Below are 144179 nucleotides of genomic sequence, written 5' to 3'. Positions count from 1 at the left end.
AAAGGCAAAATATAATCCCTGACCTCAAAGACCTCACTTTTAAAGAAGGAAGACAACATGAAAATAACTACATACATACCATACAAAATATAAGCAAGGTAAACTGGAAGTAATCTCAGAAGAAAGGCACCAGTACTGGTAAAGGCTTCTTACAGAAGGTGGGAATTTAGTTGAGGCTTGAAGGGTAGCTAGAAGATGGAAGTGAGAGGGAGAGTATTCCTGGCATGGGCCTGTGGTGGGGGTGGTAAACCAAGGAAAATGCACAGAACTCAGGGGTAGTGTAATCTGTGCAAAGCACAGCAAGTTGTAGTCCAACAAGCTTTACTTGGATGTCCAGCAAAATTCTAAAAACCATTCGTAAAGAGATGAGAAGTGAACATCAAGAAATGCAAGCAATGATTTCAAAGAGTCAACATGGCTTCATCAAGAACAAGTCATGGCAGAGCCAAGATGGCAGAGTAAAGGCAGGGACTTGCTTCAGTTCTCCCAAATTCCCCTCCAAACAACTTTAAAGTAACATGTCAAAACAAATTCTGAAGCAGCAAAAACAATAAAAGGACAGGGTGAAACAATTTTGCAGCCCAAGACAACTTAGAAGGTTGGCAGGAAAAGTCTGTCTCACTGGGGTGAGAATGGAGGGCAGTCCAATGCAGGCTATGTCCTAGCAAGCCAGCAACAGACCTGGGGGGGGGGGGAGGGTGACTGAATCAGCAGCAGCAACCAGAGCCTATAGATGGTAAGGCGGTCACAGTCCCAGGGTAAGAAAGAGAACTAGAATACCAGAGTGTGCTGCTTCAGGAGAGTCACAGTTCCAGGGTCAAAAAAGAGTGGTGGTCACTCCCAGACTAGAGCACAGTAGCAAACACACCTCTCCTTAGATCATACCACTCTGGAAAAACTGAAAACTTATAGACCCCTAAGAACTAGCTCTGAAAATAGCTGCACAAAAAACCTGAAGCATGGGACAGTGCCCCTTCTACACCAGGAGCAGAGCCCAACTTTAACACAAAGTTAAAAGTCAAGAAATAGGCTGGAAAAATGAACAAACAGCGGAAAAAATAATCTGACCATAGGAAGGTTACTATGATGATAGGAAAGATCAAAACACAAACTCAGAAGAAGACATCAAAATCAAAACATCCAAAGTTTCAAAGGAAAATGTGAATTGGTCTCCAGCCCAAAAAGAATTCCTGAAAGAACTCCAAAAGATTTTTAAAATAAAATAAGAGAAATAGAGGAAAAATGAGAGTGATGAAAGAAAATCATGCAAAAAGATTTAACAGCCAGGTAAAGTAAGCACCAAAAAAATACAAAAGAAAATAACACCTTAAAAACAGAATAGGCCAAAAGGAAAAAGATGTACAAAAATTCACTGAAGAGAAAAAAAAAACCCTTAAAAAGCAGAATTGGCAAAATGGAAAAAGAGATACAAAAGCTCAATCAAGAAAATAATTCCTTAAAAGTTAAAATTGGGCAAGTAAGAACTAATGATTCTATGAGACATCAAAAAACAATAAAACAGAATCAAAAGAATTTAAAAAAAAAAGAAAATGTGAAATCTCTCATTGGAAAAACATGTGACCTGGAAAATAGATTGAAGAGAGATGATTTAAGAATTGTTGGACTTCCTGAAAGCCATGGTCAAAAAAAGAACCTAGACATCACATTTCAAAAAATTATCAAGGAAAACTTCTCTGATATCCTAGAACCAGTAGAAATTGAAAGAATCCATTGGTTGCCTCCTGAAAGAAGGCCCAAAATGAAAACTCCCAGGAATATTATAACCAAATTCCAGAGCTCTCAGGTAAAGTAGAAAATACCACAAGCAGCCAGAAAGAAACAATTAAAATATCATGGAGCCACAGTCAGGATAACACAAGACTTAGCAACTTCTACATTAAAGGACTGGAGAGCTTGGAATATAGTATTCCAGGGGGCAAAGCAGCTAGGATTACAACCAAGAATCATCTACACAGTAGAACTGAGTATAATCCTTTAGAGGGAAAATTTTTAATGAAATAAAGGACTTTCAAGCAAGCATACTTGTTAAAATGTTCAAAGCTGAATAGACAATTTGGTTTTCAAATAAAAGATTCAAGAGAAGAATATAAAGGTAAACAGAAAAGAGAAATCTTAAGGGATTCAATAAGGTTAAACTGTTTACGTTCCTACATGGGAAGGTAATACTTGTAACTCCTAAGAACTTTATCATTATTAGGACAGTTAAAAAGAGTATACATAGACAAAAGGCTTGGGTGTAAGTTGGCTATGACGGTATGATATCTAAAACATTAAATTAAATTAAATTAAAGGGTGAGAAAGAGGAATAACTATGATGGGATGATAACTAAAAACATCAAATTAAGGAATGAAGAAGAGGGACGCACTGGTGAATGGAGAGGTAGAATTTGGTAAATCATCTCACATAAAAAAGGCATGAAAGAGTTTTTACAGTTGAGAGGGAAATAGGGAGGTGGGGAACAATGCTTGAAACTTATCTGCATCAGAATCAGTTCAAAGAGGGAATAATACATACTCAAATGGGTACAGAAATCTTTTTCCCAAGATGGTGCCGGAGGCAAAGAAGGAAGCTGTTGTCCCCGCAAGACAGAAGTCAAGTCCAAGGTCTTGAAGGCCAAGAAGGCAATGTGGAAGGGTGTCCATAGCCACAAAAAGAAGATCCAAACATCCCCTACCTTTCGGTGACCCAAGACACTAAGACTTCGAAGACAGCCCAAATACCTTCAGAAAAGTTCCCTTCATAGGAACAAGCTTGATCATAAGCCATCATTAAGTTCCCCTTGACCACTGAGTCTGCTATGAGGAAGATTGAGGACAGCAACACCCTAGTCTTCATTGTGGACGTCAAGGCCAACAAGCATCAGATCAAGCAGGCAGTAAAGAATCTATATGATATCAACATGGCCAAGGTCAACACACTGATCTGCCCTGATGGAGAGAAGAAGGCCTATGTCCAGCTTGCTCCAGACTATGATGGCTTAGATGTTGCCAACAAAAATGGAATCATCTAAACTGTGTCCAGCCACCCCACTCCACCTATAATTAAAAGTTTTCCATTAAAAAAAAAGAAATCTGTCTTACTCTACAGGGATGTAGAAGAGAGCAGGGAAAAGAGAAGGCGGGGGCTAATAGAAGGGAGGGCAGGTTGGGGGAGGCAGTGGTCAGGAACCAAACACTTTTGAGAAGGAACAGGGTGAACAGAGGGAGGGAGAGAACATAAATAGGGGGGAAACAGAATGGAGGGAAATACACAGTAATCATAGTATGAAAAAATTTTACAGCAAGTTTCTCTAATAAAAGCCTCATTTTATAGAGAACTGAGTCAAATTTACAAGAACAAAGTCATTCCACAATTTATAAATGGTCAAAGGATATAAAGAGGCTGTTTTCAGAAGAAATCAAAGCTATCTATAGTCTTATGAAAAAAATACTCTAAATCACTATTGATTAGAGAAATTCAAATTAAAACAACTCTGAGGTACTACCTTATACCTATCAGATTGGCTAATATGACAGAAAAGGAAGATGACAAGTGTTGGAGGGGATATGAGAAAATTGGGACACTAAAGCACAGTTGGTAAAGTTGTGAACTGATCCAACCTTTCTGTAGAGCAATTCGGAACTATGTCCAAAGGGCTATAAAATCATGCATACCCTTTGACCCAGCAATACCACTACTAGGTCTGTGTCCCAAAAAAAAATTTAGAAAAAGAAAGAAGAAAGGAAAAGGACCTATATGTACCAAAAATACATTTATAGCAGCTCTTTTTGTGGTTACAAAGAATTGGAAACTGAGGGTATGCTCATCAATTGGGAAATGGACAAACAAGTTGTGGTGTATGATTGCTATGGAATACTATTGTGCTATAAGAAATGACTTGCAGGATGTTCTCAGAAAAACCTAAAAGACTTACGTGAACTGATACAGAGTGAAGTGAGCAGAGCCAGGAGAACATTGTACATAGTAACAGCAATATTGTATGATGTTTAACTGTGAATGAGCGATATAATGATTCAAGACAATTCTGAAGGACTTATGATAAAAAAAAAAATAATGCTATTCATCTCCAGAAAAGAACTAATGGAGTCTGAATGCAGATCGAAGCAAACTTTTTTTTTACTTTATTTTTCTTGTGGTTTTTTTTTTGCCCTGTGTTTTCTTTCACAACATGACTAATAAGGAAATATGTTTTGCATGACTGCATATGTATAACCCATATCAAATTGCTTGCCTTCTCAATGAGGGGGGAGGTGAGGAAGGAAGGAGAACATTTGGAACTCAAAATTTTTTTAAATGTTAAAAATTGTTTTTACATGCAATTAAAAAAATTAAAATATTTTTAAAAAACAAATAATCACAATCAAATAAAATTAGTCCACAAAGTGGCCATGATGAAAGAAAGAAAGAAAGAAAGAAAGTCATGCCAGACTTACCTCATTTCCTTTTCTAACAAGGTTTCTATACTAGATTGGGGGATACCTTAGAAAGAAGTTGCCTAAGTTTTAGCAAATTGCTTGGTAAAATATTTCATGGCAGTCTCTTTGAAAAGATGGAGAGGTCTGGGTTTAGAGTTTGGACTATAGTATAATTAAGCCAATTGAGAACTGGTTGAATGACTGGATTCAAAGAATAGTCATTAATGCTTTGATGTCAGCTTGGCAGGCTGTCTCCAACAGAATGCCCTAGGGATCTCTGCTGAGCCTCGTGCTGCTGTCTAACCTTTATAACAATGAGTTGTATCACGGCAGGCACATCCAATTTGCAGATAACACAAAGCTAGGAAAGATAGCTAACACTTTGTATGGAAAAGTTAGTATCCAAAAAGCTCTTGACAGACTAGAACATTGTGTTAAAACAAGCGCCATAAAATTTAATAGGACAAAAATATCAAGTCTTGCTTACCCTTGTGGTCTAAAGATCAGACTCACAAGCACAAGCTGAAAGAGACATGGTTAGAAAGCAGTTTGTCTGGAAAAGATCCAGACCCTTTATTAGGCTGCAAACTAATTATGAGTTAACAGTACAATATGTGCAATATGATATAGCAGTCCAAACAAAAAATAAAAGTCAAAGAGACGCACAAAAAAGGCATGCCTTCCTGGTACATGACCTTCCCTGCTGGCCTCTGCTCTGGACAAGCCACACCTGGAGGTTTGTATTCAGTGCTTGGCACCACAATGCAGGAAGGATGTTCGTAAACTGAGGAGTGGAAAGAGAAGGGCAAGAAGGACGGTGAAGGGTCTTGAGTCCGTGTCATATGAGAGTCAGTGGAAAGAACTGGAGTTGTCTGGAACACGAGGACTTAAAAAGCTGTCATGTGAAAGATGAAATGACTTGTTGCGTCTGGCCCCGGAGGGCAGAACCAGGAGCAATAAATACAGTTCGCCAAGAACAAAACTCAGGTTTGATGTCAGGAAAGACTTCCTGTTGAGGAGAGCAGTCTGCAAGGGAATGGGCTGCCTTGGGAGGTCATGGCTTCGCCTCTGTTGTAGGTTTTCAAGCAGAGGCTGGATGATCACCTGTTGGGCAAGCTGTAGTGGAGGTTCTTGTCCAGGAATAGGTTGGGCTGGATGGTTTCTGAGGTCTCTTCCAGCACCAAAATCTCATGATTCTGTGAATCTAACCTTACTGCCCAGAAAGAGATGAAATGCATGATTCAGCAATGGCCGTGCAAATGAGGATGATTGAGATAGACTGGCAGTCTAAGGGTGACTGGGTTGAGAGGTCCGAAAATGCCCTCAAAGGAGGCCAGTAAGCTAGCTGTGTCCCTGGGCAAGTCACTTAACCCTGTTTGCCTCAGTTTCCTCATCAGTAAAATGAGCTGGAGAAGACAATGTCAAACGACTTCAATATCTTTGCCAAGTACCAAACGGGGTCACTAAAAGTCAGACATGAATGAAATGACTGAACAACAAGAAGTTAATCGTGGTCTGGCTCCTTCCCCAATACCTGATAAACTGGCCCATCTAGAGACTACAATTTCTTTCTAACTCCTCTGGCATCACTCTTCTGCCACTCTGCACCCCGCAAAGTTTTCTCACTCTCCTTAATTCCTGGGCTGAGCTTGGGAAAACTTAGAACTAAGTCCCACAGTCATAGCCAATCAGTCGAGAGATGCCATGCAACAACAATTAAGCACCTACTATGTGCCAGGCACTGTGCTAAGCACTGAGGATACAAAAAAAGGCAAAAGATAGTCCCTGCCTTCAAAGAGCTTACAATCTAATGTGGGAAACAAGCAAACCAATATGTACAAACAAGTAACATGCAGGATAAGCAGTAGACTAAATTCAAATTAATTAGAATTTAAAAGGGTTGGGATCAGCTGCCTGTAGAAGATGGGATTTTAGTTGAAAAGTAGGCACACATGAGGAGAGCATTCTAAGCATGCAGGACAGCCAGAAAAAATGCCTAGAGCTGAGAAATGGAGTGTCTTGTTTGTGAAACTGCCAGGAGGATGTCACTGGCTGGAAGAGTATGTGGCAAGGGAGTAAGGAATAAGAAGACTGCAAAGATAGAAGGCATTAGGTTATTAAGGGCTTTAAATGCCAAGCAGCATTTTGTATTTGATCCTGGAGGTGATAGGGACCCTGTGGAGTTTATTGAGCAGGGACAGTGACATGATCAGACTTTCACTTTAGGAAAACCACTGACAGCTGAACAGAGGATAGACTGGAATAGGGAGAGACTTGAGGCAGGCAGCCCCACTAATAAGCTATTGTATTAGTCTAGGCTCCTACCAAGTCTCAAGGTGACAGCCATTCCCAAGGAACTATGCTTGCTCTGTTGCCAGTGTGTGAAAAATGCAACCTGACTACTACACACACCCACGAGGACCTTAAATCCATTATCTTGATGAGCTTGTGCACAAAGACACTCCTGCTGCTGGGTACCTCATACTCATAGTCCTGGCCCATTGAATACCTGGCACACTGAAACTTAACAAAGCTCAACAGCATCTTCTATAAAGATAATGCATTTTAAATGCAAAAGACATCTTTGTTTCAAGTTTATAGTACTCATCTCTTTATTGCTACTAAATATTGGCTTGTGCCCAATCTGTGGTAGAGGCTTCCAAGCTCCAATGCTTTAATCAGCCACAGTTGGACACATGGTGCCTTGACTCCAACATAGTGATGTCATTTTGGTCCTCTTCAGGAAAAAAGGACAACCAACCATTGGTTCAAATAGGGAGGAGTCTCTTCAGGAAAACTGGTTAATCTCATGTATTTATCAGAATGAATAGACAAAGGGCTGCTACATCATGTCTTTGGGGGCTATAAGTCCCTAGAAAGGGGTGGAGGTAGAGGGTGAAGTATTCTTTGAAAATGGTTGTAGTTCACACCAACCTGACAGGGACCTAGCTTGTGTCCTTTCCAAAGTCCATCTCCCCACTCCACCTCCACAACCGCCCCATCTTCTCACTGGCACATTGGCCTTCTATTTTTGTGCTTCTCAGCCTAGGGATTTAGGTCTGATGTAAAAGCAAGTTTCATGTCCTTGGTCTAAACCTAATTGCATCATATTTTCCAAATTGTAGGTCGTAGGCCTTGGCAGCCTGCCTTCCTGGAAAGTTGGGTTCTCCAGTACGTGAGAGGGACTAGCAAAGAAAGTGAACATTCCTAGCAGGCGAATATCAGACCATTACTTCCCTGGATAATGTGATGTCACCCAGGGGCCTCTGTGGCCTTGGTACTGCTGGGAATCCTCTGAAGCAGAGCCTGGGAAACTAAGAGCTGACCAGGAGGTCTTCCAGACCCTTACTGTGAATACCACATGAATGCAGCCCCATATGGTCAAACTTGATCTCTCAAAAAAGGTAGTTCTCTAGCCATAAGACAACAGAAAAACTTTCCTTGATCCCTAGAGCTGGAAAAAGCCTTACAGATCACCCAGTCCCTTGTTTTCCAGATGATGAAACTGAGGCCAAAAATATCAAGTGACTTGCCCAAGTCTGAATAGCTAGAAATTTCTCTATATGAATTGGAAACATCTCTTCCAACCTCTACTAGCTATCTGGATCCTAAAGCTCCTAGGAAAGAGCTTCCCCCTGGAGTTGATGGTCTTCTCTGAGCCCCCATGATTGCAGGGAAGAGTAAAAACTCCAAGATGACAGATTTAGAATGCTTTCATCTTGGCTTCCACTATCATAGACTCTTAGCCCTGGAGTTCAAAGAGACCTCAAAGGCCCAACCCCCTCTCTTTTTTCACAGAGGAAGAAATTGAAGACCAGAGAGGAGAAGGAACCTGCCTAAAATCACACAGTGATTCTAGAATCCAGATGTCCTGACTCCCAAGTCAGGCTTCTTTCCATAAGGAATCTTGACCTTTTGATCACTCGTACTTAGCACCTTCTATTTCCAGACCTCATTCTTGGGTTAAGAGGAAAGAAAGGCTGAAGAATAGTACCTTTGGAATTTCTGGGAGCCAAAATGGCAAAGTAAGTAATAAATCACTGTAACTCTCCATATTTACCTCCAAAGAACCATAAAATAGTGCCCCCAAACAAATCTTGGAACAGCAGAACCAGCAAAAAGACAAGGTGAAATAATCTTTGAGCCCAAGAAACTTGGAGGATTGACAGGAAAAGTCTGTCTCATTCAAGCAAAAGGGGAGCACAATCCAGGACAGGAAGCATTCCAGCAAGCCAGCAGCATGCGCCACCTCAGCAAAGCAATGGTAGATCCTGAGTCCTAGTACAATGGAGGAAAAGAAAACATAAGGGATTCAATGGATCTGAACTGTTTAATCACTACATGGGAAGATGATACTTGTAATTCCTAAAAATTGTATCACATAGGACAGCTAGAAGGAATATACATAGACATGAGAATAAGGTGAATTTGAGGGAATGACATAAAAATAATTAATGGATGAGAAAAAGGAGTACACTGGGTGCAGAAGGAAAGGAGAGGTAAAGTAGGGTAAATTATTTCACATAAAGAGACCCACAAGACCTATTACAGTGAAGGAGAGAATGGGAGGGTGGGCTATGGGCATTCATTGAAACTTACTCTCATCATAATGGCTCAAAGAGGGAATAATATACACAATCAGTTGAACATAGAAATCTATCTTACCCAACATGAAAGTAGGAGGGGAGAAGAAGTAAGGGAGGGTGGGGACTGACAGAAGGGAGGGCAGAGCAGGGGAGGTAGTAGACATAAGCAAAACACTGGTGAGGAGGGAAAGGGTGAAAGGAGAGAGAGGACAAATAGGAGGAAGAATAAGATGGAGGGAAATATACAGTTAGTAATCATAACTGTGAATGTGAATGAGATGAACTATCCCATAAAATGGAAGTGGATAGCAGAGTGGATCAAAAACCAGAAGCCTACAATATGTTATTTACAAGAAACACACTTGAAGCAGAGAGATACACAAACAGAGTAAAAAAGTAAGGGACTGGAACAGAATCTATTATGCTTCAGGGGGAGTTAAAAAAAAGCAGGAGTAGCAATCCTGATCTCAGACAAAGTAAAAGCAAAAATAGACCTAATTAAAAGAGATAAGGAAGGAAACTACATCTTGCTAAAAGGTACCATAGACAATGAAGCAATGTAAACATTAAACATACATGCACCAAGTGGTATAGCACCCAAATTCTAAAAGGAGAAGCTAAGTGCGTTACAGGAAGAAATGGTAAAACCATACTAGTGGGGGACCTCAACTGTCCCCTCTAGAACTCAATAAATCCAATCAAAAATAAACAAGAAAGAAACTAAGGAGGTAAATAGAATATTAGAGAAATTAGAGAATAGATTAAGTACACAAGACACAGTGGTCAATAACCATAGTAACCTAGTATTTGATAAACCCAAAGACCCCAGCTTTTGGGATAAGAACACACTATTTAACAAAAACTACTGGGAAAACTGGAAAACAATAGAATATAAACTAGGTATAGACTAACATCTCACACTGTGTACCAACAGAAAGCCAAAATGGGTCCATGATTTAGATATAAAGGGTGAAACAACAAGCAAATTAGAAGAGCAAGGAATAATCTACCTGTTAGATCTATGGGGAGGGGAAGAATGCATGACAAACAAAAGAGAGAGAGCATTACAAAATGTAAAATAGATCATTTTTAATTTATTAAATTAAAATACTTTTGTACAAACAAAACCAATGTAACCAAGATTAGAAGGAAAGCAGAAAGCTGGCAAACAATCTTTACAGCAAGTATTTCTGATAAGGGCTTTACCTCTCAAATATATAGAGCACTGAGTCAAATTTCTAAGAATCTAAATAACTTTTGATTAGAGAAATGCAAATTAAAACAACCCTGAGGCACCACCTCATACCTATCAGATTGGCTAATGTGACAAAAACAGAAAATGATAAATGTTGGAAAGGATATGGGAAAATTAGGACACTAATGCACTGTTGGTGGAGTTGTGGACTGATCCAACCATTCTGGAGAACAATTTGGAACTATGCCCAAAAGGCAATCAAACTGCGCATACCTTCTGATTCAGCAATACCACTACTAGGTCTGTATCCCAAAGAGATCATAAAAAAGGGAAAAGGACCTACATATGCAAAAATATTTATAGCAGCCCTTTGTGTGGTGACAAAATATTAGAAACTGAGGGAATGCCTGTTAGTTTGGGAATGACTGAACAAATGAATGTAATGGAATACCATTGAGCAATAAGAAATGATGAACAGGCAGATTTCAGAAAAACCTGGAAAATGAAATGAGCAGAGCCAGGAAAACATTGTACACACTATCAGGAACACTATGTGATGATCAGCTATGAATGACTCAGCTCTTCTCAGCAACACAACGATTCAAGACAAGTACAAAGGACTCATGAAGGAAAATGCTATCCACATCCAGAGAAAGAACTGATGGACTCCGAATGCAGATGGAAGTATATTTTTTTTCACTTACTTTATTCTTTTTTTGTGGGTTTTTTTTTCCTTTTGGTCTGTTTCTTCTTTCACAACTGTGACTAACACAGAAATATGTTTTACGTGATAGCACATGCACAACCTATATCAAATTGCCTTCCATTTTCAGAAGAGGGGAGGGAGGAAGGGAGAGAGAAAAATTTGGAACTCAAAATCTTGTAAAAATGAATGCTAAAACCTGTCTTCACATGTAATTGGGGAAAAATACTATTTAAAAAAAGAAAAGTACCTTTGGTGAGTTTATAATTTAAGGAGATGAAAAGGAAAGGCTGAAAAAATGAAATAGCAAGGCAAATGATAAAGAATGATTTAAGACAACAGAAGAAGCCAATATGTACTTATTGGAAGTGAATGAAAAATATTTGTGAAGCACTTAGCAGTGCCTGGCACATAGTAGGTGCAATATGAAGCTCCTACTTAGTTATTATTACATATTATATTAATATAATTGCATCAATCCACATAGTTATGTTATATTAATATTTTATTATATGTCATATTGATAATATATTATTGCATATCATGTTAGCTATTAATTCTAGTTTCCTTCCTTCTTTCCTTCCTAATTTCCAGGTTAATGGCTAGGAAATATCCATATGTTGGTTGAATCCTAGAACTAGAATAGTTCTAAATTCTAAATACAATATTTATAATATTCTAATATTATTAATTAATAATATCCCTAATAGACTAGAACTAGCTAGAAGAAACCCCAGAAGTCATCTAGTCCAAGCACCTCATTTTACAAATACAGAAACTGAGGGCATACAGCTCTAGCATCAGAGGCAGAATTTTAACTGAGATCCTCTGGGACCCCAAAGAATAATGGTCAAGGAAGGGGAGACACTGTGATATAGTAGAAAAACCACTGAAACTGTGTTCAGGTCCTCCTCTGATGCTTATTGCTTTGGGCCTCAGTTTCATAAGAAGAATATAGCCAGTAAAATAATGAACTTGCCCCAGGATACAGACCGTTTAATCAATTTTTTCCTAGTCACTCATGTGCATAAGATTCAAAAGGAATCTGAGAAATGTAACTGAGCTGAGCACCATAAGTAAAGATGGAGTCCCTTACTGAGAAAAATCAACTCTGACCCAGGGTCCTTGTCAGACAGAAGAAGCAAGCCCTTCCCTAGTGTTTCTATCTAAATTCCAAGAAAATCAGTCAATTTCAAAATTTCTCCTGCAAGAATTAATGGTTAAAAATTCTAGGTCTATATCCCAAAGAGATCATTAAAAAAATGGGAAAAGGACCCACATGTACAAAAAATATTTATAGCAGCTCTTTTTGTGGTGGCCAAGAATTGAAAATTGAGGAGATATTCATCAACCAGAGACTGGCTGAACAAGTTATGGTATATGAATGTAATGGAATACTACTATGCTATAAGAAATGATGAGCAGGCAGACTTCAGAAAAACCTGGAAAGACTTGCATGAACTGATGCTGAGTGAAATGAGCAGAACCAGGAGAACATTGTACATGGTGAAAGCCACATTATGTGATCACTGACTTTGATAGACTTAGTTTTTCCCAGCAATGCAAGGATCTAAGACAACTCCAAAAGGTTCATGATAAAAAATGCTATCTACATCCAAAAAAAGAACTATGGAGTCCGAATGCAGATCAAAGCAGACTATTTGCTTGCTCATTCTCTCTCTCTCTCTCTCTCTCTCTCTCTCTCTCTCTCTCTCTCTCCCTCCCCCTCTCTCTCTCTCTCTCTCTCTCTCATTTTGTTTCTTCTTTCTCATGGTTCCTCCTATTGATTCAAATTTTTCTTTACATCATGACTAATGTGAAAATATGTGTAATATCAAAGTATATGTAGAGTGTTTATTAGATTGCATGCTGTCTTGGGGAGGGGGGAGGAGAAAGAGGGGGAGAAAATTTGGAACTCAAAATCTTATGGAAGTAAATGTTGAAAACTAAAAATAAATAAATTTTTAAAAAATGAAATAATGGTTAACAATTAACAATCAACATAGAGATGAGACTGGTTCATTCCAACTATAACACACAGCCAAGCCAAAGTCAGAATTTAGTGAAAACCACTGTTGCCTATGGAAGAGTGAACCTAGGAAGTCCAGCAAAGATGCATTGCCCAAATAAGAGCCCAGGGGCAGAGGTAGAGTGTGACCTCCCTGACCCAACCTAGAAGTAGCTGAGCCCGGTGAGGAGCCCCCTTTACAGCCTAGTGACCTGTTTGACTTAACCTAGCTCCAGGTCCAGCACTATATCCGCCGTTCTAACCTATCTGCCTCAAGATGAATAAAGGAGTGACATTTGTACAGCACTACACACACACACACACACACACACACACACAGAGTTCATTTGCAGACCTAGTTATTTGTTCATTTCCTCTTTCCTTTTTATATCCCCTTGTTTCTGTAGGCTGCATGTTGGTTTATTTTCCCTGCCCACTGGGGGAAGGGATCATTTCTATGCTTCAGTCAATCTTCCAAATACCAAATTCATGGTCAACGGTCCCAGGTGTTCCTGAAATAGTATTGCTAAGTCTCCTAGGTGAGATATGTCTCTGCCTTGACTTCATCTGAGTCAGCCTCAGTGTTTGGGGCCAGAGAATCTTGTACCTCCCCTACCCAGTCCTCCTCACCCAAAGACTACCAGAATTTGCCTCACATACCTCTTCCCAAAGAGCTGACCATAAAATGATTCTGTAAGCCTGACCCTGCTCTTCCCTGGGTAGTTAATTTCTCTTCTACTTCCAGTGACTTGGGAGGTCTAGTCTTTATGTCCCTGAGGTGGAGAAGAGAGATGAAGGTGGATCCTTGGTTTCTGAATAATACTGCAGGTTTATAGAATAACTCAGATGATGACGATGATGATGATAGTGGTGGTGGTGGTGGTGATGGTAGAAGTGGTGATGATAATAAAGAACAATAATTCACATTTCTATAGATGTGTAAGCTCTATAAAGTCCTTTACTCTGGACATGCTAGATTAGGTCAGTAGGATGATACTGTCTTCCCCATTTTAAGGATAGAGAAACTGAAACTCAGAGAAATTATTTGTCCAGAGAAATATGGTGAACTAATAGCGAGCTCAACAGGAGGCCAGATCTCTCAAAGTATTAGCATGTGCTTTTTCCTCTAATCCAGTGGTTCTCAAGCTTTTTGTTCTCAGGACCCCTTTCTACTCTTAAAAATTTGTGAGGACCCCTCCCCAAAGACCCTTTGTTTCTGTGGGTTATGGCTATCGATATTTAGTATATTAGAAATGAAAACATCTTAGTATTATGATGACCAGAGTTTTGACCTTGCAGACCTGCTGAAAGGATCTCAGAAACCACCAGAGGTCCCTGCATCATGCTTTGAGAGTCTCTGACCTCCAACATTGAGTCAGCAGGGAGTAGGAAGAGCCTGCTTCTTAGGGGTGGAGGGAACTAATGCAAACTCTGCAGGAAGGAAGAGAAGAGTTTGTCAAACATATAGGGTCAACTGACCCTGACCCTCAGTGAATCCTGAGAAAGCAGAGTGTGTCAGCCCAGGGATCCCGTCAAGAGTCCCCACTGCCTCCATCTTTGCCCTCCAGTACAATGCTCAGACAAAAATCCTGGGATTCCACCAATGGCATACCCACTAGCCACATATATCTAGAAAGTCTCTGTTGTTGGAGGTGGGGGTGGGGTGGGGGAGTAGTGAGTAGAGAGAAGGGCAAAGACATCAACTTCGTTAGGTTTCTCTGCCCAAATCAGCCCTGTGATTGCCTGGAATCTGAAGAGGGAATAATGGGAGAGGGGGCTTGGGAGGGGTCTTCTCACAACTTCATCCAATTATTTCACTGTTTCACTAAGTGGAGCTTTTGGGAATGATTTGCCAGGAAAAGGAGGTGATAGAAATTAAAAAGAATATAATGACCATAATTCAGACAAGAGTTAGACTAAGACAGGCAGTAGGGACAAAATATTAAAAAAAAATTCAAAATGCTTAAGGGTTTTGCTAACTAGCAGGCTGTGGATATAGCTACATGACCAAAGAACTAAGAATAGTACCTAATCTGCAAACTAAAGAGCTGGCAAATGTGCCCCTCTCCTTGGGGAAGTAACTGCCTATGGCACCAGAGACCAGCAGCAGAGAAGCAGCAGAGATGCCAGAGTGGCAGATAGATGGGAGCAGCAAAGGACCAAGATGACATTACCAGAAGACACTGATGATTTTGAAGCATCAGAGGTATGTCTTACCCTGACACAGATATGACCTGGTCACATGTATCTCATGCACATGTGAGTAGCTATGCACATTTCCTGGTCACACATGTTCTGTATGTGTGTTGGAGTAAGAAATAATACCTCTCTAAAAAGGAGAAAATTTTTTTCTTGTCTTTTATCTTGTTATTCTGTTAAATTAAATATGATTTATTTTGAATAGTGTCTTCTGGTCAATTGGGAAAAGAAACATATAGTGAGGAATATAGTTTGGAAGAGGTGTTGACCTATACTCACCAGGTTCCTTGAGCCTGGGAGGAGAGCATTCACATAGGCCCAGGTGCAGATAGTTTGGTTATCATTTCCCAAATGCAACAACTTTCAAGGTTATTGACCTAAAAGTGGATTTTGGCTAGAAGAGAAGATGAGGTGCAAGGAATGATGGAGAAAAGTGAGGCTAAAATAACAACAGATCATCTCTTCTCTTCTCTCCCTGGGAGACATGTGGTACCTCTCCTCACACACACATCTCTATGAGCCCTGGCTGTCCTTGATGGGACTAGGGCTAAGTTTCCTATGCAAGATGTTTTCAAATGCTGAAAGGCTATCTAGTCTTAGGGAAACTTAAGGATATGAGGTGAGGATGTTATCCTGGAAGCAGCAGCAACAACGTATCTCTTCTCCCTCCTTAGCTGTTCTAACCTCTCACCTCCCCCTCCTTTTCTCTCTTTAGTACATCAGAACTGGAAGATGCTTTAACGATCATTTTGTCTAAGCCCCTCATGGGACAGAGTTCAGAGAAGAACAAATTGGTGAGGACTGGAGTAAAGAGGGAGGCTTTCCAGAGAAAGTGGGCTGTTTAAATACCACTTCCTGTCTCATTACTTCTGGGACACATAATCTATCAAGAATCGAGAAACAGTACGGTCCAGTGAATGGAGAGTCAGGAAACCTTAGAGTTAGGAAGTCCTAAGCTCATATCCTGCCTTCTGAATTTCACTATCTGTATGACCCTGGGCCAGTTACTTAACTTTCCTGAGTCTTGTTTTCTTGGCCTATAAAATGGGGTTACTAAAAGTTATATTATCTACCTAACAGAGGAGTTAGAAAATGCTTTGTAAACTTAGGGTGCTACCAACATTAGAGTTTTTATTACTGTTACTTTAATTTTATAACAAAGTCCTTCTATAGGCTGCTCTCCCCCCAACTGCAATAGAAATACCCTTTGAGAACAGAAGCTTGGCCAAGGCATGGCTTCTGTTGGAAATTTGGAGCCTGTTCAAGCTCTTATTTCCAAACATTGTAAATAAATCATGATCTAGAGGTGTGCACAGAGACTCCTGGAGCTGTTGTTATGTTTTGTTTTGTTTCCCCAGGCCAATCTGATTGTTGGTGACAGGTTTCCTGGGAAGAATCATATGACTTGGCAGAAGATTGATGGCAGTGGAGACAGCAATGCAAGTGAATGGGAGGGAAGGAAAAGACTGCTCTTTCAGGTCTAACCACAGGGTTGATAAAAGAGCTCTTCATTGGACTAGTTAAGTGGCCATTCCTTGAGTATATGTTTCCCTGTATGTAGTTCTTTTGTCATTATTCTGTACTGACTGTCAGGGAAATCTGATTTAAGACCTCGGCCTGAATACCCCTCAAGTTCAGTCCTTCACCTTATATAATAAATTTGCCTATAATTTTATGAATTCATTAAATTTGAAATGCTGTGTAATGTAGTTACATTTAAAATGACTGCAAATGAGCACAGGCTCCCAGAACTAGGGTCTAGAAATAAATCACTTTCTGGGTAAGTAAATATTTTAAGAAACCAAATAAACATGATCCATGGCAGAGAACATATGCATTTCAAGATATGAAGGCTTTCTGTTAGCAGGACTACTGTCCTGAACCTCTCAAAGTGAGAGAATGGTGTGGTTATGATTCTTCCAGGTTGGTATTTTTAGAACCTATATTTAAAAATACAGAGCATCATAATTTATTCATTTCTACTCTTCATGGCTAGTTACATTCTATGATCAAAGAAGCCTTAGGCTAAGTCAGAGTTTGTATTTGTGTAAAAATGTCTCAGTTGGGTTAGCAGTAGCCTAAGAAATAGGATTTAATTTGCTTCTAATTTTGCTAAACAAGAGATCCATTTTATATTTATAAATCCTCTTCCTCATCTTGCAATTTGAGGTTTTTTCCCCCTTTTAAAAAATATTTATTTTTACAATCATTGATTATCTTTCCCTACCTCCTCTTTTCCCATTGAACAATTAAAAAAAAAGAAAATGGAGAATAAAACCCTCTTGACAAATAACAAATTTCCATATTGGCCACGTCCAAAAATGTGTCTCATTCTGAATTTTCCGTATTCTGAATCCTCTCTGGTAGAAGGTAGATGGCATATTTCATCTTAGGTTCTCTGGATTTGTCATTTATCAGTGCATTGATCAGAGTTTTCAAGTCTTTCGACTTTTTTTCCTCTGTAATGTTATCACTGTATAAATTGTTTCCCTACTTACATTCATTTCACTCTACATTAGTTCATAGAGGTCTTGCTAGTTTCCTGTGAAATCATCTCGGTCATCACTTCTTATGGCACAATAATATCCCAATACATTTATGTAACATAATTAGGGAATGGCTAACCCTCTCCCCTCCCCAATAGATGAGTACTCTATTAGTTTCTAGTTTGGGACTACCATGAAAACAGCTGCTCTAAATATTTTCATCCACTGAGATCCTTTTATACATAGAAGGTTCCTCTTATTTTGAACTTTTCTAGGGTACAGGCCTAATAGTGGTATAGATGGTTCGTAGTTATGTATGCATTATTTAGTAACTTTGGGGGCAGAGTTCCAAATTGCTTTGTTGAATGGTTGGACCAACTCACACCTCTACCAATGGCACTCTAGTGTGCCTGTTTTCCTGCAGCTCCTCAAACTTTGGTCATTTTCCTCTTTTGTCATCTTTGCCAATTTGATGGGTGTGAGGTAAATCTCAGAGTTGTTTTAATTTACATTTTTCTGATAGCGATTTGAAGCATTTTTTTTTCATATGGTTGTTGATAGCTTGGGGTTTTTTCTTTGAAAAATGCCTGTTCATATCCTTTGACCTATTGGAGAATGGCTCTTAATCTTATAAATTTGAATCACTTATATATCTTGGATATGAGACCTTTATCAGAAAAACTAGCTGTAAATATTTTGTTCCACTTACCTATTTCCCTTCTCATTTTAACTATGTGAGATTTTTTGTGTGCAAAACTTTTAAATTTTATGTCCCTTTTATTGTCCCTTTTATCTTCTGTGACCCTCTCTGTCACTTGTTTGGTGATGAACATTCTATCCATAATTCTGAAATGTAATTTCTTCCTTACTCCTCCAAGTTGTTTATTTTACCTTTTATGTAATGAATCCATTTGGATAAGTCATGTCAGGTATCCACTTGTAGCTTACCTTGGTATACAGTATGTGATGCTGATCTATATCATTTCCACCAAACTGCTTTCAGTTTTCGCAGCTCTTTTTGTCAAATAATGAGGCTCTCCCCTAGTAACTAAGGTTTTTGAGTTTATAAAGTGGATTATATTTTGCTACTATGTTCATTTGCGTCCATAGACTTCCTCTTTCCATCAATAGGCTTCTGTTTCTTAACCTGAACTTCATAGTATAGTTTGAGATATGTAACTGATAAGCTCCTTCCTTCTACTTTCCCCCCTACTATTATAAGCAGCTAAATAGTACAGTGATTAGTGTGCTAGGCCTAGAGTCAGGGAGCCCTGAGTTCGAATCTGACCTCAGGCATTTCTGTGCATCCTTGGGCAAGTCACTTAGCTTCTATTTGCCTTGATTTTCTCAACTGTAAAATGGGGGTAATAGTAGCATCTATCTCCAAGACTGGAGATATTTATTTGTATTTTTATATTTTTAAACTGCTTAGCACAGTGTCTAGCACATAGTAGGTGTTGTAATAAATGCTGGTCATTGTTATTATCCTTGAGACTCTTGAGATAATCCTTGATTCTTATATTTCCCATAAGAATTTCACCATAATCCTTTGTTTTTTCCCCTTCGATTATTCATTTATGGTTTGTTTGATTTCTTTTTCAGATACTAAGTTATTGTTATAGTGTATTTCTTCTTTCCTCAATCTGGATGGTTTAATTTTGTCACTTATAAATTTTTGTAAGGATATTACTTTTTACGATTTGCTAGTTCTGCTAGCATAGAACTGGGCAAAATGGTTTCTGATCTTCTCCTTTATTTCCTCTGTAATTGTGAATTCTCCTTCCCTGAGTGTAGCTCTAAGAGTTGGTATTGCATCTTAGTGAGACCGAATACCTGAACTGAGTCTATACACCTTATTTTGTATTTATCATGACTCCATTTCATTTCATTGGACCACAGATCCAGAGGTAGAAGGGACCTTAGAGGACATTTAGTTCAACACTTTCCTTTTACAGGAATGAGGAAACCAAGACTCAGAGCCGTTAAGTGACTTGCCCAGAGTAACACAGTTAGTAAGATTCAGAGGTAAGATTTGAACTCACGTCTTCCCGCCAGTCCTTATTGAACAGCTCTGTAGCACTTTTTTATTCAAGAATTGGCTGTCCTTCACCCTAGCATGTGGTCTTTGAAAGCTATTGTCATTCAGTTGGTTTTCAGTTATGTCTGATTCTTCATGACCCCATTTGGGGTCTTCTTGGCAAAGATACTGGACTAGTTTTCCATTTCCTTCTCCAGCTCATTTTACAGATGAAGAAACTAGGTAAACAAGGTTAAATGACTTGCCCAGAGTCACACAGCTAGTAAGTGTCTGAGGCTGGACTGGAACTCAAGAAGATGAGTGTTCCTGACTCCAGGCCCAGCGCTCTATCCACTGTGCACCTAGCTGCCTTTGAAAGAAGTCCCCACCCCTAAACATTCAAACTCCCACCTGGAGCTAATGAACCAAACTGTGTGAGTTTCTTCAGAATGCTATCCAGATCTCAGCAGTGTGCTGTGGAAAGAACACTGGATCTAGAATCAGAGGACCTGGGTTCAAGTCCCAGTTCTTCCATTCCCTAGCTTTGTGTCCTTGAAGAAGTCATTTAATTTCTCCGAAGCTCAGTTCTCCGAATCTGTAAAACAGGGATGATATTATTTGCACTCCCTACCATCCTGGGATATGCTGAAGCTTGCTTTCATAAGCCTTAAAGGTAACCACATCGCTTTTGTATTTTGGGGTGACCACCTAGTCACTGAACCCTGGACAAATGGGTTAACAGAAATCTCTGAGAAGTTCCTTTCCAGAATTAAAGTTTTTTCCTAGTCACTCACCTGCTTTGGATTCCTAGCAAAAAAAACCAGTCCTGAATTCAAATTCCAGCTCTCCTTACAGCCCATGGGACTATTTCATCTACTTTTTTTAAAAGGAGGTTGGATTAAATAACCTTTAAGGTTACTTACAATTCTAAATCTATGACAAAAATCTATGACATGTTAGAAACAGGATGAGATTCACATATGTAGTGAAGCTAGACTCTGGGAGGCCAATCTCACACAGGCTTTCCATTGCCTAGAACTAGGTATCTCAGCCTGCTCAAAATCCATTTTTTGAGGCCTGAACTAAGAAACTCCCTCTCCTACTACTGGGACTTATCAGTAACCCTGAAAATAAGGCTTCTTCAAAACCAGAGGCTAGGTCTGTTCCTGGCACCAGGTCTAGAGACTTTTATTTAAACTTTTTTAATCAAGTAATTTATTTTTAGTTTATAACATTCAGTTCCATAAGCTTTTGAGTTTTAAATTTTCTTCCCCTTCCTCCCCCTCCCCCTCCCCATGATGGCATGAAATCTGATATAGGCTCTACATATACAATCATATTAAACATATTTTCACATTAGTCATGTTGTAAAGAAGAAGTATAACCAATGGAATGAACCATGAGAAAGAAGAAACAAAGCAAAACAAAAAAGAGAGAGAGCAAATAGTCCGCTTCGATTTGCATTCAGACTCTGTAATTCTTTCTCTGGACGTGAATGGCATTTTCCATCATGAGCCTTTTGGAGTTGTCTTAGAACCTTGCATTGCTGGGAAGAGCCAAGTGCATCAAAGTTAGTCATCACACACTGTGGCTGTGACTGTGTACAATGTTCTCCTGGTTCTATTCCTCTCACTCAGCATCAGTTCATATAAATCTTTCCAGGTTTTTCTGAAGTCCGTTTGTTCATCATTTCTCATAGCACAATAGTATTCCATTACATCCATATACCACAACTTGCTCAGCCATTCCCCAATTGATGGGCATCCCCTCGATTTCCAATTTTTGTCCACCACTAAAAGAGCTGCTATAAATATTTTTGTACATTTGGGTCCTATTCCCACTTGTATGATCTCTTTGGGATACAGCCCCAGAAGAAGTATTGCTGGGTCAAAGGGTATGTACATTTTTATAGCCCTTTGGGCATAGAGACTTAAAAAAAAAGAAGCAGGTTTCACCTTCAATTCAATTCTATTTAAGCACTTAGGCCTACCCTGGAGATACAGTAAGTGCTTAAATGGAATTCATTTGAAAAAAAAAATCAGAAATGAAACGGCCCCTGTCCTCGAGAACCTTGCATCCTACTGGGTAACAATCATTTCACAGGACAAGTTCACAAGCAGCGTCTCTCTTAGCCTCTTGGGAGGAGTGGAGATCAGGATCCTGAACCAGCTCTGACTCTCAGAACAAATCAGAGGCTTACCAGATCTAAAAATGTGAAAGAAGTCTTGGGGTCCTCAAGTCCAGCCCATTAAAGGAATATGCTATCCAGCATCACTGACTGGCATCATCCAAACTCATTGTTGTTCTTTGGAGTTAGAGGACCTTGGTTCCTTCCCTGCATCGGACACTTACTAGCTGTGTGATTCTGGCATGGATCACTTAACTTCCCTTGTCCTCAGCTTCATCATCTGTAAAATGAGGGAGATGGACTAAATATAAGGAAAGAAACAAACATTTATTAAGCCCCTATTATGTACCAGGTACTTTACAAATCTTATCTCATTTGATCTTCACAACAACCCTGACAGGTAGGTGCTATTATCACTATCTCTATTTTATAGTTGAGAAAACAGAGGTAGGAGAGGCTAAGTGACTTGCCCAGGGTCATACAGGTAGGCAAGTGACTGAGGCTAACTTTGAATTCAGGTCTTCCTGACCCCAGGCCCAGCATTCTCTCCATTATCATCCTGCGAGTCTTTGGCAGTGACACAGAGAATTAATTCATGGTTTGATTTTTGGACAGCTTACATTGGCAGAAAGTTCTTTTCTATATTGAGCTAAAAACCTTTCCCTCTGTAATTTAAACCCATCAGACTTAATTCTGCCCCAGGAACTACTCAGTACAAGTACAAGCATAATCCCACAGTATAACCATTCAAGTATTTGAAGATGACTATCAGGTTTGGGCTACACCTGAGATTTCATTTGTATAGATAACTTCTAGTAAGAAAATCGCCTCTACCAACGTGGATCACTTTGCAATTGACCATCTTATGGAGTTGTCTGGGGGAATTGGGGGGCTTCACAGCTAGTATGTTTCAGAGGCCGGATTTGAACCCAGATGTTACTGACATTGAGGCCTGATCTCTATCCACTATGACACAGCTGCATAAGTCTTAAGTTTTCTCTGGTTCCAACTAAACAGCCTAGTTCGCTCAAATGACATACAGCTCTGAGTCCTTTCACCACCATGTTTATTCTCATATGGATGCACTGCCCTCCTCTCCTCTTCTCTGGAACACCCTTGCTAGCTCTACTCTTTTGAAGCCCATGCCTGGACAAACCTCAGCCCTACATTTCTCCTATCCCTCTTCTGCTTCTACTTGTGTGCTGCCGAACTAGAGAAAGACTCACAATCATGTTGGCTAGGTCCACTATCTAATCACAACTGGGGCATGATTTCAGCAACAAAATCCTTTTACTCCTTCTTAATCAACTTTCTATTCCATTCACCACAACTTTGGTTGTCTCTTCTCTCCTAGAGACGCTAACTTTAGCTCCTCCCCTGATCACTGCAGCTGAGGCCTTCAATTCAAACACCCTGAATTAAAAGTATACTACAAGAATTCCCTTTTCTTCTCTCCTGATAACACCTCTTCTTTATCTCAGTGCCCTGACATTAAACCTCACCATTTCTTCCACTACTCCAGTCTCTGATGAAAGTTTAGCCCTGGTCTTCACTGGCCAAACCCTCTACATGAGCCCTTGATTCCACCCCCTCCCATTATTTCCAACAGATGGTCCACAGTATCATCCCCACCCCCTTTGAATCTTCCATCTCTCCCTCTCTATTGGTTCCTTCATATTTGTACATGCACCATTCCCTCATCAACACACATACAAATCTCCCAAGATACTGCTATCCCTCCCACCCAACTACCATTCAAACTCTACCCCCTTTCTTGGCTAGATTCCTTGAAAGGACCAGCTACAGTTAATGGCTCAATTTCCTCTCTTCAGTTGGTCATTTAAGTGCCTACTATGTGATAGACACTGATTTGCACTGGGGATACAAGGAAAGGTAAAAGAGCCCTTGCTCCCAAGGAGCCTCACAATCTAATGGGGGAGACAAAATGCAAACTATGAACATTTCTTTTCACTCTCTTCTTAACCCTCTTAACTCTAGTTTCTAGTTTTATTGCTTAACTAAAATTGCTTCCTTCAGAGTTACCACCAACCAGATCTTAACTGATAAATCTAGTGGACTCTTCTTAACTTTCATCTTCCTTGACCTCTCTGCTGCATATGATGCTGCTGATCACCCTCTTCTCCTGGATACTCTTTCTTCTCTGGTCTCTGGGAATACTGCTGTCTCCTAGCCCTCCTCTTACCTATCCAACTGCTTTTTCTCAGTCTTCTTTTCTGAATCTTCTTTCATGTCACACTCTAACTCTGGGTATACCCAAGACTCAGTCCTGGGCCCTCTTCTCTCTTCTTCCTACACTCTCACCTGGTGATGACATCAGTTCCCATTGAATCAAGGTGACTCACAGATCTATATATGCACTCATAGTCTCTCCTAAGCTCCGGTTCCACATCACCAACTCTCTCATGGCCATTTCAAATTGAATGTTCCATTAGCATTTCAAATTTATCATGTTCAAAACAGAATTCATTGTCTTCATCCCTAAATTTCTCTTCTGAACTTTCCTTTTACGTTGAGGCCACCATGGTCTTTCCCATCATCCAGACTCACACTCACAGCCTCAATCTCTGAGTCATCTTCCATTCCTCACTCTCTCTTATCCCACATATCATCAGTTGTCAAGTGTTGTTGTTTCTGCCTTCATAAGATCTCTCATATACATATATATCATCATCTCTATTCACACTAGGATTAATTTAGAAACTCATTATTTTTCCCTTGGCTACTCCAAGGGTCTACTCCTTTTGGGTCTCTTTCCTCCAAGTCCATCCCCACTCCAATCCATACTCCACACAGTTGCCACAGTGATTCTTCTAAAGTACAAATCCAATCATGTCATCCCCCTGTTGCCTCTAGGTTAAAATGTAAACTCACCTATTTTCCATTTAAAGCTCTTCACAACTTGGACCTTTCCCATATTTCTATTCTTTTTACACTTTTCTCCTTTCCTCCTACTCTATGGTCCAGCTACACTGGCCTATTTGATGTCCCTCATATAGCTCTAGGCCATTTGACTGGCTCAACTCCATGCCTAGAATTCACTCCCTCCTCACTTCTATCTCCAGGAATCTTTGGTCCCTTCAGGACTCATTTCAAGAGCCACCTTTCTAATGATGTTTCTTATAGTCTTCCCCCAACCCCAGCTGTTAGGATGCCCTCTACCCAAACTACTTAGTATTCATTTTGCATATTTTCAATACCTATTCATATATGTATCTCTTGTCTCCTCCATTAGAATGTAAGCTCTTAGAGTGGAGAGACTATTTCACTTTTATTTTTACCTCCTTTGACTTTAACACAGTGCCTCCAAAATAAGCACTTAATAAGTGTTTGTTGTTTAATTGAAATACTCCCTCTTCACTCAAGCCTTACAGAATCCCCGGCCTTCTTCGAACATGGCACCTCTGATATGAGGCTTTTCCTAATTCCTCAGTTGTTAGTACCTTTACCTCCTCAAGTTACTTTGTTTTACTTTGTATTTATTTATCTGTATATCTTGTATCCTCACCTTGGTCCTTGACAGAATAGCTGAGTGCAGAGGGACAGGACTGTGGGGTTGGGTTTTGTTTTAAGTCCATTTTTCAGGTCCAGAGTCAGAATTTTTCATTCCCTGGGGTACAAGGAAAAGGAGGTTATTAGATATTAAATACTGATGGCAGCAACTGGGGAAAAGCCACAGTTGCCCTATTCTAGTTATAGCTGGGAAGAGGTAACACTTTAAGGGGATTCAAATATTTTGTTTGGTTCAGTCCCATCCCGGAATCTGGCATAATCTTTCCACCCAAACACTTAGGGGAGAAACTGTTCTCTAGACTCCATACTTATCAAGATTTCATTTTTTTGTTTGTTTTGTCTTTTAAGGGAGGGGGAAGACGAACAGCAAACTACATATACTGTCTGCAACAAGTGACTTACTCACACTTCTAGCAGGAAGAGACCTTTCAACATCTATTCTCTCTCCAAGTGTGATAACACACCGTGGACAATACCTCCTTACCTCCAGTTTGACTACTGAATGGCACCCTCAGGTTAGAGATGGAGGATAGCAATGACTAGCTGGTGACATACCCATACTCTATCTACCAAAGTAGCGAAAGACTCAGCCGTGGAGTCCAGCAAGAGTGATAGACTGGCTGCTAATCTCAGGCCTTCTGAAAGACCCCGATAGCATAAGGTACAGGCAGACACACACACACACACACACACACACACACACACACACACACACACATACACACACACACACGTACAAACACTGAGAAGGAGGAACACTTAGCCCTTCATCTGAGAACAGAGACCCCAGGGTCCCTTTTCAGAGCTGTTTGGCTGTCTCTGTGCTACAGGAATGATTTATGCTATCTTTAAAATTGAGAGTTAAAAAGAAACCAAATGCCCTGAGTGTGGAGCCTTGGCCAAAAAGTGGAAAACAGAAAGCAAATAAAAATGAAGGGAAACAGGATCTAGTTTCACTGTGAGTCTTTCCCAGAGACAACCAGGGAGGAGAAAGATTGGGATTTTTTTGTTTTTGTTTTTTTGTCAGACAAAGGGGATTTCCACAGGTCTCCAGAGCTTGTACTTTTCCTATAGGAAAAACAAGAAACCAAATGGGGTTGAGAATGCCAAGGATGAGCTGACAAATTCCTGAGCTGAGATGGGGTTAGCAAAATCCTGGTGAGGAGGGTCAGCCCACCAGAGAAGCAAACAAAGGGCTGCAGGAGTTGGGGGAGAGGAGCAAGAGGAACAGAAGTGGCTCTCTGTTCCATCCATTCTACCTCTTCCCCCAGGCTTAAAGGGAAAAGAAATAGGAATGAGGGTATCATTGGGAACATGGGACTCCAGTGCTTCTTTTCCTCCTATGGTAGAAACATCACCCAATTCCCTCAAGGGAGGCCTCTTGAAAGTGAATGTTGCAAAATTACAAAGAACAAACATGGTGACAAAGAAGATATGGGAATACCCCACCCTTCATTTCTTTGCAGAAGTGGAAGGTCCATGAGAGTGAAATATTGTGTAATTTTCAGATTTTTTGGCTTTATTGATCAGTTTGCCTTTTTCTCTTCTTTTTCTTTAAAAAGCATTCTATTTTATATAAGATGGCTCTTTGAGAAGGAGGAAAGAAAGAGACAGAAGGGAAAATTTAAGTGATATAAAAGCAAAAGATGTGAGTAAAATTTATTTTTTAAAAAAGAAATTATTGATGGGAGTGGAAAATGACCGTGGTGTTACTGTCTGGGGTGAATCTCTATGAGGAAGTTGAGCAAAGTAGATGTATTGATTCTGATGTATTGTCCTTGATGTGTTATCATCACATTTGGAAAGATAATAGATATGGAAAGGTCTCTTCCTGCTAGAGGTGTGAGTAACTTTGGGAAATGTTCAGGTTATTATGATAACATATACAAAAAGTATATGTAGTTTGCTGTGCATCCCTCCCTCCCCCCAAAACAAGCAAAACAAACAAACATAAAAATGAAACCTTGAAAAGTATGAAGTCTAGAGGAGAGATTCTCTCCTAAGTCTTTGGGTTCCAGTGGAAATATTATCCTAGATTCTGGGATGGAATTAAACCAAATAAAATATTAAAATTCCCTTAAAGTGACATTTCTTCCCAGCTACAACTAGAACAGAACAACTGTGATTTTTCCTCTGGTTGCTGCCATCAAGAGGGATATACTTCCTCTTGATCCTGAGAGCATTTCCTCTCCTTAGTAGTCCAGAGACAACCACTTTTAGATATTGCTATACTTATGCCTCACGTCCTATACTACACAGTACAATCCTCCTCCCTTGCTCTAGGCCACCACCACCACCAGGCTCCCATTAGCAAGCCCATTTGTTGCCCCTAGAGCCAATATTTCCTCCTATTTCCAATCTATCCAATTGTGGTGTGTGTGTGTGTGTGTGTGTGTGTGTGTGTACATGTGTGTTCTTCTATCCTTTGATCACGTCAAAGGAAATTGAGATTCAAGTATCTGCTTCTTTCCCCACCAATTCCTCCCTGTTTGTATAGACTTCTATTTGTGAACACTGATTATGTGAAATAATTTTCCTTAACCTTCCTCTCTCTTATCCCCCACACCCAGGGTATCCCTCTTCTCCTCCTTTTCCTTCTCCTTTTAAGATCATCAAGGTATAACAGAACAACTCCAGACCTTCTGTCTAATCAGAGTTCTTCTAAGACTCCTGATGATGATAGAATTCAGAGGGGATACATATATTGCCTTCTCATATTATATTGTAAGCAATTTATCCTCGCTTATTTCTTTATGATTGTTCTTTCTCTTTTTCCTTTTTATATTTCTCTTGACTTATGTTTGCTTTGGTTTTTTTTCATCAGGAATGCCAAGAAGTCCTCCTTTTCATAATAAGATCCTCGTTTTCCCATACAGGAGGATGCTCAGTTTTACTGGTTAAATTATTTTTGGTTGTAAGCCTATGTCTTTTGCTTTCTGGAATGTCCTGTTCCAAGATCTCCTATACTTTAAGGTGATGGCTGCTGAATCATGTGTGATTCTGACTGTGGCAACTTAGTACTTGAATTCTTTCTGGTTACTTGCAGTATTTTTTTTTAACCTGGGCTTCTGGATTTTGGTTATAATGTCCCTTTGAGTTTTCAGGGATTTCTGTCAGAAGGATACTGATAGATATTTTCTACTTCTACTTTGTCCTCTCATCCTAAGAGATATGGACAGTTTTCTTTTATCATTTTTTGAAATGTGATGTCTAAGCTCTTTTTTTAGATCTTACCTTTCAAATAGTCCAATGATTCTTAAATTTTCTCTTCTCTATTTTCCGGGTCATTTTGTTATTATTATTATGAGATATCTTATATTTTCTTCTGATTTCTCAGTCTTTTGACTAATTTATTATTTTTTTTCTTGTCTCATGGAGTCATTAGCTTCTATTTGGCCTATTCTAATTTTCAGGGAGTTTGTTGCTTGAGTAGGAATAGGGCAGCTAGGTGGCACAGTGGATAGAGCACGGGGCCTAAAGTCAGAAAGGATCATCCTCCTGAGTTCAAATCTAGCCTCAGACATTAGCTGTATAACCCTGGACAACTCACTTAACCTTGTTTGTCTCAGTTTCTTTATCTGTAAAATGAGCTGGAGAAGGAAGTTGCAGACCACTCCAGTATCTTTGCCAAGAAAACCTTAAATGAGGTCATGAAGAGTCAGACATGATTAAACAAGGATTTTATACCTCTTGTTCCAAGCTGTTAATTCCCTTTACAATTCTTTCTTTGACAGATATAATTTCTTTTCCATTTTTTAAATTTGACTCTCTCATTTCCTTTTTTTTTTGGAGGGGGGAAGGCAAGGCAATTAGGGTTAAGTGACTTGCCCAAGATCACACAGCTAGTGTGTCAAATGTCTGAGGCCAGATTTGAACTCAGGTCCTTCTGACTCCAGGGCTGCTGCTCTACTCACTGCACCACCTAGCTGCCCCCTCTCTCATTTCCTTTACAAAAGCATTTTTAATTCTTGCCTCCTTTATCTCTTCCAGGCATTCTAGTTAAGGTTGTACCCAACCTCAGGGTGTGTGTGTGTGTGTGTGTGTGTGTGTATTTGAAGCTTTGTCTGCAGATGTTTAAACTGCTCTTTCCAAGTTACCAATGACCTCCTAATTGCCAAATCTAGTGACCTCATTTCAATCTTCCCCCTTCTAGACCTCTCTGCAGTCTTTGGCACTGTTGATTATCCCTCTTCTCTTTGATACCCTCTTCTCTCTAGGTTTCTATGACACCGTTCTATCCTGGTTCTTCTTTTATATATCTGATCACTCCTTCTTAGTCTCCTTTGCTGGATCTTTGTCCAAGTCATAGCCACTAACCATGTGTTCTCCTAGATTTCTGTCTTCTCCTTCTGTGCTATTTGACTTGGTGATGTCATCAACTTCCATAATTTCAGTTATCATCTCTATGCTAATTATTTTCAGAATAATTTGTCCAGCCTAAACCAATCAAGTGACCGATCTCATATCTCCAACTGTCTATTGGACATCTCAAATTGGACATCTCAAATTATCTTTGCCTGAAAACCCTTTCTGACCTTCCTTTTACTGTGAGGAGTACCACCATCATCCCATTCACCTAGGCTTGAAACCCAGATGTCATCCCCAAAGCCAAACTCTCTCCCACTCTCCCCATATCCAATCTGTTGGATGATCTGTTTATTTCACCTTCATAACATCTTTGACCTATGTCCCCTTTCTCTCCTCTAACAGTACCACCATCCTGGGCCAGGCACTGAACTATTGCAGTAGCCTGCTAGTTGGTCTCTCTGCCTAAAGACTCTCCTCACTCTGTTCTATCTTCTACTCAGCTGTCAAATTGGTATTCCTAACGCACAAATGTGACCATGTTACCTCTCTATTTTATAAACTCCAGTGACTCCCTATCACTTCTAGGATCAAATATGAAATCCTCTTTTTGGCACTCATGGTCCTTCGCAACCTGGTCCCCTCCTTCCTTCCAGTCTTCTTATACCTAACTCTCCCTCCCCCTAAGCAGGTACTGTTTGATCCAATGAAACTGCCCTTCTTGCTATTCCCTGAACAAGATACCCCACCTCCTTATTACTTGCATTTCTACCCACTGTTCCCCATGACTGGAACTCTCTTCCTCCTCACCTCCACTTTCTGGCTTTCTACAAATCACAGCTAAAATCCATCTTCTACAAGAGGCTTTTCCTGATTCCCCAACCCTCTATTGTTTATTTCAAACTTATCTTCTACATAGCTTGTTTAAACATAATTGTCATCAAGTCTCCTCCATTAGACTGTTGCCTTCTTGAAAGCAGATGCTATCTATCGCCTTTCTTTGTATCCCTAGCACTCAGCACAGTGCCCCTCACATAGTAGGTGCTTAATAAATGCTTATTGACTCACTAACTGGAGTCATCCCCTTCTTCTGATTTTGTGTTTTGATCATCTATACTCAACATGGTTTTTTATGGTGGAATTGGGATTCTTTTTGTTTGTTTGTTTGCTCATTCTTCTAGCCTATTTCTTGACTTCAGACCTTAAGTTGGGACCAGAATCTGAGAATTTCTGGAAAGAATGTCTGGGCTAGTCTTAATGCTACTTTCTTGGGGTATTGAGTGTTGTATTATTCCAAGATGTCAGTGATGGCTCAGGCTGGGGACCTGTAAGCTTTCAGTGCACCCAAAGTGATCTGAGCCAGGGCAAAGTCTGACCACCGGCCCCCTGGTCTGACCTCAATTTGAGTCTGAGCAACAAGCCTATGGGCTTGCCCATTTTGAATTTCAGTAGTCTGCTATTGGACTCAGTCACTATCAGCCGGCTGGGAAGCTCTAATGGTTTAGAATGACAGAACTGTAGGCTTCTCTTTGACCTGAGATTCCTGCTCTGGTTATTTCCTTGCAGGCTTCAGACTCAGCTGGAAGCTTAACTTAAGACCTAGCTCCATCTCTGGGGTTCAAGCCACATGGCAGCTGCTTTCCTCTGAACTGGCTGCTTGCTTGGTACACGGACCAAAACTGTATCTGTTCCTTATGCTGAAATACCACCCTTGGGCACAGGCTCCCTCTTTAATGCTCCCTTCACCTGGGTAGTAGGACTAGGAGTAGGAACTAGGTAGTAAGCAAAAATCCTACCAAATGGCACTTGTTCCTACTCTGTAGACAAGTTTATGCCCCTTTATGCTGAATCTGGGACTTCCTCTTGCCCTGGTACATGGCCTCTCTCTGGGCTGGAATGTTCAAACATAGCTGCTCCTGGCCAGACCCCAGCCCTAGTGTCTGTCTCCCTATTCTGTTCTTGGCAGAAAAAATTACTCACTGTGGTTTTTTTTTCTTGGATTTTCCAACTAGGATTTGATCCAGTGCATTTTTTAGATGTGTTTGGAACATCTGTTCTATTGTAGTGGGAAGTAAGGAGAGAGGTTGTAGTTCTTCCTGTTATTCCATCTTGATTCCATCTCTTACTGTTTCTTAGCCCTACTTACTTCACTCAGTTCACATAAATCTTTCCATACTTCTCTGTATTCATCATATTTGTCCTTTCTTATAATACAGTAACATTTTATGAGATTCATGTACTACAATTTGTTAATCAATGGGTATCTACTTTGTTTCCAATTCTTTCTACCACAAAAAGTGGTACTATACATGTTTTGATGTATTTGAGGACTTTCTTTTAATCAATGACCTCCTTGGTATGTATATGTAATAGTGGAATCTCTGTGTCAAAGGCTATATTTCCCCTTTATTTTCATAGTTTCAAATTGTTTTCCAAAACAGTTGCTCTGATTCACAGTTCTACCAGCAATGCATCAGCACACCTATCTTTCTACAAATATTCACTATGCCCATTTGCTGACTATGAAGTACAACTTCTGGGTTGTTTTGATTAGCATTTCTCTTAGGGATTTGGAGCATTCTTTCATATGGTTGTTAATAGTTTGCAATTCTTCTTTAGAGCACTGATTACTCATATCCTTTGACCTCTTATCTATTAGGCAATAGCTTTTGGTCACAAATTCCTGTTGTCTGTATATTTTGAATGTCAAGCCTTTAGTAAAGAATTTGATACCAACATTTTTCCCATTTGACCATTCCCCTTCATATCCCATATATGCTAATTATGTTTGTTCAGAAGCTTTTCAATTTCACATTATCTATAGTATCTATTTTATCTTTTGTAATTGTCTCTATCCCTTTTTAAGAATTTATTTCCCATCCATGGCTGTGAAAACTATGGTTTGCTTTTCTTCTATTTTCTTTAATGATAGGATCTTTAATATTAAAATCATATATCCATTTTGAATTTATTATTGAATATACCCACTATTGTTTCTTATAAGAGACTAAGGCAGTTCCCATTCTCAGCTACAAACTGCTTTCCAAAAGAGCCCACTGAACCACTTCTGACATAGTATAAGCTATGACTCAACCCAAATGCTATCTTTCCCAACTGCTTGGAACAAAATGAGCTTTTCTTCCCTAAGAACCATATGTAATGACTGTACATATATGACCTATATCAAATTACTTGCCACCTCGGAAAGAGAGGGAGGGAGGGAAGGAGAGAAGGAAAGAATTTGGAACTCAAATTTTTTTTTAAATAAAAGCTAAAAAATTGTAATTGGAAAAAATAAAATATTAATTAAAAAAAACTATATAAGCTCTCTGGGACCACCACACCTTCTCAACTGGTTCACTCCCATGAGGTACTAGAGCAAATCATGCAAATGAAATATGTTGAAAGAGCAAAGAATCTCATTAACACTAGGGAGGACTTCTCAATTATTTTTGTAGCAAATTTAATCCCAATTATTTTTACTGAAAGCTAATAGGGTGACTCGGATACTTGTTTAGTGACTAGCAAAGGAGTAAAGTCACAGGGGAGAGGGAAGCCATTTGGGGATGGATTATTGACCATCAAAAGCTTTCTCTTTGGATTGTCCATGGGTACAAAGATAACTGAGGGGCATCTGAAAATAACTGGTGCTAGAGTTGGGCAAGTCATGTAGAAATAGGATTCAGAATCTATTAAAGGTGTCGTTTCTCCCTCTTCAACAAATCTGCTGAGGACTGGCTCTGGCCATAGCCCTCCTCTCTCCCTTACTCCCCAACCCAAACTCCAAATTCTGGGTATTCTCCCTCATTCTCCAACCAAATAACATTAGCCCTTTATTTACACAATAGCACATTAAAGTTTGAAACCAATGCATTTTAGATCCAGGAAAGCTATTAAAAACCAAGTTCACTTTCCCCCCTCCCATTTTAAAGAAGGGGAAACTGAGAAGAAGGGATGTGCCCAAAATCATTGTTAGTAACAGACCCAAGCCTCCTGACCCAGGGCTCTCTGCCTCTTGTGGGAAGTGATCCTCTTTTGTCTGTTTGTTATATGTGTCAAAGACGAATTCTTTCAGCCCATCAGTTTTCTGGGGCACAAACTGCAGCTGCCTCCCTTTGCACAGCACTCAATCCACTTCTCATTTTAAAGAGGTAATTTACTTTTGTATTTTTACCTTTACCCCAAGTAATTGATTACAGAGGGCCCAGATACCTCAGTTGACTCAATCAGTCAAAAGTAAGCTAAAATCCTTAATTAATCTGAAAGGATCATAAGAATTTGGGGCCCCTGGATGAGGGTATATGATGATGCTATCTATATAGGACATGTCTTGAGATTGATCAAAGAGAATCAATCATGCTCTGTGGGCTATGTATAAGAAAAACAAGCTATTTCAGGGCCAAGACCTTGTGAACTTCTCAAGGTGTGAGTAACAGTGTCCTCTAGCACAGCGATGGCCTTCAGCAGTGTCTGCATTAGGAGCTAAGAAACATACCAAGGACAAACTTGGCATACTAAGGAAAGTCTGCTTCTGAACTCTATAAGAGCCCAACCCTTAAAGCCCAGTAGAGCGCTACATCTAAGGGGAACTTCATGAGGATTCCATGAAGGGGAAAAGGACTTCCAGCAATCAGGAGTTCCCCCTTTCCCATACAGGTTCTCTACATACATGCCTCTCTACTATTTTAGTAGAAGTTTGGGCCCAGTGACCTCGTACATGTGAGGAAAGAGTGTGCCTCAGGTTTGGGAGGATATTTTCTGTATCAATTGTCCTAGCTATACCTGCTTAGTAAATACGTTTTCTAAAAGCTAATTAAGTCTAATAATCAATGGGAAGCAAGCCAGGGGAAGCTCATGAGTAAAAGCAAAATCTAAGCCCCTCAAGATTACCCTGAGAACTTTGAGCAGAGTAGTAGCAAACACCTTCTGGGGTTCTGGCTTGCCAATTTAAGTATTTGCGGAGGGAATCCAGAGGAGTTCTACTACTCACTGGAGAAAAGTCAGTAAGAGTCAGATGTGGCACACTCCTTTAATTCCTTCTGGGCTGGGGCAAGAGGAGGAGGAAGAGAAGGAGGAGAAAGAAGAGGAGGAGGAGGAGGAAAAGGTTGGTGGATTGAGCTTGGGGGATCTAAGCTACATCACGGGTTGGAAAAATGGAATAGGTTAAAAGCTTCCATACCGATTAGCATTGGGTTTGCACTTCCAGTCTAAGTGAGATAGAGATCAGACAGACAGAAACTAGGAGAGATAGAGACAGAGAGTTAGGGAGACAGAGACAGAGAGATACAAAGAGAGATATAGAGACACAGAGAGACATAGTGAGAGGAAAAGTAAAGTCACTAAAACCATTTTATAACTTTTAACAGAGATCACTTTACTAGGCATAAACCTCAAGGAAGTTGAAGACAGAAAGGTCCCAATGTATAAAAATCTTCATTTGAAAACAAAATGCTGCTCATCGTAAGTTCATAGATTTAGAGTTGAAGAAGACCTTCCTTGGAGGACATCTAAGTCAATCCCATCATGTAACAGATGAGAAAACTGAACATCAGAGAAGCGAAGTAATTGTCCAAGACCACAAAGCTAGTAAGTATAAGAGCCTGAATTGAACCCATGTTCTCTAAATGAAGCACTCTGTCCCCCATAGTATGCTACCTCCCCACCAATAACAAATGAAAATCACAGAACAAGTTGTGGTGTGTGATATAATGTAAGAAACATTAATATCTAGTGTATATATAATATAATTATATAATATAAGAACCAGCAAATATGAGAGACACAGGAAAACACATATAAACTGATGGCAAAATATGGGTGTGGCATGGTATATATACCCTGTCAGACCTGGTTGGTTTGGGTTTGTTACAAGGGATGGTTCACTGCATAGAAAACCTGATTTTGATGTAAAAACTAAAGGTAGCAATAAAACTTTTAAAAGTAATGAGACAGACAACTTAGCTGAGTGGTAACTGAGGCAGCCTCTTAGTCTGGAAGACCTCAGTTAAAGTCCAGTTTCTAACAGGCTGACTGTGACCTTGGCTAAATTATTTAACCTCATGGCCCCCAGGTAACTGTCTAAGATCATAAATTGCCTAACAGTTGCTGAATCTGCATTATAAGAGGGAGTTTCTTCCCCTAAAATTCCCTATGCCAATGAAATCTCTGTTCTAGATCCCCCCTCCTCTCAAAAAAAGTTTCTTAAAAGGCTTTTTATTATTATCCAGTGTTAACTGACAGTTACAGACCCAGTCTTCAAGGTCTAGCTCAAATGCTATCCCCTCTAGGAAGCTTTCCCCAATCCATTAGGCAAAAATGATCTTTCTTTCCTTGAGTCTCACACTGCACTTTGTATTTCAGCTTCAAGAATCTATGATTCCATCAGCGTGGGTACTTCCTTCACTAACTCCCCAGCCAGGAGTTCTTACAAGGGACTAGTCAGGCAGTTTCCAGGAATGCCCCATTGTACAGCCAATCTGCACATAAACTGCTATGACCTCCAGAGGGAGGAAGAGGGAGGAACTTTGGCAACCCACTTCAGTGGCATTTCCCCTATCCATCACTGCAGAAACAGAAGGGCACTCTGGGGGCACGAGCTTATATCACTGACTCTGGAAAAATGTCTCTGTTCAGACCCCTCTTTCATTGCCCATGGGCCAGGAGCAGAAACAGAGTACAGCATATGTTTGGCCAGAAAATGGTTGGGATGAAAGATTGATTGAGTCATTCTTCTCAAAGTCAGCTCCTGGCTGTGAGCCTCTCACACCTTCTCTGGCCAAAGAAAGCAGCTGGTGATAAGGTCTTTAAGCCATTGAACAGAGAGAACTGGGAGAGGCTGCCATGAAGCCCTCTCTTCACCTGTCTCTACTAGACAGTCAAGCTTCTGGTTCAAGATGGATGTAGGGACCGAGAGAAAACAGAGACAGAGATGGAGGGCAAGAAAGACAGAGCAATATAGACATGACAGACACATAGAAAAAGACACAAAGGGGGAGCAAGGAAAGAAGCCAACAAAATGCCTTCTTTGTCTTCCCCAAACCCCTCCAGTGAGCTTCTAAGTCTTTTAGAATTCCTGGCTCTAGTCCATGTGTGGCACATCCATTCTCTTCTTCCCCTCCAAAAGAGGATAAGTTCAATGTTGCCACTGTCAGCTAGATTTAGTACTGCCTCTAATTCCCACATCTTCTGATATCATTCTCTCACCATTTCCAGAGTCATGTCTATCCACCTCCCCTTAACCCCTCAACTGTCTCCATATTGTGGGAGACCCCTGAGGATAAGGCCTGTTCCCGTTCCTTCTCCGTCTGTCCCCTCACAGTAGCTACACACAAGGCTGGGTACATGGTAAACAAGGTACAGGCTTGTTGGCTGATGGCTTCTTTCCACCAGCAGTGAGAACCAGACATTGTCCAAGAGAATAAACAAGTTACTTAACTCTTCCTTAGAGATGAGGATGCTCAGACCTAGGAAGATTAACAATGCCTCCTTCACCCCATGAGGTTTTCAGGAGGAATAAAGAGCCAAAAAATAATTTCAGAGCACTTCCTGTGTGTGTACTTCTACATCAGGCTTGGGGATTGTTGATTTGACAGCACCACACTCTCTTAGGATAAGTCTGGATCTCGATTTAGTGTAAGGATGTGTGACCAAGGGCAAGTTCTCTTGGTTTTTCTCACATGTAAAATGAAAGGATTGGACTAGATGACCCCTAAGGTCTGTTCCAATTTCAACAAACCAATCATTCAAGAAACATTCGTTATTCAACTATTATCATGTATTGTACCAGATGAAAAGGAAACACAAAGTGAAACAGTAAATGCCTTCATGGACCTTAGTCATCCTTTAGGGATGTAACATAAATCTATGATGCTATGAACTTCCTCCTGGGAAGAAGGGACCCTGGCATCCCAGAAGACTCAGAGTCCATTTACCTTCTGGTTTCCTGGGATTTTAAATTGAACCAGAGATGTAGCTTTGATTTATGTGCAGATGGACCAGGTGGGCCAAAACAATAGATGACTCTGAGAGAAAGGAGTGGAGATTTCCATAATTGGGAAGTGAAGGGTGGAGGCACAATTTTTGAAGGAGAGGCCGATTAGAACTGATAGAAATTGTAAGAGGCTTTAAAAAGTATAACAGCCAGAAGAAAAACAGTAGTTGAAGACACCCATCTTTGCAGAGTTGGGTGACTATGAGTATGGAACAAAATATATACTATCAGTTTCAGTTGATGTAGAGACTAATTTTATTAAGTTTTTCCTTTTTTATTCTTTATTACGAGGGATAGCTTGCTGAATGGAAGAAGAGGGATGAATTCAGAAATGAAGATGGCATAAAACAAAAGATAGGAGAATTTTTTTCAAGGGAAAAACATTTATTATGTACCTAACATTTATTATGTGCTAAGTATTGCGCTAAGCACTTTACAAATATTTTCTCATACCTGGAAGGTATGAGATATCTTATACCTGGAAGGTAGGTGCTACTATTGTCCAAATTTTGAATTCAGGGACATTGAGGCAGACAGAGGTTAAATAACTTGGCCAGGGTCACACAGGTAGTAAGCCTCTGAGGCCAGATTTGAACTTATTTTTCTTACTCCAGAACCAGTGCCCTATCCACTGTGACTGAGACAGAGAGAGAGACAGAGAGAGAGACAGACAGACAGACAGAAACAGAGAGACAGAAACAAAGACAGAGAGACAGAGACAAAGACAGAGAGACAGAGAGAAACACGGGGGAGGGGAGGGAGAAAGAGAGTGAGTGAGAGAGAATAGTTGGAGAGACACAACAAAAACCATAGAAAACCATAGAGAAGGGGTAACATAGTAGTAGAAAAAGATGTGTAATGGGGAAAAGAAGACAGTGTCTGGCCCTAGCTTTCCCCTCTGAATCATTCCATAGGATGGCAGGATTCTGGCTTCTGTGATTGACAAAGTCATGCCCAGGACACTGTGGCTGGGATAAATGAATGAGAGAGAACACAGGACCTTTTCTTTTGTGGGACCCAGCAGCCTTACAGAGAATGGGCTATGTTAGCCCCACACCACTCTACTCTACCTTTCTATCATGTCCTCTGGAACTCTTTTTCTAATACACATTGCCCTTGCATCTACTTTTCTATGTGCAAAACATTTCCACCAAATAGAATATAAGCTCCTTATGGAAGGAACTATTTTTCTTTTGTCTTTGTATCCATGCCCCCCCCACCCCCAACCAGCCAGAGCCAGGGGCAAAGTGTAAGAGGCTTGTAAGGGATTCTGAACTAATAATGTGTGGGAGGGGGAAGTCACAGGAGGTGTAAGGATGGATGAAGAAAGCTTGGAAAACTGATGATAAATAGGATAGTGAATCAATTAGGGAGATACAAAAGAAATGCCTTGCTGCAGTGAGGACCTGGTTGAAATTATGTAACTGAAATTTTTAGTGAATCCAGTCTGCATTGTTTCATGATTTTTCCAGTAGCACATGAGTAAGAGAGAAGGTTAGAATAATCTAAGGATAACATCATCTATAGAATAAAAGACAAGGGACTTTGAGAGAAGAGGATATTGTAGAATTAAACTGCTTTGCCAATTGGTTAAAATGGGAAAGGTAGGGGAGTGTAGCTAGTGTTGATGGTCTGGGGAAGAACTAAGGCACCAAGGCATTGAAGGTCATAGTGACGATGAACCATTTGTAAGGCAGAGACAAAAATGGAATGATAAGAGATTATAATCAAATAAGAATTTTGAGTTCATGAACATGGAATTGGAACTCTTGTGGATGATGGTAAGATCAAGGATATGACCACCTCTCTGCATATTTAGCTATTCTCCAACAGAATTCCCCCTTAGTTTCTAGTTTGGGGTTACTACCAAAAGAGTCGTTATAAATATGTCTGTACATTTAGGTCCTTTTCTTGTGGTATAGTTGGGTCAAAGGAAATACATAGATTAATAGCTTTGGGGGAATAGTTCCAAATTGCTTTCAAGAAGAGCCAGGCCCATCACAGTAGCACCAACAGTGCACCAATGAGACTGTTTTTCCCATCACCCCTCTGTTTGCCATTTTCCTCTTTTGTCATCTTTGGCAAACTGATGCATTAGGTATGACTTGAATGTTGCTTTAATTTGCTTATCTCTAATTATTAATGATTTAGAGTATTTTTAAATGGCTTTTAATAGCTTAGGTTTCTTCCTTTGAAAACTGTTCATATTCTTTGCCAAATTATCTCTTGGGGAATGGATCTTAGTCTTAACAATTCGTATCAATTCTTTTTACATCTAAGATACGAGATCTTTATCAGAGAAACTTGCTGTAAAGATTTTCCCAATTACTGTTTCTCTTCTACTTTTAACTACATTTGGTTTGTTTGTGCAAAAGCTTTTAACTTTTTATAGTCAAAATTGTCCTATTTATCTTTTATGATCCTCTCTGTCATTTTAGTTATGCTTCTTCTGTCCATAAGAGCAGAAAGGTAATTTCTTCCTTGCTCCTGGAACCATTTGTTCTAATACAAACTGCTCTGGTATGTAATTTTCTATGTACAAACTGTTTCTGCCTGATAGAATGTAAGTTATATAAATGCTAATTTAATGCTAATAGAATGTAATCAGTTCAGCCAATTCCATTTCAGCAAAATCATATGTGTGTGTGTATGTGTGTGTGTGTGTGTGTGCGCTCGCGCTCATGTAGTGTATACCCATGTGTGCATATAGGTGTGTGTGGTATTGTTGTTGAGTAGTGTCTGACTGTTCATGGCCCCCAGGTCTTCCTGACTCCAGGCCTAGCCCTCTGTCCACTGAGCCCCCTAGATGCTTCCTATACATACATATATATGTATATGTGTGTGTGTATATGTTTACATCTGTGTGCATACCCTCCTCTCTATTTCTATGACCCTTAACAAGGAGTAGTTTGAGGCCAGGCTATCTCTAGCTGCCTCATTTCTACTCTCTCAGCTATGTAAGGAGGACAGAGAGGTCTCAGCCACCCAAGATTCCCCAGAGCGCTGCCTTCTGTCCAGCCCTAACTTCCCCACCACTGTATGGAACAGACTGGAGCTCAGCCTTTCTAACCTAGGGTGCAAAAAGCACCTACGGGGTAAACACAATGGCCCCAGCAACTCCCTGGGGAAGAGAGGATTTCCTAACCTGAAACTTCCTAGGGAATTTCCCTTAGAATCTGCCATCAGTTACATCTCTTGTCTTGTAGACAGCGTAATCAGAGTTGCAGGCTGGGGAGGCACAGGGGGCAGAAGGGGAGAGGCAGCAGGGTGAACAGAGCAAATAAAGGTAGCTGTCAGCTCAAGGGCCTTTAATCAGCCAGATATGCTGGGCGGGAGCCCGGTGGGTTGATGAGTTAGTCACTGTCCCCTGGATTTCCTGCTTTCCGAAAACACAGACTTTCCTAGAGACTGAAAACCACTTAAGTCTGATCATGCACATTTTAAATGGCCTCTGGATTACCTTGGCTTCGGGTTATCTGCATCCCTGCCCCCGAGGGTGGTGAAGTGAGGATGCCCCCCGGGAGTCAAGGGTCCCTGAAATGCAAAGGTCTGGGGAGTTTCGTGGCAAGAGATGCCCAGAATTTCTTCCTAGGATCTCGCAACCTCGCCTCCCACAGGTGGGCAACCCAGGCATCCCAGAGCTGGAGCTTCGAATGCGGACTTTACTAGAGAGGGGGGTGGGGGGGGAGAAGAGGGAGATAGGAGTGGGTCTTGGGACAGACGGGCTGGGGGCGGGGGTTCGGGGAGCTCTGAAGCCCGGGTCCCTCAAGGTCAGTTTGATTTCTAGCCCAGCAGGAGAGGGAATCTCCCCGAAACTTCCCGGGACGTTGTCTGACCTGTCAGAGCCTGAGATCAAGGCTTTGGGAGTGACTGGCTAGGGAGGCGTTCCCTGGGCTAGAGGAAGGAGGGGGGAGAGGGAAAAGAAAGAGGAGAGAGGGAAGGAGGAGGAGGAGAGAGGGGAGGGGCTGGAGCAGGCAGGGGATGCACCGGAGCCGACCGAGGGGCCCCGGAGGCAGCAGCGGCAGCTGCGGCAGTGGCGGGATCGCGGCGGCGGCCCCTGGTGTCCAGCCCACCGGTGTCTCGGCCCCCGGAGGCGCCATGCCCCACACGGTCACTCTCCAGGGCCCCTCACCCTGGGGCTTCCGCCTGGTGGGCGGCAAGGACTTTAGTACCGCGCTCACCATCTCCCGGGTGAGTCCGGGGCCCGCGAGAGGGGATCCCGGGGAGGGGGATTGTAGGAGGGGGATCCCGGGGAGGGGTCCCGAGACAAAGGCTCTCGCAGGGGATGGGGGACGAACACAGAGTGGCGATCTGTGGCTGGGGCCGCAGTGGTGAGGGACGGTGAAAAACTTCCAGTGCCCACCTCTGGCCTCTGAGCCCCTACCCTGGAAAAGCCTCTTCTAAGGTTTCTGCCCTGTTAGTGCCTGGCTGGGGGAAGGAGGCACCGGTCGGTCCCTCTACTGCGTCGCTTCTAGCTGCGAAACTTCGGGACCGCGCGCTGGGCGCGATGCTCCAGGCGCTCGCTGCTCAGCGCTGCGCCCCGCCCCGGAGCCAGCCGAACCCGCCAGCCCCGCGGGGCCAGAGGTCTGCAGCATCCATCCATCCCCCTCTCCCTTGTAGTATACGGCCGGCAGAACCCGCTTTGAGCTCCCAGTGTGTGCCCTTCCAGCGAGGTGTTATTGGATCAAAGGAGGCTGTGGCTCTAACCAAGCTGGACGCCCTGTGGAGCTGACACTGTCACCTCTGGGGTCTTTGAGGTCCTCAGGGTTCACAGGAGCACACTCCCTAATGCTCCAGGCTCCCGTCCAGGAGAGGGTTTGCCTGGGTTTAGGATCCTTCTACATCCCTTTCACCCCGCACACCCCTGACCTCTCCGGGACTCTGGGGAAGAAATGACGAGGAATGTGCCGTCGGCGGGTGAGGTCTGACGGCAGTTTGGTTTCTTGCGAGGAACCGACAGCCTTACCTTCCTCTCACACAACCAATCTTAGGTCCTAGAAGTATCATTCCTCCCAGCCATGCGACTAGCCTTCTGCTAGGTAGTGAGGAGGAGACAGAGAAGGGGACCCGATTGTTTAGGAAGCTCCTAGACTGATGGGGAGACAAGACTCCGAGCCAAGTGACCCCTCCCTGGGGTTGCTTGTTAGAAACAGGGAAGCAGCCAGCAGCCTTGGCAGCAGGTGATCATCTAATGTAGTGGGCACCTTTCAGACTGGTTTGAATCGTGTTTTCCATAGCAGAGTGGAGATGCAAAAGAAAAGTGGGCCTACCATCCATAGGTCCAAGCCCTGAAAGCCTTTGCTATAAACTTATGTTTAAGGAATCACTTGGTATTTGGACTTTTTTCGTCCTTCCCACTCTCCAAGTTCCTTAGAGGGTGGGGCGATTTTTCATTTTCTTTGATATCCAGTGCCTAACACAAAGTGTGCCGTAATAGGTACTTAATACATTTGTGTAGGGTAGGATAGGACTTGTCCTGGTGGAGACGATGCTATGGCTCTACATGTCTGGTGGGGCGGAGGGCAGTGGCAAAGCCGAAGCCGCCTCCTCTCCTGCCCTGTTAAGTGTGGACAACTGCACGGAAGAGAACTTCCATCCATCCGCCTTCTCCAGCCCCACCCCCACCCCCACCCCCACCCGCTGCTGCTCAGGAGGGCAGGAGCCGGTCACACATTTGCAGAAGGTGTTCACATCTCCATGTCAGCTCCTGTTTAATCAGCTTCGCTGACCTTAGGAGCTGGCAGTGGGAAGGAGGCAGTGTTTGCCTAGTTTCTGAGCAAGGCAGGGACTGGACTCTGGCCCAGAACTGGAGATGGCTGTAGAGAGTTTTTGTCTTTGGGAAAATCCTGTGTCCTTGGAGCTCTGTAGGCATCTAATCCTTTGGAACAGAGGGGATAAAATGGCCCATAAAACTGCCATCAGCCTCACGAGAAAACCCAGCTGTGAAAGGATGGAGTTTTCCTTTTTTCTGTAAACAGAAGATCGTTCATGAAATCTACACTGGCCCAAAGGGTAAAGGGCTCCGGAGTGCCTGAGTGAGGGTCCCTGGCTGGGCCAGAAAATGCAGTTTGGAAACAGAAGCTGTTTGTTGTGCTGGTACTTGTCTGGGCCCTTTGGTCTCCTTTAACGGAAAGGTCTATGGAGGGGTGGGGGGTAGGTTTCAAGGCAGCTGATGGGGTTTGACTGGCTGCTCATACGGAGTGAGCTGAGGAACACAGACATCTGTTAAAACAACATAAACTAGATATGCCCATGGGGGAGTCCTTGGCCTTCCAGGCATCAACATTTAGGCTAAGGAATTTCACAGACTGCTTGGGTTGGGGGATGCAAGGCCTAGAGGGCTCCCATTCTGGTATGGTCTGTGGAATTTGCCCCATTGGAAGAAGTTGGATTAGAAGAAGCTATTTCACCTAAAAAAACCATGAAAATACTTCAAAAAATATTGTGGGACTTAAAAGCCTTCAAAATCTAGCTCAACTATCTTTAAAATCTTATTTTTGTTGATATTTTGTTTTTACAACACCATTTCCAAATGTACCTTTCCCCTTCAAATACCCAGCAATCAAGATTTAAAATAAGAGGAAACACACCCACATTCACACCCACACACAGACACAGACATGGACTCAGGCAGACACACACACACACACACACACACACACACACACTACAAATACCAACCTTGTCCGGCAGTATATGCCTTATTCCACATCCATTGTACCCCACTTCTTCAACACAGAGAGGTATATTTTGTCCCTTTTTTTTTTTAAACCAACAAGAGTGGAGATGACTTATAAGTGCTACACCCAATCACAGAGAAAAAACAGTCTGCAATGTCAGGAGGGTCCAGTGGTTTGTAATTAAGTGAATTTGAAGATCTTGCATTAAAAGAGAGAATGTTCTGTGTCAGGGAGGATTCAAATGATGAGACTTAACTCATATCAAACAGTAGAGAGAAGAGCTCTGGATCCAAGGTGGCAGCTGGATCTGTCCTTGATAAGGCGACACCTTTGAATAGGGTAAGGCCCAGAAGGCCCAAACCAGGTATGACTAGGGGCCTGGAATTCCACGTTCCTGCTCCTGTGACCCTACTCAGACCACTTCCTGGTTCAGCCCATTCATTCCTCCACTTGTCACTCAAGGCAGAGTAGAAATCAGTGAGATGGTCCTAAGACCAAGGGGAGGTGCATTTTCTCAACTTTTCTCAGACTTGGTCATTATAATTACGTAGCATTAAGCTTTGATCTTTAGTCTTTAGGTTTGCAATATTGTGGTCATTGTGTAGATTGTCAGAAAGTCACTGTCTCTGGTCAAGCCTGAAGTAGAAGGCAGGAAGCAAGTAGGTAGTAGTGTAGGAGGGATGCAGCATGGTTTTATGGAAAGAGCACTGGATTCAGAGTCCAAAGATCTGGATTCAAATTCAGTTCCACATAACTGTAAAACCTTGGGAAAGTCATTTCCTTTCTTCTGGGCCTCAGTTTCCTTATCTGTCAAGTGAGGGGATTGGATTGGGTTGTCTCCAGGATCTTAAATATTCTCCACTCCATTAGAGTCAACAAACTAATGAGATTTCCAGCACTTTGTTTTCCTCAGTAATAAGTTTAGTTCAAATTATCCTTGCCTGTGTTACAAGCAGCGGAGGTCAGCCAAACACTGAGTTTATGTTTCAGTGTGAGACACTGCCCCAGTGTAAGTGGCCATATATGGACTGAGAAATGAATAATACTTCGGGAGCATTGTCTGCTTCACACTACTCATCTGTTTCCTAGAAGAAGGCCCAGCACTGGAAGATTGTAGGGGGAGTCACTAGCAAATGGGGCAGTTTCCAGGATCCATTCAACACTTATGTCCTTTAATAAAATGTATGACGGCAGAACTGCTCTCCAAAGGCATGTGGGCTGTGGCTTTATCGGTGGCTCCTGGTGCTGGATGTACACATGTGCTTACTGTGACCAGGCAGGGTTTAGGGTTTGGCTCGGGGTGGGTGTTGCTAGACTACCAAAATAGAGAAGTGGCTCTTGAAGCAGACAATTTACTAACATTAGTGGAATGCTGAGCTGTGTCTCAGCACAGTTACTCAGAGAGGAAGCTGGTCAGATGCTCTGGCCTTTAATTGTCTCTAGGATTTCAACCCACATCAGAGGGAGCTACCCATTACACAGATGGGAAAGTGTAAATCAGCTGCACTGGGGGTGAGGGGGAGGCTTGGCTTTCAAGTCCATCCACACCGGGGCTTTTCAGAAAGCAGACCCTGGAGACGGGGTGTGGCCAGGATGGGAGAGTCTTGTGTTTAGTTCCTCTGGGTAGGTGCAGGCCATGCCAGACACAGGCCAAATAGAATTTATTTAAAGCTTGGAGAGAAAGGAGAACTTCTGTAGTCCAACCCTCTCATTGTACAGAAAAGGAAACCGAGACCCGGAGAGAAATGATTTGCCCAAGGTCACTCAGGAAGCAAGAATTCACCATTTTTTCCATTTCACCATTTCTCTAGAGGCCCCAAAGCTGGGACCTGAAGTGTCCTGCTGAGAGCCATTGTCGACATCCATGGAGGATTACTTTCCCTTTGAATTGGCTGCTCCTGGTTCCTTGACAATCTTCTATAAATTTGTACCTTGTGTTGCTGGGGCCCAGGTGTCCCTCCCTCTTCCAGGTGAGACAACCCTGTCTCAACCAGCAGTGGGCATCTCCAGAGGAGACCTTGGTAAAGGTCTTTTGCTTTTTTCCCCCAGCATTCCCACTTTTTTCTGGTGGGGAAACTAAGGCACAAGTTGGCCCAATCTTTTCTCAAAAGAATATTGGTTACAAAGAACAAAAGAAAGGAAAGAAGGTGTGGCTTCCATTCCTAGTGAAAAAACATTTTATAGACTCTAATCTAAAGTTGACTTAAATCGGTGCCAAGCATACACTTATTTTTCTTTGTTCTATTGTTCCTGCCTAACATACCTAGGCTGTCTCTTTGGCCCAGCTCCAGGGTCTCTCCAGTACAGCTTGATCCAGCCCAGGTGGCCCTCCTGGGCATCTGGGCTTAGGGGCTGTATCTGCCTAGTATTTTGGACTTGCTTCATAAACTCCTATGCTCAGCTATGGCAATTCTCTTGTTGTTAAGAGTTTGAGGAGAAGCAGCTGGTTAGCACAGTGGATAGAGCATCGGCCCTGGAGACAGGAGGACCTGAATTCAAATCGAGCCTCAGACATTCATTGGGCAAGTGTGACAATGGGTAAGTCACTTAACCCCAATTGCCTCAACAACAAAAACACATTTGGGAGAGGTACCAGGCTATAATGGATAATAAGCTAGCTTTCAGAGTTGTAAAGAAGGCCTGAGTTCTAGTCCTGCCTCTTACACATACTATCTGGAAGACTCTGAGCAAATCATTGAACCTCCCTGTGCCTTGGGCAAATTTCTAAGATTATAAGTTGCAGAACAGGTTGCTATCTGCCTTGGTAGGAGGAATTTCCTCCTGAGAGTCTTCTTTACCAATGAAGTCATAGTTCTGGACTAAGAAAAAACTATAGAAGGGAGGAAAAACAAATATGAGCTGCCACCCAATGTTCCAGCTCCCATTCCATTCTTCCTTCCTTGTTGAAGAAACAGAAAATAAAGGACTGAAAAGAGAGGAATGAGATTGATGCTCTGCCAATGCCATCTAATGAATCAGCGGCAGGAGCAGGGCACTGCCCACATTCTGTTAGAGGCCATTAACCCAGTTATAAATGTTTCCATTTTACTTGGGCTTCTTCTCTAGTTGTTCCATGGATACACGGTAGGCACTTAATAAATGCTTGTTATTTGCTTGTTGTGGCTTGGGGTGTCACTGAATCAGAGGATCATTGGAAGGACCTTGGAGGGTCTCTAATCTCACCACTTCATTTTCCATTTGGGGAGTTTTCTTATCACCCTAGGTGGACTGAGTTCCTCCAGGCCAGGAGATGCTCATATCAGACCCCTCCATAGCACAATTTCAGGGCAGCAAACTGAAAATCCCACCAGGTCCCCAGTAAATATTGATGATGAGTTGATTGAGCGTGTAGAAAGCATTGATCCACCCACAAAGCTACCACCAGTTTGCACCCTGTCTCCTCTAGACTATTGTTACAACCTCTAATCAGTCTCCCTTCTTCCAGTCTTTCCCCCTCTCCAATCCATCATCCAAGTAGCTGCCAAAGTAATCTTCCTGAAAGCAGAGATCTGATTAGGTCACTCCCCAGATGAAGAATTTTCAGTGACTCCCTAGTGCTTTTGGAATAAAACACATTTTTCAACTTTGCACTTAAGGCCCTTCACAATCTGGGCCCTGCCTACCTTCCAGATTTATTTCACATTACTCTTTTTTATGGACCTTCCATTCTCACTTAATTGGCCTTTGTACTGCTCCCCAAATCAGAATTCCACCTTCCATCTTTAGGCCTTTGAATGAGCTGTTCCTGTTTCTTGGAATACACTCCCTCCTAACTTACTCGGTTTAGAATTTTTAGTTTCCTCAACTAAGGTGCAGCTACCTCCTTTTGGAAACCTTTCATAAGCCCCCTAGCTTTCTGTGTTTTCTCTGTCCTATTTATTTGTTTATGTAAATGTCATTCCCACTCACCCCCTCTGAGAAAGAATCAGCTAGGTGTCTTCTTTGGGGACAATCCATAGAGACTGTAGTCAGGAAGATCTCAAATTCAAATCCAACCTTACTTGCTGTGTGACTCTGGGCAAGTCATGTTATGAGCATCAAATGAGATAATCATTGTAAAGGTCTTAGCACAGTGCCTGGCACCTAGTTGGTGATTAATAAATGCTTTTTTTTCTTCCTTCCTTCCTTCCTTCTTTCCTTCTTTCTTTCCTTCCTTCCTTCCTTTCTTCCCCCTTCCCTCCTTCCTTCTCTCTCTCTTTCACTCCCTCCCACTCTCCCTTTCTCCTTCCCTCCTTCCTTCCTTCTGTCCTTCCTTCCTTCCATCCTTCCTTCTGTCCTTCCTCCCTTCTGTCCTTCCTTCCATCCTTCCTTCCCTCCCTCCCTTCACTCTCTCCCTTTCTCCTTCCCTCCTTCCTTCTTTCTCTCCTCCCTTCCTCCCTTTTTTCCTTCCTGGGAGGAATTCTTAATCAATTTGCCCTTGTATCCCCAGAGCCTTGCACAGTGCCTGGTTTCTGGTGCTTGTTCAATGTATCTGGACTTGGCAACAGCAGCTCTGAACTTTGCTCTAGGCTCATTTGTAACTAATCCTGAACACCATTGAGATACTGTATCTCCAGCCTCAGTGACTTTGCTGAGACTCTCCTTCATGCTTGGAATTTTCTTCCTCCTCATCTCTGCCTCTTGGTACTCCTGACTGTTTAAGGCCTGATTTAAGGGCCTCCTCCTTGATGAGGCCTTCTCTGATTTAACCAGTAATTAATGAGAATCCCCCTCTACCTCTATGCTCTAATCACAGTAAATTCATTTGTTTATTTACTTATCAGTGGACATGTGCCAGGAACTTTCATTTTTGGCTTTCTGTTCCCAAGGCCTAACCCAATGCCTAGCACATGGTAGGGAATTAGTAAATACTTGTTGATTTATTGCTATGGTCTTGGGCAAATCACTTAGGATCATAGGACTAACATTTTTATAACTAGGAGAGACCTTTGAGGTCCTCTAAACCCCTGCCACCCATTTTACAGATAAGGAAACCAAGATCCACTGAGGTGAAGTCACTTTCCCAAAGTCACATAGCTAACAAGCCAGGATTTGAACCCAAGTCCTCATTCTCCAAATGCAAGCTTTTCCATCAGAGTGATTGTTTGACCAGGGTACAGGCCACAACTGCTAAATTATTTTGAGCTTCTGAGTCACACAAAACTCCACCCACAGCTCTCCATCACCAGGTCCAGCAATTTGATCAATCCTTGTTTCTTTTCTCCTTTCATGGGCTTTCCTTGTCCCTCCACAAACCAGATTTTCATTGCTAATTCTTTTCACTGAGCAGCTTTCTGATTAAGCCAATTCCTTTGTGGCTTCTCCAGCTTCCACATGGAATGTAAGTTTTAATATCCTGCAAGCTCCTATTTACTCACAGTCTTCGCCCTGCCTGGTGCTGATGCAAAACAAAAAAAAATCCCCCCTCCATCAAGTTAGTGCTAACTTCAAGGAAATGGCTTTGAGGCTTGGTTTGGGGCCTTTGCCAGTCTGTGAGTAAGGGTTTCAGGTTTTCTCAAATAGCTCCTGTTAAATCTTAGCAATAATTTGTTTTCCATGGTGTAGGCATTCTCAGCCACTCTTTCCCTGTCTAGGTTGGTATAGGCATCGATGAGTTAACTGGTTTAACTTTCAGGTGAAACCAGCATTTTGTTTACAGTGGGGTGACTGTGCCAGGCTGGGATTAGAGTCAGCAATGCATTGGGGCTGAAGAGTCTGAGGAGCACACAATGTGGAGGATGGGCAGTTCACATCAGAAAGCACGTAGTAAGCATCCACTGTGTGCAAAACATGCTGTTAGACCCTAGGGAAGATACAAAGTTTAGTCGTAGAATTATAGAATCTCGAGTTGGCAAGGACCTCTCAGGACATCTAGTCGGTCATCCAGCCTTCAACTGGGGATTGTAAATGGTAGGGGGACTGCCTCTAAAGACAGTCCATTCCACATTCCTACAGCTCTAATTATTAGGGAGTTTTTCCTTCCATGGAACTTAAATCTGCCTCCCTGCGATCTCCACCCTTTGCTCCTAGTTCTATGCTATGGGACCAAGCAGAATAAGCCATATACACATACATATATACACACACATGTACATATATTTATATACACACATATACACATGTATGTATGTATATGTGTGTGTGTGTGCGAGCGTGCGCACATGTGTGTATATCCCCCTCCATATGACAGGCCTTCACTGCTCAGATAGCCATGGTATCTTAAGGAGTCTCAAAGATTTCTCTTCTCCAGACTAAACAGTCCTCTTATGACATGGCCTACAGGCCTAGCACCTGAATGCTGTCGTCTGCTGCTCTCTTCTGTAAGATATGTGCCCCCTAGCATTAGACAGGATGCTTCAGGTGTGATCTGAGTGGGCCAGAGTTGAGCAGGATCATCCTCTTTGAATACAACAGAAGATCACACTCTTTTGGGCTGGCACATGACACTGTTGCTTTATACTAAGTGTTCAGTCTGCTGAAGTGGCTGGATACTTTTCAGCCAAACTACTCTCTAGTTATACGTCTCCTGTCTTACACTTGTGAAGCTGATTTCTAGAATGTTACACTTATCCCTATTAAACTTCATCTTCAGAGATGTAGCCCAATATTCCAGAATACTGAAGTATTTGTGGATCATGGATCCATGAACCAAACATATTAGCTATCCTTTCTTTTAAAAAAAATACATAAATATATGTACACATACATACATATACACATATGCGTGTATATATAATATGTATATATTATTATTACTGTCACTTCCCAATGACTCGTCTGTGTAGAGTCCTCCCTCCCTCGTAGAATGACAACTATTCAGTCATTATCGACTCTTTAAAGGTTTGTGTCATTTGCAAAGTTGCTAAGCATGCCATCTGTGCTTTCATCCAAATAATTAATAGAGATATTAAACAGTACAGGTCCAAGGACATCCGATTGTAGATATCCTTCCAAGTCTACAGCATCTCCTTGAGTATTCTTTTGGTTTGGTCATTCAGCCAGCTCTGAATCTGCCTTCCTATGCTCTCGTTTAGCCTGCATCTCTCTAATCACAGGTCCCAGAGCAAACAACACCAGAGACATTGGCCGGTCAGGAATGCATGGAGATGTAGATTACCTAGACCCAGCAAAGCATTTCACAGTCTGTTTTTTGTTGTTTTTGTTCAGTCATTTCAGTTGTGTCTGAAATTTTGTGGCCCCCTTTGGGGTTTTCTTGGAAAATATACTGGAATGGTTTGCCATTTCCTTCTCCAGCTCATCTTACAGATGAGGGAACTGAAGCAAACAGGGTTAAGTGACTTGCCAAGAGTCACACAGCTATTAAGTGTCTGAGGCTGGATTTGAACTCAAGTCTTCCTAACTCCAGGCCCAGCATTTTAATCACTTCGCCACCTAAATGCCCCTTTCACAGTCTATAACCCTGACCAAAAAAGAAAATGGGGTTAGCCTGATGTGACTCGTTTTGGATGGAGCCATGCTACCTCCTAGTGATTAGAATTTCTCTTTCTAAATATTCATTAATCATCCTTTTGATTCTAGACTTCTCCCAGTAATTCCCTTTGCAGACTTTATTATTATTTTTTTTAATGTGCCCTTCTTTGGGCTTGTGCCACCTGTCTGATCATCCACAATCCAGTGAGATTTCTGTTGAGGTTCAATATGACCACTCCGAGGATCAGGGTATCATTCTCCTAGGTTCTCCCTCTCCTTCTGTTGAGGACCAGACTTTCCGTAGAATAGACTCTCTCTGCTCTTGTCACAAGTAGACAAGCTTACTTGCAGTCAAACCATTCCCACCAGCTCTCTGCCTCAGATGGTAAAAGAAATTCCTAGTTATGGCTCTGGGTGCTGCTCCAGCAGGAGAGGCTAAAGCTTTCAGTGAGAAGTGAGGGTTTGCTCTGAGAACACTGACGAGCTTTCTTATAAGCATAAATAGCTAATATTGATTCCTGTGGGTCTGAGGTGGTTGCAGATACTGGTTCCCACTGGACTAGGTCCAAATTGCTGGAATCTGCCCTCCTCCCCAGTGACTCCTGCCCTATAGGGAGCTCAGATCGCTATTTGGCAGCTTGCACAAACCCTGAAAGGTCCCTCTGGTGCTAGGGTTTGTATGTGTATGGGATGGGATGGATGGAGGCAGAAGCCTGTTTAATTGAACCTCACATTTGGCCATTGTACTCATCTCAGGAGCTAGGAGGGTGCTTATTAAAGGCAAAAGTGCCCCAAAGCACCAACATATGCCACTTACACACTATCTGCTGAGGTTAGGCAGAATCAGGCCCATTAACTACAGCTGGGGACTGCCCTGTCCCTCCCCTCTTTCCCCAAATATAGCCTCCCATGTCTCAGCCTCCAGATCAGAGAGCAGGTGTAAGAATTCAACTTCCCTTTTTGAGTTGAAGAATTAAAAAATTTATTTCTGCTTTCAAACTAAGTTAGTGAGCAAATATAGAAAAATTTAAAATATAAGGAGAAAGAGCTAGAGGCAGCAGCAATGAAGCCTCTAGTGCAAGGGTGGGAACCTGCAGCCTTGAGGCCACATGTGGCCCTCTAGGTCCTCAAGTGCAGCCCTTTGACTGAATCCAAACTTCACAGAACAAACCCCCTTCATAGTTTAACTCCTGCTTAGACCATGGAGTGACTACAAATTCAGATCAAAACAGCAAGATCTTTCCCACTTGCAGCTTATTAGAGTAATTCAGATATCTTGATAGTAAGCTGATATTTATTTCAACGATGAACTTATACTATTTGCCTGCCCTGATAAAAGAAATTTGCTATGAGAGGAAGAAGCAGGGACATGGCCATAACAGCATCAAAACTGGTCTTCGAGGCCCGAGACTAAGGGCACAGAAGGACCCAACACAGGTATACAAGGTTAAAGCATCCTTAGCTCTATTTGAATTCAGGTAGGAGTCATAATTAAGTTTCTGGAATGGCCAATCATACAAAGTCCCACTCCCATTTACAGGGAACCAAAGCCAGACTCAGGATTTAACTGGGTAGGAAATGTTCCTGTTCAAAAGGAAGTGATACAATGGGGAAACTGAGTCAAGAGAATCTCACCTTTGTCCTCTTAGCCTGTCTCAGACATACACATCCCACCTCTAATAGTTCTCAAACTGTGCTCCCTCTGGGGAGCATATGGCATCTCCCTTGAATAACAGACTTTTAGCCTCATGACAACGTAAACAATTGTACCTGAAATCAAATTCAGAATAATATCGGATCATCTCATGCCCCAGGTCTGAGTTCCAGACATACTACTAGTCTATACTGGGGCAGGGAATTTCCGTACTCAAAGTTCCACATAGGGATAAAATCACGAGTCCAGACGAAACAAGATCTATTAGTGATATAATTTAAGGATATAAATGTTCTTATAATTTAAGGTCCAATTTAATTCGACAGTTAGGTACCTTCTATGTGTAAGGCACTGTGTAGGATACAGGAGATACAAAAGGGAACACAAGCCCCGTTCACTAGGTGCTGACAATAACGGGCTGGGTTGTGGGAGGGGACACATCTCCAAGTAATTGTGATACAAGGGAGAGTGAAGGAAATACGAAGAAAGTGTCAGGCAAAGTACAATAAAAATTATCGAAGGAAAAGATCACTTTTATCTGGGAAGTGTGGGGGGGAGAGGTGATTGTAAATCAGAGATGACTTCCTGGAAAAGGTGACACTTGAGTTGGCTCATGAAAGGCTTTTAACAGTTTATGTGTCACATGTTACACGTGCTATTTCACATCAGTTAGAAATTCCCTTTGAAAAATAAAAATTGATACGCCTTTTCCTTGCCAACTGACTAGTCTAAAGGGACACCTTCTGAAATTGACTTATAAGAAAGTCTAACCAAACTGAGTGCCAATCCTGTGCTCACAGATGGTGAGAAGCTGGACCGAAAGGAGGAGTGAAGTTCTTTTCCTTAAGCCAGCTTCACTGTTTATTTTACTTGTACACGCAGAACAGGAAGATGTTTGTTTTCTCTCTGTAGTAGACAGTGTACGAATCTCTCTTCAGGGATTTTGCCTCATTTTCCAAAGATGAATCCTCTGACTTAATGCCAGGGCTACTTAACTCCAGACTTCTCACTTTCTCCTTTGTAAGAGTGAATAGAAATACAGTTCCCTTCATTTCAGGGTTCACTGATCCAGTCCTCCCTTCTCTTATTCACACTCTTCAGAGTCAGCATACTCAATATTAATGCAGTCCCTTTCCTCTCTGAGGAGCTATCTCTCAGTGTAGTATGGAGTATAGCTGGAGCTATAACATCGATGAACCCACACGGAGATAAGGAGATAGATGGAGTTTCATTCCAATCTCCCTCCAGACCTTGGACTAGTGGACAAGGAAACTCTCTATACCTGGTGTTTTCCAAGTGGGGCTCATAGGATCATAGTAGCTTGAAGAGAACCTGACATCATCTAGCCAGACCTCTTCATCTTATACATGAAGAAACTGAGACCCAGGTAACCTAGGGTTGCCAAAGGGGGATTTGGCCTCAGCAATACAGCTAGCGTCCTGCCACGGGACTATCCCTAGAAAGAGAAACAATGGGAATGAAGGGCAGGGACATGGTATTCATTAAGTCACCAGCTATTCACTAATTTTCCTGGTCAATCTTATCAACCACAAACCAATCTATAGTATTTACTCAGCACTCACTAGGTACAAGGCACAACATTTACTTTCCATGTAGGAATAAAGAAAACACAAGAATTCAGGGCACACCTTCAGAGTCTGCATTTATTTGCCTTTCAGGGGGAAGAAAATGCTTTTAAAGGCATTTTAGTTGGACGGCTATTTAATGTTGAAAAATGCACTTTGAAATCACAGGCTTGAGATCCAACATAATTAATCCCCTTCCAAAGTCCACATCATTTTGTCCACTTATTTTCTTGCAAGATGCTCTCTATTGAACTGAGATCCACTGCCTTCTCAATCAAAGTTCCTTCAAAGTTCAAAAGGATTTCACAATGAAATGTATTTTTAGAGAAATGGAGTCCTTGGTGCATCCCTGAAAAGACAAAAAACAGAAGATGACTGATAAATTTTTGTTGGAACTCAATTGGATTCTGGAACCCAGAGTGAAAGTACTCTGGGAAAGATTAAAAGCAAAACAAAAACCTTTGGTACCACCATGATGGAGGCCAGAGCTGCAGTGGTGGGCCCTGATGAGATTACACCCAACCCCTTCATTTTATAGAGGAGAAAACTGAGTTCCCTGGGAGACTGACTTGCCCAAGAATACAAATATAGCTTATATCAAAGGTAGGATGTGAAGCAAGGTCCTCTGACTCAAGCTAATGGCATTTCCACTGGGCCATACTGCCTCCTAGAGTACCTTTGGAGTCACCAAATTGACTAGGAATATTGGTGCCCTGGGTCATCTCTGCTCCCATCATCTGAATGTACAACTGTGTCTGGTGACCAGTCTTAGTCCTTCATTTCATCAGTGCTGTCTTCCTGGGAACCACAAAGTAAAGATACCGAGTTCTTCCCATGTGGTTTTCTGTAGCCTTGAAATAGATTCTCAGACTTCTGTTCATTGCCATTTTTGTGGCTCTCATACCTTCTAGGCCTTAAGCCTTAAGATTGTAGTTTCAGTAACCCCAGGATTCTGGAGACTGGGGAAACAGTATTTTATTCCTAAGCACCTACCAGATATGATGCATGAATGGAAAGAGGGGGGGAAGGAAGGAAGGAAAGAAGGAAGGAAGGAAAGAAGGAGGGGAGGAAGGGAGGAAGGAAGGAAAGAAGGAGGGGAGGAAGGGAGGAAAGAAGGAAGGAAGAAAGGAAGAAAGGAGAGGGAGAAAGGAAAGGAAGGAGGGAGAAGAAAGAAGGAAGGAGAAAATGAGGGAAGGAGGGAAACAAACAATTATTAAAAACCTACTATATTTGACCCTCACAACAATCCTGAGAGATAAGTGCTATTATTATCTGCATATTATGGTTGAAGTTTCTTCAACTGAGGCGGAAAAAAGGTTATCTGACTTACTCAGGATCGTAAAGCTAGTAAGTGTCTGACATTGGGCCTTCTTGACTCTGGGCCTTTCTATCCACCGAGCCACCCAGTTGTCTGCTGATAGCCACAGATCTACATATGCCCTTTGCTTTTAGGCCACTTTTGGCATCTGAACTCTTCAGATTTAATATTTAGATCTAGATATACCCTTAGAGATTTGTTCATCAGCCCTGGAATGAAGCTTAAGCCCTGACCTTCCAGCCCATGTCTCTGATGAAAACTGATCCAATGACAGCATTGAATGATGTGGGTTTAAGTGGAATTTTCAGTGAAAAGGCAGCATTGTGATTCTCCTGCTGCCCACTGACCCAGCATGTATGGCTGGCCTCTCTATACTCCCTATCTCTACTGAATATGACTGGACCTAGCACAAAATAGAGTCTTGTTTGAGTCATAAGGTAATGGATTTTGAGTGCCAGCTAGTTCAATCTCTTCATTTTACAGAGGAAAAAAGGAGGTGCAGTGTTTAAGTGACTGGCCCACAGTCACATAGTCAGAATTTGAACCCAAGCCCTTTAACTTCCAAATACAGTATTGTTTCACCCTTGGTGAAGAGTGCCTAACCCCAGAGCAGAAATGCAGATAATCTGGGAAATGGCAGACATGCCATCCACTTTCTTGTTTGAAAAATATCTTTTTATTCAAGGTCATTAAGGATTCTGGGAGCTTGGGGATGGAACAGAAGCCAGATTTGAGGGTACTTGGAATAGGGACTTTCAGAGGTGTTCCGGCAAGGAGCTGGAGTTCTGAAATTGGAAAAGGGGAACCACAGATTTTCAGAGTGTGTTGACCTTGGGTGAGACCCTTTTATCAGACAAAGTGCATTCTAATCTGTGACCTGAACCACAGTGGAGCCAAAATGAACCCCTGCCCCCATTAACTATGTTTACTCTATTGTAGGGTTCCTCCAACCTTCCACCACCACTAGTGTTTGGAGTTCCTTATTTTTTAATACTTTTGTTTTTTATTCACTTTGTGGACCCTAGATGGAAGCCCAGAGAGGGAGGTGCAGGGAGGAAAAGGCACTGATGACTTTTTTTACAGAACAGTGTGATCTCAGGGGAGAGGATTCAGTTCCCTATGGCAACCTCACCTGGCCACTAGCTCATCCCCCCAGAGGTTTGTCAGCCTGCTTCAGAGGCTAATCTAGGTTGAGTTGTGGCTTGTCCTCTCTCCCTGTGTGGGCTCATGATGAGTGTTTTGATTTTAAATAATCATCCTCATGAAAGGTTCCCCTATTGTAAGGATGGGCCCAGCAAGCTTGTGGTGTAGTTGCTGAGGGAAGCAAGGCTTGAGTTTCAGACTCCTAGAGACAAATGTTCCTTGTAAACGGGCTGACGACAAGGCATGGCAGAGCACAGATAAGATGCTGACAATTTATCTTTGGACCTGCTCACAGAGTTCCTTGTTTATTTTATTAAATCACGGGTAACAAGAGCCAGGCTGGTGGGAGCAGACGCAGCCAGGGCCTTGCCTTTAAACTAGAGACCTCTCAAGGCCTTCCCTCCCCACCTCCTCCCTCCACCCTCCACCCTACTCACACACCCATGACTCCAGAAGGAAATGTGTTCAGTCTCAGGGGCAAATAGTTAAGATGACCCAATCCACACGTTAGCAGCTGCAGCCAGCCCTGTGGAAAGACCCATTGATAATGCTTTCCTGGTCTGGTGGGAGGAAAAGGAAGGTGACAAAAATTGGAGCTGAGAGAATGCAATTGAGGGAGAAACAGAAAGAATGGGGGAGAATACACACACACACACACACACACACACACACACACACACACACTACACATTTAACATTCAGAAAGTTTATTGAACCCGATTATGGTTGGCTATGTAAACAGGAAAGTAGATCCAAGGTGGGTCAGGATGGAATTTGCTGGGAGGTATTTGAACCTAGGAAACCCTGGCCCTGGTAACCTAGTGTTCACCTCCAAATATTTGGCTTCTTTTCCTTTGCAATGGAAAGCGCAGGGAGGAGTACAAATGTGCCAGGAGGAGACCGCTGGGGAAAAAAAAATTAAAGAAATGTTTTATTGATGCTTTTAAAAAATCATGGCTGTTATTTCCCAATTCCACACTCCCATCAAAAATAAAAAATGAAAGCACCCTCCCTTGCAACAAAGTTAAGTAAAATATACTGATCTATATACTAATCTTGACCTCCTTAAAGCCTCATCTAAAAATTTCAGCTTTTCCCTAGTCCCTACAATGCTAGTGCCTTCCCTCTGAGACTTATCTCTAATTGATGCTGTTTATATCTGTTTTGTACATAGTTGTTTTCATGTTGTCCCTCTGATAAGATTGTGAGTTCCTTGAGGAGGGGACCTTTTTATACTTTCTTTGTAGACTGAGTGCTTGGCATAGTGCCTGGCATATAGGCACCTGTTGACTTACCATGTTGGCCCTGTCTGGTGTTTTCTTATTCCATATTTCTAAGACTGTACACCACCTCTCTGCTGAAGGGAGGGAGGCATGCTTCTCTGTGTACCATCGAAAATCAAACGATGATTGTACTGAGCAGAGTTCTCTTGACAGTTTCAAAAATTTTAAGTTATTTTGGGATCCCATAGATCCAAGTGCCAAGGAAAAAAACAAATTAGTAAGAGATTGAAACCACAGAGAAGTTAGGAGACGTTAAGTGAACACTGAGCAGCCACTGATTTTAGGTTGAATACCTGGGCCTAGACAAAATACATCCTAGGGTACCGAAAGATCGAACGACTGAGCTGTTATTGTCTTTGAAAGACCATGGAACTTGATTGGTCCAGGAGTGAGGATGAGGCTCAAATTGTACTCCCTTGTTGCATATCCCTAGTGACCTCTGGCATAAAAGGTCCCAATCACACAGGGTCAGTGCCCCTCAGACTTAATGGATGCCCAAAGTAACTAAAATTTTGCTTTCCCGACGAGATGAGTTTCCGTATGGATATGAGGGAGTGTTTGTCTACCCAAGCTAAGTACTACTATATATCCTTGCTATGTTAAAGCTAAATAAACTTCTTTTTGTTAACAAAAAAAAAAAAAAACACCATGGAAAATCGAGCAAGTGCTGCCACCTAATAGATAAGGTCAGATATCCTGATTTTCCACAAAGACATGATATGAATGTGCAAAGTACCCATACATTGAGTTTGACTATAATTCATGACAAAATCCTAGAACATGTCTCTGCTGTTTCCGTTTTATTTTTTAGTTAATAAACATTTATTTTTCCCTTTCAAACACCTTCAATTTAAAAAGAAAAAAAAAGAACTTCATGTAACAAATATGCATAGAATTAAGCATCTGCATAGAATCCCTGTTCAAAAATGTATGTCTCCCAGAAGGTATTATTAAAAGCATATTTTATGAGCCTCTAGAAAGGGGAAAGTCAGCATAGCTTTACCAAAAATCGGTCTTGGCAAAACTACCTCATTTCTCTTGTCTTAGGGATGCTAGCTAGATCAATAGATCATGGGGTGTTGTAGAAAACAGTTTACCTAGCACCTGACAAAGCCTTTCGTGCTATCTTTGTTGACCAAGTGAACTGTGGGCCAGTTAGGGAGACTGGGAATTGTTTGACTGACTGGGAGGGATAGCCAATGGTTGAGTCATTCACCTTGGAGAGAGGCCTTCTGGAGAAGGCCCTGATGATCTGTCCTTGGCTCTTTATTGGTTAATATTCTTATCAGTGACTTAGATGAAGGCAAGGAGAGCATGTTTATCAAATTTGCACCTGACACTGAATTAGGATCCAGAGCTAACACATCAAATGAAGAGATCCAAAACAACAGACTGGGACACTAAGTCAAAGCTAAGGAGATGAAATTTGATAGGATTTAGTCAATCAGTAATAAGTGCCTACTAAACACCAGGAATGAAGAGACAAAGACCACAGTAAAAAGTTCTCCACCTTTGTGTTTACGTCTAGCTCAGGGAGAACATATATCCATATGGAGATGTTTACAAAATAAATACAAAGTCATTTGAAGGGAATGACACTAGCAAGCAGCTGGGGCAACCAGGAGAGACTTCATGTGGAAAGTGGTACTTGAACTAAGCCTTGAAGGAAGCTAGGTGTATTTTAAGAAGTGAAGGTGAGGAGGGAGTGATTTCAGGCCTGGGAGACAGTCACTGTAAAGTCATGGAGACAGGAAATGGAGTGCTATGTGTAAGGAACAGTTAGAAGTCTAGCTTGACTGAATTGTGTGAAAGAGAATAATGTTAAAAAGGCTGAAAAGGCAGATTGGAGCCAAGTTATTAAGGGCTTTACGTGATAAACAGAAGAGTTTACATTTGATCTTAGAGGTAATACAGAACCATTAGAGTTTATTGAGTAGATGAGTGACATGGCCAGATTTGTGCTTAAGGAAAATTACTTTGGCAAGTTGTATTTGTTCTTTATTTTCGAAGAGGAAATGATGACATGACTTGCAGTTGACTTTGATTTGAGTGAGAGAGGGCTGTGCAAGGTCACCAGCCTCACTTTCTCCTCCAGAACCATCTGGATCCAGTGACCAGATATTCATCAGGATGACTGGAGATGACCCAGGATGCAATGGGAGACCCTGGGCCTTTTAGGCTAAGGCCTTTTCATGTACTCACTTAGAGTGAGGTAATGCCCATTCAGTGAATAGACCTCTTTAAGAAGTGAGTCAAGGGATGGCCCCTTTAATTAGAAAAAAAGAAAAAAAAAATCAAGGTGGGAGGGGAAGACCCTCAGGGTTGCTGTTCTAAAGAGAAACAGTTACTATTGACATTCACTCTAAACCCAAAACACAGCCATTAAGTGGACTTTGGGCAGGGACCTATTGTGTTCTAATCTATGAGCTTCTGGGCGGACTGGGCTAGAGGGCCCAGCCTGGAGGAAGAAAAGCAATCCGGTTAGGAGGCAGATGTAGTAGAACAGGTGAGAGATAATGAAGGCCTGAATTGGATATGGGAGATATGAGGGTAGAAATGATTAGAATGAAGTCTAACTGATTGGATATATGAACTGTGAAGGTGATGGCAAAAAGATTAGGAACCTATGGAATTAGAAGTATGGTGGTTTCCTTGATTGAGAAAGGGAATTTAAAGAAAGGAGTAGGTGTGAGAGAAAAGATTATGAGTTGTGTTTTGGACATGTTGAGTTTGAGATGACATATGAGGTCCAATTCAAAATACCCAATAGGCACATAAATTTAAAGTCCTATACCTGGATTCAGGAAAAAAAAATACCCAACAATTTCATGGTTTCTTGGCAAGATAGTTACCTGAGTAAGAGGCAGACACTGCCTAGCTTTCACATACTTAGTTCAGGAAAACCCTGATATTCATGCCAGACTGAATAATGATCAAGAAATCTAATGAGAAAACTAAAATAAGTGACTTCTTCAATCCTGAAACTAAACAAAAAGTCAGCTAGAAGTTCATGGGTGATAGCAAAGGTATGTACTCAGTAAGGCTTTGTGTCTAGACACAACGAGTGCAGAAGGCCTCATGGTGGTCAGAAGGCTGAAAGTAGGGCAGGGAAGCCCCTGGGAATGGCATCAGGCATTTTGTTGCCAGACAGTGCAGTGCTTCATGCTTAGCCCTAGCCAGTCCAGGCACCCTGAATCCTGAGGTCCCTAACTCTCTGTCGTAAGATGCCAAAGAGTGCCCTGAAATTCCAGTGTTTGGAGCCTCAAAGATCCAGGGAAACCTAAGCCTGGGAGGTGGCGGTCAGCACAAGAATCCAGGAGATTTGGGGCAGGGCAAACCGCCCCAACCAAAAAGTACAGCAGGAGGAGGAGGAGTCTGGCCCTGACACAATGCTCCAGTTCAGGAACTCAAGCTGGAAGGATGAGTCAGTCAAAGAAAACACTAAGCAATATCAGAAATTGTTGCAAATCTGACTCCATAACTGTAAGCAGAGACTCAAAGGGGGAAAAAAGATTTTCTACAATGATGAAATAAATACCTAGAGGAAATAAAGCAAGAGATAACAAAGGAAATAAATGCTCTGGAGGAAACAACTGGAAAGAGAAAAAGTAGCTTAGAAGAGAAAGTGGAGGGTTAGCAATAGTATAGCCCCTCAAAAAGATGGCCATTTTAACAGTTCCGAAGAGACCCAGAAGAGACTAGAAGGAAGTTTGGAAAGAAGCACCAACAAGAATGTATCTTGGGGAATTTATCATTTTTTTAAATAAATGAATAATATATATTAAATAATAAATATAAATAAATAAATAAAAAGAAAGGGGTATGAAGTTGATTGAGACTCAGGGTTTCATATGGAATCTTCTTTGTGTTCTGCTGGGCACATGGAATTAGTTTTTTGGTGTTTGACTTTAGAATCTTTAAATTCTCGAACAAAAATAAAAGAAAAAAACAATTTCATAAGTTGAAGATGGAGATAGAATGGCTAGACAATTAAAGTAGAAAAGAGCTGAAGGTTTTAATAGGAGTTTACTGGCTTTTGAGAGCTGAGTGTTATATTTTCATTGTGGCTATTTATGCCTTAGGAATCAGCAAAGCTACAGATTGGGGCTTAATTTATTGTTTTGTTGGTCGTCTAGAGTTTAAAAAAAGATGATGAAAATGTTAATAAGAGAAATTAATTTTTTTAAGAAAAGAAAAAGAAATGTTAGAAACGTAAACATTAAAACAAATACAAAATAGGAAAAGAAAAAAAAAAGTATTGTCGTGCACAGCAGTGCCTAAGAGAGGATTCAAAATATACAGCAATGAATTTCCATTTCAGGAAAGCCTATACAATAAATACTATACATTGTATTCAGAACTGTCCATCTTTTCTTTCCTTCCTTGTAAGTTTTCTTTTGTTCTCTGCTGTCCACCGAGAGATTAAGTATTAAAGTGTGTCGCATATGTATTTTTTCCCCTGAAGAGCTGGTTTTCCCTGAAGAGCGCATTTCCAACTGTAAGCTTAATTTTAGTCAAAAAGCAGCATGGTAGCCAGAAAGACTGACAGAACTTATGCTTCTTTAAGAGAGGTAGAGTGTCCAGAAGGAGGTAGGCTTTAGTCCAGCTGAACTCCATCTTGGTCCGACCTTTTTTGGATTAAGGAATGTGTTAAATTCTAAACCAGGGGTGGGGAACCTGTGGCCTTGAGACCACATGTGGACCTCTAGGTCCTCAAGTGCTGCCCTTTGACTAAATCCAAACTTCACAACTGTAACCCCTGTACCAATATATGTTAGGAAGGACCCCTGGCAAAGTGGTGCATGTCCAGAGGAGTTCTACCAGTATTATGATAGAACTGGAGACTTGGTCGTACTAGGACATTTGCCGAGTATAGTACAAAGAGAATGCCCTTGACACATCCTCATACCTGGTTACAGATTTCCTTATTTACTTTATTAAATCATGAGTTAACACCAGCCAAGCTGGTGGATCAGCCACAAGTGCCATACCTAGGGAGAGACCTCCTCCTGGATGTGTGTGTGTGTGTGTGTGTGTGTGTGTGTGTGTGTGTGTGTGTGTGTGAAGTTCGTGGAGGGGATGAGGAGAGGAAGGTAGCCAATTTTAAAGTAAATAAATGACTGTTGTGTGAAAGGAGAATTAGCACCTTTCAGCTGGCCACTGTAAGATAGGCCTAAGAGCAATGGGGTGGTGATTGGCAAGAGACAGATTTAGATTAGATATAAGACAAAGGGAAAAAACCCCAAACTCCTTCCCAATAATTAGAGCTGTCCAAAAATGGAACAGACAGCTTTGGGTTGTACTGATTTCCCTCTCACCAGAGGTCTGTGAGGAAGGTTATAAAAGACAGCCCTCATTCAGGGGCAGGTGCAAACAGATGGGTGACGGAAATGCTTTCAGAGTCTGTGATTCTGGGTTTTACAGCTGGGTGGGTACAGACAAGGGACTGGCACAGTAGGTGAAGCTATCATTGCTCATCTCCCAAGTTCCCTGCTTTTCTATTTTTTTAATTTAATATTTAATTTTTCCCTCAATTACATGTAAAAACAATTTTAACATTCATTTAAAAAAATCTTGAGCTCCAAATTCTTTCCCTCCCTTCCTCCCCTCCCCCTCATTGAGAAAGCAAGCAATTTGATCTAGGTCATTATACATGTCCTGCTTCCCTCTTCAACACCCTTTCAGTGACCTCACCTCCCTCCTCCTACCACCACCCCAGGACTCTCACATTAACTGTCCTGTCCAGGATGAGGAAGGTATCTAATGAACTCACGCTCCTGTTTTAGGAACCAGGTGCACCCCCAGGTAGAAGAGACTGATTTATTTTTAAAATCTGATTTCTCTTTATATCTTTTGTTTTACACCACCTTCATTTTCAAATATATCTCTCTTCCTCCCTTACCTGGTGAATCATCCCATTGAATAATGATGATTTTAAAACAGGCATCTAGATAGGGTAATGTTTACAACCACGGATATGATGATTTAATGGTGAAAGTTCAGGCACCTTGATTGAGTGGACATCGTGGTCAAGACTAAGTCTGGCTGAAGGTCCATGAAGCTCCTGTTGATGCCACACTGTGCTATTTTTGACTCCTTTGCCAGAAGAAAGAGAAATGCTTCTCAGTTGGAATAACTAGTGAAAAGTTAGGCAGGTTTAGAAAAATGAGGCTGACCTTTTTTGTGAGTCTCTCTCTCCCTTTCCTCCCCCATTTTTCCACAAAGGAAGACTAAAAAAAGTCCTAATTTAAGAAGGCTGTGACCAGGAACACCCTCCCCCTCCCCCTCCACCAGTACGTAGTGTGGTCCAACAGTCTGGTGAACTAGGCAATAATTAACTTTGTTTGGTGGGTGAGAAAACTAAGGCACAGAGAGGGGAAAGTCAAGGTCATTTGGGGAGCCCACCCCCCCAAATGGAGATGAAATAAGGGCTCTTCCCATTAAGAAGACTCCGTGTCCCTCAAATGATGCTGTTCTGTACCTCATCTCCTCCCCAATACCTGGTTACATGAGCTTCTCCCTCCTGTTCCCAGAAAAGTAAAGCACCATAGATTTAGATGTGGAAAGGGACCTCACTGGCCAATGGGTTCAATCCTCTATTTTACAGATGAAGAAATTGAGGTCTAAAGAGATTCAGTGACTTGTCCAAGGTGATGCACATAGCCACATAGCCTTGGTGATTCTGCACCAAGCCATCTGATCATCCATGCACCCTATGATTGTCCCCCTTCTCTCAATGATCTGTGCATTCACTTCAGAGTCCATGCGTGCATGCATGCATATATGTGTATGTGTGCATGTGTGTGTGTGTGTGTGTGTGTGTGTGTGTATGTGTGTGTGTGTATGTACAGGCTCTGTAAGTTTTCCAGCCCAAGGCCTAAGTTGAGACAGGACAGGGAGGGAGAAGATGGAGGAACAGCCAAATGTTCTGGGTTCAAATCTTTACTGCCAGGGGCAGCTAGGTGGCAGAGTGAGTAGAGCACCAGCCCTGGAATCAGGAGAACCTGAGTTCAAATTCGGCCTCAGACACTTGACACACTTACTAGCTGTGTGACCTTGGACAAGTCACTTAAGCCCAATTGCCCTTCCTTCCCCCCTCCAAAAAAAACCACACACAAAACAAAACAAAACAAATATCTACTGCCACCTGTGTGACTCTGGGCAAGTCGCTTCCCTCTATCCTTCATCTATAAAATAAAGTTGAATTAAATGGCTCCTAATGTCCATTCCAGTTCTAACTCTAAGATTTAAGGCTGGACTTCCTTCAGGTTTAGAAGGGAAATCTCCCACGCTGGTAAGACCCTTGCAGATGGAAGTTCAGGGTCTGTGGCATTCCCCATCATCCTAAATCTCCACTCTTCCTTTTCCTGCCTGCTTGAAGCCCTTTCAGTTCCTACCCTTCACTGCTGGTTAATTCACATCATGAACCAAACCCCCACCTCCCAGGCTTCTCCTGCTCCCCTGAAGCCTGGCAGCAGCACCTGTAACAAAGTTAAGTGCATAACTGGAAACAACTAGAGCCAGTTTTTGACCAAAGCCATTGTGAGATGGACCTGTGAGATGACACTTCTTTTTTTTTCTCTCTCTTTTTGAAGGGGGGAAGGCAGGGCAATTGGGGTTAAGTGACTTTCCCAAGGTCACACAGCTAATAAGTGTGTCAAGTGTCTGAGGTCATATTTGAACTCAAGTTCTCCTGACTCTAAGGCTGCTCCTCTACTCACCGCTCCAGGGTGACACTTCTGCACACAGTATCCTAAGTCCTGGCTAGGGTTAGAGTCCTCACCCAGAACAAGGGATTCTGGGATCCTGTGTTAAGAGCTGGCAGAGGTCTCAGAGATCATGAGGAAACTGAGCCTCCAGGAGCTCAAATGGCTTCTCCAGGTAACACAAGGAATAAATGGCAGAGCTGGGGTTCGGGTCTCACAATTCTGAGTTTGACAGGGAAGTTCAGCTCCTCCCTTTGCACCACAAGACTTCTGGAAGGACTGTGAAATGAACCACGTTCACAGGGGGCAAATAGCTGCCTTTTGAGTAGGTTACACAGCTCCTCAAACTATGCCTGGTTATTAAAGGAAAACAGACTGCCGGAGGAGAGAGGGAGCTTGTCTGTCACATAGTCTCAATGCCCTTATTTTCCAAATGGGGAAATTGAATTCCAAAGGAGGCAAGGCACTGGTCCAAGGCCACGCGGAGTAAATTAGTAGGAAAGCTTAGGACTGATTAGAACCCAGTTTTTTGGTCACCAGCCTCCCAGTCTAGGACTCTTTTTATTTTTAAATTAATTGTCTTTTAAAACTTTGGTTCTATCTTCAGACATAAATGTCTTAGTATACAAAGAATGAGAAGTTCTTTGTGTACTAAAATATTATATATATGAAACAATAAACTATAAAATATGAGTACATGAAACTATAAACTCTTATGCAGTTTGATATTTACAGATCTTTTCTGATTCCGTGCCCAGCACTCTTAAAAGCCTCAAAGTGACATTACAGTGAACTCTGTACTGTGTTGGGTCCTTTGTTGTGGGTCCTGTTCATTCTTTGCTGAGCTCCCTAAACAAAATGCTGTCCAGAAAAATTCCAGAAGCCATATTCACATTTTCAGCCTAGATATCTGTTTAACATATTTCTCTGCGCACAGTTTTGGTGACTGGATAAGCGCTTTTCCTTTTGCCCCTTCTGCACGATTATCAAGTTGCTAATATTTTTGAACTACAAAGGGACAAATGTGCCCATGTAGGAACTTTCCCCCTGCTCTGGAGGGAATGGGGGGCAGGGGGTGGGGAAGGGTGTTGGAGGAAATACCACTCATTAACTCAAGGAGAGAAAGAAAAAGAAAATCCTCTCTAAAGGGATCTATTCCTGCTATGGGCTAACCATCGTTTAGAAAAGGGCTTTCCCCTGGCTCAGAATAGAACTTCCCAGAATCTCAGAGTTGGAAGGAATGGAAAATCCACCTGAGCAGAAATTCCTTCTTCAGAATACCTGGGAAGTAGTCATCCAACCACTGTTAGAAGACCTGCACTGATGTGGCGCTCACTATCTATTGAGATAGCCTGTTCCATTTTTGGAAAGCTCTGTTCTGAAGATTTTCCTAACATCAAGCCTAAAATATCTCTCTCTCTCTCTCTCTCTCTCTCTCTCTCTCTCTCTCTCTCTCTCCCCCTCCAACTTCTCCCCCATTCGTCCTACTTCAGCCCTCTGGGGTCAAGCAAAATCTTACTTCTCTTACATATGACAGCCCTTCAAATATCCTAGGACACATATTAACCACTCCCTCCTAGCCTGGTCATCACTTCTCCAGAGAGACAGCCTGGGAGTAAGTAGATAGTAGAGAAGACCTGGGTTCAAATCTTGCCTCTGCTACTAGCTGTATGACCATAAAGAAATTATCTAGCCATTCTAAACCTCGGTTTTCTCCTCTGTAAAATGGAAATTATAGACACTTTCAGTAGTCCAATAAAATATTGTATGTAAAAAACATTGCAAACTTTAAAGCGCTATATAAATGCCAGCTATTATCATCCTCCTAGTTCCTTGAAGAAAGTCTTAAACTCCCTGGTATCCTTCAAAACACAGGTCAATCTTCTATGTGAGGTCTTTCCTGGCCACCTCCAGCTGCTAGTGCTCTCCCCACTTTATTTTGCATATACTTACTTGTATTTGTTCATGTTGCCTTCCCTATTAGAATAGAAGCTCCTTGAGGGCAGAGACAGTTTTACAGAGCCTAGTCCTTGTAGGTACTAAGTAAATGCTTGCTGATTAACTGACTGCTGACAGTCTTGCTATTTCAGTCTCTTTATCATTCTGGTTGCCCTATGGTTTATCAACCTCCTATACTTGGTCCCTTGTGTGAGGAACTGACAACTACTTCAGTTGGGGTCTGACCAAGATAAAGTGCACTGGGCCCTAAGTAAGACTGTGTTAGCCTTGCAAGCAAGCAGGTCACAGGATCAGAGCCAAATGATTGCTATGGTATGACAGTAGCATTCATAAAACGTCATCCCACAACTCATCTCCAACCAAATGTACTTGGACCTGTGCATATATGTATTTACATGTGTACATGCACAAGTGTGGGGGACATGGGTGACAAGAAGGGGCTTGATTCACATACTATTGCTGGTCAGCAATCTGGTGACAAACCCACTTCCTGCAGCCAACATCTGCTGACATCAGGCCATAGGCTGCAGCCTCAGACAAACCCTCCCACATCACTTCTAAAAACCTCCCCAAGGAAGGAGAGCCCGGGTTGGGCTTTCCTGTGCCATCATTCAGTCGCTGAAGACAAGGGACAGGTCTCAGTGAGGCTGTGCTTTTTAGACCAAGACCATCCATATTCTCCCAGAAGACTGGGTTCCCAGTGTGTGACTTCTGTGAGCTTGGACTCTGGTTTAGAGAATAGACTTTGGCTCTAGCTTTTAAGTCACATATGCTCCTCATCTCCAGTATGTCAGTGAGTGGTTTTACAAGGAAGTCTTCAGACCTGAGAGAAGTCAAGGAGGACAAAAGCCCCCTCCTCATCCTACCAAGATGGCTGAGACTGTAAGCAGGCCCTCCCAGGTCTGGCTCCTAAGCTGTCTCTAGTAATGGACCAAGCTGCACTGAGCTATTCACACTCACTCTCCTGGGACTACAGCTAAAGGGGCTGCTGTCTCCCCCAGTTCACACACTACCCAGGCTGGGCCCATTCGTCAGTAACTAACCCTGTGCGCAAACAGACTCCTTAAGCTTTAAGATTAAGGGGCCTCCACTTTTTTTTTTCCTTTTGGAGTCATGATTTAATCCAGATCAAGCAATTATCCTCTAAACCATCTGGCTCAGCTGCTGTGGCAGAGAGACAGACATAATTCTATGATTTGTCAAATAAATGCCTACCTCACAGACTTGTTGTGACAGAAAGAAAGCAAGAGCAAAACAGAGGAATAGAGAGATACAGCTGTATTTTTGAACCAAAGAAACAGGAGACTATATGGTATAACGCATGAAGTTCTGGAAAGGGAGGACCTGGGTTCAAATCCCTCCTTTGCTTCTTAACTACTTGGTGACCTTTGGCAAGTTACTTAATTTTTCTTGGCCTCAGTTTCCTCATCTGTAAAGTCAAAAGGTTGGATCAGATAGCTTCTAAGTCACTTTTTAGCCTAAAGTGTTATGCTTTCATTTTTAATAGTAATGGTCCTGAGGAATATGGAGACAGTGAAGGAAAGATGTGAGCAGGCAGTTTTCTTCTTTTTTTTTTTTGAGGCAATGAGGGTTAAGTGCCCAGGGTCACATAGCTAGTAAGTGCCTAAAACCAGATTTGAACTCCAGGGCAGGCATTCTATCCACTGCGCCACCTAGCTGCCCCTGAGCAGACAGCTTTCTAACCAGGGCTTTGTCCTTGCTGCATTTGGCTGTAGGTATTAGAAAGGCCCTGATACATCCAAGCAACATTCCGTCTTGGAAATTCCCAAGACATTAATGGAAACCAATCTTTGTCCCTAAAATTCCCAAGACATTATGGAAACCAATCTTTGTCCTTGCTTTAGAGGCAACTGGTGGCATAATGGAGAGAACACCTGTCCAGGAGTCAGTCTGAGGCTAGATTTGAACTCAGGTCTTCCTGACTCCAGGTCTGGCACTTTATCCACTGTACCACCCACCTGCCCTACTTTTATTAAGTTGTTGTGAAAATCAAATGAGATATTTGTAAAAAGTGCTTATGACATATTGATGCCTGTATTAATGCTTATTCTCTTCCCTGCCTTCCTAGAGTTGATGGAGCTATACTGTTTACTGGTGTTGCTATTCTCCCAGTTCTTTGTGAGGTCTGATTTTTTTGTTTTCCCTCTCCATTTCTTTACGGGTGTATCTGTCCCCATGCACAATCTAAATTAATCATGACTCTCTCGTTTCTTCATGAGTTGTTTGTTAGAAAAACCATTAGGGTCTAGAAAGATTCTCTCTGTGCATCATCGCCATGCACGGGGAACACCATCAAAGGCAACAGAGGTACTCTCTGTTGTTTGGAAGCAATAAACAGGGTGAGGAATCCATAGAGGAATAATAAACAGTGTCTCCAGATAGGCCACCAGCTGCTTCTGCAAACCAAGAAGACAGTCACTGCTTTATGGGAAGGGCTGATCATTAGGAATCTGGAGACCATCTCCATCCCCTCCTGCCCCTGTCTGCCTTTCTCCTCAGACTAGACAGACCCCTGCCTGAGGCCAACAGTTTATACAAGGGAAGGGCTGATCAAAGGAGTTCAGCTGAATATCTCTGTGGATGTTCTTAGTTTGGAAAACACATGCCTGGGAGCGTGTGGAGCAACAGAAGGAGTGCTTGACGTGAGAGTCATTAGGTGCCACTAACTAGCTGAGTGATCTTGGGCAAGTCTCTTCCCTTCTGCACCTTAGTTTCCTGATCTGCAAAATAAGCACAGGACCACTCTAGGGACTTTCTCTATGATAATAACTTTCAGGGGGTAAAAAAAATCCCCCAAACAAGAATTTGCTTTCATTGGTATAAAATAAGGAGCTGCCACATCTGGCTTCTGGAAGATGGGATCTGAGAGGTTGGGGGTTGTGATGTTTCAGCTCCAGGAAATGAGTGACCCATTTTTTTTTCTCCTGCAGATAAACCCTGGCAGTAAGGCAGCCTTGGCCAACCTATGCCCAGGAGACGTGATCCAAGCCATTAACGGGGAGAATGCAGATAGCATGACTCACCTGGAAGCCCAGAACAAGATCAAAGCATGTCTGGACCAGTTGACACTCTCTGTGAACAGGTAGGGAAGGGCTTTTGGAACTTGGGGGAGCCAAATATGTAGAATCAGGACCAGGGTGGGCCTTGGCAAGGGGATGAAGTTAGCAAAGTTTGTTTTCCACCCTACCTATACCCCCAGGTCTGCAACTGGGAAGAAAGAGTGATGAATTCAATCATACTGAAGTGCTGGTGTCACAGTGGTGTCACTCAGAGCCTCAGCTGTTGTCAGGCAAGCAGAACTTGTCCCTAGAGTGTTGAGTTTAGAGGATACTCAATGTACTGAAAGTCTTTTTTTTTTAATAATACATTAAAGTGTGTCATGGGTATATTTTTTTCTGGGGAGGTTTTTAAACATTTTTTAAAATGATATTTTATTTTTTCCCAATTACATGTAAAGATAGTTTTCAACATTCATTTTTTATAAGACTTTGAGTTCCAAATTTTTTCTTACTCCCAGCTCCCCTCCCCAAGACAGCAAGCAATCCAACACAGGTTACACACGTGCAATCATGTAAACATACCTCCACACTAGGGATGTTGTGAAAGAATAAACAGAACATACACACACACACACACACACACACACGCACACGCACACGCACACGCACACGCACACACACGCACACGCACGCGCACGCACACACACAAGTGAAAATAGTATGCTTCGATCTGCATTCAGACTCCATACTTATGTCTCTGGATGTGGATAGCATTTTCTGTCATGAGTCTTTAGAAATTGTCTGGGATCACTGTATTGCTGAGAAGAGCTACATCAATCATAGTTGATAATTGCACAATATTACTGTTACTGTGTACAATGTTCTTCTGATTCTGCTCATTTCCTTTTGCATCAGTTCATTCAAGTCTTTCCAGGCTGTTCTGAAATCCACCTGCTCATCATTTCCTATAGCACAATAGTATTCCATTACATCCCGATACCACAGCTTGTTTAGCCATTCCCCAATTGATGGTTATTCCCTCAATTTCCAATTCTTTACCACCACAAAAAGAACTGCGATAAATATTTTTGTACATATTTTGCACATATTCCCTTTTTAACATCTCTTTGGGATACAAACCTAGTAGTGGTATTGATGAATCAGAGAGTATGCACAGTTTGGTTTGCCCTTTGGGCATAGTTCCAAATTGCTCTCCAGCATGGTTAGATAGCTCACAACTCCACCAACAATGCATTAGTGTTCCATTTTTCCCACATCTTTTCCAACATTTATCATTTTCTATTTTTGTCGTACTAGCCAATCTGATAGGTGTGAGGTGGTACCTTGGAGTTCTTTTAATTTGCATTTCTCTAATCAATAGTGACTTAGAGCATTTTTTCCTGTGATTATAGATAGCTTTAATTTCTTCATCTGGAAATTGCCTGTTCATATCCTTTGACCATTTACCCACTGGGGAATGACTTGTATTCTTCTAAGTTTGACTCAGTTCTCTATGTATTTGAGAAATGAGGCCTTTATTAGAAATTCTTGCTGTCAAAATTGTTTCCCATCTTTCTTCTTTCCTCTAATCTTGGTTATATTTGTTTAGTTTGTGCAAAAACTTTTTAATTTAATATAATCAAAACCATCCATTTTGTATTTCATAATGTTCTCTATCACTTATTTGGTCATAAATTCTTCCCTTCTCCATAGATCTGACGGGTAAACTGTTCCTTGTTCTCATAATTTGCTTGTGGTATACTGGACATCTCTTAGCAAAGTATCAACAGAGTTTATCGAATTAGCAAGAAGAATTAGTTAAAATAGCAAGCTATGTTTAAAGTCTTATACAAATTAATCTGAAGTAATTAGAGGCAGGAAACATACCCAGTGACTATGAAAATGCAAATGGACAGAACAGTAATAACACAACAATAGAAACTGCATAATGTAATATTATAATGACCAAACTCGGTCTCAGAGAAGGAATATGAAAAGCACCTCCCTTTACTCTTTTGCCGAAGCAGGGATTCCTAGGGCATAGAGCGTTGTATTTAACATCATTCTTTTTCATTGGTTTTGCTGATTTTTCCTCTTCTTTATTATAACTTCACAGAACAAATCCCTTTAATAAAGGATTTGTTCTGCAAAACTTGGACTTAGTCAAAAGGCTGCACCCAAGGATCTAGAAGGCCACATGCGGCCTCGAGGCCGCAGGTTCCCCACCTCTAGGGGAAATGTAAAGGCAAAAGATATCAATCAAAATCTGTGTAAATAAAATAGAAATATAAAATAGGAAGTTTCCACATTCCACCTCCCTCTACCCTGGCAGCCACTTTCTCCCTGTAATCTGGTCTCTACGCCTTCCGTGAGTTCCTCTTCTTTGGACTTTTTATAGCCCGTGGCAGCTTCCACAGCCAAAGCCTTGCAGTGTTCAGACTTAAAAAGCTTGAGGGCATATTTTGGGGCATGGTTTGTGCTGTGCCAGGTCCAAAAATTGCTAGTTGCTGTCCTGGTGTCACCTCTCCTGGAGGAGGCAGCTAAAGCTCAAATGGTCAACTTTAGAACATCACTGGGAGAGACTTGGAGTGGTAGGGACCTTTCTGGTATCCCCATCCTTTCTGCTTCCATGTAAGATCCCATGTAAATGTCCCCTGGACCTTGAAGAGTAAGAAGCTAATCAGTCCAATGTGCAGAGGGATGACAGTCTGACTGCAGAGGTCCACGGTCTATTAATTGGAAGCAGTAAATAGTGTGAGGAAGTCATGGAGGCCTAGCCCCTTCAGGACTAGATGAGTCATGGGTAAGTTTTCTGTGGGAACTGAGAGTAGCAGGTTGTTAGCAGTGGCTATAACAAGGTCCTTGAATAATGAATCTGGCCATAGACTACCCATCCCTTTCAGTGAAACCAGAGCTGGCTGGCAGAGAAGCTCACTCCGCAAAGCCACTCCAGAGGAAGACAGCTGTGACTAGGGTATTGTGCCCTCACGTACCCAAGAAAAAAGCCCTCTATGAGCTCAATCTTGGGCTGTGGCCCAGAGACCCCAGGGTTTCTGGCTCAGCTTAGGGGCTAAAGAGGTGGATAGTTATGGGAGGGAGGCAGAGAGAGAGAGAGAAGGAAGGGGGGGGAACAAAAGAGGGGGATGAAATCTGGTGGGGGGGAGAAGTTCCTGCTGGGTTACCATTATTTGATTAGAACCACATTGCTGTTCCTTCCCTGGGGCTGTGACAGAAAGCAGAGGGGGTAGGAGACTGGAGGAGGGTTACTAGGGAGCACACAAAACTGAACAAGCTCTTGAACCGAAGCAAATCAGAGCCTGGAACTGCTCCTATACTGAGTACCAACCCAGTCCCAAAGAAAAATATTATTACTGTAATACTAACCAAACCAAAAACCCCCACTCAGCCAGCTAGAACCAGCACCGAACCTCACTATTTCCTCCAACCACTGGGTAGGAACAAACACACCCCAGAATTCCTCTTGGCCAAGTTCATGTTTCACTTACTTCAAGTCCTCGGTCTGAACCAGATACAAAGTGGTCTGCACCACCAGCTGCCAGTATTCAACCTGGGATTGGTGGGGGGAGGGGAAGAGGAATTGCTTCCAGAGTCTAGATCCTTTTGGAGTATGGGGAGGCATTAACCAGAATTTGGGTTATTTGGGTTTCAAATCCTTCCTTCACCGTTAACTCACAAGATGAGTATAGACAAGTCATTCCCCTCTCTCGGCCTCAGGGCAGCACAGCACAGTGAAAAGAGGAACTGACTTGGGAATCCAAGTACCTGGGTTTAAATCCCACCTGACACCTAGTAACCATGTGACCTTGGGCCTCAGTTTCTTCATCTGAAAAATGAAGGGATTAAACTTAGTTGAGACTAGAGATCCCTTCTGTCTCCAAATCTATATTGCCTGCCTTACAGGAATATTATAAGTATACAAGTATATGAAAGCACTTCAGAAGAGTCATGGCTTGTGTATATGGGAGAGGTCCCATTCTTTTTCATTCAAAAAACATTTATGAATGGCCTATAATCTTTCCAACTCCAAAGTTAGCACTGTATTCATTTTCTCATCACAGGGCAGATAGTCAGTAAGTACAAGAATGTAGCCAGAGACAGAGGATGGTACTTCACACCACCCGCCCCTCCCCACACACACACATCACCACCACCATGCTTCTTTTCTCTTTAAAAACCAAGGTTCCATCTAAGGATCATAAACTTCCAGTCCGTCCATCTACCAGCCAAGCCCCCGAAGATCCCCCCAGCCTGGGAAGGACTAGCGAAAGAAAGTACCATCCTAAACGTAGGCCATGTGGGAGAGCAGTGAAGGAAGAAGATAAAGATCAGGAGAAGAGAGAACTAGGCTGTCCGCACTGAGCTCCCGACATTGACATAGTCCCTGTTTCTCTATTTCATGGGTCATCTTTTTTTTTTGGCAGTTGAGAACAGAGTCTTCTGTAACAATGTTTACTGCTATTAAGGGATGTTCTATAATAATTTGAGGAGATACTGGGGATCTTTCTCTCATAACCACAAACAGTATTAAAGATCACAGGGTCGTGGTGAATGAGTTTCTTGGCGATTTATTAGTATAAGCCTGTTATAGCAGCAGGAGAAGGACTCTGGAAGGCAGACTTAAGTTCTCCAGGCAGCAATTGGTAGCAGCCATGACTGGTGGCATCTGATTAAACCATATACATCTAGCTTGTCTGGGCTAGGCTAGCGGGTCTTGACCACTTTTCATGACCTGACATTTTCAGTAAAGCAGCAGAGTTTTTCAAACACTTCCCACCAACAAACCCCAATACCCTAATGTCCAACTTCATGGTCTCCTATGGAAAAGATTAACAGAGACACAGCCTCAGCCTGGAGGAGCTCCCAGTCTAGTTGGGGACACAAAACATAACCACAGGCAACACAGTCTGAACAAGGCAATTTAATACTTGATGAGACAACCTCTTGTATTATTCAAGAGTTCAGAGAAGAGAGACATTGTCACTGGCTATAGTAATGACAGAAGGCTTCATGTCAGAGGTAGAAATTAGAGGATGGGCCTTGAAGGATGGGTAGGAACTGGAGACACAGTGGGAGAGAAGAGGAGCATTTTAGGTGATAGGAACAATATGGGCTGAAGAGTGGTAGTGGGAATGAGACCAGAGTATGTCTGGGGAAGAGAGAGGTCAAGCCTGGCTAGAGCAAAGGGTGTGGGAAGGGGAGGGGAAAACAATAAGCTATTAAAGTACATTGAAGCTAGATTGTAGAAGGTGATGAATGGCAGCTCATAGTGTTCAGATTTTAGTATTTAGGCACTATGGAACCATCTTGAGCAGAAAGTAACCATGCTTAAAGAGGCATTTTAGGAAGATAATTCTGGAAATGGTGTAAAGGATGAGGGGAGAAACTAGAGTCGGGGAGACCCATTAAGAGACTATTAATAATAACCCAGGAGAAAGGAAGGGCATGAGGACCTGAACTAGGGGAGGAAAAGAGGAATGGGACAATATACTGAAAGGAATAATGAGAAAGAGGAGGGAGTTAGACCGTTGATTGAAGTTCTGAGCTGGAGGGATGAGAAGGAAAGCATTACCATTGACAGAGACAGAGGAAGGGCAGGAGACAAAACCTGCCTAGGGTTTGAGATGCAGAAGTGAGAGTGAAGATTTGCTTTTAGGTGATCTTTCTCCCCGAGTTTGGGGGTCCCTAGAGCTTGGCACTTAAATCCACATTTGGAAATATTATTCTTTTAGCAGAGAAGGCAAGCACTGAAAAAGACACCAGTTTGTGGTACACAATTATTCCCAGGACCCTAAAGGCCAGGACCATCTGACTAACCCCTTTTATTTTTACTTATTTTTAATTAATTTTGTTTTAATTTTCATCTACCAATATAAATCTGCATTAGTATAAATAGAAACAAAAGAAAGACAAGAACAACTTAACAAAATAATAGGTATAAATGTAACCATATGCTTTGCTTAATTTACTAGTATTTTTTCTTCTTTTTAATTTTATTTTTTATTCTTAACTTAACAAACTCTAAATAAGATGGGCGTTTCCCCATGCAAAGTAGAACAGAAAAAGTGAATTACACCAGCAGCCAGGAATTTGGACCATACTTGCATCTCCCTCCAAGTATGTGACAAATTCAGCATGTTATTTTCAAAGCTGTCCTGTTTGTCTGTGTTTCCTCCTGACCATTCTTCTGTTCTCTTCTGAGTATTTTTTATTATTATTAATTTATTTTAATTTTTAATTTTCAACATTCACTTCCATGTTTTAAATTTTCTCCCTCTCTTTCCTCTCCCTCTCTTCAAGACAACATGCAATCTGATATAAGCTCAATATACAGATTCTTATTTAAACACATTTTCACATCAGTCATGTTGTATAGATGAATTAGAACGAATGGGAGGAATCATGAGAAAGAAAACCATAAAACAAAACAAAACACAAAAAGAAAATATCCTGCTTCGATCTGCATTCAGACTCCATATTTCTTTTTCTGGATGCGGATGGCATTTTCCATCATGAGTCTTTTGGAATTGTTTTAAGTCCTTGCATTGCTAAGAAGAGTCTCCTGAGTATTTTTTAAATACTTCAATGACCGTGTACCAGTTATTAAAGGAAGCACTCTGTGTATATTGACTCAAACAAGGAAGCAACAAAGTGTCCATTGTAGTCTATAGAAACGTTCTTCCCCTGTTAATGTTTTCATTACACAGCTGTGTTCTGTTTATATTGTTATGATTCTTCCCTCTTCATTGCTTCAGGTGAGTTTTCCCATTTTCCTTTGAATTATTCATATTTGTCATTTCTTTAACTTATTGCTGCATTTTGTTTTGTCACAACGGACACTTCCCAACCCAAATAACCTCACCCTACCAAGTACTTTTCCTGAAAACAATTAAACAAGATTGCCTAATGGCAAGATGGAGACTGATAGTACACGTCACTTTCCATTTTTGCAGCTTACTGATTGTTAACAGGAAGGATGTGTGTTTTAATTTTGATAGTGGTATCAACATTGTCTACTGTACTTGGCCCATGCTTTGTTGCCTTTTGGTGTTGACTTTATTTCCAGACTAGTAGTCAGTGTGCGTATTGTTTTTTTTTTTTAATCCTGTTTTCTTCATTCTGCATCACATCAAATATCTTCACGTTTTTCTCTTAATTCTTCATATTCAATATTTTCTGTGGCACAGTAATATTCTATAACATAATTCATTAGCATTATCTCCACTGGTTATTGGTTACTATTTGTGTCAGTTTTTTGTTCTAGTGATGCTAGGAAGGTTTTCTGTACAGGTAGGTCATATGTATGTGTGTGTATACATGCATACATATATGTGTGTGTGTATAAAATTCCATATAGCTTAGAGACTATGTTTTTACTAGTAGTGAACTCCCAAGAACCTTCTCTGCAAATCGGACTCTTAGAGAGTTGCACAGAGCCCTGAGACGCTAAGAGTAGTACCCAGGTCATACAGTTAGTGTGTGTCAGAAGTGGTACTTGAACCCAGATTAATCTCCCAGCTTTCAAGGCTAATTCTCTATTCACTAAGCTTCCTCTTATATAATTCTATATAACTCTTCAAAGAGATTGGAACAAATTACATCTCCACCAGCAATATTCAGGCATCAGTTTTTCAAAGTCATATCGGCATTGAATTTTATTACTATTTCTCTTTATTTCTTGACCTTTTGTTCAGTTGAGTTCAAATCAACAAGCACTAAGGATCTGCCATGTCCAAAGCATGATGTTATGTATGAAGATTAGGCACCAAAAGGGAATAGCCCCTGTTCCTAAAAACCTTATACTCAAGTGAGAGGATTCAACATATACAAAGATAAATAAATAAAAGGTCGTTAATATAATACTAATAATAACAATGGTGGGGTGAGAGGAGGCTTCACAAAGGAGGAAGTGGCACCTGGGCTGATCTATGAAGGAAGTTAAGGATACTGAGAAGCAGAGATGAAGAAATCAATGCTCGGAATTTGAGATAGGCCTAGAAAAGAAGGCCTAGAAAGGAGCTGGTAAATGGCAGACTCCCTGATTCTGGGAAACAGCTAATTGGCCAGTTTGGCTGGAATGGAGAGTGGTTGCTAGGGACATAGCATGAGCTAAAACCAGAAAGGTAGGTGGCCTCTTATTTATTCTACTGTGCTATGGAAATGCTTGTTTTATTTCTTCAGTTCAGAATAAATAAAATTGTAAAAGAAAAATGGAAAAAATGAAAGGTAGGTGGGAGGTAGACTGTGGAGAACCTTGCTTAAATGGTAGAGTGAAGATGTTAAATTTTGTACTATCATCCATAGGGAGACACTGAAGACTTTTGAGCAGAGTAGTGACATGGTCATACCTCAGACGTGTTCCTTTGGAAGACAACTTTGGCAACTGTGTGGAGGATGGACTGGAGAGGATAGTGTCTAAAAGGGGCAGAGGACTTAAGAAGCCCAGCAGAAGGCCCTGAACTGGGGCAGTTGCCATGTAGGCCGAGAAAAGAGGAAAGATACAAGAGAAGCTACGGAGGTGGAATACATCTGAACTGCCACCTGAATGAATAGAGGAGGTTAAACATGAGAACAGTCAAGGCTAACTCCCTAGGTTGCTTTATCCTTGTGGAAAAGCTTCTAGTGTTTCTCGCTTACAAATAATGTTAGTTCTTGATTTCAGATCAATGCTTTTTATCATGTTAAGGAAAAATCTTTAATGCATATTATATTTTGCAAATGCTTTTGCTGCATCTTTTGATATCATTCTGTCCTTTTGATTATTGAGGTGATCACAGAGTCACAGAGATGGAGGCCATCTCCAACCTCATGACCTCAGAAGCCATTGAGGCTATTCTGTATCTGAAAAGGAATCCTGTTTTCAAAATAACCTGGCCATCTACCCTTTGTTAGAAGATCTTTGATAGTGGGGTGGGCCAGAACGAAACCTCAAATCCTCAGAGGCAACCCATTCCACCTTTGACTCGCTTTAATTGTTAATAAGTGTTTCCTGAAATCAAACTTAATTTGGCCTCCAGCAATATCTTTTACTCATTGCTCCTAAATTTGGCCGCTGTTGCCAAGATCTGATCCCTCTTTTGTATAATAGTTTTTCAAATGATTGAAGAGAACTATCATGTCTGCCCCACCTCCTCTGTGTGTGTGTATACACACATATGTATGTGTGTATATATATATATATGTATATATGTATGTATGTGTATATACATTTTATGGAGAGAGAGAGAGAGAGAGAGAGAGAGAGAGAGAGAGAGTACTCTTCTCTTTTCTCGGCTACACGTCCTCCAAGGAACCAAGTTCCTTCAACTGATCTTCATATGGCATGATCTTGAGACTCTCCATCATCCTGATCGCCTTCCTGGATGTTTCCCACCTTGTCAATGTCCCAGAATTGAAAATTTTATTCAGTTGTGTTTCAGTTATGTCCAACTATCCATGACCTCATTTTGGGGTTTTCTTGGCAAAGATCCTGGAGTGGTTTGCCATTTCCTGCTCATTTTGCAGATGAGGAACTGGGGCAAACAGAGTTAATTGACATACCCAGGGTCACACAGTTAATAGGTGTCTGAGGCCAAATTTGAACTCAAGAAGATGAATCTTCCTGATTCCAAGCCTATGGCTCATCCACTGCACCTCAGCATTGAAAACAACATTCCAAATGTGTTCTGATCAGATCAGAGGACTATCATCTCCCCAGTCCTAGACAATATGCTTCTCTGGGAGGCCCAAGATCACAGGTTTGTTTGTTTTTTTAAAGGCTGTTGTCTCACACTGTTCATTCATATTGAGCTTGAAATCTACTAAAGCCCCAGATCTTTTCCAAATAAACTGACAGAAAGAGACAGAGACAGACAGACAGACAGAGGGAGAAACAGAGAGAATAAATATTCATTAAGTTCCTACAATATGTCAGGTAAGGGGTAAGCACTTTACCAGTATTATGTCATTTGAGCCTCACAACTCTGGGAAGTAGGTACTCTCATTCTCCCAATTTTACAGATGAAGAAACTAAGGCAAATAAAGGTTAAGTTACTTGCCCACGGTTACACAGGTAGCAGGTATCTGAGGCTAGATTTGAACTCAGCTCTTCTTGACTCCATGTCTAAGGCTCTATCTATTATGCCACCTAGCTGCCTTTAATCATATTTCCTTCATTTTGTAGCTGTGAAGTTGTTTGGTTTTCTTTTTAAATCCAAGTCAAAGACTTTACGTTTATCCCTGTTAAAGTCCATTCCAATAAATTTGGTCCTATGTTTAGCCTGCCAGGATCTTTTTGGATCCTGACTCTATCTTCCAGTGTATTGGCTGTCTCTCCAACTTTGAATCATCTGCAAGTTTTGATAAGCATGCCTCTATCTGAGTCCTTTTTATAAATATTAAACAGCACAAAGTAGCCTAGCACACACCCTTGAGGAATTCCATTGAAAAAGTCCTGCCAAGCTGACATCCAACCATTGATGACTTGTTTAAGTCAGGCCATTGATTCAGTTTTAATCCATTTAATTATACTATCATCTAGCCTACAGACCTCTAACTTTTCCACAAGAATAACATGAGAAACTTTATCAAATCGATGCTTAAATCTAGGTCAACCATCTTTTCAACACTACCCCTACTAACCCATGTGCAAGTCTATCTTAAAAAAAAAAAGGAAGTAGGGTTTGTCTTCCATGACCTGTTCTTGATGAACATCCGGTGTAATCATTGGTGCCTTTTCTAAGTGTTCATTAACCATTCTTTGAAAAATCCATTCCAAGATCTTGCTGCCATTTATTTTGCTAATTTCTAGCACCTTTTAAGAAAGAGCAAGTCAGTATTCGATCATTTTGGCATCCCTGGGGGCTGGTATCAAGATGGTGATATTCTGACAACCACTTGCATCTCCATGGGGGAGGGTAGGAGAGAGGAACAATGGGGAGATAGGGCACTACCTCTCCTCAGGGATGCCATTCATGAAGACAAGACACAAGGCTCCAGAAACCTCTAGGAAGAGCAGCAGAATTTCAGTTGTGCCCAATGTGCTATAGGAAAGTGTTGGGTTCAGAATCTAAATGTCTCAGTTTAATTCTATCTCCACATCTTACTAATTGTGTGACCTTGGTTAAGTCTCTTAAACTCTCTGGGTCTCAGGGTCCTCATCTTCAAATGAAGTAGTTGGGCTAGACAATCTCTTATATGATTTCTGGCTCTAAATCTGTGATCCTGCCATTTCAGCCCCGTCCTTTCCTCTCTGGGAGTGATCAGCTTAGAGAAGGATGTGGGCAGTCAGGCAAGGCTATGTATTCATATGGCTTATGCCAAGTATCTCCTAATCTGTGGATGTTACTTCCCTAGACAACATCACAGGAGCATATGACTCTAGGGTTGGAAGAGATTGAAGCTATCTAGTTGAAACCCTTATTTTGCAGATCAAGAAAGAGAGAAAGGCCCAGAGATATTAAAAGACCTGCCCAAGGTCACGTAAGTAGTAAAGGGCAGATGGGATTCCAACCCAAGTTTTCCGTTCCCACATCTGGGGCTCTTTCCATTGCGTCATTCAGATGCTTTAGGTTTGGCCTGAACTGTATTTGAGCTTCCCCCTCCCCAGTCAAAGTGAGAATGGGTGGTCTGCTTTGACTCTTTTCACCCCACCCCACCCAGCAAAACAAAGCAAAATAACATGTTGGCTAAGACTTTTGGAATTTCTGATGGCACTCTTTCCTAAAGCAAGTGGGAGAAACTGTCCATTACATCTCACTGTTCCATTCTGTCTTTGTGACTTTGTGAGCACTTCCTGTTTTGTGCCCTTTCTCCATGAAACAGCCCTATTCAGTCACTAGTAGCTTCTAACTATGAGATGAATATTGTTTTCCCAGTTGTTTGGGGAAGAATGAATGAGGATTTGTGCCAGGGGGCATCACCTCAAGGGTCTGGGAAGTGCCACTCAGTCTTCCCAGCCTTTGGACACCACATTTAAGTCAGCCTCAAACCCTGAGATCTGTGCTTTCTAAAACTGAAAAAAAATGTGACCAAACACCAAACCTAAGCCTTTACAGAAAACAAAGATCCTACAGCCAGGGTTTGCTAATTATTCCCAACACTATGGTCACCTCTGCAGGCAGTTTTTTTTCCCATTTTTTTCCATTTTCCTCCACATCAGTCTTTGTCTACAAAAGCCACTGAGGAAATATCTCATTCCTTAACTAACTCTGCATTTAAGGATCCTCAATGTATCTAAGCCAGAATTTAAGTAACCTGAGTTAATAATCTCCACAACCTCCAATGATAAATGACTCCACCAAAGACTGAGTAAAGAGGAAAAAAACCATACTTTTGGAGGTCTGCCCTTTTTTCTGTGGGGCCCTGAACATCTTGACCTGTGTCCCTGTGGTAATAGTCAGTGGGAAAAGACCTGGCTCTTATCCTAATGGTCACATCTACATACCCAAGGTATAGTTTTCACAAAACTGCTAGTTTAACAAACCCACATTTTGTTTTCATTTGGTCAGTATATTTGCTGCAATTTCTACTCACAGGCAAGGCTCAAATGAAATCCATTCAGAGTAACAGAGGCACCTTGAAAAACCAAGTGACCACCATTTTGTTTACTCATGGCAGAGAGGACTACAAATAGAATTTGAAATGTTTCTGGATATCCTACCCTCCATGTCCAAAATTTGGTTTAATTTGGTCTTCAGATTTTATCACAGAGCAGCACCTGAGCTATGGCAAAGACCTTGCTCTTTTGGGCCAGAGCCCACTCTTTATATGAGTAAAGTGAAAATTTAGATGTTCTAAAGTCAAAGATGAGAGGAAGTAGTACACAGGGAAAGGTACTGATAGGAGACTTGAAAGTCTGAACAAATTTCTGATTGTTCTCTGTAGGCCTATTTAGCAGAAGCTCCCTTCCCTATAAGAAAATGTCTCTGTCCCATGGCCTAGCCGATCCTATGGCCTTATTTTTTTCTTTTTTTTTAAAGTAAGTTTTTACTGATATCTTTTATTTTTTACAGCACTATAGTTTCTCCCATTCTCCCTCTATTCTTTTCCCAGAACAACATTCCATATAACAAATAGTAGTTTTTAAAGACAAAGATACATTGAAAAAACCCAAGATCGTGTGCAATGTCTGTGGACTTCTCACTTCCACAATGAGGTAGGTTGGGCTCTGGCCATTTATCGGGGATAATCAGGCATTCTAGCTATGTTGGAATGTTACTGCTTGGCTTGTCCAATGCTGGTGAAATGCCCTGTTTCTGTTGGTCCCTGGGATGTGCAGATGGCAATTTCCTGAGCTGTGATCTAGAGGTATGTCAGGCTCTTTAGTCTGGGTAAAACCTACCAAAGAATCTCAGAATCACAAAGTTGGCAGAAATGATAGGGGACAATTAATCTAACTTGCTGTTTCTCATGCCACCTCCCAAGTTGCCCATTTCCCATCCAGTGTCCCACTCTGAGGAATCAATCATTTACAAGCATTTACAAGCATGTAACCCAGAACCTGGCACGGAGAAGCACCCACATTCTCAGTCACTCACAGATGACTAGAATATCGAATAATCCAACTAAACGAGAGATAGGCAATGTGGACCTGACTGATTTGTGGAGGCCTCACATCTTTGCCAAAAATTTCTGGGAAAACATAATTTCTTTCTATCCTTCTTAAGCAATTTTCCCCACACAGACAGCTGTGGCTTGAGCTGCATTAGGGTGGATTGAAGGGAAGTTTCTGACCTGGTATCTCTTCTTTGGTAGTCAGTCTCATAGCATGTGAACACCTAACCTGGAATCAATTTCTTTCTTTCATGCTAATTTGTAGGCATGTCCCACTGGGACTTTGGGCTGAGAAAAGCAGGTCAGAAAAATACAGCCTTGTGGATTCGGTCTCAGGAATGTCTGTATCACCAGGGCCCACTAGATGAGTTCTCTCTCTTTTCCCCCTGGGAACTTGAACAACCTATAGGAAAATGGGGGTGCCCTTTGAGGGGCATCGTGACATAGGAAGTAGAATAATATGCTTAAAGTCAGGAGGTGTAGCTTTGAATCCCTCCTCAGTAATGTGTTAGGGTGTTATCCTGACTCTAAGTCCAGAAACATTGCCAAGCTCCCGACTAAAGAAATCCAGAAACTCAATTTGTTATTTGGGTATATGCCTCAACCTTCTTGCAAGATTTAGATCTGTAAGACAGCTTGCATTTTTTCTTTTGGCTTAGCAGCACTGAAGTATCTTCCAGATCATTCTGAGAAGAATTGTGGGAAACACAAGTAGTATTTCCTCATCCTCTCATACACTGGCAGCCATTCTGGTGAGAGAAAGGAAGGAAATGAGCATTTATTAAGTACCTATTGTGTGCCAGGCACTGCACTAAAGGCTTAACAAATATTATCTCACTTGCTCTTCACCACAATAAGTGCTATTATGCTCCCATATACAGTTGAGGAAACAGAAGGTTAAGTGTCTTGCCAAGATCACACAGCTAGTAAATGTTTGAGACCAAATTTGAACTCAGGTCTTCCTGACTCCAGATCCAGTGGTCTATTCACTGACCTGTCTACCTGTTGGTGTCCTTTTTTTTTAAACTTTAAATATTACCCCTTGAATAGCACATTTGGACAGCATCAACTGCCTATAAGATCAAGGACTCCCTCAGAGCCCTCTGAGATACAGACATCACTGAAACTAGATATTTTTTCATATTTAGTGAGTAGTTAATAACTATTCACTAAAAGGTGAAAATAATTGTGGGTTTAGTTGTTGTTTTTGGTCCTCCTCCTTCAAATGAAGACTGACTACTTGTTGGAGGTGTTCTAGAGGTGATTTCTGTTCAGATGGGAGCTGGAGGAAGTGAATGACCTGCCAACTCTAAGACCCTTTCTGCCTCCCACAATTTATGGGCATTCCTGCCCCCAGCCAGCACCTTGTTTGTTGAGGTGTGCCTGATGCTGGCACACAGCTGTTGCTACCCTTTGAGGGTTGATTGGTTGTTCCTTTATCCCCTGATATAGCTACCTCCAGACCTCCTGGCACCTCTCAATGACAGGTCTATAAATGCATCTGAGTACCCACTCAATTTCTTGTTTTTGAAATTATCCTTTTGGCTCTGTCTCCTCATCTCTCTCACTACCACCTACAACCGCTTCCTTAATTCTTTTTCCAGGTCTTCCTCATCCTTTTCTTTGAGTTTCTTTTAGACTGGCTGAGACCTTCAAATATTTCCTTCTCTCATCTTCTCCTCCCCCCTTTACTTCAGAATCCATGGCTCCCTTCTCTTAACTTTAGGGTCTGCCCTGAAATCCTATCTCTTCCTGGCTATACTGGAATAAGGTAGATGGAGAGGTCAGATTACGGGTGTATGTGAACGTTTGCTATTGTTGTGGAATCAGAGATCTAGAGCAGGAAGGGGCCTTAGAAGTCATCTAAGTCAGTGGTATAAAATCCAAATAAAAAGAAGTCCCTGCTGACTGCATACTGATTTAGAAGACCACAAATCAACATTATCTATGTTGTATTGTATTTTCATTTATTTTGTTAAACTTTTCCCAGTTACATTTTAATTTGGTTCAGGTGACACAGACAGGAGTTTTGCTGGCCCAAGGGCAGTAAGTTTGACATCTTTGTCTAAGTAATCATTGTATAGATGAGAAAACTGAGACCCAGAGATAGGAAGTGACACACCCAAGGTTGCAAGGAAGGAGGAAAAATGAGGATTTGAACCTAGGTCATCTGACTCCAAACCTAGTATTCCAGGCTACAGTTATGTGTAGTCATAGGAGATGCCAAGCAAGCAGCTTTGACTTCCACATTCTAATGAACTTTTAACAAATGTACTATGTGAGAAGATAGTCTGAGAGTTCATTTAATTAGTTTATTTTTTAAATTTTACTGAATTTCTTCTTTTTACACCATTTTCATTCAAAATAAATCTCTCCCTTTCTTCTATCTGACAAGCCATCCTTTGTTATTACAAAGAATAATTTTTAAAAATTAACCATCACATCAGCTCTATCTGCCACTACACACAGTATTCCGAACCCAAAATTCCCCACCTCTTTGAAGAAGAGATGAAGGAGCATTGTCTCATCTGTTCTCCGGGATCAAACTTGGTGTGATCTCTCTTGAAGGACTTCCTTGGCATTATTTCCACCATAGGATTCTCCCAAGCCCAAACACTGCTGTTCAGCAAAGCAAGAGGCTACACTAGAAATTCTTCACATTTGAAAAACAGTCACATCTCTTGCTCTGCTTTGCAGGAAATTTTCATCAATGACATTGATATCGCTCATCAGAATTCCAGGCTTTTTTTCAGCCTTCCCTCAATAGCATCTTGACATCTCTGGGAAGGCAGGAAGCCTAGTACTGTTCCCTGCCCCATGCTGGCCCAGATAGACATACCTTACACTGTCTTTCCCCTCTGCACCTGACTCCCCACCATTCAGCCCCAAAGCTTCCTGAAAGACAGTGTTTTCATTGCCAGTAGATTGCAGCGGTCAATAAGCAAGCATTTATTAATGGCACTATGTGCCAGGCTCTGTGCTGAGTGCTGGGGACAGAACTATAAGCAAAATGAAAGAAAAGACAGTCTCTGACCTCAAGGAGCTTACATCCTAATGGAGAGAGACAATACCTAAAGGGAGCTAAAAGCAGGGAGCGATGTGACAGACGTACCGGGACAGGGGCACGATAGAAAAGTTTGGGATTACACCCTGGTGAGAAATTATATTTCTCTGGCCAGGGTGACCTCCTTCTAGGAGCTTCTAGGAGGGTGGGGCCAGTGGGGCTGATTCCAGGACTGAAGTGGTCTTCCAGGATTAAGAGTTTTCTGGACCTTCCACGACAAGAGCTGAAGCTATTAGAAAAGATGATGTGTTATCTTTGGTTCATGTTCCATCTTGCATAGACCAGCCACGGTAATGTAACTCTCCTGCTGTCTTTGGTGAAAGCTTCCCTTGGGACAGCAGTGGGGTGTTCAAGCATGTGTGAGCCAGTGTGGGAGAGGTCACTCTATGCTCGCAGCATTACTCGGTTTTGCCAACGGCAGGCTAGCATAATGCCTGTGTAGCTCCTGGAGAGGTTGAGGCAGCTAGTCTCCCCAGCATCTAGAGAAGAAAATCCTATGGGATGGAGCACAGGGCAATGGATTTGTGGTCAGAGGCTCCAGATGCAAATTTGCCTTCTGCCACTTAATTTCTCTGGCATCAGTTTCCTCCATTATAAAATGAGGCGGAGAGTGCTTGGACTAAAGACGTTAATTTCTTTCTCTAAATCTAAAAACTATAATGATGAAGAAAACAGGGACAGAAGAAAGCAGGGTAGGTCTAGTCTGGCCTTGGGAGTGTGAAGGTTACATAGACAGCTGCGGCCAGCTGGGGCTGTAAGGAATGCTTGTGACCCATCTGCAGGCATACACAGGCTGTGAGGTTTTGCTCTCTGGCTGGTCACAGCCAGGCACTGAAGGCCAGAAGGGGTGACAGCCCTTCCTGCCTTCTCCCCTGGTGGCCCAGGATGGTGTCCACATAACACGTGGTATGATTCATGATTCCCAATTAAGGCCATGCTGAGGGAGTCAGCCCCTGGAGTCAAGACAAACTGGTAGCTCCCACACAAGCTGGCTAAAAGGTTTCATGCAACATCTCCATCCCAATTTGGTGGAAGAGATGAGCTCAAGACAGGCCAAGAAGACTGATCAGGAAGGGACAGGCCTCTGGCCCTCACAGTCTCCTGCTAGTTGTCACATACCCCATCATCCACACAAACATTTCTGTGTTGCACCCTGAGAAGGGAAAACACAAACCAGAATTTTGGTTTTTTGATGAGAAACCCTAAATCAGAAAGAGCAGTCCCGTGGAATTGTAACCAGATGGGGTTGCTTGATGTAAAAGACTGTGGAGGCTTGTATGTAAGCTGTTTTCCTGAATGTGCTTTAAGAGAGAACCTGCTAAAAGCCTTTGTTCCAGTGCTGGTGAAAGGAGGTGGTGATTTAAACTTTTTAATTACCCGGGTTTAACGAGTATGCCCCAATCCTGGGTTCCTGGCTTGGTGGGGAGTAAATCCATATTGGTGAGAAGGAACCTATATAGGGAACTATGAGCAAGCTAGCTGGCCTGGAGCCAAGGAGGCCTAAAGGGGCAGAGAGGAAAGTAAGGTTAGAGAGATAGGTTGGAGCTGACTGAGGATGCAACATCCCCACCCATAATCCACAAAGTAGGAATCAGTCTAAATTAGAAAGGAGAGATAAAACTAGAGTGTTATTTGGGTAATGATTTCCATATATCTGAGCTTAATGTCTTCCAACTTGGGACATACATCTGAAAGCAATTTTCTTCCTCAGAGCCAGAAAATTAAATCTTTCTACCAGAAATAGACAAGAAGACAGGCTTTCCTATCACTTAATAAGAGGGAAAATTAGGGACCTTGCTGTCCCTGGCATTAACCTGAAGGCAACTGGGTGGGCTGGGGACTTCAGAGCCTCCCTTCAGGGATTTCTTCTAGTGTTTGCATCTGTGGGGATAAGCCTCCCTGAGGTTCCCCCAAGGACACAGGCAGAGCCCAACCTGGAGGTCTTCAAACCCCAATACAGAGGGGTTGGGCTACCTTGGTCTTGCCATCCCTTTGTGAGACACATCCTTCCCAGGCACTTTCACTAAGTCAGGTCTATAGTGTCCATCTCTGCTGATTGAGGGCAATCTCATCCATGCACATTAGCTGAGAGTGTGCCCAGAAAAAGGCCATACACATAAGGAGATAAAGGAGAACAAAGTTAGCATAAGCTAAAAGCCAGGGAGCAGGACTTGGTCTTGGTGGGGCTACAGGAATGCTGTAAGGGCATGGGAATAGTTCTGAACTGACCAGAGAACAAAGGGGAGCCTGGACTAGATGAGGCAGAGGGCAAGAAGTAAGATAAGTTAAGAATGGTAGGTTAGGACTGATCCACAAAGCACAACATCTGTGTCTGAATCTGTGAGAACTTGGGGATTTTCATGAATCAGGGGCTGAAATCTGACCAAATCTCAAGGTGACTTCTTCTATAAAGCTGATTGAGAAAGGAGTGGGGTAAGATAAGGAATCCTATCCTTCTGGATAAAAACTCCTTCAGGCCAGATTCACCCAAGGCCTAAAACACATTTCCAAATTCCTTTATTACCTATGGATTGAAGACACCAGACACTCCTGCTGCCTCTGAGCTGCTTACTCCAGATATGAAGGATTCCTGGGCCCCCTCAAAGCACAGCTGGGCCACCCCTCGAAATCACTCAGGATTCAACCTGCTTACTAATCTTTTCTGTTATTGGAAACTATTCTAAACTGTATTTGGTATTTGGTTTCTAAGGCAAGGCAGGAATTTCACAATGTCCTGTTTCCTATCTGGACCCAGAGCAAATGTCAAATGATTTTAGTGAAGAGATGGCCAAAAAAAAAAAAATACAACAGCCAATGAACAGGGCCCAATAGATCCCAGTTTCCCACCCACTAAACCTGTGACTTCATTAGTATAGGGAATTCCCAAATAAGGAAACTTTTTGTACCAAAGCAGGTCAGCATTTCTCTGTAATTATAGTCTTAAAGAGCTGTGTAGGGCCTTGAGAGATTCGATGACATGCCCAGGGTCACACAGACAGTATGTGTCAGAGGCAGGACTTGAACTCAGGTCTTCCTGGCTCCAAGGCCAGCTTCCTATCTACTATACCAAGCAGGCACTCCTAAAGAATCCCAATAATTAGTCATTATATCTTGTGGATCACAGCTGACAGAAGAAGGAAAGAGCATTCAAGTAGAAAATCTGCAGGATTCCTGGGAGCAATCCCCTCCCCACGCCAGAAAAGATGACGATGATGATGACGATGATGATGACGATGATGATGATAATTGTTGTTGTTGTTAAGTCATGTCTAATTCTTCATGCCCCCATTTGGGGTTTTCTTGGTGGAGATACTAGGGTAGTTTGCTATTTCCTTCTCCAACTCATTTTACATATAAAGACACTGAGGCAAACAAGGTTAAGTGACTTGCCCAGGGTCACACAGCTGTGTATCTGAGGCCAGATTTGAACTCAGGAAGATGAGACATCCTGACTTTAGCTCTGGCACTACACTGCCACCTAGCTGCCCTGCAATGATAGTATTAATAGCTGGCATTTATATAGGACTTAGCAAAGCCCTGTACATGTACATGTTATCTCATTTGAACCTCACAACAACCCTGCAAAGTAGATACTACTATAACCACCACCACCCATTTTATAGAGGGGAAAACTGAGGCTTGCTCAGGGTCACTCAGCTAGTAAGTATCTGAGGTAGGATCTGAACTCAGGTCTTTCTGACTATAACTTACCTAACTATGATCAGGTCCAATTCTAGAGTCCAAATCTACCTGAGATCTAATAGTCCCTGTCTGGTTACCCCTCTGAGTGCCGAGTTATCTCCCCCCACCCCTTCCCATGGGCTGTAACAATAATTATGGTTCCTGAGTTCCATAGTACACATTAAAGGTTGTAAAGTGCTCACTGAGACTAGCGGATCTCTGAGGGTCCTTCCAGCTCCAACACTCTGTGGGCTAAGCCAGGAATCAATCAGGCAACGAGCATTTATGAAGTTCCTACTATATACTAGGCTCTGGGCTTGGTTCTGGGTATGCAAAGACTTAAGCAAAACAATCCCTTGTCTTCAAAGAGCTTGGAGTGAATACACATGCCTCTCAATGAATTCCTTTTATGGCTGAAAAATGGTTTCCCTGGAAGCTGAGAATTCACCTGAGGCTCCAGGTGGCAAAAGAATGTCTCCAAGCTAAGTTACACATACGCAGGACTGAGTCCCATTTGGCTAACTGGAATATTGATACCAAGGGTAATTCTGATGTATTCCTAAAGAATGAATGAATACAGAGCATATATTAAATGATATCTATCAAGCCCTGAATGTTACAGAACTGAATGCCCTGTATATTTCAGCCTCTGGGGAGGTTTGAGCTTGGGAAAAAGAAAGGGCTTCCTCATTTCAGCATCTCACCCACATATCCTCTGCCAAAGGGGGCCCTGTGAGGCAAAGGCTTGACTGGGACCATTCTCTGATAGACTTTTTTTTTCCTTGGGAATTTCCAAAGCCTCCCTAAGGGTGTCCCTGGAGAGAATATTAAAATTGACACATCAATAACTCTCCCAACAAAGCAGCTTTGAAAAAATGTTTCATTGATGCTTTTCCTTTTTTTTACATTAATGTTACTTCCCAGTAACCTCTATGGCACCCCACCCCACCCCACCCACCCACACACCCTGCCTTGTAACAAAAAAGCACAGTTAAGAAACACAAACTGACACGTTAGTGTCTATCAGAGGGTGTCTCATTTTACTTTTGTACCAAGAGTAGGAAGGAATGTTTCATCGTCATCCCTTTGGGGTTGATAGGTCATAGCCATGAAAGGCTGAATTCTGAAGTCCTTAACGATGTTCATCTCCAATTACATCCCTAAAAAAGTGTGCTAGAGTCTGGAGACCTGGGTGCTAGTTCCGATTCTACCACCCTGTCTGAATCTGGATTTGACCTCTGGTCCTTCCTGACTCTAGGCCTAGCATTCTACTCTCTGAGCCACCTAGCTTCTATACTGCCCAGACCTGAACAAAATTCAGTTATAGTCTAATCAGGATTGAGTAGAACAAGACTGTCACCTCCCTCATTGTGAAGCTCTTTCCATGCAGCCAAAGATTGCATTAAGCTTCCCTTACTTTCATGATACACTGGTGGTGTATCAAACTTGCATTCCAACAAAAATCCCAGACTTTTCTCATGAGACCTATTGTCTAGCTACTATATATACCTCCATTTTGTACTTCTGCAGTTTATTTTTAAAATTCAAATAAAGGATTTTACATTTACCTCCATATAATTTCATCTCAGTAGCTTTGGCTCACCATTAAAGTCTGCTGAGTTCTTCTTAGATCCCAAATCTATCTTCAAACATGTTTGCCTATCCCTCAGAGCTTCGAGTCATCTGGAAATTTAATAAGTTTGCTATCTATGCGTCCACCCGAGTCACTGACAAAGATGTTAAGTAGCCCTGATCCAAAGATGTATCCCTCAGGCACTCTATGAGAACTTCCAGGATGACACATAACTCATTAACAACTCCTTTTATTTTTAAACACCATCTCCTACTCCACTCAACTGCGTTATTGCCTAGGTCACTCATCTCCATCTAAGTATAATATGATAGACTTGGTTGCTGAAATCCAAGTAAATTACATGCATAGCATTCTACTCACCTACAATTCTAGTAACTATGAAAAAGGAAATTAAGTTTCTTTTTTGGCACGACCTGCTTGTGATGAAGCCATGCTTATTCTTAACGATTGCTGCTTTGCTTTTTAGATGTTCATTCACTACATCACTTTAACCGTACAATCTGGAATTTAATCATAATTAAAGTCAACCTCACTGGTCCACAGTTTGAAATCTCTACTTCCTTCCCTTTTAAAATTGAAACATTTTTCATTTTCCAATCTTGAAGTTCCTTTCCCATTCTCCATAATCTTTGAAAGATCTTAGCAATCACATCTACCAGTTGTATCAACACCCTACAATGTATCTTATCAGAGTCAGGTAACCATCACCTCATTAATCATCTTGGGTTTTAATTCCTTATTAACCAGTTTTGTCCTGATTTTCCCATTCTAAAGACCATTTGTCTTAGCAGAGAAAGGAAAAGCTCCATAAAAGTTTAGTTCTGTCTTCTCTCCATCATCCATTGTCAATGTTCCATGTACTCTGAGCACATGTTTGTAGTCCTTCTTTATTTTCCTCTTTTTCCTGATGTAGGCATTTAAAAACACCTTTTCATTGACATTACCCACCCTCAATAGCCTGAGCTCATTCTGAGTTTTGGTGCTTCTGACACCATTCTCATAGGACTATGAATACATTTTTAAAAATTGAATTCATTTAAAAATGAATTTTAAAAATTCATCCACCATTATCTGCACTTATCATATATTTTTAAAAAATCTACACTGTTGAATTCCTTCTTTACAGAATTCCCATATTTCTTCCTAACTAGAATTGTTTTTGTTTCTATCACCAGAATTTCATTCTTGAGAATGCTCTATCCTTCTTAGGCTGAATTCCTTGTAGAATTTCAAGTCACTGGATTCTACTTATTCTTTCTCTGAATCCTTTGAAATATGCCTGCTCAAAGGTGGACGTCAGAAAAACCTGGAAAGACTTACATGAACTGATGTTGAGTGAAATGAGCAGAACCCAGAGAACATTGTACCCAATAGTAACAACCACATTGTTCGAGGATCAGCTTTGATAGACTTAGCTCTTCTCAGCAATGCAAGGATCTAAGACAACTCCAAAAGACTCATGATGTCCACATCCAGAGAAAGAACTATGAAGTCTGAATGCAGATGGAAGCATGCTATTTGCTCTCCTTTTGTTGTTTTGTTTAGTTTCTTCTTTCTCGTGGTTCCTCCCATTAGTTCTAATTCTTTACATCATGACTAATATGAAAATATGTTTAATATGAAAAAAAGAAATATGCCTGCTCAAAATCTGGGGTACATGTCTGATGATGCTTGACCTCATTTTCCTCTCCTAAAAATTCGAAGATGGAATTGTCATTTCTCTCCAAAGTCATTATACCTCCCCATTCATCAGAATCATTTCCAGAATAACTATAGGTATAGCCAGAATTTATATAGTGCCTAGTATGTGCCAAGCACTGCTAAATGCTTTTTTAAAATTATCTCATATGATCCTCATAACAACTCTGGGAGGTAGGTGCTATTATTTTCCCCATTTTATAGGTTGGAAAACTGAGGCAAGCAGAAGTGAAATAACTTGCCTAGGGTCACACAGCTAAATCTGAGGCTAAATTTGAACTCAGGCCTTCCTGACTCCAGGTCTGTTGCTCTACCCCCTTTATTCCTCCACAATTTGAAGGATGGAATTATCCTTAAGGCACCAATAATTTATCAGCCACCATGCTTTTGGCCAAGAGATAACTATAGCACATGTTTGAATAATTGAAGTATCTCACAAATACTGAGTAAGAATTTCTGTTTCACCTTGCACGTTACCCTTACTTTGTATATGTGTATATAAACCACTGAGGCCCTTGCTTTAATTGCTGGTTCCTTGTGGGGGCTTTTTTTCTCTTGCAAATTACCAGGTGTCTCTGCTGCCCTTTGCCTTATATCAGAGCTGCTACTCTCTATGATATCTAGCTTTGTAGATTCATAGGTAGTTTTCTCCCTCCCCCCACCGTTTTCAGCTTAAAACCGTCTTGAACAGCTTTGTAAGATCTCAGGCAATATATTTTTACCAATCCGCACTGAGCATACTACATCTTCAGCCAAGCCCATCGCTGTATTTTAAACCTTGATTCAAAAATCCAAATACTGTCCTTAACTAGCTGTTCTCTTCCCAAATCTGCCTTTCTTTTGTGAAGCCTCTCTGCCTATAATCAACAGCAGGGATTAAAGTAACACATGTGTCCCAAAGTCTTCTGTTTCTTGCTTCAGACTGCATTGGCCTTAGCAGTACTTTCTCAGTTCCTTCTGTTGCTAATATTTGTCCTCGTGTGGATTACCATGAGTGGGTTGGGGTCAGCAGGTTTGCCAAGCCTTGGGATTCTCTCTACCACATCCTAGGTATATGTGCTGTGGGAAGGCAGTTTACTTTAAGAAACATTTATTACATGCCTCCAATGTGTAAGGCGCTATTAGAGAACTAGGGGATATAAGGGAAAGTTCCTACTTTTAGGGAGCTCGTATGCAGGGGTAAGGAACCCAAACTTAGATGTGAAGTTTGGATTCAGTCAAAGAGCCTCACTTGAGGACCTAGAGGGCCTCATGTGGCCTCAAGGCCACAGATTCCCCCCTCCTGGTAGGGACTGGGGAGGACTACAGCACAAAAACGAATAGCACAGTACAAGGAAAGCTGAGGAGGCAAAGAGCATTATTAAGGAGGGAAGGCAATTAGGGGAGCCCTCATAATAGAGATGGCACCTGAGCTGAGCCTTGAAAGAAGAGAAGTATTCTGAGAAGTAGAGATGAGGAGGAAGCGCATTCCAGGCACAGGGAATGACTTGTCACTGCATGGCATAAGGCGAAGGTGGGTTGAGTTTAGGAACCAGCTGATAGTCTAATTTGACTGGAACAGAGAGGGAAGGAAATAAGGCCAGGCTGCAAAGGTAGGTTGGAGCCAGATTGTTAAGAGCTTTAAAAGATGTCTAAGGAGTATTTTATTCTACTGGTAATGAAAAAAAGCAGACCTTTCTATTATTAACAACAGGTTAATAAATACTTGGAGAGGCTGTGTGGTACAGTAGAGAGCTCACCTTGGAGTCAGGAAGAGGTGGATTCAATTCCTGCCCCTGAAACTATGAGAAAATGGTTGTGTGATCCAGGGCAAGTTACTGGACCTGTCAATACTTGCTCTATAAGACCATAAGTTACTGATTTGCATTAGAAACGGGAATTCCCTACATGGATGAAATCAAAGGTCCTGACCAAAAAAACCCCCAAAACCCAAATAGTGGCCTTGGAACTACCACTGAACAGGGAGCCACCAACCACCACTGTTTGGGTCTTCTTTTTATAAGTTGATCTCTCTCCTAACAACCCCCCACAGGTCTACATCATCGTCTCTTGGGCCGCAAGTAGCTGCCTCTTCCTGAAAGGGTTCAGTTTCCTCATTCACGTATGGCAGGAGCTTCATCTGCTATTTAACTGCAAATGCCCAGTGGTCCTCCTTCTTCCCTTCCTTCTCTGTGCGTCACATTTTTCTTCCTTCCAGCCTCTGTCAAGATATGTCTTCTGCCTCTTTGTGTTTTTCTTTGTTTTTGCCTTGAAGCTCTCTTAAATTTTTTTTAAAAATAAAAATATGCTGCTCTAGCCATCTCCTTGGGAAGAAAAATAAACAGCAATCCAATTTAGTCACTCAGTACACTGTGCTCACGTCTGTGCACTCAGCCTCCTCATGACAGTCTCTGCTGTGGGAGAGACAGAAAGGGGAGCAGGCTCGGGCCCTGCTCTTGTGGAGGCTACAGTCTGGGAGGAGATAGAAGGGGAACCAGAGTTGGGAACTACCCCCAGAGGGCTGAGAGTCCAGGGGAAGCAGAGTAGAAGCAGACTTAAGTCCTGTCCCTCAGGATGCTTGGAGTCTGGAGAGATAGAGAAGGAGGAAACCCTAAAAAAAAAATGCTATCTTTTTTTTTAACATCACCTTCATTTCCAAATATATCTTTATCTCCCCTCCCTTCCTAATCCTCACCTCCTCAGAGAGCCATCCCTTGTAACAAAGAGTAAAAGAAAACAAAAGAGGGAGGGGAAAAAAGCAATTTAGGAAAACAAACCAGCACATCAACCAAATCTGTAAGTACATGCAATATTTCACACCCAGAGTCTCTCACTTTTGCAAAGAGAAGAGGGCTAAATCTGGCATTCAGTTTCAGGGATTTTGTTGTTGGCTTTTCCGTTTAAACTGTTTTAGTCACCACGTATGTTGTTTTCCCACTTTGGTTTATTTTACCCTGCGTCAGCTCATAAATGTCTTCCCATGTTTCTCTGTAGTGTTCATCTTTTGTTCCAGCACAATGATAATTTTGTTACATTCATATACTGCAGCTTGTTTAGCTTTGCCCAATTGCCAGGCCGTCCTTTCGAAGAGTTGCTCACAATTTGAGAAGAAGACAGGGCTCACACAAAAGACAAAATATGGCAGTGTGTAATCAAGGGCCGGATTGTACCATAGACAATGACATGATGACACATTGGGAGTCCTAAGTCTTATCACTCCTCTTGCGTTTTCATATTTAATTGTTTCTCTTGGTTTCTGTTTCCAATAAGAGGCTAGTTTCATTACGAGGGGTGGCGAAAGGGAATGCCAAGTAGCTCTTTCATCTTGTCCTGTGATTCCTTAGGAAATCTAGTTGTTCTAGGATCTCAGAAATGAAGTCATCTAATTGTGCTGAAAGGGGACTGCAGAGCCTCTGTGGTTTCCTGGTGCCTTGCCTGCATGGAATATTTATCTTAGTCATTGACCTTGTGGCCACAAGTGTTTCCCATGCATCCTGACATCTTCTCCCTAGGCCTCACCTGATTGCCTAAATAGGTTTGAGCATCACTGAGCTGTGAGGACTGTGGCTTTGAGTGGATGAGAAGCTACTTGTCTAGACAATTTGATCAGGGTGGGTTCCTGATAGTGCTTACTAATTCTCCTAAATTCTTTATTGCAGAACTGAAGGGAAGGCCTGGTCATCTAGCAATCCCGATGATGGCAAAGCACAAGCCTACAGAATCAACATAGACTCGGAAGCACAGGTACGAGATGTGGGAGTTCATTCTTCTCAGTGCCGAGCTATGGGTGTACGCATGGCTGTCTCCTCATGGGTGTTTCAGCAGGTTCCCAGAGAGGACTATGGGAGAGCCAGTTGGGACTTCTAGCATATTGGAGTGGATGATAATTGATTGCATTTATCTTGCTAATGTTTCACAAATCTTCCAGAAGTTTAGGGCCCCTCCTGTTTAATGATCCACAGGCTATAAGGAAATGTCATCATAACCCTAAACCTGAGTGCTTTTTAAAAATTTTAATCGATGTCTTTTGTTTTTACATCACCTTTATTTCTGAATATATATCCCTCCTCCTTCCCCTATCCAGCAAGTCATCCCCTGTGTAACAAAGAATAAAAAAGAGAGGCAAAAAGTAGTTCTGCAAAACTAACCAATACATTGACCAAATCTTACAGTATTCCACACCCGTAGACCCCACCTCCCCATCTCTCTGAAGAGGGGAGGGAGAAACATTTTCTCATCTCCTCTTTAGGAACAAGTTTCCTCATTATAACTATACAACATTCAGTATCTTTTTGTTGGTAGTGATCTTTGCATTTGCAATGTTGTAATTACTATGTTTTACTTTTTTTTTTTTTACTGGTTCTCCTTACTTCACTTTGCATCAGTTCATATAAGTCTCTGCATACTTCTCTGAATTCTTCATCATCTCTTATAGCATAGTTATATTCCATTACCTTTACATAATGCTTGTTTTAAGCCTGGGCTATATCCAGAGTTTGTCTAGACTTCTTATGGTTCTGATGATTCTATCCCACTAAAATCTCTGTGTGTCTGAGATAGTGTCAGTGAACCTCAGCCGGCTCTCTTATTTGCCCCTAAAATATTATTGAGCATTCCATTAAGCTATCTATCTGAGTTTTCTTGACTTAATGGTCAAATAATTTGGTTATTGGGCATACCATTAGATCTATATACAATGCCTAGAATAAAAAGTTTATAATTTGTCTTGACTTAATGGTCAAGTAATTTGGTCACCAGGTTTGGGATTAATCGAAAGAACCACCCAGAACAGGAAGAAGAACAGGGAATCAAAAGGCAACAGTGTGTGCCCCATGTGTCACTGAAGGCTAGAAGCACCAAACCAATCAAGAGCACATCAATGCTCCCATTCAACTTTTGTTAAGATGGTGCTAACAAAGACCCTGCAGTGTCTCATCTCTATTAACAAGAAACCATTCATAGGATCATAAATTTAGCACCTGTAAGGGACCTTAAAGGTCATGCAGCCCAATCCCCTCATTTTGTTCATGAGGAAACAAAGGTACAGATTAGTTAAGTGACTTGCCCAAGATTACACAAGTAGTAAGTGACAGAGGTAGGATTTGAATCCAGGTCCTCTGATTGCATAGCCAATATGTTTTCCACTCCAACATGCTGCCTCTCATTGCCATGGTTTTTTCTGCTTCCGCTTTTACAGGAGGCTTTCTGTGGTTATGTAAATAGAGGCAGAGGGCTAGAGGCACCAAGGTTTCAAAAGCCCGAAGTTTTACTCTTTGTTCTATCTAAAGCACAGCATATGTCCTCATCAGGCTATATTGGTAACATACGTGTGTATATGTACATAGGTGTGCTTATATACAGGTATGTGGCAGCTGAGTCTGGGGTGGAACATTTAAATGCCATCTGAGGCCTCCCAGCTGTTCCCAGTTGTTAGACTCTGCCCTCAACTCTGCATTGGTATTTTTTACACATGCCCCGCCCCCCCTTTAAAAAAAAAGCCCTCTGCTTTCTCACTTACCCCCTTCACTTGTCCCAGGGGCACCTAAGATTAAGATCTAGTCTTTGGAAAATGCCAGGGTTCCATATTAATTTTTAAGGTCCTTGTTACATACTGCTTCATTGTTGCCTGGCTAACCACAGCCCCTCACAGCTTCTTTAAAGAAAGGGACCATTGTAAAAGAAGAATTTGGCTCGGAAATTATAACCTTTGTTACTTTTTTCCCCCTCCCCAGATGGCAAAGCAGTCATTATTATAGGCCTCTTTATGGGACCAAGAAGAATGAGAGACCAAATGATTTGGGGGAAGGGGAGCATCCCCCACCCCAAAAATTGCCCTTGGAGGAGAAATTAATGTTTTATGTTTAGGGAAATGCTCCAGATCATTTGGGTTTCAGGATTTCCCACATCCCTCTCCTCCTCCCTGCAATCTCAATCTACTTCACCACATCAAAAAGAGAGACTGGAGCCTGGGTTCAGAAAACCAGAGCAGTTCTGATCCCTCCCTCCATTTCTCTAGCCAGGCTGTCAGTAGGTCCCAGCATTCATCACTGACCCAAGACCCCCCAGGAGGGTTCAAGCACATTCTACACTTTCAACCTAAGGGGGCCAGTTCTGGCACAGGGCTGTGCCTTCCAGATCTCTTTCTCTTGTCTTGAGCAGATACTGATAATGCTTGAGGCCAAGAAAAACTGGCCCTCCCTCCTTCCTTCCCTCCTTTCTCCTTTTCTTGTGTCCTCATAGACCCCACATAGATATTTGGTATTAATAAATGGGGAGGAGACCAGGAAGGGGAAGAGGGATTTGGGAACTTGTGTACTAATACCCTCTTCTATCTTTTTGGGAAAAGTAAGATTAAGCCCCTTGTGAGGAATTGTGGAAACCTAGTCTCACAGGGGTGGGATGAGTAGATGTCTAATTCCTGATGAAACTATAGCCAAAAACAATCTATGTGTCCAAACAATATGAAATAATCTTTCCCTGCAAATCCAGATCCCCAAGGAAAACCTTATACATACAACATATGCCATGAAGAAACTTAAGGGGCTACGCCTTACTCTCATGTCCCTACTGACTCAAGTGGGCAAGTAGCCCTGCAGCTATCAATTGCCTTAAAAGGCCATTAGACAGAAAGCTCAAGGTCAGTCCTGTACTTGGACAAATATGAAGGCACTGGGTACGCTCCCTCTGCCAGCCCAATTGAGATCCCTTAGCACCCTGCCCCAGTACCTGCAATTTTACTTTCTTTCCAATGGATTTTTCTCCTCAGTCTTCTGAGGGTGCATATATGATAATGCTTATCAGTCATTCAAAGCACAGTGTGAGTTTATTAGGCCATTCTCATACATTTTACAGAATCTGGGAGCTGAGCCAAAGAGAATAGGGTCATAGAAGGAAGATCTTGGTGGTGTATCACACAGAAGATCAGGAAGTCCTTGAGATCTAAAGGAGATCTCTTAGAAGAAAAAGGCGGTCTTATAGATAGAAAAAGAGGGCAGGTCTCATTTTGCCAGCATCTCCAATTTGTTCCATATAAATCTTGTTTGTACACAGTTGTTTATACATAGTCCCCAGTTAGATCATGAGATCATTGAGAGCAGGGACTGCCTTTTTCTTTCCTTTGTATCTCAAAGCACATAGTAGGGGCTTAATAAATGTTTATTGTCTGCCTGACTGACCAGAGACTAGTATGGCCAGACACGAAAAGTATTGTTTTATTGATTCAGTGACATTTTCTGGTCCTCACTGTAAGCTTATCTCCTATGCTTCATTGCTCAGGGTTAGAGAGAGAAGAAATGAGCCTAGGTCCTACTCTCAGTGAACTCATATTCTTGGGGAGAGAACAATAGGCCAGAACCCAGAGCCTGCTTTGAATAAAACCACATTTGAGAAAGGGGAGAAATAGCAAACCTCATTCATGATGAAGAAGGTGACAGTCCTCTGTCTTCTTCAGACTACACTTGGAATGATCAGTCCTGGGGGCCACATCTTAGAAAGAACATTGACAAACTGGAGTTGGGATGACTGGGTTGGGGATGGAACTGTATGCCATAGTGAGGGACAGATTGTAGGAAATGGAGATCTTTAGCCTGCAGAAGAAAATGCTTAGTGGGGTATGGATAGTGGGGAAACACAGTCACTGTCTTCAAATATTTAAAGGGTTATCATGGAGAAATTAGACTAAATTTTGCTTGGCCTCAGAGGGAAAAGCTAACAGAGAAGATAGAATTACAGAGAGCTGATTTCTGTTTCATGTAAGGAAAAGTTGTGCCAAAGTAGATCATGTTGACCAGGAGGTAGTGAGTTCCCCTTCAGTTAGAGGCTTTTCAGACAAAGGTTGGATGACCATACATTGCAGATATTATAGAAGGAATCCATCCTGGGGAAAAGGTTGGTCTCCTCACCCTCTAACATTCCCTCCAACTCCAGAGTTTTGTGATTCTAATAGAGGAATTAAAGAGCACGACTGAACAGCAGCAGATCTGTCATGAGGCTATGTATGATAAACTCTAAAAGAAAGGCAAAGGTTGTGAAGGTTATAGGAACTTGGAGAGGGATACCTGGCAGTGGGGAGAGGAGAAGTAAGATCAGGGAGGGCTTTGAGGGGCAAATGGAATTTGAGCTGGACCCTAACAAATGGGGAGTATTTGCATGGGTGGAGTTGATCCTCAGGCCAATACAAGTTGGGGGTGAGGGGATGGGGGTGGAGGGGAAGCCATAAGCATCCTAGAAAAGGGATAACAGCCTCATTCCTTCTAGGGAGAATGTTCAAGAAGGCCAGATAGTAACATTGCAGCCTCCAGAAGCAGGCTTCAGAAATTCCCCCCTTGCCCTATTCGGTGTATCCCCATGGGTCCTGCATTGAGTCCATCTCCTGACTGTCCTGGGCTTGGGCCTGTCATTGGACATCACCTGTTGTCCTGGCCTATCAGACCCCAGGCCACAGACCTCCCTCTCTAACCCACCCTCTCACCTTTGATCCCTCAGCATTGATGGGCTTGTCAAGGATGATTCACCAGCCTATTGTTCCTCTGGTGACCCAGAATGTTGCACAAGGCTTAATGACCTGTCTGGTTGCCAGTAGACTGTGTTAAGAGCCAGTCTACTGGCTTTCCTGGGCAGGCACCATGGCTGGTGCAGTATTTGGGCAGCCTGAGAGCTACTGAGACGCAGTCCTTCCTTCTGAACTGGGGGAGGACGGGGAGCTCATCAATCACTGGAACAGTTGGCCCCATCAGGATCCATCCTCACAGCCTTTGAAAGCTTCCTGCTGGCTTGAGACAGAAGCAGATGATACTGAGCTGCTGAGCAGAAGAGACGCTCCAGCTCCCATTCTGGTGAAACCCTGGTGAGGGAGCGTCCTGGCCCAAAGTTAGAGGCTCTCTCCCAGGGTTCTGGTAGCCCTTGTGGTCAGAACTAACACAAAACTGCTAAAAATACAAGTCAGTTGGGAATTCACCAGGTGTTGGTGAATTTACTGGGTGGTGATTCAATCTCTCAAGTGTCAATAGCCTTGCCTTAGAGGCAAGAATAGAAAATGGAAGGGCATATGTGAGCTGGCTCTTATATAGAAGTTTATTCTAATTATTACTATGAGACTGGTATTTTCTGTGGTCTGAGGGATGGGCATTTCTGGAGTTTTACATCAACTATATATAAATAACACACATAAATGTATATTTTATATATAGTTTACATATAAACACATATGAATAAAATCTAAACACGTTTTTTAAAATTTAAAAACAACTTCACAGCCCTCAAGTTAGTAATCTCTGACCTATATGGTAACTCTGACAATGTATATAATATTCTGCTCTAAGAATTTCCTACCTCTCTGCTTCAAAGAGGGGTTTATGATCTCTTCCCCAGGAACTTTGGTGGTGGGTGACTCAGTTGCAGGGCACTGGATTTGAAGAATATTCTGGGTAGAATCAGCCCATTACATAGAGGTAGAGAGCCCTAGGTTTGGAGTCTTGTCTTTGTTGCTTGCTATATGAATGACCTTGGAAAAGTCCCTTAATTCCTCTAAGCCTCAGTTTCCTTCTCCGTAAAACAGGGATAATAATACTTGCCCGACCTATTTTCCAGGGCTGCTTGAGATTTACAAACTGCTTTAAATAAGAGCGAGGGTGGGATAGGTAAAAGAATACTGATTATGGAGACTGAGGACCCAGGTTCAAACCGGTCCCTGTTTGTTCACTACTTATACCAACTTACCCGATTCACCTTATTCCTCTGGGCCTCAGTTTTCTTATCTGTAAAATGAGGGCGTTGGACTAGATTATTTCTAAAACCTCTTCCTACTCTAAACCTAAGAGTCCATGAATGTGAGGAATCATTTTTTTAAATTCTTATTTTTATTGGTGCCTTTTGTCTTTACAATATATTCAATTCTGAATACATATCTTCCCTCTCTCTTCCCTAATGGGCCATCCCCTAAAACAAAGATGAATAAAGAAAGGGAGGAGGGGAAGCAGTTCAGCAAGCTAAATGACATTTTGACCCTTTCTGACAGTATATACAATGGTGCATGTCTGTAGTTCCCCACCTCTGCAATGAATGGAGGGAGAAGGAGCTCTTGTTGGTGAGTTGCTATTATTAAAAAGCCTTCTTGTATTTTGATCTTTGGGGAAAGAAATGCTTTGCACTAGAATGGTAAAACCAGAGAGCATTTTGACCCCGTGGGACCTGCTGGCTTCTGAAACATCTTGAACGCTGGCCCTAGAAGGAATGAGGCATCTATATTCATTAATGAAATGGGTCTATAAGTTTTTCTCTCTTCTTACTTTTCCTGGTTTAGGTATCAGTATCATATTTGTTTCATAAAAGGAGTTAGGTGGGATCTCTTCTTTGCCTATTATCCCAGATAATTTATTCAATAAATTATTAATCATAATTGATAATAAATTACTTATTATCAATTAATTAATAATTATTAATTATTATTAGTTGATCTTTAAATGTTTGGTAGAATTCACTTGTAAATCTAACTGGTCCTGGTGTTTTTTTCATAGGAAGCTCATTTTATGGCCTGTTTAATTTCTTTTTCTACATAGGTATTCTATTTCCTCTTCTGCTAATCTAGGCAACTTATATTTTTGTAAATATTCTTCTATTTCACTTAAATTGTTAAATTTATTAGCATACAACTGGTCAAAATAACTTCTTATAATTGCTTTAGCTTCATCTTGTGTCTAATAGTAGCTATCTCTAGGGCCAGGGTAGGGGGAAGGAAAAAAAAAGAAATTTACATGATAACTATGAGATATTTACAAGGAATAGCAAATTGTATTACGAGATTTGCAGTTTCACGTGCAATCAAATTTTTTATTATACTGTTAATGGAAATGCTTGTTTTAGTCTATAAATATAAATTTAGTCTATAAATGAAAAATAAATAAATGTGAATAAAAAGAAGGAATGAGGCAGTTATCCCTTCTCTGGGATGCCTGTGGCTTCCCACACACACCCCACATTTCCAATTATGGAAATTCCTTGGACACTGCTTGGCTTCCTTTGTCCTCATCATTGAGAGATTGCTTCTCCGGGCAAGCCAGGCAAACTTTGCCACAGAAGCTTGTAATGAAGTAACAATAGAAGACCTGAACAAATATTGTCCACTGATCCAAAGAGGACTGCTGCTGAAGGCTCTGCCCCTTCCTCTGTTTAACGAGATGACCTGTGAGATGTCAGCAGCATGAAGCATGGAAGGGAAAGGGGAAAAGGGGGTCAAAGCTTTCCATGGCATCAACCTGCCCACTACCAGGAATCTCTAATTGGCAAGCTCACCAGTCCATAGTCCTGGCATGCTGTATTGATAATGACAGTACTCCCATCATGCGGATGGAAAAATTGAGACCAAAAGAAGGGAGGAAATTTATCTGGGATCACCCAGGGGGTCTGTGGTGAAGCTGGGCCCTGAGCCTTGGCCCTGGGCTCTCTCCAGGTATTCTCTTAGGCAGCCAGGTGACACAGTGGATAGAGAACTGAGCCGGGAGTCAGCAAGAGTTCAGAACCAGCCTCAGACACTTACTTAGCTGTGTGACCCTGTGCAAGTCATTTTTCTGTTTGCCTCAGTTTCGTCATTTGTAAAATGGAGATTATAATAATAATAATAGCACCCACCTCCCAGCGTGGCTGTGACAGCCAAATGAGCTAATAATTATTTGGCCCAAGGAGCTTAATAAATGCTCGTTTCCTTCCTTCCTCCCTCCCTTCCTTCTGATATCTATATTTCTTTCATTTTGGGGGAGTGTTAACAATCTTGAAGACTGAACTTCAGGAAGAAGCCAGGAGAGGTTTGTAGGTAGTGACAAATGTACCTCAAACACAGGAATCCCCTCTGAACAGAGGCACAGAGACATCCCTCTCGTGGATGATGATGACAGGAAATACCTCATTGGACTTTGGAGAAATGTCACCTACCATGTAATTGGATGTAGTTTATAGACACTGTCAAAGCATGTCACTATGTAACTAGAATGAAGGGTTGGGATGCCAACTTTGCCTAGGAGAAGGTCCACCCAACACAATATACAACCACATAGTGTGCCTGCTCCCATGTAAATATGTCATACTCCTTCCATGTGACTGCTTCCTTTGTCTTACCCTCTCAATCTGTGCTGAATGAGAATAGCTCAGCACATCTCAAATGAAGAAACGCCTCCCTGTAGCCTGTGGGAGGGTCTGTAATGGCTGCAAAAGGCATTTAGAAAAATTACATTTTACTGATTCTGCCTCCACAAAATCTTGCATCCTCCCCCTTCTCTTTACTGCCATCACATCCATCCTAGGTCAGTCCCTCACCACCTCTCCATTGGGCCACAGTATTAGGATTGTAGTTCGTCTCCTGGCTCCAGTCCCCTCTCTCCAACATAGCCTCCACACATCTGTCAAAGTGATCTTGCTAAAGGAGGGATCTGATCCGTTTCACTCTCCTACTTAAAAAATCCTAGTAGCTATTGTCTCTAGAATACAATGTAAACTCCATTGGCAATTAAAGTACTTCAAAGTCTGGCTCCAAACTTCCTTAGCAACCATATTGTATGTTACTCCCCTTCATGAACTCTGCAGTCCAACCAGTTTGACCTTCATACATGACCTTCCACCTCCCATCTCTCTAGCCCTGGACATTCTCCTTCTCTGAAATGCATGTGCTCCTATTCTCTTCAAATCAGAATCCTGAATTCATCTCCTAGATGGACCCATTCCTCCATCCTCCCAAGTGCTAGAGCCACCCTCCCCCACCCCCAAGATTACCTTGTATCTACTTGGTATATATTGATACAATATGAGCCTCTTTAGGGCAACAAACATTTCGGCTTTGGTTTTGTATCACCATTCCCTAGCACAGTGCCTGGAACATGGTAGGTATCTTAATAAATAAAATTCATTTTGAATGATATTTGAGGACTCCTCTCGGCTTGAGACCAAAGATAATGAGAATCTTTATTATCGTTACCACTTTTAATCACCCATTGGTGAAAGCATGCTATTGAAATGCAGAAATAATCCCCAAATCCTGCTATAGCCACCAGATTCCATTTTCCCCCTAGAAATCATGGAATCATAAAAGGTTAGAGGTGGAAAAGGTCTTTGAAGTCATCTAATCAAAGCCCTGGAGAAACTGAGACCCAGAGAGTTGGGAAAGGACTCACCAATGGTCATTTAGCCAGTAATTGACAGAGTTATGATGAGAATCCAGGTCTCTTGACTGTCAGTTCAATGCTCCCTCACTGTATTTTGTTGGAGAGTTTGTCTATTGTGTGGGAAAGGGCTTTGAGACCCACATTTCTGCATCTCATCTCTTTTCTCCTCCCTACCCCAACCCCACCCATCAAGAGCTGTTTGACTTATAGTGAAAAAATGAAAGTCTGCAAAAGAGACAGTAATGTTGCCTATGAATCTCTCTCTCTCTCTCTCTCTCTCTCTCTCTCTCTCTCTCTCTCTCTCTCTCTCTCTCTCTGTCCCTCTCTCTTTCTCTTTCTCTCTCAGTCACACACGCACACAACACACACACACACACACACACACACACACACACACACACACACACACCCTGCCCAACGCCCTGGCCTTCTCCTTGATAAGAAAGGGCTCAGCAAGTCATCATTGGGTCTTTGGGGGAATTCACAGTTGCTTGGGGAAGTTTGAACCAGACTCCTGAGTCCATGTTTGCAAACTCTATTGCTCCCCAAGAAAGGAAAGGAGAAAACTGAGATCTGGAAACTTAACTGGCCCTGGGTTTCCCTTCAGAGTGAAGTTCTGTTATTGTCATCCTGGGATGCTTTGGGATCATTAATGAAGAGTGACAGCTAGGTTTACGGGGCAGCATGGCAGGGGAGCGGGAATTCCTTCCCTCTGAAAGCTAGGTCCTGAGCCTCCCACTATCCACATTCCAGGGGTGGCAATAACACCTACCCCAGGTCCCTTCCCCCTCTCCCCACCCCCTCACCTCCAGTCCCCAGCCAGTCTTCAAAGGTCACTGTTTTCTTCATCAGTTTTTCCTCCCCATGGAGACATCTTGGGCTGACTCAGGCAGCTCTGACTGCCTCATTCTTCCTTTTTTATCCATGGGTGATAGGACAGAATTAACTCATTACCTGCCACTGGCCCCTTGAGTTGACTTTTTTTGTGGTTTTTCACAAGAACTCATAAAATTGGATCACAGAAATGCTAAAGACATTAAGTTTCTTTTGGTATAGTGCCCAATGGGCACTGCCACCCTGGGCAATGGGGTGAGCAGGGACTTCATGTTCACCTCAAGGGAAAGAAACGGCCCTGGAGAATTTCCCAGGGAGCTTCTCTTTGGTCCTGTTGCTGCCACATTCCTGAGGAAACCTGGGAGCCAGAAGTGTCTTTCAGAGTATTAGGGCCCATCAGGGCTCACCCCAGGCTACCAGCTAACAGAGAGCTCATTTTAAGCAGAGAAGGACTATTCTCCCCTGGGAAGCTGCAGGAGAATTAGACTAAACAGAGCTCCAAGTGCCCGGACAGCAGTTTGGAGATGTTTGTATTCTAGGAGGCGGGGCAAAAGGAGAGCTGGCCAGGGGCCAGGAAGAAGTGCAGTAAGTTCGTCTACAACTCTTAGGTCCTCACATAGCAGATGATTCAAGGAGCACATTAGGGCCCTGGAAGGAGGGACACTGACACTCAAACTAACCTTAGAAGCCTGGGGGGGGGGGGGCGGCGTGGCAGGAACGGTGGCAGGCACATGGAGCCCTTCTCCTTCTCCTGCTTTGGGGGGCAGGTCTGTGTGTTCTTTGGAAGGGAAAGCCATGGTCGGCAGACACAGCACTCAGGCTGGCAGGATAAGTGGAAACATATTGAATCACTCTGGCTTTTCCTGGTAACTGGAGTCACAACTCTGAATCCAGCTTCCTCTCCCACCCCCAGACCCCTAAAAGACCAGGCAGCCTTCTGGAGAGATGCTCAGAGCCCTGAAAGTTCCATTTGGGTTCAGAGTCCAGGCTGGCAACCACGTGCTAAGCTGTCTGTCAGCACAGGGCCTGGCACGCAGCAGGTACTTTCCAGCCAGAATGTTCCCCAGAATATGAGAGCTGGGAAGGACATCAGAAGTCATCAAGCACAACCCATACCTGCCCAAGGATGCCCTCTAATAGACCCAATGAGTCATCAATCACGTTATTATATAAGTTCTCTAACGAAAGGAAACCTACCTCCTCCCAAGCAGCCCTTTTACTTTTCATGAAGTCAGAATGTCAGTCCCAGAAGGCCATCACATCCAAGCCATATATGAATAAGAATTCCAAAGGGGTGCTGGCAAAATATTTAACAATCAGCTCTCCAAAAAAAAAAAACCCATGCCTAATACACTTTGAATTTTGATCGACATTATTGACATTTTCTGATTTGCTTTATTGAGTCTAGATAATCAATAAAACAATAAAATCAAGGTCAGATTTGTAGAGTTTGCCAATTCTCAGGATGTAGATGCTCACATTGAAAATTTAACTATGGGACTCTCAGCCTGAGTTGCTTCTAGCACATCCCTGAATCATTTGTTGCTATTCAGTCATGTCCGACTCTTTGTGACCCCATGTACCATGCTGTTTTCTTGGCAAAGATCCTGGAGTGGTTTGCCATTTCTTTCTCCAGTGGATTAAGGCCCAGGGTCACACAGCTATTAAGTGTCTAAGACCACACTTGAACTCAGGTCTTCCTGACTCCTGGCCCAGTGAGTCACCTAGCATACCTTCCCCCATAGTGGCCAGCCCACCTTTCCTTGAAGACTTTTAGTTTGAGGCAACCTACTGCCTCCTCAGGCAGCCAATTCCACTTTTTGATGGCTCTAATTAAGATTTTTTTTACATTGAGCTAAAATATGGCTCTCCGCAATATCTACCCATTACTTCTTTTTTCAACTATTTATAACATTTCCCTCCAATTTTCTGCTTTCCTACTTCTTTGTTTAAATAGATTTTTTTTAATGTCCTTTGTCTCTATAGAGTCCCTTCTGTGTCCCTCCTCTTTCCATAGAGTCATCCCTCTTAACAAATAATTTTTAAAACAAAACAGAAAGAAAAAGCAAATTCTGCAAAATAAAGGAATGCCAAAAAAATGACATTAAAATGTGATGTTCTACACATGTGGATCATTCCCCTTTCTGTAAAGGAGTAGGAGGAAGTATCTTCTTTTGGGGGCCAAGCTTATTCTTTGCAATTTCGCAACATTCATTTTTGATTCAATTTTGATTTTGGTTGTTATTTTCTTTCTATTTACATTCTCGTAGTCATTGTGTGTATTGTTGTCTTTATTCTGCTTACTTCACTTTGTGAATCAGTCCATATAAGTCTTTGCTTGCTTCTCTATATTCACCACATGCATAATTTCTTATAGTGTGGTATTATTCCATTAAATTCATATACCACAATTGGTTTAGCCATTACCACAAACAGTGCTACTAAAATATTTTTTTATGCATTACTTCTAATTCTGCTCCTCTGGGACCAAGAATAAGTCTAATACCACTGAAAAGCAATAGCCGTCCAAATACTTGGAGATAGTTATCTCCCCTGAGTGTTCTTTTCTCCAGGTTAAACAACTATGGTTCCTTCAGCCAGTTATTACCTGATATAATCTTCAAGGCTTTTCATCGTCCTGGCTATACTCCTCTCAAAGCGACTGTCAGTACTATCAAATATACAAATGGATCCTTCATCTTATGAATGTAGATGTTCCCTTCATGATAAAAAAAAAGGTTAACCATTAATTCCTTCTAAGCTTGTGGAACTCTCAGCCATGTCTTCCCATAAGTTCTCCAATGCACTAGGGACCTTCCTTACTTCCTCCTGACATTGAGGAGATGCTGATGGAATACAAGCTGTCCCTTGGATTATCCCTTGTTTTTTACTTATGACCACCTTATTTTCTTTTTCAATTTCTTTGAAGACATCTGTTATTCCAGTTCTTATTTGTAGTTACTTAGTTATGTGTCTAAGCCTGCTCTCATCCATGTAACTCTTCATGGCACCCTGAGTAATATTCATTTTTAATTTTTCAGAGATTACAGTGTTTCTTGATTCACAATCATACAACACTGAAAGAATGCTGGCATTAAAACCTTTGTTCCTGGAAGAAATTCTTGTAGGCAATTCAACCTGCTCCCTTCCTCTTGTTTAATTCTTCACCTAGCTTATCTATTTGCACCATCTATGCAAGACATATTTACTAATGAATGAGATCTACAGATTGACCATATAACTGAAAACCAAAACCTGGACAGTAGACATGCTATATCCACTTGGTTTTTCCTGTGTGGATGGTTAGATGAAACTCTTGAGTGGTTATAGATCTTGTTCAGGAGGGCTTGGTCTGGCAGGATAAATGGAAACATTAAATCACTGGCTTTTCCTGGTAACTGGAATCATGACTTTGAATCCAGCTTCCTCTCCCACCCTCAGACCTCTAAAGGGTTAGGCAACCTTCTGGAAAGACAGGAGTTCTAAGGCTTGATACAACCAGCATGGTCTTCCACAGACAAATCATCTGGAGGACTTGTGGTCCGTATGAAATAACATCCATACTTCAATTTTGCAATGGATCTCCTCTACAACAGTGGCAAATACCTTTAATGAACACGCCTCCACGTTTTATACCTCAGCTGATGATCATGGGTCACCAAACAAGGTTGTCTCTCTTATTTACCTTTCAAGGAAATTTAAAGAATTTTGGTATAAGGATGGAAAATACCCTGTTGGAGAGAGCCTTTAAGAGACATTTTACTATACCAAACCAAATGCTTCTTATGTATAACCCATATCAGATTGCTTTCCGTCTTGGGGAGGGGGGAGGAGAAGGAGAGAAGAAGAAAAATTTGGAACTCAAAATCTTACAAAAAATAATGTTGAAAACTATCTTTATATGTAATTAGGGAAAATATTTACAAAAAATAATAAACAATAAGCACAGTGCGATCTTATGGTCCCTATATTTTAATCAATTGTGAGATAATAAATATGTTGTCTAGTATGGAATACTGCTCATAAAAATTTTCTCTTCCCTACTAGCACCTTCACTGAGGATGTCACCAATGAATTTCTTGATGCATTTCCTAAAAATTTTCTATAGCTGGTATATAAGCATGTAGGTTGGTACATGTTCTCTCATTCGCATTTTCATTTAGCATTTAATAATGCCTGAGATTTATTCCACACCTTGCTTTCCCTTATTTTCAATATCTTACAATTCAATCCTTCACTACCGTCATTATTCATTTGCTTTTCCCACCTTTATTCTTATCACTGGCGTTTCCATCTCCTCTATAAGCAAATGTAGGACTGTGGTGTTAGAGTCTAAGAAAGTGGCTCCATCTATCTTGATGATGAAAAGTTTCTACAAAAATCATTGTAGGTCGTGGCCATTTTTCATCTATTTGTCATCCTTCCATTTTCTTCCCTCGATGCCTTCAGGATGACTTGGCCTGGTTGTTGTTTTGACCACACTTTCTTTAAGCTAGTTTTAACTTCCATGGCTGCTCTCTATTTTATGAGGCAATAGTGTTCATAATCTTCCAACATGCTTCTTCATAAGATTTGTACAAGTGAGTTCCAGACAAGCAAGACGCTTTTGAAAGCTATACATGATAGAAGTCTGCAGTGCTTTTTTCTGTTCTACTACGTATAAGCAGATGTCCTTTCTATTTGGCGTTTGTTGAGTTCAGAATAAAACTTTAAGTTAATAAAAAATGTTAATATTCTAAACTGGTATTGCCATTGGCTGTCATATCTCTTTGTTAAACAAGTAAGACAAGCTAAGATGCTTTTTAGGTCTTTTGGTCTGTTTGGTTACATTAAATTTCTGTATCGAATTATTGTAATATTGTGTTTATGTTCTTTCCAGTCATATCCCATTTCTTTCATCCATAACTTATGTGAATAGATCAGGATTGAGTTGTTGTAATTATCCATGATTTTCTTTTTAAAAAAGCTTATCGTATTTCTCCAAAAAGATTTCCTTATCTCTGTCCTAAATCTTTAACCTCCTACCTAGTCACTGCTATCCATTGCTCCCTCAGACCCTCTGTTTATCTGGGCAGCCCCAGGTAAGTCCTAATGTTGAGAATCAAGAAGAATTGAAATTTGAGACAACCTCAAATTTAAAAGGGCAGCTCTATAAGTCATATACATGTTTGATTAGTGTCCTACTACCTGGTAGGGACAGAGAGACTTTAAAATGACCTGCTTAAGAATGAGAAGCCAAAGCTTGCAAGGGAGCAAACTTATTTTGGCCTGAACCCACCTTGGGAGCAAAGATTGCATCTATTTTTGGCCGGAACATCGTCTCAGAATCGTCTCCTGACTGATAGAGGAGATTCTAACATTCCAATTGTCTGACTGACTGGGGGTTCAAAAGTAGGAATGTCTGAAAATCTGAGTATGTAAAGGTCCAACTTTCTAACTTATGATTGTCTGGCAAGCCTTATTTATTGGACATGCCTTCAATAAATGCTAGGATCCCTTGACAAGCTCACACAGTAGCACAAAGACAGGCACAGACAAGCTCACAGTCTTTTTTGGATGTTTCTGTGTTATACAAAGACTGTTTTAGATGACATACCACCAACAGTGGACTGAAGTGGACAAGAGTGAGTATCTTGTCCCTGATCTTCCCTAGATTCTTGCACAAGGAGATTTCAGGGAAGGAAGTAGCTGAAGTTGTTTGGAGACCCAGGAAGAAGAAACGAGGAGGTTGAAGTTGGTTTACTCAGTTGAAACAAGAGAATTCCAAGGAGAATCAGAAGAAAATGAGAGAGAAGAAACAGGAGTAGGGACAAGGGCAGGAGTAGACTGGAAGAGGGCTCACACCCTCTAATGAGGTCTTGGAATGATGTCTCTCTTACATTAGGATCAACAAGGGATATCAGCCCTGTGAGAACTGACACTTTCTACGTAGGTAGCCTTATATAAATCACTTAACTTCCTTGGGCCTCAGTTTTTTCATCTATAAAACGAGAAGGGTGAATCTGATGACTTCTGAGATCCCTCCCAGATCTGAGTCTATGATTCCACCATCCTTCGACAATAGCCAGCTTTGAGCTCAGTGCATGTAAGTAACTATGGCAGGGAAAATCTGCCAGCACTGCTTGTGTCTTTAGACAATGATGTACCTCTCTCCCTAAGGATGTTGGGTTAGTCAGAGATATTCCCTCCTCCTCTAGGAATACTCAGCAGTCAGAGATAGTCTTTCTTGCTGATAATGGTTGGTAAGTCAGAGACAGTACCTCTCACGGAATCAGTCACTGCAGGCGCTTGGGCATTTCAGTTGATTTCAGGTTGGTTTGTTTTGTTTGGGGATTGATTTTTCTCCCTAGTTTGGAAAACTTGCTCTTTTTCTGTTTTGAAAAACTACTTCAGTTCTTTTGCTAACTGAGGTACCAAGCACATGGTATTTCCATCAAAAAGTTAAAATAAAAACCTCATGTCAGAAACTCCCTCTTGCATGGTGCTGGCGGGGGGGGGAGCTAGAGAGGGAGGGGGTACTGCCATCACCCACTTAAACACACAGCCAGCAGAATTTTGAGGGGGAAGAGGCAAATTGGATGTTAATACTTTCCATGATAGAGTCTTTGTAGGTGCTAACTCTAGTGTTGCCAGGGGGTCAGAAGGCAGAGGTAGTACCCAGGCCATGGAAGACTTGGGTGAATGGAAAATGGTAAAGAGCAAAAGCAAGTTGGGAATTTCTGAACTGAGCCCCCTTATCAGACTCTAAATGAAAAGAAAGGGGTGCCTGAAAGCCTAGATCCAGTGAGCTTTGGAGGAGGAAGGAAAGGTTGGATGGAACAGGAACCATGTTTTCTGTAGTGGTCAAACCATCTTCCTGGAGGATGCCAACCCAGTCCCCAGCCCCTTCACACTTTGCTCCTCTAGAAAGGTCACTCCTGGCCAGTTCAGTGGGTGCTTTCTCCACCAGCATGCTTCTGTGCAGTTTGCCAGCTCTAGGCCTGCCCTCAGAAATGAAGCGTCGGGTCGTTTTGTCCCTTCTCTCTAGCTGTTAGAAAATTAAAGGCATTTGGCCATCCATGTACAGCAGAGTCCCTGTGCACAGACATTCTGCCTTTCCTCAGCCTCAGACCCCATCTGTTCCATGTTAGCTGGAGAAGTTTTTCAGGATGAATTCCAGCAAACCTTATTAGGAGCAGATACAGACCTATTACTTGTGACAGGCTCCAGAGGAGTCAAGTTTCACTGGAAGGTTTCCTGCTCTTTTGTTAACAAAATAAAAGGTGATGGAGGTGGGGGGTGGGGAGGAAAGAATTAAAAGCCTTTCAAACTTAAATGTGAAGCTGAATGTAAGACCAGAGTCCTCAGTGACTTATTTGTCAAGGAAACTTGAAGAAGGGGTAGCATGGATTGGAGGGATGGGGAAAGGCCATTCCACCTTATTCCAGAGGGGCCTGACACTCAAGCCAAGTTGCAGAGCTGCTACTGTTGTTTTTATCTGTGAATCGAGTTGTAAGGCCTTATGTTTTTCATCCTTGAATCAGGTTCTAAGGCCTCATCTACCCAACGTGTGCCCAGCACTGTGTTCCTTCCTTATGTGTTCACATTGTGAGAGGAGACAGAAAAGAGCTAGCCTGGGTCCTGTCTTCAGGAAGCTCATGGTCTAGGAGAGACAGGGACTGGCCTAAGAGGAAACTGAAGAGAAACAGACCTGGGCCCCATCTTCACGGCTGGGTGACTGTGAATTGGACCAAACTGGACCACATTGTAACCTTCTCTTTCTCTCCAAGGATAAGCTTTGATCTAGATTTTCATTTTTCTTACTGGATGAGAGATAATTGCTTCAGCTCCATGCTCTTCCCTATTTCTAACTCGTTTTCTACCTCAGATCAGAACTATCTTTATCCCTCTGACTTGTAAACCCCTACAACCACTACCTCATTTAGACAGACAAGACCACTGATTTCAATTGTTTGCGCAGAAAATACCTTGATCCCCTCTTTATAACAGACACGTGAGCAAGAAGAGACTCATTCTCAAGATTTTAATGGGCATTCTGCCCATGGTCCCTACCTAGTACTGAACTGCCAGTATTCTGTGGCTAACAAGTCCTCACTCTAGGACAAAGCTGAATAATGGAGTGAACACTGTGAGGTTTAAAACTCTTAGTCCCTTAAGGGGTGGGGTAGGGGGAGGAGAATGAGAATCTTTGATTCTTGAAGATAGATGCCCAGAAACATGTGTTTTTAGAACTATAGGCAATAGCATGTTGCCAGAGACCTAGCTTCACTTGCATCCTCAGCTTTTCTTTATTTAAGTTCTGAGTGGTGTGAGCTGGGAATAGGATGGAAAGAAAAGAAACCAGGGAATAAGAAGGAGGAAGCAGAGGTAGAGAAAGAGGGGGGACATGAGTTTATCAAGGAAAAGGGAAGTCAGGAGGAGACCAGTGGGGCCATCAGGGAAGGTAGGAAGCTGTAGGCCTAGGTGTGTACTTAGGACAAAATAAAATCTGTGACTTGGGGGGAAAGGCATTTGGGGCTGGAAGGATCCAAACTGAGTGTCTATATTGACTGGATTCAGATAACCCACCTGTCACCCGCGGGGCCATGATCAAGGAGGAAAAGAGGACTCCAGGGTATACTGTTTGCTGGTGAGCCATGGACTCTGAGGTCATTCACTGTCCAAGTGGTTAAACTTTTCTGAGAGCTTGGAGAAAGCCCACTATGCTTCAGACTTAGCATGTGCTGAGCTGCCCTGTAAGAGAATCCAGAGAAACCCAGCAAAACCTATTTAGAGGCAACCTCAAGTGAGCTTGGTTTTTAGTGGTTACTGGGTTGCACGTGTAAGACGTCAGCCTGCTCTGCCCAAACTTGGGAGCCACCCACACCCACTTGAAGATTTTCTAGGCTTCCCAGCTCTAAGAGGATACCTTGGCAGAGGGTTAAGGAGAACGAAATCTGGTCAGTCAGTCAACAAATGCTTACTCTGTGCCAGACACTATGCTATTGAAGATACCAAGAAAATCAAAAGGGAAGGTTTTGAGTATTATGGAAGTCGCTGGCTTAGAGCTTTAGGAATCAGTGCCAGTTTTACCACTGGACAACAGATGGCTTAGTCAACAGAGGGGTTGAGAGGATGGCAGTAGAAATGGCCAAAATGAGACTTCCCAGTTGGCTGAAGTTACAACTGAGAGAAGAGGCAAGCTGAATCCCATGAGGCAATCAAACCTTTAAAAATGAAAATGGATATGAAACCGCAGACTGGCTGGATTGAAGGCTATCTGGAAAATAAGAGAACAGAGCCAGAGATGATTGAGTGGAATAGCGTCATAGGGCAAAAACAAAACAACAACAAAAGAGAGTTCCCAGTTTCATCAGCACAGGTTCTCTCTCCACTGATATTGCAACCTCCCAGTCCCTTTTCCTTATTAAAGCATCTTCTTGAGTTATTGTGCTTGAAAAATCTCATCACTTGATGGTAAATATTCTGGTTAGTTTCTGCACATATCTAGGCTAGACTTCAGATGACAGACCCTGGATACAGGGGGTGTTCTATCCACTGTGCCACCTAGCTGCCCATATGACCTTGTATAAATCCCTTACTTCTTCAGGACCTCAGTTGCTTCATCTGCAAAATGAGGAGATTGAACTACATGACTTTTAACTCTAGCTTTATGATCCTGTCATCCTATGACCCACCATAGTTTGTCTCCTTCCACCTCCCATCCCGCCTTCTTTGTGCCTCCCCACCCCACCCCAGCATATATAGCCTTGGAAAACCCAAGGTTACAGACCAGTCTCAAGGAGGCATCAGAGGATTTTTGTGGTGACTCATGGAATGATAGGAGAAGGGAGAAGTCCAGCAAGGGGAGAAGGAGGGCTCGGTTTCTACAAGGCCTTTCTTGAAAAGGTCTCTCGTCAGTGAGAGACCCTGCACTGAACCATATGCAGTCTTCACACCTGGGATAATGGCAGCAGTTTAGTGGGCGGTGAGGAAAGGCAAAGAGGAAGATATGAAAATGCAGATAAATATGGGTTCCAGTAGAACTCTGGACTCCACAACCTATCTTCATTTAAATAGTTTCCATCCAAAAAAAAGTGGGAGGAGGTAGAGAAGGCCCTCATGGGAGGAATACTAAAATACAGCAGGAATTTGGGATTCCAGGGAATCAGAAGTTTCCAAAGTCTTTTCAGACGTGGAGGCAAACACAGGGAGACTCTGTTTCCCCCATCAAAGCCCAGAGGTATATGGAGAGACAAAATTGCATGCTGGCATCTCCATCTCCTCCCCATATAGTCACATCTCAAAGAGGAGGATGCCTCATCTTGCCAAGAATAAAGCTCAGACACAAAGCCCTAATTAAGCCCCTGAATGTCTCTGAGGACAGCCTATCCTCAGTAGACAGTAAGGTGCCTGCTGTGCTCAGCAGGTAGTTAAGTCTTCACTGCTTAGACTTTGTGACTGAATATGTGGCTACACTATTTCGTAGGTTTCAGCAAGCACACCAATGTGACCCTTTCCTCTTATGAAATCTGCGTGGCTAGCTCTGGAATGGTCCCAGCCTTCCCTGCTGTTATGAATGGGCTGCTCTCCACAGGACAGATCCCATCCACCTGGCTGTAGATCCCTCCCAGGCCACATATCCTCTCCTGGGAAAGCATATCAGTTGATCTTTCTAGTAGGTTCTTTGTAGTGCTAAGCTTCTTGCCAAAAGAAGTGTATTCCCAGTGTATGAAGGGCCATCAGGAATCCCAGGATCTGGAGTCTAAGGAGCTAGGTTTAAATCTGGGCTTTGCTTCTTACTACCTGTATGAGCTTGGATACATCACTTACCTTGTCTGAATCAGAATGCTCACCAGTAAAAGTGAAGATTGGCCTAGATGAAAAGCCCTTTTGGCTCCAAATCCTCTGACTTGAATCCTGTTCTCAGAAAGATTTGGCTGTAGTATGGGGAGAATGAAGTTTGGAGGGAGCCAGAGAAGGAATAGACATAGATCCTGCCCTCAGAGGGCTAAGAGTCTGTGAGAGACACAGGGGAAGACCTAGGTCCTGCTCTTATGGAGGTCATAGTCTGAGAGAGACAGTGACAGTGTAGGTCTGTACTTTGCATTCAGGGGGCTCAAAATCTATGGGAGGGAGGAAAGGAGTAGTACACACTACAATGTTAGGTGAGATAACTCACACACAACATACAACTATAAAGGCTTGTATGGGATTCCATGGTATCTGGGATGGTACAGACTTCTGTAGTACACAAAACACAGCCTTTGGACTTTGGGACCCAAAAGAACTGTATAATTTAGTGAATTAATGACTTAGTGAATTAAGAGTGCTTGGAAAATTAGCCTCACTTTTGGGCCATGTATGTATGTATTGTCCCCTCTCTGCCCTTTTTTGTGGCCAGTCCTCAACAGTCCCGTCCTGACCTGCCTATCCTTGTCTGACCCTGGGGAGGACCCTTCCTCCAATCCAATTCAACCAGCATTAAGTACTCACTATGTAATAATTGGCTTTGCACTCCTATAGCACCTTAAGGTTTAGGAAGCACTTTACCTGGGCAAGGTATAGTGCTAAGTTCTGGGATACAAAGACAAAACAAGTCCTCGCCCTCAGGGAACTTCCACTTGGGTGTTACTATAACACATAACCAGGTAAGTATATACTTCATGATTTGAGGAGTCAGAGAAGAAAGAAAACTCGGGACTTACATAAGGGTTTCCTCTAGGATGTGGCATGTGAGCTGTGCCCCCATGCATGGAATTTACTACCTCCTTACTTCCACCTCATAAAATCCCTCTCTTCCTCTAAAATGGAGCCCAAGAACCCTCTTCTGTATGAGGTTAGTGCCCCCTATTGCAAGTGCTCTCCATAATTACCTTGCATCTATTTATTTATTTATTTATTTATTTATTCATTCATTCATTCATTCATTCATTCATTTATTTATTTATCTATTTATTAATTTATTTTTTTATTTATTTATTTATTTATTCATTTATTTATTTAACATCCACTTTTTAAAAGTTTGAGTTTCAAATTCTTTCTCACTCTTCCGCCTCTCCTTTCTTCATTGAGAAGACAAGCAATATGATGTTGATTATACATGTGGAGTCAAGCAAAACATATTTCCTTATTAGACACATTGCAAAAAAGTAAGAAAAATAAAATTTAAAAAAGTCTGCTTCAATCTGCACTCAGATTTCATCAGTTCTCTCTCTGGAGGGGAGTAATATTTTTCGTCATGGGTCCTTTGAAATTGTCTTGAATCATTGTATTAATTAGAGTAGCTAAGTCTTTTATAGTTGATCATTGTTGCAGTATTGCTGTTACTGTGTACACTGTTCTCTTGGTTCTGCTTACTTCAGTTTGTATCAGTTCATATAAAACTTCTGAGGTTTTTAAAACCGTCCTGCTCATTATTTCTTACAGCACAATAGTATTCCATCACAATCATATACCCCAATTTGTTCAGACATTCTCCAGTTGATGGGTATCCCCTCAATTTCCAATTCTTTCACACTGCAAAAAGAGCTTTTATAAATATTTATGTACATGTAGGTCCTTTTCCACTTTTTTTAATCTCTTTGGGATACAGATCTAGTACTGCTATTTCTGGCACAGTGTTATAGCTCTTTGGGCATAGTTCCAAATTGTTTTCTAGAATGGTTGGACCAGTTCGCAACTTTACCAACAATACATTAGTATACCTATTTTTCTACATCCACTCCAACATTTTCCTTTTCTGTCAGGTTAGCCATCTGATAGGTATAAAGTGGTACCCCAGAGTTGTTTTAATTTGCATTTCTCTAATTGATAGTGATTTTTAGAGCATGTTATGTGAGCATTGATAGCTTTGATTTCTTCTTCTGGAAATGGCTTGTTCATATCCTTTAGCCATTTATTAGTTGGAGAATGGTTTTTACATTTTTTTATAAATTTGGCTCAGTTCCCTATATATTTAGGAAATGAAGCCTTTATCAGAGCAACTTGCTGTAACAAAATTTTCCTCCAGTTTTCTGCTTTTCTTCTCATTTTGGCTGCATTGGTTTTGTTTGTGCAACTTTTTTAAATTTCATGTAATCAAAATTATCCATTTTGCTCCCAATGATCCTCTTCATCACTCATTTGCTCATAAACTCTTCCCTTATCCATGGATCTGACGGTAAATTTTTTCATGCTTCCCTAATCTATTTATGATATCACCCTTTATGTCTAAATCCTTTACCCATTTTGACCTTATTTTAGTATGTGGTGTGAGATGTTGGTCTATGCCTAGTTTCTGCCAAACTGCTTTGCAGTTTTACAGGCAATTTTTGCTAAATAGTGAGTTCTTGTTCCCAAAGCTTGGATCTTTAGGTTTATCAAACACTAGATTACCGTGGTAATTTACTACTATGTATTGTGTACCCAATCTATTCCATTGATCCACCACTCTACTTCTTAGCTAGTACCAGATTATTTTGATGAATACCACTTTGCAATATAGTTTGAAATCTGGTACTGTGGGCCTATATATGTACTTGTCTCTATTTTTAATACATAAGCTGCTTATGAGTGGAATTGTTTCCATCTTTGCATGGAACTTATTTTCCCCAGTTTACCTAAAACAGTGTCTGGCACATTGGTAGACAATAAGGGAGTTGGGATCTCATAACTGGGATCCCAGCAAAAGAATAAAGAGGAGTTCAAATCCATGTTTTAAACCACACTGTTAATCTCCCCCTTAGTAGCAGGAGTGAGGTCTTTAAAAGATCGCCCCAGAGAGGTAGCATTTGGCTTCATCTTGGTGTGAAGAGTGGAGCTATATGTGTGTGTGAGTATGTGAAAACACATACAATGCAGTAGCAGAAGGAGCACTAGACTTGGGTTTGGGCCCTGGTTCTGACACTAGTTGTATGCTGTAAACTTAGAGTTTAGAACTTCAGAGTCCTCATCTATAATGTGGGGATAATAATAGCTTGTCAAATGACCTCACAGGGCTGTCATGAAATCCAAAGTAGATCATATGCGTTTATACCTGTAGGCACTGCATACATTTCAGCTCTTATTATTCGTGTGTGTGTGTGTGTGTGTGTGTGTGTGTGTAAGAGAACACTCCCTTTTGGCTACAAAGCACATCCTGGCAGCATCATGCATCACAAAACGACAAAAGTTTTCTCTCAATTTAACAAGAATGTCATGGTCTTGAATTCTTCCTCATGCAATGGCTGAATGAGCAGCTGCCTCTGTCTGACTCTTAAGTATCAGCAGAGGCAGGAAACAGGAATGAAAATACTCCAAACTTGGCTGACTTGGGTTGAGAAAGTATTGTTTAAGTCAGGCTTGGGCTCCCAGGCTTCTAGCCACAGAGAGGATACACCCAGAGCAGAGCACTTCTGAATGATTGGGAACTCAACAAGAATAAGGACTATGTGTTACCTCATCTTTGTATCTCTTCTGGGGCCTAGCAACCTCCTCTTCCCATAGTTATATAAATATTATATAGTAAATATTCCTTATGCAATGCCACCATCAGCAGCATCTCCCACAGAGACTATAGGCACAGTAACAGTATATTAGCATGTTGCACTTGATGAATGATCTCATCCAGAATGGGTTCCAAGATGGCACTGGGGGATGACCATGACAATGATCTCACATCCTTCCACTAACTTCTCAAATCTACCTGCTGTTTAAAGTCTTCCCATCCATTTATCTACACAATAGTCTAGTAGAGAGAGGTTATCCTATGTATTTATGCTTGTTCCAAATCTTGCTAAAAGACTGAGCTCCCCAGGGCAGGGACTAGCAGTTACTCATCTTTATTTCCAAATCCCTGCCAAATACAGTGTTTTATAAATAGAAGGGAAAAGGGAATGTTTTGCTGATTAAACTAATTATTTTCCATTTATAGAGAAGAAAACTGAGGTCTAGAGAAGGGATATGACTAGCCCAAGGTCATACAGTGGGTCAGAGCCACTTTTGATTCAATTCATTGCAGAAGGGCATTATGGGACCATGGGGAGACCATTAGTTCTAGAGTCAGATGACCTGGATTCAAATCTCAGTTCTGATGTTTATGTTTCCTCATCTGAAAAATGAATGAGTTGAATGAGAGGTCATTTCCCATCCAGCTTCACTTGTCTGGACTTTTTCATCATGACCCAGAAACCTCATAATCCTGCAAGTTCACTTTAGCCCTGGAACTCACACCTCATCTGCCCTTTACTCTGATTGGAGGATGGAGGCTCCTTCAAGAACCTCCATTTAAAGATGAGGCCCCAGCCCAGCCATCTCTTCATTTCTCACCTGGCTGGGATCCACTGGATTTTTCCATCATGCCCCTAGCCATCCTGCTACTGTCCTCCCATCTTCTTCCATTATGATAAGCTCCTTGACTGCAAGAATCACTTTCTTTTTCATATTTGTACTCCCTGCATTTAGCACAGTGCCTGGAACTTAGGGAGTACATAATATATGCTATTAATAGATTGACTCTGAGGCCCCTACCAGATCTAGATTATAATTATCTAATATCAGAATTTTTATTAAGTATCTCCTCCCCTGAACTCGCCTTTACATGTTGACTTGGTTTGAATGGCCCTGCCAAGTTGCCAATGAATTATTCTTTCCTTCCCCCTCTGCAAGAAATATTGGTAGAATTTCTCTACTTCTTTATCCTCTTCCACTGATCTTAAATAAGATGCTATTACTTGTACGTGATGGGCTTTTTGGTTTTTTTAAAAATATTTTCGATAGTTTTTTTTTATATCAGTCATTCCCTAGTACCTTCCCCTTTCCTGAATAGAATCCTCTAGTGTAATAAAGTACAGTTAAGGAAAACAAATCAACACATTGATCATTTCTGATGGCATTTGCCTCATTTTGTACCCAAGTGATTCATGACACTCCTTTTGCTTGTGTTCATCATGAGCATGGTATGGAAAGATGATGGAGTGCCCAATTACATTTGTTGAAGAAGCCAATTCCTTTATTGGCCTTTCCAAGGAGAACCTACCTAGCCTACCACCTAGCCATGACTTTCCTATACCTTCTGGTTCCTTTTATGACATGTCAATTCTGGATGTAGCATAATCAGCTCATTGGTCACTGGACAAAGATATCATATTTAAAATACCAACAATTCATGGTTATAGACAGCCTAAAAACTATGGGGTTCTTAGCATCCTTTGTTCCCTTTTTTGCACCTCTACACTTTCATTGTAGAAATAAAGGGGGCCACCCAGGACTAAGAGAGAGTTTCAATTTTTCCTTGTTTTCTGAGTTGGAAAATGATCAAAGAATTAATCACCTACTGGCCCACCTACTGGTGAAGAGCCGTACCTGCAAGGCTGGTCCTTAAAAAGCAGGCATAATCTGTGGTCAGGGTCAAATTCAAAACCTTTCTAAATTTATCTTACAACAACCTTGTGAAGTACTATCTCTATATACAGATAAGAAAATAGAACCAGGCATAAAATTAATAAAAGTCAGAGGTGGCATTTGAACCAAGGTCTACTGAATTCCAGTCATTTATTCTCTCCACTGTGATTATACTGCTTCTCTATTGTAACTATATCCTTTTAACCCCGATTGCCTCAAAAAAAAAATAGAGCATTGGCCCTGGAGTCAGGCAGACCTGAGTTCAAATCTGACCTCAGACACTTACTAGTAGTTGTGTGAGCCTGGGCAAGCCACTTAACCCTGATTGCCTCAGAAAAAAAAAAACCCTAAATCTTTATCACCAAGGGAATGGCATGACAGAAAAATGTCAATCAAGTAGGGAGTGCTTAGCTAAGTGTTGCAGTGATACCCATAAAGCATTAAAAAAAATTTAAGGAAGGCTTCCAGTACATTGGGAATATGCTCTTTTGGAGGATTCATGGTGGGATGTGGACATAGAACCCATATGAACATAGAATTTATTCAATACTAAAAGGGATAGGGAGAGAGAGGGAGGGGAGGGGGGAGAGAGAGAGAGAGAGAGAGAGAGAGAGAGAGAGAGAGAGAAAGAGAGAGAGAGAAAGAGAACATTTCCATCTCAAAGGAAGCAGAATAAGATTTATGTGTGAATCCACAAATCTATTAAGTACAGCTTCCTTTATTTTTCAAAAAAAGAATATAACTTTAGTATAAGTTGTTTTCAAAGTTGTCTATGTTTCTCAACTTCCTTCTTTTCTCTTCTGTGCATTTTAAACAATGCTTCAATGACCACCTTTTATTTCCTTTCTTTCTTTTTTCCTTTTTCTTTTTTTTTGCAAAATTATTTCTTGCTCCCCTCTTCCCCCAAACAAACTATCCATTTTTAAAAAGGAAAACACTGTCCTTCTAACATACTAGCACAGTCAAGTAAAACAAATTATCCCATCAGCCATGTCCAAAGATCTATGTATCATTTGGCACCTTGAGTCCATCATTTGTCCATCAGGCTGTGGGTGGCATGCTTCATCACTGATCCTCTGGAGTCATGGTAGGTCATTGAATTTATCAGATTTCTTCAAAGTTGTTTTTCTTTACAATTTTATTGTTATTATATAAATTTTATAAATGCGTGTGTGTGCTTTTTTTTTCTTCAGTTCACCCACACAGCAACCAAATGAGGCAGTTAGGAGCAAATACTATTATCCACTCTTTAGCCTAGTGAGACTGTGACTTGGCATATCCTAACAGCATAAGGGATTCAATAAGATTAAACTATTTACATTCCTGTATGGGAAGATAACACTTGTAAGTGTTAAGAAGTTTATCATTATTATGGCACTTAGAAGGAGTCTACATAGACAGAGGGAACAGGTGTGAATTAACAATAATAAGATGATGTCTAAAAAATAAAATTAAGGAGTGCGAAAGAGGGACATACTAGGAGAAGGGGGGAAAGGTAGAATGGGGTAAATTGTTTCACATAAAAGGGGCATAAAAGAGCTTTTATAGTGGACGGGAAGATGGGGGGGGTATTTATGTAAAATCCTAACTGCCCTAATAACATATTGAATCCCTTATGATTTCTCTTTCCTGTTTACTTTTTTTATGCTTCTCTTGAGTCTTGTATTTGAAAGTGAACTTTTCTTTTCAGCTCTGGTCAGGAATCAGGAATGCTTAAAAGTCCTCTATTTCATTAAATATCCATTTTTCCCCCTGAATGAGAGAATTCCATTTTGCTAAGTAGGTGATTTTTGGTTGTAATCCCAGCTCCTTTGCCCTCCAGAATATCATATTCCAAGTCCTCTGATCCTTTTGTGTAGATGTTGCTAAATCTTGTGTTATTCTGGCTGTGTAGCCATGATATTTGAACTGGTCCTTTCTGGCTGCTAGTAATATTTTCACCTTCTTCTGAGAGTTCTGGAATTTGGTTATAATATTCCTGGGAGTTTTCATTTGGGGATCTCTTTCAGGAGGTGAGCAGTAGATTCTTTTAATTTTTATTTTACTCTCTGTTTCTAAGATATCTGGGTAGCTTTCCTTGATAATATTACTTGAAATATGATGTCTAGGTTCTTTTTTTGATCATTGCTTTCAGGTAGTTCAATAATTCTTAAATTACCTCTTCTCAATCTATTTTTCAGGTCAGCGTTTTTTTTTTTTCCCCAATGAGACATTTCCCATTTTCTTCTATTTTTCATTCTTTTGATTTTGTTTTTACTGTTTCTTGATATTTTATGGAATGATTAGCTTCCACTTGCCCAGTTCTTACCCAATAAGGAATTTCCTTCAGTGAGCTTTTGTACTTCCTTTTGCATTTGGCCGATTCTACTTTTTAATGAGTTCTCTTCAGTAAATATCTGTAAGTCTTTTTCTATTTGGCCAATTTTGATTTTTTAAAGAGTTCTTTCTTCAGTGGATTTTTGTATATCTTTTACCATTTGGCCTATTCTGTTTTTTAAGGATTTATTTTCTTCAGCATTTTTGGTGCCTCCTTTACCAAGATATTGACTTTGTTATGATTTTCTTGTATGACTCTCATTTTTTTCCCGTTTTTTCCTTTACATCTTTTATTTGATTTTTAAGTGCTTTTTGAGGTCTTCTAGGAGTTCTTTTGGGGCCTGAGACCAATTCATATTTTTCTTTGCAGCTTTGCATGTAGCTGTTTTAACATTTGCTCTTCCCTATCACCATAGTAATTTTCTATGGTCAGATTCTTTTTTTGTTGTTTGATCGCTTTTCTAACCTGTTTCTTGACTTTTAACTTTAGGTTAAAGTTGAGCCCTGCTCCCAGGGTAGAGAGTGCACTGTCCCAAACTTCAAATTTTTGTACTACTATTTTCAGAGCTAGTTCTGGAGGGTCTGTATGTATTCAGTTCTTATAAGGTGGTATAATCTAAGGAAAGATGTGGTCACTGCTCTCTTGTCCTATCCTCTGGTCTGTGAGAAACCGCAAGCACTCTTTTCTACCCTCGAACTGTATCCAGGGTCCCTGCTCCTGCTAGTGCTCCTTCTTACCCTGGGATTGAGACCTGGAACTGCAGATGGGCAATGCAACAGAGTCCTGCTCAGGGTGCCAGCAAAAGGTCCCCTGTAATCTCCTTCTGACCAATTGTCAGAACTGCTCATTGTCTATGGGCTGAGAGCTCCAGAAGCTGCCAATTCAGTCACCTCCAAGACCTGCTGCTGGCTTGCCTGGCACAGCCTGTGCTAGCGTGGCTTATGCTGGACTGTGGTCCACTCTCACCCCAGTGAGACAGAACTTCCTGCCAAAATTCTAAGTTGTCTTAGGCTGGAAAATTGTTTCATCCTGTCCTTTTTGTTGGTTCTGACACTTTAGAATTTATTTTGAGACATTATTTTAATGTTCTCTGGAGGGGAATTTGGGAGACCCTTCACTCTGCCATCTTGGCTCCACCCCTTAACAAAATAATTTTTAATAATTTTCTTTATTCTTCATTAGTTGTGATTTCTCCTTTTTAAGTTGTCAATTTGCTTTCCCTGCCTCTTTTTAAAATAGGTTAGCTAATATATTTTTATTACTTGAAAAAAGAAACAATCCAAGTTTTATTCTTTAATAAAATGAGAATTTTTTTGTTTCATTTTTGTTAACCTCTTCTTTGGTTTTTCAGAATTTCTATTTCAATATTTAGTTGAAAGTTTTTGTTTTGTTGGTTTTCTAGTGTTATTTAGTTGTGTGCCCGATTTATTCGCCATGTTCTTTCTCTCTTCTGTTGCTCGACCACTGGCAGGAGCCCTATCCCCATGCCTGCAGGCTTCTGACTGTCTCTTTGCCCAATCATAGGTTGGAGGAAGGTGCTTACTATATTTTCTCTCTGGATTTCTTGAACATTATTCCATCAGGTGCTGTTGTAGATCTTGGATAGATGAGGTGTGGGAGAGCCAGACTCCTCTGCAACCTTTAATATTGCCTTCTTAACCAGAAGTTAAGAGAAATATTTCAGGAAGCAAAGAGATAAGAAGACAGTGTATACCAGAATATGAAAGGTAGATAGAGAGAAAGAGGGGGAGAGAGATTCCTTGCCCGTAAGGGGGATGTATCAGATATCTACCATCATCATCTGCTTTGCAGATTAGCCATGGTGTCTTATGTGAAACCCAGTCCCCAGCTTGACTCCCTATGCTCTTGCTCAGTGGTCTTCAAATAATCACATTCCAGAGGGTCAGACAGGCCATAGGAGGTGTTCCATGGGCACCTATATTGGAGCCTGTTCTGTACACAAGGGCCCTCCTGGACAGAGGAAGCTCTCTTGCTGGCTGGCAGAAGCCTGGCCTGGCCTGTAATGCTGTTTTTAAGTAATTTATTCAAACGACTGCAGACCCACCTCACAAGAAGGGTTTAGGCAGACTTGGTGTGTGGTGAGCCAGCTGTGGGCAGCTGGAAAACCCCTGGTATTTGTCAGCCTTCACTATTTTCACTTCTCCATTGGACACTGCAGTAATCTGGATCATCTCCAAGAGAATTCTGTGTGTTTGGGGGGTGGGGAGTGGTGTACATATGTAAACATTCACCTTTGAGTGTGTGTGTGTGTGTGTGTGTGTGTGCGCGCGCGCGCGCGCGCGTGTATTTCAGTGAGTGTGTGCTTTCTTTGGGGGCATTTTTCTCCAGTCTTTTATCCTCTTGATTTCTTTTATTTCCCCACATAATATTACTTTATTTTTTCCAATTACATGTAAAAATATCCTCTTGATTTCTATAGGCTGCTCTCCTCCTACCTGCCCTGTATGCCCTCGGTACTCACACGTACTCTCCCATCCTTCCCAGACACCCCTCTCCCCCTTAACCAACCCATTGGGGCTCTGGCGTCAGGCTTGGTGCTCAGGAGTTTCTGGATGGGTGGGGATGAAGGATAGCAACAGAAATGAGTATTATCTTGAAGGGCCAAGCAGGTGGCTGTCATGCCCAGGCTGGCTTTGTTTTCTCAGCTGCTGCAGCTGAATTGTCTATAACCCTCCCAGTCATTGTAATCCTGCTCCCACCCCCCCTAGGCTCAAACCACTTTCAAAAGCTTCCTGGTTTCCAGTCCTGGGGTGCCCCACAGCCAGGAAGCAGGGATTTGGTGACTCAGGGCTTTGGAAGGTGGGGAGGAAGCCCTCATCCCTTCCTGAAACAGCAGAGGCTGAGTGAGCCTCCAAACAGCACCTTGAGTTCTTGCTTCCACCCCCCAGCCCCAGAGGAATCTGGACCTCCAACCTCTCATCGCCCTCTAAAGACTTAAAACAGAATCTCGGTGTTGGGAGAGACTGTCTGGTCTAACACCTTCATTTTATAGATGGAGAAACTAAGACCCACAGAGAGAAAAGGACTTGTCCAATGTCACATAGTGACTCAGAACTCGAGTCCCAACCCAGCTCCGTTATATGGTTCACACTGGTCCCCCAGAGGGGATGAGACTGCTCACACATCACATCTATGTTAATTAGAGGCTTAGGTCCAGTAGGAGTTGGAGCTGAGATTCTAGAGGAGTGTAGGGTTAATTCAAGGCAGCTAGAGGGCTCAGTGGCTAGAGCTCTGGGTCTGGAGTCAGGAAGACCTGAGTTCAAATCCTGCCTCAGACACTTACTAGCTGTGTGACCCTGGTCAAGTCACTTAACCTCTGTTTGCCTTAATCCACTGGAGAAGAAAATAGCAAACCCCTCCAGTATCTTTACCAAGAAAACCCCATGGACAGTATGGTTCATAGGGTCATGAAGAGTCAGATTACGAATGAACTCATAACAAGGGTTAGTTCAACCTCTTTGGTGCTAATTCACACGTAAAGCCTTGGTATTTCTGTTCTGCCCTCTTCCAATTTGCTTTACATTTGGATGCCTTTGTTTTAAATTTTATAACTGAAGGGAGCTCTTGGAGAGTAGAGACAGGGTCCTCAGCTGCTCTGGGGCCACTTCCAATGGGAAGAGCATAGATAAGCACAGATAAGCATTCAGGGACTGTGAACTCTAGCCTCGAATCTGCCACAGGTTGCCTTTAGCTAAGTCCCTTCCCCCTCCTCAGCCTCAGTTTCCTTTTTGAAATAGGGACAGTGATTCCCAGTTCTAATTCCATCCAGCAGGACACACACACACACACACACACACACACACACACACACGCACACAAGCATGAGCAAAGACTCAAACACATATACATATACACATTAATACACTTGAGCATAGACTCAAGCACATTCACACACAAGCGTGAGCATAGACACAAGCACGTATACACACCCACATGTATCTTGCTCTTGCTCCTGTTCTAGGAGTGATAATTAAATCAGAACCATCACTGCAGACGAAAGGGGCATTTTGTCCAGTGGCTCCACCTACAATCCCTGGGGCTCTGTACACTAAGACTTCCTTCCCTTGGCCTCCATTCCCCTATGTATGTTGCATCCCTCTATTAGAGTGTGAGCTCTTTGGAGACAAAGATTCTCTCATTTTGGTATTTCTCAACCCTGGCACAGAGTGAGGGCTTTTATCTTATTATTTTCCATCAATGTTGGATAATCTCTGCCCTGAGAAAACATTTTGTGAGTGGCAGAATCCCCTGCTCTCTCTCCCTCTCTGTCCCGGGTAGGTCTAACAGCTCTAACCAACCGTGTGAGCGTTTACACATCAGAAATCAGCAAGGCTTGATTTATTATTTAGTTGATTGTCTAGACTTAAGAAAGACAGCAATGGAGAAAACAGATTAAACTTGAAAGTGGGTCCCGCTTACTTTCTCCCCCTGCCTACAGCAGTTTGTAAAGCATTTACCAATACCTCACTGCTGATGCAGCAAGAAGGCACAGCACATCTTTGGTCACAATTGAGGGACAAATGGTATCACACCTTAGGCCTTTTAAAGGGCCTGGTTGCAGTAATCACTCCTCAGTGCTAGGTGAACAAGTGCATGAAAGAGGAATAAAGCGTCTAAGTCATGAAAATGCCCACCGCTGCCTCTCTAGCAACCTAATTAAGTTCATTGAATTCTTTTGTGAAGTCTCTTTGGTCCAAGAAACATATTCTGATAATATTGTTATCCCCAGCAGAATGGACATTCCTTGAGGTGAGGGACTGTTTCACATTTTTGTGTTTCTTATCCTATGCCTGGCTTATAGCAAATGCTTAATGACCATTTGTCAAAATAAATCGAATTGAATTGAATAGAAAACAGTGACTCAGAAAAAAGAGGCCAAGGAGATGCTGGCAAAAGCAGCAATCTCTTTCAGATGTCTATGTTAGAGTAGATGCATACTTTACTGTTGCCTCAGTTTACCCCGACTCTCCTGAGCTGCCTCATTTTCTTACTTCTAGGACAATGGATTCACTCACAGTAGAAGGTCTTCAGCCTCAGGTGGGAGCCTGGCTGACAGCAGGACTAGCCTGGGCCTCCAATATGGGACACCATCCCGCCTCTATTCCCACAACAGTGAGGCCAGTCTGCAAGCACAGATGAGCAACCTCCGTGTGTCTCCACCCCACAGGTAAGTGGAACAGCTGACCCTCACTGAGCCCCTAACATTTCCCTAAAAAGCACCACTGCCAACATGCTATAATGCCTCAGGATCCACCATGAATACTTCTACCCTGTGAGGCCAGGATGCTCTCCAAGGTAAGCTTCCCCCTCCCCAGGAATATAGCCCTGGCCTCATCTCCTCCCTACTCTATCCCCTAACCCAGGGGTGGGGAACCTGTGGCCTCAAGGCCACATGTGGCCCTCTAGGTCCTTAAGTGTGACCTTTTGACCGACTCCAAGTTTTACCAAACAAATCCTTTTATTAAGGGGGTTTGTTCTGTGAAGTTTGGATTCAGTCAAAGGGACCAACTTGAGGACCTAGAGGACCACATGTGGCCTTGAGGCCATAGGTTTCCCACCCCTGCCCTAACCCAAACTGGACCTGCAGGAATGATTTTTTGGCTGCCCTCATTTCTCCTTCAAAACTCCACAGTTCCAGCCCCACTTTTTTGCCTTCCTGGGGCTTCTATTACCCTGTGCCACCTACCCTAGCTTTTATTGACTCCACCTGCTAAATTGTAGAGCTTTAGTCTCAAGTGAATCCCTTTGGTCATTCAGAAGAAAGGAAATGACCCCCTCCTGAGAGGGAGCAGCCCCAGACACTTCCTCCTCCGAGAAATATCTGGTTTCTCAGACATTATACAGAAACTGGTGCCCCTATTCCAGACAGGCAGGAATTAAGAAGCAGGTTTGGGCTGGAAGAAATAGATGTTAACATCCAGTTAAAAACAATGACAAATTAGTGGGGCATAGCTATGAGTTGACACATTCTTCATGGTACCTCAAGAGAGAGTCCATCAATGAGCATTTGTCCTTTGGGTCTTTTCTCCTAGAAAAGAAGAATAGGGATCAGGCCTGTGACTTCATTGGTTTGTGGAGCTCCTGGTATGGAAATCCCACTACCAAAGCAAGTCAGCACTTTCCATGCAATTTATTTAGTCTTCCACAGTTCAACACAGTGGTTGCTGATTTGATGAAATGACTTACCCAGGGCCATACAGCCAGTATGTGTCAGAGGTAGGACTTGAACCCAGGACTTCCTGGCTCTGAAACCTCTCTCTATCCACTACACCATGCTGCCTGTCAAACAACAAAATACATGTCCTAGGGCAAGCTCAGTGAGAACAGAAACCTCAAGTGGAGCAAAATGGCTTCATTTTGATTTTCAGACAGAAAGAAACAGGTGTTAAACATTCAGTAAATCAGCCAACAGACTTAGCCATCAAAGATGCAGTCATCTGCCTTTCTCTCCAGCTCTGATTATGTTTTCCAGAATTCCATGTTCTTCAGCCCCTCCTGGGATTTATCTCCATTTTTCCAGACTTGATTTTTAACTGGTCTCCCCATTGTTCATCTTTTTCTGCCCCAGGATTCCAGCTGTCCTGCGAGGTCTAGGATAGAGGTCTGTGTCTAAGGCATGGTCTGGCCAGGCACTACTTCCTCTCTCATTGGCTCTGAGACACATTATTTTCTTTATTCAAAAAAATTGTACCCATATCTTTTATTTTTACATCACTTTCATTTCCAAATAATTCCCTCCCTACTCCACTACCCGGAGAACCACTCCTATAACAAAAATTAAAAGGAAAGAAGAAAAAAGAGTGGTTCAGCAAAAATATCCAACACATAAAACGAGTCGGACAGTATATGCAATGCTTTGCATTCATCATCCCCCACTTCTGTGAAGAAATGTTCATTTAATCTAAACTTTAATTCAGCCATAAAAAAATAGGATGGGGGGGCTTTTTGGATCCTGACCAAAGGTTGGCAATGAAAGCAACCTCCTTCCAAGTTCCTCTGGGCATGGCAGAAGCAGCTCTGTCTTTGGACGTGAGCATGTAGGGAAGTCCCAAGCAATCGGTCAGATTTTGGTGGTGATGCTAAAAGCGTAGCTCTAGTCACCCTACTTTCTTCTGCCACAGGAACACAGGGCAGGTGTGCACTGGGTCCTAAGAAGGGGGCCCTAAAGATGCCAGGGACACGTGTAATGTTTTGGGTCTGGGTTTCCACCCAGGACATGGGGTTGTGACCCTGCCCTTTGCTAGGTACTCAGCTCCTTCCCCACCAAACAAGACAGTGTTTCCTCACCACTAGTCAGTTCTAATTCTCATTAGCTTATTTTTTGGTCCAAAACTTTCACTATCAAAAACCTTAAAAACTATAGTTAGAATATTTTGGAAATCTTCTACCCTTCTCCTCCCCAATCTCCTTTACCTCAGTTTCCTCATCTGTAAAATAAAGGGATTGGACTAAATGACCTCTGAGGTCTGATTCAACGCGGCCTCCTTCCCCGCAGCGCAGGGTCACAGTGTTGAGTCTCTGAGAGCCGCCCTGACAAATTTGTGGAAAGATCAGATAATTTGCCAGCTTGCAGTATAGAATCATAGACTGAGGGCCGGGAGGGACCTTTGAGATCCTCTAGTCCAGAGGTGTCAGACCCACGGCCTTCAAAACCCTCCTTGGCCAAATCGGATTAAAATGTAATTGGGAACTGTTTAATAAAATAAATAAAAATACAATACAACACAGAAAATGTTAATTTGTAGTTTCCCAAGTCAATATGTGGCTGTTCCGATCACTATAAGAGTTTGGCACTACTGCATCAGTCCAAGCCCCCTCCCATTTCACAGTTGAAGAAACTGAGGCCCGGAGGTGGAGTAACTTGACCAGGGTCACACAGGTAGAAAGTGATTATAGGATCATAGATTTAGGGCTAGAAAGGGTCTTAGAGGCCATCCAGTCTAAACCCCCTCATTCTACAGAAGAGGAAACACACCCAAAGTGCTTTGTCAAGGTTACACTGGGAGATTGAACACAGGTCCTCTGACTCCTGAACAAGCGCATTTTCCACTGTACCACATTGCCTCAGTCATAGGTTAGGCTTGAAAACACCACACTTAATCATTCTGCTTTACTTCAGCTTCTCCCCGAGGATGCCCCATGGATTTTGTGAAGCTCATACAGCTCCTGGCTCTCCACCCCTTAAACCATGGGGAGCTTTGGGCCACGATTTTATGTAGGATTTGAACAGGAAGGGAGAGACACGGACATGGGAAAGGAAGGAACTCCACAAAGTTGGTGACTGTGCTGTCTAGTGGGGAGCCCTGAGCTCCTCCAGGCCCCCAGTGAGGGAGACAAAGGCCGGGAGTGCACACTGGGAGGCCTCTCTCCTAAAAAGCCTGTTACCGGGACACTCCCATTTCAGTATCATGATGCAGTGGAAAGAATGTCGATGGGGAGGCAGAGAACCTGAGCTCGGATCTCAGCGCTTTGGCACTTTTTATCTGATGAGCCTTGGGGATGTCACTGAATCACTCTGGGCCTCTGTATCTTCATCTTCAAAATAAGGGAGTGGGATTCTATAACTCCTACCTTCCTTTCCAGCTCTAAATCTATGACCCTTCGCAGATATGATCCTTTCTCCTGATCTCTAAACAGCTTGGACTCCTTCCAGTCAAGATAGCTCAGGGAAGACTCTCCTTCCCTCTAGAGGTATGAGGCAGCATTACTAGGGCCTAGAGGGGAGAGCAGAGTCTCTCTAGGAGAGAGAGCAGAGTGGGCCACTCTGCCCCCGCCTCCACCACCTCCCCACTCCTCCAACTGACCCAAACCAGGCTGAGCTCTGATCCAACCAGATGAGGAGTTGGGTCTATCAGACCCCAGACATCTCCTCCGGTTAGCCTGAGCCATCTTGCATGAGTGTAAGGGTCCGTTGCAGGTGGCAGCTAGAAAGTTCCCACATAGGACCTGTGTTTTCTCTCTCTTCCACTCCCAGCAGTGCTGACTCGACAAGATCCCTCCCAAGGAGCAGGAATGGCATTGACGTGGAATCTGATGTGTATAAAATGCTCCAGGAATATGGAGAACCTGCCTCGGAGCCCAAGCAGTCTGGGTCCTTCAGATACCTACAGGGCATGCTAGAAGCGGGAGAGAATGGTAAGAAGTCTTCATGTGCCCAAGGTTCTCCACTTGTACCTCTCTTCTTGCTCTATGTCCCACCCTCCCTTCCTTGCCCCCACCCAGTCTTATGCTCACCTAGGAAAGAGTATGACAAAGCAGGAAAAATCCAAATTGTGGAATCAGAGGTCCTGCATTCAAAGCCCGTCTCTGCCCCTTATTGACTGGCTGTGTGACCTTGGAGTAGTTACTTAACCTCTTAGGGCCTCAGTGTCCTCATGAGAAGGATGGTCTCAACGAATTGAGTGCCTAAGGTCATCCATTAGCCGTAAGATGGGGGTTGGGAGGGGCAGGGCTCAAAATAACAGCTTTCAAAAAAAATAAGCTTCCCTGTAGACAGTTAACACTTGTGGATTGCTCATTTCTGAGCTAGGAGTGCCACAGTCTGATGTGGTCAACACTGGACTGAGAGCCAGGAACCTTGGGTTCTCCTCTGAGCTCATCTCCTAATAACTCTCAGGCCCAGAGAGATTAAGTAACCTGTCTGGTGTGATACTCTAACATTCTTTTCTCTCTTTTTTTAAGGCTCTAAATTTTTTTTTATAAATTATGAACCAAACAGTCATCAGCAAACACAAGCATTTCAATATACAAATTTTTTTTAAAGAAGGATTGTGTATGAAATCGACATCACACTGTCATCACCTATAAAACGGCTCTGTGCACACCAACGAGAGCTTAAGCAAAACTAAAGGATGAGACTTGGGCATTTGGGGTACTGTCTGAATTTCTCATCATCATCATTCTCCTTCTGAGGCACAGCTCTCAGAGAAGTTACACTCGGGGGAGGGGGTGGGGGCAAGACTCAGCAATCCATCGGAGACAGACAGACTGACTTTAGGCAGTGCAGGCCAGACACTAAGACTTGTAGGGCTAATTGGTTTGTCAGAGAGAACTGACTTCATCTGTCCGTGGGTGGTCAAGAGCTGAGGTAACAGACTTCTGGGATTTCCTTCAAAGGATATATTTATCTCTCTTCTCTCTCTCTCTCTCTCTCTCTCTCTCTCTCTCTCTCTCTCTCTCTCTCTCTCTCCCTATCTCTCTCTCCTTTTAATTTTTTTGGAGGCAATCAGAGTTAAGTGACTTGCCCAGGGTCACACAGCTGATAAGCATCTGAGGCTAGATTCAAACTCAGGTCTCTTGACTCCAGGGCTGGTGCTCTATCCACTGCACAACCTAGCTGCTCCTCAGTAATCCCTTAATTGACAACTCTAATGTCTTCTTTTCAACCCTCATCCTTAACCTCTCTATAAAGCATTTAACACCATTGACCATCTTCTCCTGGATGTATTCTCCTCTCTGAATTCTCAGGAGTTTGCTCTTTCTTGGTGCTCTTTCTACCTATCTTACTTCTTTTGTTCAGTCTTTTTTTTTGCTGGATCTTTTTTGCTTGAAAACGGGTGAGCGCCCCCAAGGCTCTGTTCTAGTTTCTCTTTTCTTTCTGTATTCTCTCACTTGGTGATCTCATCAGCTCCCATGGGTCCAAATTTTCATCTTCATAAGATGATTCTCAGATCTATTTATCCAGCCTTAGTCTCTCAAAATCCAGTCTTGAATCCCAAACTGTCTTTTGGACATCCCAAACTGTATATCCCATAGGACAGACTAGAAGTTTATGTGGGAAGGACATTCTAAGCAGCTGGGCTGAGAGCTAATTAGACCTCACTCTTGTGATTTTGAGAATCTATGTCAGGTTATGGGAGGACCCTTTCCCTCTTCCCTGCCCTAACCTGGTGCTTGCCCTGGTAAATTCTGCTACCACAACCCTAAGAACTGGACATTTACCATATTTATACCAGGATTTCGAGATTATAGCCTTTATGATTTTTTGCTTCTCTGCAACTTTGCCAGAAGGTGGGAGGGATGAGACCCCTATGCTCCAGCTCTGATGTCCTCTGTAAAAGCTATCTCAGCCTTAAATGTAGCATCTGAAAGTTCTTCCCTCTCTCCTGCGTCAGGCAGCATCAGATTGCCAGGTATGGTCTCAGAGACATTGAGGTCTCTGCCAAGGATGACAGAGTCCCATAGCCAGTGCCAGTGCTGAGTTGGCAGGAAGCAGAGGAGTTGGGTAGATATTCCCTGGAAATAGCCAAAGGTCATCCAGCCTTTGTCTTCCCATGTGCCTCAGTTTGGATTATTGGCCCAAATCGACCAAAATAATGAGTTTAATATCCTTGCTTCCCAAAGCTCTTAGTTTGTGGTAGTAGAGTATGTGTGTGTGTGGAGGGGATTGTTTGTTTGTTTGTTTTACCCACAAAAAAGATGAACCTGAGTGTCCATCTTTACCTACAGAAGTTATGTTGTGTTTGTCCTTTGTTTTCAAAGAGGACCATGGCATCAGGGAAATGATGACATGACTTGCAATTGACGTTTGAGTGAGGGAGGGCTGTGCAGGGTCACCAGCCTCACTTTCTCTTCCATTGCCATTTGGGTCCAGTGACCAGATATTCACCAGGACAACTGGAGATGGCCCAGGATGCAATGGGAGATCCTGGCCCTTTTTGGGTGGGGATAAAGGTGCACAGGCCTGCATCCACTCTGGGCTATAGCTTAAAATTATCCCATTTCTAGTTCTCAGTCCCAAATGTGTGGGCAGCATCACAATTGATTATCAGACACTAGTAATTAGAAAGGAACAGGAGAAAAGTAATGGAAAAAGCAATGCTTTTTAGAGGGTTCAAATCCTTGCCTGATGCTTATGAGTGACTTTGGGGAAGTCACCTAACTTCTCAGGACCTTAGTTTCTTCATCTACAAAATTAGGCTGTAGGACTGGTTGATCTTCAAGGTCCCTTACCTTTCTAAAACTATGATCTTGTGACTATATTTTTGCACATCTGTAAAAATATGACCTTTATGTGTATAGTAGCATGCTCAAGGCAAGGCTTAGGGGTGTCATTTCAGATGTCTGTGCATATGTGTATGTGAACATATGCCCACATGCAGTGGCTATACATGTGTACTAGTCTCACAGTGGAGTACAGGTTTATGACTTAGAAGGGGGCGGGGAAGACCAAGGTGGTGGGATGAGAAAAGGGCAAGGAGGAGAGGGCTTAACTGCCCTAGGCGAGGAGGTCAGGTCACTGTGTACCTCATCTTCAATGATTCTCATTCATTATGCATCACATAGGAATAGAACTGGGAGATCAGTCAGTCAACCAACAAGCATTTATTAAACACCTGCTGTGTGCTGGACACCAGGTTAGGTGCTGGAGGTAAAAAGATGAAAGTAGGACAGCCAATGCCTGCCCTCAAGGAGCTTACCTTCCTTCTAGAGGAATACGATTTGTTCACAGATAAGTGAGATCAGAATGTATACAAAAGAAATACACAGAGATTTCAGACTGGATGAATCATCGTTCCCATCATTACATAGTCAATTGGTTGGAGGAGTCTGTTGGTACTCTCACAGACTAGGGTGCATGGAACAGGATGGGAAGCTGGAAAGGGTGGGAGACTGAGAAGAATAAGGGCAAGATGGGATCCCAGGGGACAGCTGTCTCTCAGGGTCACATGATGGGTGGATCAGACAGCGAAGTACCTGAATGAAGGCATCATTACATCTCTGGAACCAGAAACCAAGGCAAAGATCTCAAAGCCTCATGTCCGTGCGTTACAAGCCTGCCACAAAGGAACTAGAATTTGGTTTTCAAAAAGAAGGTTGTGACTTTTCACAGTCCAGTGGCTCTCAACCCCTACAGATTCAGATGGGACATGATATGTATGCCCCCAACCTGTCTGGGCCTGTGGCATATACCTGTCCCCAAGTGACACATACATGTTCTCCATCTTTCTTGGGTTCTCATCTGTGGTACAAATGACTATGTGTGATTTGTTCGTCTCTCTCTTCTGGGCTCCTGTCCCAACTGCCCAGCTCCCTAAACTTTAGCTTGATGGTCAGGAAGATTTCAAGCCTGGTCCATGTCCAACACGTGTCCCTTCACTTGGCAGGTGAGAAACTAGATCGGCCAGGTGGCCCCAGAAGCCTCAAGTCTCCTGTCTCCAAGCTAGGTGGCCCCATGGGCAGCCTGCAGCTGCTCCCTGAGTGTACCAGATGTGGGAATGGCATCGTGTGAGTACATACTTACAGCTTCCTTCCTCCCTCTCTTCCTCTGTGTCGGTTCTGGGGCTGGGGGATGTTATGCAGGCCTGGTTCTCTTGCAACGATGAGAAAGCCTTTTGTAAACTGTTGCTATGAAAGACATCTATGTTTCTTTAATTCCAAAAACTCCCATGAAAGGATTCAGGACACAGATAGCTTGTGCAATGGTTTGTAATGCATGTGCCAAAGACATTGACACAGATTCTGGGGACCCAAGATGTGGGCTGTGTTAGCCCCATATGTTATGTTGAGTTCTCCCTTTGCTGGAGATTTAGGGGTAGGATGTATTTTTGGTCTTTTAATGCTATCTTAATTTGCAAAACCCCTTCTCTCTCCCCTACCCAACAAACCATCCCTTGTAACAAAGAATGTTTAAAAAGAGGAATAAATAGCAGTTCAGCAAAATTAGCCATCACGTCAGCTGAATATGCAATGTTCCATACCCATAGTCCTCTACCTCTACAAAGAAAGGATGAAGGTGCATTTTCCCATCTCTCATTAGGGACAAGTTCAGTCATTATAATTTTACGGCATTCAGTTGGGGGTCCCGTCATCATTACATTTTCATTGTTGAGGTCTTAAAGTATGTTTAATAAAGGTAAAAAAAGGGAGGGGGAGGGCCAACAGGTGAAAGCTGGTGCTAGGTGGTGATCAAAACATCTGTCATAATTTCTCTTCTTGCCTTTCCCTCTCTTCCCAGGGGCACAATTGTGAAGGCACGGGACAAACTCTACCACCCTGAGTGCTTCATGTGCAGTGACTGTGGCCTCAACCTCAAGCAGCGAGGGTACTTCTTTATTGAGGAGTGTCTGTATTGTGAGACCCATGCCAAGGCCCGGGTGAAGCCCCCAGAGGGCTACGACGTTGTAGCTGTCTACCCCAATGCCAAAGTTGAACTTGTCTGAGAGCAGCCCAGCCCCCCCAGACCTAGGGGAGTTGACAGGGTGGCTTGCCCTAACGATGTACACATACACACTACACCCTTTATAACACAGCTCAAACCTTGTAGGTGACACCTCCACAGTAAAACACCTTTTCCCTCAGGACAAGGAAAGGTATCAAATTTGCCCCACAGAAGAGCTATTTCCTGCTCCTCACGCTGCTCCCTGTCTATATCGTAATTCCTGCTTTTGTTAACATTTCTGCCCTGGTCTCATCCAGACTCTCTGTAAATATAGGAAGACTTTTCTACCTTGTCACCAATAAAACCAGCGTTCTGTATTTTGAGTACCTTTTCATGGCATAGTGAACATGTTCAAGAGTTCATAGGAAAAAAAGATGAGTTACTTGAATCACCTTAAATGAGTGGCACTGAATTTTAAAATATGATTTTATCTTATTTTTATTTTATTCATATCTTTTGTATTTATATCATCCTTTTACCAAATATCTTCCTCCCCTTACACTCCTATCATCCCTTGTAAAGCCAAAAGCTAGGTCTGACCATATTTGCAATATTCCACACCCACAGACTTCACCTTTGAAAAGAAAGGGCCAACTTTCTTGGTCATTGTAATTACACATCTTTCAGTTTTGTTTCCTTATTCTTTCTACTTACATTATTATAATCATCTTACTGTTTTTCTGGTTTTGCTTACTTCACTCTGTGTCCGTTAATACAAGTCTTCTCATGCTTCTCTGAAGTCTTTCTATTTATCATAAAATGTGGGAGACTTTGGAAGGAGTGCTAGCTCTGAAATCAGAGGAGCTAGACTCCAGGCTCACCTTTGATCGTTCCTTCTTGTGGCTCTTTGGAGAAGTCATTTAACTTCTTGGGACCCGCTTCCTCATCTGTAAAATGAGGGGGTTGGACTAGATGGCCTCTGATAGCCCTAGATCTGGATCTAAGATCTAAGGTTTCAAATTTGTGTTTCTTGCCAACCCCATGGAGTCTGACCCAGCTCTGATTCAGCCTCTCCTGCTCAGTCATCAAGGCACACCAGGCCACACATGGCCGCACAGTAGCAAAAAGTAGTCAAAAGGATTAGGAGATGCTGTTTCTTTCCAGGGACAAAGGACATAATACCAGAAGCACCCCACTCCCATAGGGAGTGATAGAGAGGATATCAGAGACTGTCAGGGAGGAAGGAATAGACATTTAACCCAAAGCGATTGCTACTGCTCTTCTCTCCTTGTAGTGGAAGGGGGCCTAGGTGAAGGAATGGCCACTCATTGCCATTTTATACTTTGTTTCTGGTCAAGACTCCGACATCCCTCATGCCCCAAAGGGTACAAGACCTGGGTGCCACCTTTCGTATCCTCAAGAGGACATCCAGGGCCATGAGCACTGCTATAGCCACGGCATAAAAGGGAAGGAAGGGCAACTGTGCCCACCCCCTGCCCCACATTGAACCTTGACTCTTTCCCCAGGCAGACCCATGACCCTTTGGGACCATAATTCCTTCCTCTGGTTTGAGGTCCAAGCTGATGATGCTTAGGTATGAACTAGTCTTCTTAGCGATGTGATCACCCTTAATCATTGAGTACTTGTTCAATACGTACTATGTGCCAGGCACCATATGAGGCACTAAGAGGGCATGTGAAGACACAAATGAAATAGTTCCTGCCCTCAAGGAGCTGATATTCAACTGGAGGCATACCACATGTTCATAGATAAATAAGTATAGAATATATACACATAAATGCAAAATGATAGTGCCAGATACTCACAAACAAAGGGAATCAGAGAAAGCCTCTTGAAAGAGGTGGCCTGAGCTGAGCTTTGAAGGGAGTTCTAAGAGGCTGAGGTGAAGAGGGAAAGTGGGGGGAGGGGGACTTCCCGGGCCTAAGTGAAAAGGCCGAACCTGCCAATATCATGTAGTTAGCAGAGAGCAAAATCCAGGGAGGGGTTTTTAAATGTGCCTACCAAGGGAAGACAAACCCCTGTCCTGGGTTAGATACATTAAGGGCAATGAGTGACAGTGGCCAAGGACAGGGCAGTGAATGGTATTTCATGGTGCACACTGTCCTTGCTGGAGGACACATGTCACAAGCTGTAGTGGAAGGCAGGAATCTACACAGATCCAAGACACGCATTGCATACGTGAACCTTCTCCAGAGGGTGGGAAGTGAGAGCCTGCTGATCTGAACATCTCTACTGTTAATTATGCTTAGTTTAAGGGAATCACATTTTAGGAAGAATATTGACAGATAATTCAATCCAAAGGAAAGTGACCTTGATGGTGAGGGGGCTGGCAACCATGCCCTGGGTGGATTGCTGGAAGGAAGTGGGGATGTTTATCCAGCAGAAAACTAGGGTTGGGGGGAGATAAAATATCTCAAGTATTTGAAAGACTGTCCTGTCGACGAGGGATTATAGCTGTTCCTCTTGGCTCCAGATGAAAGAACTA

The 144179-nt window shown here is 42.2% G+C and overlaps 1 protein-coding gene across 2 annotated transcripts; it reads left to right on the top strand.

The window, feature by feature from the left end:
• The first annotated feature begins 41534 nt into the window (after positions 1–41534).
• PDLIM4 (PDZ and LIM domain 4) lies at positions 41535–142410 on the top strand. Of its 2 annotated transcripts, none has more exons than XM_036748303.1 (7): positions 41535–41776; positions 71276–71427; positions 98571–98655; positions 132570–132739; positions 136550–136707; positions 140679–140799; positions 141530–142410. In XM_036748303.1, exons 1-7 carry the CDS (start codon positions 41567–41569, stop codon positions 141732–141734), a joined length of 1101 nt encoding a protein of 366 aa, XP_036604198.1. In that variant the 5' UTR covers positions 41535–41566; the 3' UTR covers positions 141735–142410. The 2 variants fall into 2 exon arrangements, with proteins under 2 accessions (XP_036604198.1, XP_036604196.1); XM_036748301.1 differs by having other exon boundaries at positions 41576–41776; positions 136547–136707.
• The last annotated feature ends 1769 nt before the right edge of the window (positions 142411–144179 follow it).

Source organism: Trichosurus vulpecula, chromosome 3 (assembly GCF_011100635.1).
Source record: "Trichosurus vulpecula isolate mTriVul1 chromosome 3, mTriVul1.pri, whole genome shotgun sequence".
Taxonomy (NCBI): Eukaryota; Metazoa; Chordata; class Mammalia; order Diprotodontia; family Phalangeridae; genus Trichosurus; species Trichosurus vulpecula.
This window is presented reverse-complemented; position numbering and strand designations above follow the sequence as displayed.

Coding starts and splice junctions, on each gene's coding strand:
- PDLIM4 (XM_036748303.1), top strand. CDS start 41,567: ATGCACCGGAGCCGACCGAGGGGCCCCGGAGGCAGCAGCGGCAGCTGC. Junction 41,777..71,275: donor CCGCGCTCACCATCTCCCGG/GTGAGTCCGGGG, acceptor TTTCTCCTGCAG/ATAAACCCTGGCAGTAAGGC. Junction 136,708..140,678: donor GCTAGAAGCGGGAGAGAATG/GTAAGAAGTCTT, acceptor TTCACTTGGCAG/GTGAGAAACTAGATCGGCCA.